Source organism: Narcine bancroftii, chromosome 2, assembly GCF_036971445.1.
Source record: "Narcine bancroftii isolate sNarBan1 chromosome 2, sNarBan1.hap1, whole genome shotgun sequence".
Lineage (NCBI taxonomy): Eukaryota > Metazoa > Chordata > Chondrichthyes > Torpediniformes > Narcinidae > Narcine > Narcine bancroftii.
This window is the reverse complement of record NC_091470.1, coordinates 365691889-365836067: the sequence shown is the minus strand read 5'-3', so window position 1 is coordinate 365836067 and position 144179 is coordinate 365691889. Positions and strand designations below refer to the sequence as shown.

At 42.6% G+C, this 144179-nt stretch overlaps 1 protein-coding gene and 3 long non-coding RNA genes across 5 annotated transcripts; 3 read left to right on the top strand and 1 right to left on the bottom strand.

The window, feature by feature from the left end:
• Nucleotides 1-44274: 44274 nt before the first annotated feature.
• LOC138755830 (uncharacterized) lies at nucleotides 44275-62935 on the bottom strand. Its single transcript, XR_011352580.1, has 3 exons — nucleotides 62483-62935; nucleotides 58125-58281; nucleotides 44275-44419 (listed from the first exon to the last, which is right to left on the bottom strand). It is a non-coding gene; the product is annotated as an uncharacterized lncRNA (long non-coding RNA).
• On the top strand, nucleotides 49674-58522 carry osr2 (odd-skipped related transciption factor 2). 2 transcript variants are annotated; one of them, XM_069922521.1, is made up of 4 exons: nucleotides 49674-50027; nucleotides 55676-56380; nucleotides 57100-57199; nucleotides 58059-58522. In XM_069922521.1, the coding sequence occupies exons 2-4, from the start codon at nucleotides 55725-55727 to the stop codon at nucleotides 58239-58241; spliced, it is 939 nt and encodes a 312-aa protein (XP_069778622.1). In that variant the 5' UTR covers nucleotides 49674-50027; nucleotides 55676-55724; the 3' UTR covers nucleotides 58242-58522. The 2 variants fall into 2 exon arrangements, with proteins under 2 accessions (XP_069778622.1, XP_069778621.1); XM_069922520.1 differs by having other exon boundaries at nucleotides 49947-50027; nucleotides 58141-58522.
• On the top strand, nucleotides 62175-62938 carry LOC138755831 (uncharacterized). The gene is made up of 2 exons (XR_011352581.1): nucleotides 62175-62535; nucleotides 62767-62938. It is a non-coding gene; the product is annotated as an uncharacterized lncRNA (long non-coding RNA).
• A 387-nt stretch (nucleotides 62939-63325) lies between these two features.
• On the top strand, nucleotides 63326-101758 carry LOC138755829 (uncharacterized). Its single transcript, XR_011352579.1, has 5 exons — nucleotides 63326-63376; nucleotides 64551-64644; nucleotides 64745-64872; nucleotides 81998-82075; nucleotides 101689-101758. It is a non-coding gene; the product is annotated as an uncharacterized lncRNA (long non-coding RNA).
• Nucleotides 101759-144179: the final 42421 nt, after the last annotated feature.

Here is a 144179-nt window from a genome sequence, read left to right as displayed (position 1 = left end):
GATAGCGCCAACACTAAAAAGAATTGTACATGCTACGATAACTAACTATTAAAATCATGAAAATCTATTATTTATCTATCTTTTGTATTTATTATCTCGTTTTAATTTAATGTATACACTTGTAGTTGTTTTTTTATGTTTGACTGCTAAAAGTAAGATTATTGGTGCATATGTATATTTTACAATTTATTTGACAATAAACTCATGATCACATTATATTGGATTATAACAGTGTTGACAAAGTATCTTTGTCATATCTGGCATATCCAGTCCAATATAATGGTTAATGAAGAGATGCTCTCATCTCCCTTTGTGTTACCCTCCAACAGCCCAGTTGCTCTCTCTGAAATACTCTTTGTTAAAATGGAGGACAAACCTTTTACTTTAATTTAAACAAGATATGTTATAATTTTACATGCATTATTATTGATTATGGGAGCCTCCTATCTCAAAGAGGCTGTTACATTTCCTAACATTATGAATCTAAAAGAAATCAATAGACAAGCAGAGCAAAACCATGAGGAAGGAATTCACATCACTCAGCAGAAGTATACTTCTGTGGAGGACACTGGTCTTGAGAAAGGCTTCTGGCCCGAAATGTTGACAAACTTCTTTCTCCTATTGCCTTTAATCAATCCGCTGAGTTCCTCCAGGTTCCAGCATCTCCTGTATCCCAAGTTCATGAGGAATTTAAGTTGAATAAGAAAGCACAGCATATGGAAGAGAAAGGGAAATGCTGGTGTTCATTTCAAGGGGAATAGAATATGTGCAGCATTGAGATGTTGAGGCTTTATAAGGCATTGCTGAGACCTCACCATTGAGAAGATTTCGGCTCCTTATGTAGGAAAAGATGTGCTGACGTTGGAGAGTTTTTAGAGGAGGTTCATTAGGAAGATTCTGGGAATGAAAGGCTTATCATTTGAGGAGGTTTTTCATTGGAATTTAGGAGAATGAGGGGGAATCTCATTGAAACATTTCAAATGTTGGAAGGCATGTATAGAGTAGATGTAGAAAGGTTGCTTCCCACAGAGGGAGAGTCGAGGACAAGCAGGCACAACTTCAGGATTGAAGGACATCAGCTGAGAACAGAAATCAGTAGGTATCTCTTAAGCCAGAGGATGGTAAATCTGTGGAATTTGTTGCCACAGGCAGTTGTGGAGGCCGGGTCATTGGGTGTATTTCAGACAGAGATTGATAGGTTCTTGATTAGCCAGGGCATCAAAGGTTATAGGGAGAAGGCCGGGCAGTGTGGCTATGTGGGAAAATGGATCAGCTCAGGATTAAATGGCGAGGCAGACTCAATGGGATGAATAGCCGATTTATGATCTATGAAAGTTAACGGTAGACCCAAAGACAGGGATAAATTCATAATCCAGCAAACGAGGGATAAAAAGATATTAAAGAGAAAGAAAATTCACTGAGGGCAAACTAGCAAACAATATAGAAACAGGTATAAGAGTTTCTCTAAGAATATAGAAATGAAGAGAGAGATCCATGTTAATATTGGCCCTTAGAGGATGAGGCTGAATAACTAGTTACAGAGATAAGAGTAGGAGTAAAACAGATGTTTTGCATCAAGCTTTGTGGTAGAAGATACCAGCACCTTTTCCTCTGGCACCTTGTCCCAGGAATTAACTGGGACAGGGACCAGTGGAAAAAGAAAACTGTCAGTACACCGCCATCAAATAACATCATCTCTTGCCAGGGATTAACCACCTCCACCCCTAATCATATCCCCAGCATTTCCTGATGGCAGTGAGCTGATAAAACAGTGGAAAAACTGATTCCTGGTTAACTACACAGCTTTCGATTTCTTCATTAACTGGCACTTCAATTTTATTAGTAGAAACTCAGTAATATAATAATGAATGATAATGTACACAGTTATAGCCAAGGGGAGTGTCTTTAGTGGTAGAGATAATACACATCCAATGTCAGTAGAGCAGACTAAGTACAGCGAAAGACTCACAGCAAGACACAGATTTATCACAACCTCTCTATCCACATAAACACAAATCTGGTAAGGCTTGTTCTTGAGTTACCTGATGAAGAACGTCCATAAATAAAGAGGACAGATCATCATAAAAAAACTTTCCAAAATTCAACAGTGAACCCATCATCTCCTGGAGATTTCCCATTAGGCATTTGTTGAATAACATCCTTTATTTCTAAATCTGTAAAAGGAAAATCTAATTTCCTCACATCATCTTCCCCTAATATTGGCAAATTTAATTCTGACAAAAAAGATTCAATAGAACCATCTTCTCGAACTCTCTCAATTTCTGATAAAATGATAAAAATTGGTCATTGATTTCCTGAGGTTTAAAAGTAACTGAATTATCTTTCCTCACAGCATTAATAGTTCTTGATGCTTGTTCTGTTTTCAATTGCCAGGCCAAAACTTTAAGGGCTTTGTCCCTTAACTCATAATAACGCTGTTTGGATCTTTGAATCAAACGTTCAAATTGGTATGTTTGTAATGTATTATAACCTAACTTCAATTTTGTCAAAATTGCCTAATTATCCTCCGTCCAATTCCTCTGAAATTCTTTTTCCAAATTAGCTATCTGTTTTTCCAATAACCGAGTCTCTGCCAAAAATTTCTTCTTTTCCTTTGATGCCTAGCTAATAATTTGACCACGTAAAAACACCTTCAAAGCATCCCATACAGTAAATTACTCTGAACTGTATTCCTATTCAAATCTAAAAAAGAAACAATTTGGTCCTTAATAAATTTTACAAATTCCGTTTTTTTCAATAACATTACATTAAACCTCCAATGAAAGGTTGATTGAATAACTTCCAGACCAACATAAGAAATGAATAACAATGAATGATCAGAAATTATTCTACTCTTATATTCAGCTTGAATAAAATGTGATTGAAAATGTGCTGATACCAAAAAAAGTCAATCCTTGAAAATGAGTCATGGCACGAGGAATAAAATGAAAAGTCTTTCTCAGTAGGGTTTAACCTTCTCCAAACCTCTATCAAATTTAAGTCTTTCATCAAAGAAACCAATTGAACCGCTGCTTTTGATTTTTTTCACCATCTTCGGAGATTTATCTAATAATGGTTTTAATACACAATTAAAATCTTCCCCAATCAATATATCTTCTTTAGCTTGGCTTAAAGTTAAAAAAGCTTCAGACATAAATTGTTCATCATCGACGTTAGGTGCATACGCATTCAACAAAGACCATGACTCAGCAAAGCGTTTACAATTAATCATTAAAATTCAGCCAACTGATTCCACCAAAGATTCAAGTTTGAATGGTATTTTCTTATAAATCAGGATTGCCACTCCTCGTGCTTTCGAGTTAAAAGAAGATAAAAATACATGACCGACCCAATCCCTCTTCAATTTCAAATGTTCTCTTTCAGTTAAATGAGTTTCCTGAAAAAAAGCAATGTCAACTTTCATCTTTTTTATAAAGGCTAAGACACGTTTTTGTTTAATCGGGTTATTTAAACCCTGCACATTAAATGTTGCAAAATTCAAATTAGTCAATAAAATAAAAAACAGAATGAAAACCCCTCTTTCTATTCACAGAGAGAAAAAAACCCTTCTCCGATAACAAAATTTAAAGCTCCCCTTGCTAAGTAATCTAAATTAAACAATCACTAAACCCCTCTCTGAAAAAAAATAAAACCAACACTAATAAAAAGGTATTTTTTTATAAAAAGAAACTACAAAAGTAGTAACTCCCCCCTTAACTGGGTGTGGAAAGAAATAAAAATCCCTCCCACTAGTGGCGAACGACTTCTGAAAGCTTCAGCGACCTCCATCCCCCCCAACCGGACTTAAAATTATGTATAAATCAGCTCACAGCCCCAATGAATTCAATCCCAAAGCTTGTTCCAGATCATCAATATCAATCAAACTCTTTAACATGTTTGTCTTCCCGTTCCCATTTCCATTCTTCTTATCAGATATCTTCCTCTTAAGTGAAGAGTGCCTTTCAGTAGCCCTGTCTGACAAAGAATTGGCAAAAATTAAAGCATCACGATCCCTCTCAAAAAACTGTGATTGGAAATTCCCATAAAAGATCTTCAAAACTGCAGGGTATCTAAAAGAAAATTTATAACCCTTCCTCCAAAGCACCTCTTTAGCAGAATTAAATTCTTTACACCTTTTAATAATTTCTTTTAACTTAAATCTGGATAGAAAAAGAACCATTTCCTTGTACCATCAACGGGGATTGATATCTACGTGCATTTTGGACTGCTTCTCTCAATATAGTTTCCCTATCTTGGTAGCGTAGACAACGAATCAAAACAGCTTGTGGAGATTGACCCAGATATGGTTTCCTTCGAAGAGCCCTATGTGCCCTATCTAATTCAAAACCTTCTGGAAAAAATTCCAATCCCAGTGGTTCAGGAATCCATTTTTAAAATTTTTTTATCGGATCCAAACCCTCAATTCCTTCAGGAATTCCCACTATTTTAACATTATTCTTTTGACTTTGATTTTCCAAAGAGTCTATTTTCTTCAACAAGTCCTTCTTCTGAATTTCTCATCTGACAAAAGAATCTTCCACTTTTTCAATTTTTTCTTTGTTACGTTCTATTTGTTCTTTACAAACTTGAAAGGCACCTTCCATCTTCTCAAAATTGTCTTGAACTGTATCCACCATTTTCAAGCATCTATTAACATCAGCTTTAACAACAGAGATATCTTTCTTAACAGAAGAAACTTCTTCACAAATATTATTCATTTTTTCAGTCATATTCATAAATCCATGATCAATCTGAGAAGACATTTGTGTTGACATATTACCCATTTGATGAGCTATAGATTCCAAAATTGTAAAAACAGCATCATCAAAAGTAGTATCACTAGTCTCTCCATGAGGCCTCCCTTCTTTCCCTTCAGTAACAGTCATTGAATCTTCTATTTCTTCAGTTTGGCACGAAGCTTTTCCTTGTTGTTCTTTTGATTCTGCCATTTTCATCACTTTGCTTCTGGTTTTCACACCTGCAGACCCAGACCCGACATGTTCAGGTCGCTGCTGGCCAACTTCACTGACAGCCCAGACCCTATCCAGAAGATCACATACTCGCGACGCACTGCCTCAGGCCTCTGCGCCGCCGGGACCCGCAGCGGTATCGCGCGTCAGGCCTGACACTTTTAACTCCGGCACTTCTACAGCGTGCCTGACATCGCGGGCGCGCTGATCAAGATAAGAAGATTCATTCATGAATCTACAAATGTCTTAAGGGGCACCCTCACTCCTCATGATCTCAAATGCTATGGATATCTTGAAAAGTACAATGCAAATATTAGTTTGTTCTTTTTTTGATGAAGCCAGCCTTAGCAACAGAAGTTAAACTTTGTTTTATATTCCCAGCATATTTAAAATGATATTAAAATAGTTTACTATTCCATTATTATTTGACACTTGGATACGTCCCCATTTTTCTTCCTCAATGTGGGAGATGTTACTTTAACCCAGAAAACACAAAAGAAAACGTTTCCATTGAAGAATTAAAATAACAAGGTTTTTATTTCAACATCAAAGGATGGTGGAGATAATTTACTGTCCTTTAATCTCATGATTCAGTCATTGAAATGCACGAAGAACCAGGGTTATGAGAGCAAAAAAAAAGGAATCAAAATAGAGTGAAATCACCACATTGCAAAAACAAAACATTTCGAACCCAAGTGAAGGAGGTGACTGAGTTGAAGAGTGAACAAAATTTCCTGGGCAGTTCTCAATTGCAGGAAATCCTATGTGACTAACACGTGTAGTTATAATGGATCAAGAAAGAATTAAATCTGTGAGCACTGCTTTGGAGGGGTCACTTCATTGTAACTCTTTTTAAAACTGCATGGTACTAACATTCTGTAGAAATGGAAATATCTCCAAACAATGGCAGATGAGTGGCAAGTGTTCAAGTGTTCAAGAATCGCAGAGGTGCATAACATTGTCAACCTCTGATGAGTGGGCCAGGAGTTTGTGGTTTGAGCCAAAACTTTAGATAATTTGTTTGAAATCAGGAACCTCCAGAAATTTCCAAAAATATGCCCCAAATGAAGACAATGGATTTACTTCGTCCAATAATGAAACTGGTTACATCCAAATTGAGATTAAGTCTAGTTTTAAGAGACAGATCCAGAAACATTCTGAAATATAAACTCATACCAATATTCTTTTTAAAAACGAAGTTCTCTCAGTTTATTTGATTTCCAGAGGTCACACATGGAATAATGTCCAGATCTATTTTCCAACTGAAGACAAAGAAAAGAAATTGAGCTGCAATAATTATTTGCGAGTATATATTGCTCTACTTTTAACTGACTTTGCATGCAGAATGATGTTCCACGAACACATTCATTATTTGTTCACAGGATGTGGTTTGGTGAATATCGTTTTCCATTCACAAGAGCACTAGATATAGGGTGGAAGTAGGTCCATTGGCCCATTGAGTCTGCTCCGCCATTCTAATTATGAACTGATCCATCCTCCTTCTCAGCCCCACTCCCTGGCCTCCTCCCCATAACCCTTGATGCCCTGACTAATGAAATAATTGTCAATCTCTGCCTTATGACCTCACTTCCACAGCCACCTGTGGCAACAAGTTCCGCAGACTCATGACCCTCTGACTACATATCTGTTTTAAATCTATGCCCTTTTATCTTGAAGTTATGCCCACTTGTCTTAGAACCCCCTACCATGGGAAACATCCTTGCCACATCTACTCTGTCCAGACCTTTCAGCATTCGAAATGCCTCCATGAGGTTTCCCCCCTCATCCTTCTGTACTCCACTGAGTACAGTGCAACGGCCAACAATCATTCCTCATTATGTTAATCTTTTCATTCCTGGTATCATTCTGGTAAATATTCTCTGAACCCTCTGCAATGCCAGCAGATCTTTTCTCAAATAAGGCACCCAAAACTGAACACAGTACTCCAAGTGAGGTCTTACCAGTGCCCTATAGAGTCTCAACATTACATCCCTGCTTTTGTATACTATCCCTCTAGATATGAATGGAAATCTTTTATCCAGAACCCTTGGGGAACAGTGTGTTCCAAATTTCCAATTTTTCTGGATTTCAGAACAAAAGCCCAGTTGCCCCAGATTTAAGCCCACCCAAATTGCGCTGTTGTATCCACCCCCTTCTGAGTCGTGCTGCCGTCTCTTTCCCCCGCCTGCCTGTCACACTGCCTTCTCTCTCCCCCTTCGCCTGCCCGAGTCGCGCTGTCGTCTCTCTCCCTCCCACCCGCCCGGGTTGCGCTGCCGTCTCTCCCCACTGCCCAACCTAATTGCGCTTCTCTCTCGCGCTCTCTCTCTCTCTCTCTCTCTCTCTCTCTCTCTCTCTCTCTCTCTCTCTCTCTCTCTCTCTCTCTCTCTCTCTTCCTCCACTGTACCAGCACCAGGAAGAAAATGCCCGTTTTTGGAGCTTTCCGGATTTTAATGTCCGGATGAAGGATTGTGTACCTGTATTGCATTCGCCTTCTCCACCACCGACTCAACCTCGAGGTTAACCTTTAGGGTATCCTGCACGAGGATTCCCAAGTCTCTTTGCACCTCCAAATTTTAAATATTCTCCCCTTCTAAATAATAGTCTGCCTGTCTATTTCTTCTACCAAAGTATATGACCAAACACCTTCTTCCAACATTGTATTTCATCTACCACCTCTTTGCCCATTCTCCTGATCTATCCAAATCTCTCTCAGTACCACCTTCCCATTTGCAAATTTAGCCACAAAGTCATCTATTCTATAATCCAAATAATTTATATACAACATAAAAAGAAGCACTCTTAACACCAACCCCTGTGGAACACCACTGGTAACTGGTAACCAACCAGAAGAGGATGATTTTATTCTTATTTTCTGTTTCCTGCTGATCAACCAGTGTTCTACCCATTGGCAGTGGGATCCAGAGAGTGGACAGGCTGCAGGTTGTATTCGGAGTGGGGGGTGGGTCAGGTGGTTTAAAAATTGGTTGTTGTAGACTGTGTGGCCTGTCAAACTGCATTTGAATGCTCTGGAGGTCCAGTCCCAGTGTGACTGGTACACAGAGCTGTGGCATGATAAAGAGCTTAAAGTTCTTGTATTCAATGCCCCGCACAGACAATATCATGGTGCAGTAGCCGTAGATCTCAGTCGAATGGGATTTGGAGGCCAGGGAGACTTTACATTGTGCCAGGGTTACCGCAAGGGAGTAGCGCTGCAGTGTGCCTGGGTGAATGAAGCTCTCAATGCTCCCTGTATCAAATAGACAGCTCATGACGTGACCAATTACCTCAATGTCCATCATGCCCCTGGCCAGTTGATGTGCGGTGTCCTGATCCAGGGTAATCAAGGCCAACGTCTGGTCGCTGTCTAAATCGCTTTTGTAGTACTGGTTTGGGGGCTCCCTCCAAGATAGCTACTCCCATGCTGCACACGGGGTGCTGCTCCTCGCTGCCGGAAGTGATGCCGGAAGTGGTGCCATCCCTGTTTGCCACCCCCATTGGACTGGCCGAGCAGTTTCCCGCAACCGGAAGTGACGTCAGAGGTGAAGCCAGAAATTGCACTGTCCAAGGTGGCAGCGGCTGCCAGCCACACACGGCACAGCTGAAGGAGGGTTGGGACCTACATACCTTCCCATAGTGTCACTTCTTCCCTCAGGCAGAGCATGTAGCGTTTCAGACAAGGCAGCTCTTTCGAGGATGTTTCACGTGGTCGCAGAAGTAACTCGATGGTGGCAGAAGTGTCCTGGGACCCTGCGACCCAAAATGGCGGTGCCCATGCTCCCCATGTGGTGGCCGCATTTCCTGACAAGACCTCTGCATTCAGCTGTGCTATCTCAAGCGCTTTAGACAAGTCGACTACTTCTTGTAGGCTTTGATCACCCTTTTCCAAGAGTCTCTGTCTCATGTGATTTGGCATCACGTATCAGTTCTTCTGATACATCTCTGCAGCCACAGGCTTGCACCAGGTCCCATAGGTCCTGCATGTACACTCTTCCACCGACTCACCAATTGCTTATCCATGACTGCCCAGAAGGTACCTAGCGTAGATAACATTCATCGGTGTCCAATACAGTTTCTGCAGGAGCTCCATTGCAGCTGAGTGAGTAAGTGCAGTCCCTTATCATCTGAAAAACACAATGGCTAACCTGAGCGAAGAGTAAATCTTGTATGTCTTCTTCACTTTACACGTCATTGCGTCTAATGAAAGCCGTTAATCAAATTTGATGGAGGCTTCCAGATCTTTAGGGTCGATGTCCAGTTTATCCACTCGTATTTCCTTGTCCATAGCCCACAATTAAGGTGATTAAATTGTAGCGCTATCGATCAACCTCATTAGACAGAGAGTCATGATTAATAGGCTTTAATTGCCTTAAGACGTCAACACATCTCATATGTTGCTGGCCCGGTTCCAAAGCAGGTACTGAGGGAGGAGTTTGGTCGTAACAGCCTTTGTGGGGATTTCTGGGAGCAGGAGTCACAGGTATAGGGGCAGGCCAGCTCATACAGTACAAACATACAGACAGTGCTAATAGCTCTACAGCAGTGGTTCTCAACCTTTTTCTTTCCACTCACATTCCACTTTAAGTATTCCCTATGCCATAAGTGTTCTGTGATTAGTAAGGGGGAAGGTTGAGAATCACTGCTCTAGACCCAATAGAAATATTTTGCTTGAGAAAAATTGTCACTGGCCCATTTCCTTTGGAGTTATGAAACCGTGCACATAGCGAGTCAATTAAGTACGATTAAAACAGCGGTTTTCAAACTTTTTCTTTCCACCTACATACCACCTTAAGCAATCCCTTACTAATCGCAGAGCACCTATGGCATAGGGATTACTTAAAGTGGCATATGAATGGAAAGAAAAAGTTTGAGAACCACAGCTAGTATCCTTCCTGTAATTCCAGGGGCCCTCATCTTTTTCAGCAATCTTAAGTGTGGCATCTTGTCAGAGGCCTTTTGAAAGTCCAAATACACAACATCCACTGCATCTCCCCAGTCTCTCCTACTTGGTGATCGCTTCAAAACATTGCAATAGGTTTGTCAGGCATGATTTTCCTTTAAAGAAACCATGTTGACTTGGGCCTATCTTTTCATGCATCTCCAGGTATTCCTTAATCTTATCCTTGACAATCAACTCTAACAGCTTCCCAACCATCAACATCAGGCTGATAGGTCTATAATTTCCTTCCTGCTGCCTCGCTCCTTAAACATCAGAGTGACATTCGCGATCCTCCAGTCCACTGGAACCTCCATTAACTTTTTAAATTGAATTTAACAAGTTCAATCGCATAATGACGCTGGCACATGGCATTAGTTCATCTGACCTAAAAATGTTTTGCCGCTGATTTCCGTTTGTATTCAGCATCTGATGCCTCTCGTGTCGGTGTCCAGCAATAGTTGGCCAGCATTGAGGGTTTCCAGATGCCCTGATGCTGCTTTTTGATGATCCCTGGTGAAACCTTCCACCATGTTCCTCAAGGACTGCATTAAAATCAGCAGGGACCACGTGAATGCAGAAAATGAAATTCTAATGACATGTTGCACGACATGGTTTTGTACGCTTGAAGTAGATTTAAAGTATTAGGAAATCACTGAAATAGGTTATATATTTTTAAAAATAGTACATGATAGGAAAATTTGAAGTTGATTTTCATGTTCAGCAGCCCAAAATCCATAAAAAAGCGTTCAGAAAGCAAAATCTTCATTTTCCAGTGTAATGTAATAAACTCCACAAATCTTGATGGTCTGGCATCTGGTTCACTCATTCGTTCAAAATGTGAGTGGGCTCCAGAGTGGCCAGAACCGGAGGTCCAGAGTGTGGCCGGACAGGGATCCAGACTGTGAGCTCTGTGTGGTTGGAGTCATTTTGCTCCAAAGTGAGGAGGGGTTTTTTTTAGTTCATTCATTATCTTGGATATATTAGGGTTAAGTTTTTGCTGGCTTCCAAACAGTTAACCAGCACTAATAAAAAATGTCCTCTGTAGTTAGGAATAAAAATCATCCTTTCTCCATTTGTCCTATGTCTTTTTATATTGACCGTGGTAATTTTCCTTCACACTTCATTTATAAGTAAGAACACAAGTGCCCAACTTGTCCATAGAGCCAGATCTGTGGTTATTTCAAGGTTTCTGGGATCATGGCACTCTATATTGTGGGACTTGCTTAGCATCACTGACATGCAGCATGTGGTTTCGGCTGAAGAGCTTTGCAAATATGCATCAATTATTTGGCAGGGCATAGGTTTATTGAGGCACATTTTCAAAGAATGCTTTTCCACATAATACAATCCATTCCAAGATTCAAGATTATTTTATTGTCATGTAATAAAACAGATGTAATATTACATGAAATTGCATTTAGTCTGGGCAGACAAAGATTCGCTATCAACAGAAATTGCCCACCATCCCTTACAGTCAGAGAAAGAGTAAATAAAGAGAGTCCCTTCAGAGTCATTGGGTGTCCATACATTTGCCTCCGGCGCTCCCACACAGACTTCAGTCCAAGCCATCAGGAGACCAAGCTCCAGATCCAAACCACTGATACAATCAGGAAGTCTTCATCAGGAGCCCCTTTCACCCTGGCATCCTCTCACATCCCGGTTCCGATAGCTGGTACCCCTTGAGCCTGCACTCTGAAGCCTGGTGTGAGTCCGTTGACTGCAAGTCTCCAGCAGCCCACAGCCTGCGTGGGTTCCTTGCCTCAAGTCGCCAACAGCCTGCTGCCTGTGTGTTCTTCAGCCGCAGAGCCCCTCGCTGGTCCACTGCCATGGTCACTGACCCAAAGAGTTATGTCCCCTGTTTCTCCCTCTCAAATGGAAGGGGGGGGGTGTTCTCCTCATTTTCTGATGGCCTGCCCCTGACCTCTGCTTCCCCAATTCATATTGTGTGTCAATATGTGTTTCATATTGATTAACACCAATATGAAAAACCTCAAAGCAGAAAATCATCCATAATATAGACTTTCATGTTCAACTCGTGAGAACATCCAGGTTTCAAGGTTTTACAATGGGAAGTATGGCTCCTTCTGAATTTTATATCCATCTGCATCCAATAATTGACTGACCCAAATGTCGACATGTTTGGGACATCTGGTAATTTTTCATCCCTGCAACTAAGTAAGTTGAAACTCATGTTCGTATTACAAGTCTAACTTCTCATCTGGAAAAAAAGACAAAAAAATTAACCATCAAGTGAACAACTCACTGTTCCAAACCTGAGCGGCAGCTGCCAATCATTGAATGGCCAAGTATCGACTTGATTGAAAGAAATAAAAAGTAATTCTAATTTTAGTGTGTGCAAGCTTACAGCATGCAAGACTGGAAAGACCAAAATTGATTTGAAATCCAATGCTTTGAACTGATGGAGTCTTGAACATCACAATTTTTAAAAATCCTTTGCTCACTGTTAGCAATCAGATAGAAGATCTGTGTGTGGTGAAACCAGAGGATGCAAAGCCTTATGAAGCCCTGGTAAATTTCTATGAAAGTGTGGTGGAAAGTGTGCTGACCAGCTGCATCATGGTCTGGTATGGAAACACCAAAATCCCTCCAAAAGGTAATGGACACAGTCCAGGACATCACAGGCAAAACCCTCCTCACTACTGAGTACATTTACAGGGAGCGCTGCCATCGCAGAGCAGCAACGATCATCAAGGATCCACACCACCCAGCATAAGCTCTGTTCTCAATGCTGCCAATCGGAAAGAGGTGTCGGTGCCACAAGACTCGCACCACCAGGTTCAGGAACAGCTGCTCCCCCTCCACCATCAGACTCCTCAACGACAAACTCAATCAGAGACTCATTTAAGAACTCTGATTTGTGCACTTTATTGATTTTCTTTTTGTTCTTTCTGTATTGCACAGTCAGTTTGTTTACATTCATTATCTGTTTACAGTTCTTTGTTTGTTTACATGTTTACACTGTGTACTTTTTTTTATGCACAACCAATTCTGTCGTGGCCCCAGGAGAAAAAAATCTCAGGGTTGTATGTGATGTCATGTATGTACTCTGACAATAAATCTGAAATTAGCACTTCCTATCTGCATTTTATGAATAAATCATAGAATAGATCAGGTGAATTCACAGTATTTTGTCCAAACAGGGAATCGCGAACCTGAGGACATCAATTTAAGGCAGGGGTGGCCAAACCTATTTGGTTGTGGGCCACACACAGAAAAATATATGGAGTCTCCAGCCAAACAATATTAAGCCCATCAGTTTTCAACGACCGTCGGATCCTTTAACAGGCTGTTTAAAGCCTGTGCAGAGTCAATGGCAGTCGGACTGGGCGGTTGGACTCCATGGGGGAGTGCTGAGACTTTGCTCTCCCCGGGTTCGCTCCTGTGGCTGCGCTGCTGTGGTGCGCTGTTAGACAGAACCAGACACACACAAGATAAAGACTGTACAATAGGCTTTAATCAACAAAGACTTCCACAGAGCCAGGTTGGCTGTTGGTGCAGTAACTCTGAGTGAGACTTCGAAGGGCGGTGCAGGCTTATATCCAGGAGGGTGATTGACACCCGACCAGGTGGGGCTTGATCCATTCAGGTCGACTGATTTACAGCCGGCCAGGTGTTGTCTTTCCCCCTTACACTCCTGCAGGTACAGAGGTTGCCCCCTGAAGTAGGGCGGTGGTGGACCAGCCCCAGTAGCGCCACCATTTTTTCTCTAATGGGTCACTTAAAAATAGGCAATGGGCCACAGTCATAGTTGGCACGAGGACCATAGTTGGGCCAGCCATGGTTTTAGGTGAGGGAAGGGAGAGATTTAATTGGAACCTGAGGGGCAACTTTTTCATGCAGAGAGTGAATGGAATGGGCTACCAGAGGAGGTCATTGAGGCAGGTACTATTGCAACGTTTATGAAACGTTTGGATGGATCCATGGATAGGATGGGTTTAGAGGGATATGGGCTGTTCAGGCTGGTGGGAATAATGTGAGTGAGACATTTTGGTCAGTGTGGGCACATTAGGCTGAAGGGTCTGATTCCACTGTATTTATGCCCCCTATTTTCCCTCCCCCTCCTCCATAGGTCAAATCCAGTCTATTCATCCTTGACCTATAAATGAAACACTTGTTATGAGCCCAGAGGACCCCAAAACCCAGCAACAATAGATATCCACCAAAACAAATGGTTACTTAAACAAAAGTTGCTTTTAATTATCTTTAAACATGAAAACAGAATCAAGCTTAAACTTATCACTATTGACTTACTTAACCTAACTTAACCCCCTTCTAATTCTAAGCACATGTGTTTGTAATATGTAATATGTTACTTCACAGTCCAATCTCACTTCTCTCACCTCCAAGTTCACTGGATTCAGGCAATTTTTATACTGTGCACAGAATTTAACATTTATAAAGTTCACCAGGCTTTGGTGCTTGAAAGGTAAATGGTTACCACTCAGGAAGGTTCTTGTTGGTTCAGAGAGAGATTTGTTGTTCCAGGATATCCGCAACTGATTCCTTTTTAATCAGCCACTCCAGTATCTTGCTGACGAAACTTGCCCCCTTCAGGGTTCTCCAGATGATAACCTCTTTATTTCACATCACCACCGAGTTCCATTTTTGTTTCTCTTATTCCAAGTGAAACATTAGACAGCCAATCCTCTCCTCTGGCATGAACCACAAGGGCTTTGGCCAGGCCATCTTCCATATGGGGCTTTCCACAAACTTTCCAGCTTGTCCTGTTCCAGTCCCAGCTGCTGTTGCTAGGTGTAACACTGTACAAGGGATCTCTGTCTGTTTCTCTCTCTCTCTCTGAGAGAAAGCCTGTTTGACTCTCTCTGCTTGCAAAACCACATGACCCTCTTAGAACATCTCCAGACAGAAGGTGGCTCTGACAAGATCTTTCATCTGTTGCCTTTTGTCAACAACAATCCAGTTGTGAAGTCTCTTGAGCACTCTTCAAAACCTGTGGAGCCAATATGTCTAGCATGGGGCAGAGCCCAGTATTTTAAATAAGATCTGTTTGAAAGTGTTTGTATGTATTCAAACAAACCTTTCCCAATTTAGCTTCCAAAAACATTTCTATATACTCTGTCACACACTCCATCCAAGGAACATGAGCTTTCCACTCTCCAATGCAATCATATATTCCTTGTAGAGTGGTGATAGGAAATGCACACTGTTCTCCATCTGTGGCATAATCAATGATTTGTAAAATCATATAATAATTCATATGATACAAGTCATATCATAATTTTCCTGTTTTTATACTGTAAACCCTTCTGATGAAGTAGAACATGAAAGTCTGCAGACGCTGTGATTGTAGTAAAGACATAGAAATGCTGGAGAAACTCAGTAGGTCTCGCAGCGTCCATTGGAGATAAAGATATTTAACCAACATTTTGGGCCTGCGCCCTTCTTCAAGATATTTTTACTCTTCTGACATAGACAAGTATCATGTTAGCTTTCTAATCCATTTTATCTTTGCTACTACCTTCAGGGATCCTTAGGAAAACAAGGAACTTCTTTAATTCAATACTCCCTGGAGCCCTAGCATTCGTTCAAGTTTATTATTATCTGATTGTACAAGAACAACCCAATGAAACAATCTTTTCCAGTCCTCAGTGTAAAGACATGCAGACACACTACCAGACATAGCACACATGGAGACAACCGATATATATGCAGTACATATATACAAATCAATAAATATTGTTTTTTTCATTGTTATGTCCCAGCATTACCTTTTCCAAAATGTATTATCTTTCATTTATCTGGATTCAATTCTATCTGCTATTGCTCTTCCCATTTTTTCAATGAATTCGTATTGTCCTGAAGCCTCTTGACCATCCTCTCCACTGTCAACAACACCACCAATTTTTGTAACCCAAGCAGTTGTGGAAATCTGGAACATGCTGCCTGAGGGATTAATGGAGATAGAGACATTCACAAGTATTTGAAAAGTATCTTGAGACAAGCCAAATGGTTCAAAATGAGATCAGTCGAGATAGGTACTTGACAACTGTGTGATTGAGATGGGCTGAAGAGCCTGCTCTATGGCTTCATAACACTCCCACTTCAGCAACCATCAGGGAAATAAAAGAAATGTGGCAGGGAATGAGTTAATCTCAAAATTTTCTCTTTGATCCCTCTAGTGAGAAAGACCATTTGAGGAGATTGTATTGGCCATAACTATGTCAACTGTTCTGCAATTTACGCTTTTCCGATCCATCTCTGCCATTCCACGATTCTTATTTAAAGGTTTGTAGCGTACAGAATCTCTGGCTGGACAAACATCTCACATCCAGTGCATTCCTTGAAGTGTAAAAGCAAATTCCCAGAAAACATAATGAAATAGTCTATTAATAGATGTGCGTTCCAATCTTATAGAGTCAGAGGGTGACAGAAGCTCCTTCACTAGCTCACACTCCCACAAAGCCAATGTTCTAAATAAAATTACCCATGGACTATTAAGCAAATATCTTTGGCTTGGCTTCGCAGACGAAGATTTATGGAGGGGGTAAAAGTCCACGTCAGCTGCAGGCTCGTTTGTGGCTGACAAGTCCGATGCGGGACAGGCAGACACGGTTGCAGCGGCTGCAGGGGAAAATTGGTTGGTTGGGGTTGGGTGTTGGGTTTTTTCCTCCTAAGCAAATATATTATATATATATATATATATATATATTTTTTTTTTTTTAAGTTCACATTTGACTTAACATCAATGGTTTCCATCCACAGGCATTGCAAGTTATCAATCCTGTTTAATCAGCTAATCCATTGTGGCTTATTTCAATATTGTTCAAAAAGAAACAGAACCATCTTGTTGGTATTTGTGTTGATTCAGCAGTATCTATTTTAAATAAAAATACATTGAAAGAGGGCATGTAATTGTATCACTGTTTGGATTGAGGTGGACATTATTTATTGAAGATACTGAGGACCATTAATTGAATGCTGTTTGAGATGAAATAGTCTAAACAGAGCTTTGTCTTCATTGGAAAAGCATTGGAAAAGCATGGCATGAATGTATGATTAAAATAATTCTACTCTGACTCAGTGGTAAGAGTCCATGGACTCTGAAATCAAAATACTCTCACTTATTATTCCAAACACTATCTAATAATCTAATTTTAGTGCATGGTTGTGCTGTTGTTGGTTTGAAATTTTGGCAATAATTCACAATATTAAGCGCAGAAATAATATCATCGAGTGATGAGTAATCCAAAAGGAGCAGGAAGTGAATTACACAAACACCACTAATAATAACGAACAGAACCCTCAAAGTGGCAGAAAACATTACAAATGCAAATTGTAGACAGCAGCCAAAAAGACCATCATTTTATCTCTTGATGAAACAATCAAATGAGCTGAACACCCAAAGGTTATATGTAGGGGTAAACTGAGTCAAAACATGGGAATATGACAGATTTGTTGCTTGAATTCTTTGCAATATTGGATAACTTCTAGATTGAAAAACATTAGTTTTGGAAAACTTGTAGGAAATGGACAAAATCAAAGCTCAAGAAACTGGATGTCTAACTAATTTAGAGACTTCATTAGATGGTTGGACTGATGAGAATGCCAACATTGCACTAAAGACTGGTTTGAAAACTTGAGTGCCCAGGAATGTAGAAGGCTTCAGAAAGTGGCAAACCTAGCCACATCCACCACGGGCACTGACCTTCTGTCCATTGAAGACATCTATGTGAGGAAGGCCAATGTCATAAAGGATCCCCATCACCCTGGTCAAAATATCTTTTTGCTACTCCCTTCGGGCAGAAGGTACAGAAGGCTGAATTCCAACACCTTCAGGTTCAAGAAGTTTTTTTCCCCAACAGCTCTGACCTTTACCATAAACTACTATGAGACAACCACAAAATATGTCTCCACTATTGAAACATCACTTATTTTTGCATTAACTACAATTTATTTATCTAGCCTTTCATATTTATTATTTTTTATGTCTCATGGCATATTTCAGTAATTTAATTTATACTATGAGAACATTGAAATCTGTAGCACAATACAATCCCTTCAGCCCACAGTTTTGTGCCGACTCTATCAACTCTCTGGAAAATGACAACTGTGTAACTCTCCATTTTTCTCAGTTCCATGTGCCTATCTAATAGTCTTTTAAAAGATCCTATTGTACCTGCTTCCACCTACCGTTCCTGGCAGTGCATTCCATGCACCCACCACTCTCCGAGTGAGGAACTTACCTCTCACATCCCCCCCTGTACTTACTCCTAAGCACCTTCAAATGATGCCCCCTGGTGTTAGCCATCTCAGCCCTGGGGAAACAGCCTCTGGCCATCCCCATGTTCAATGCCTCTCATTATCTTGCACATCTCTATAATGTCACCCCTCATCCTCCATCATTCCAAGGAGGAAAGACCAAGTTCACTCAACCTCTCCTCATAAGACATGCTCTCCAATCCAGGCAACGTCCTTGTAAATCTCCTCTGTACCCTCTCTGTAGTATACACATCTCTCCTGTAATGAGGTGACCAGAATGCAACACAATATTCCAAGTGAGATCTAACTAAAGTCTTATCGAGCTGCTCTTGACCTCATTCCCATAGCTAATGGGGGCTTCTTAGCAACTCTATTAACCTGTACAGCAGCTTTGAGTTTCCTATGGACAAGGACTCTCAGTTTGTCCGCACTGCTCAATGTCCTCCCATTAACATTGTGTTCTGCCTTCAAATCTGACCAACCAAAATGAACTACCTTACACTTTACTGTGTTAAACTCCATCTGCCACTTCTCAATCCAGCTCTACATCTTATCAATGTCCCTTTGCAATCTCTGACAGCCCTCGAGACTATCCACAGCACCACCAACCATCATGTCATCCACAGACTCACTAACCAACCCTTCCACCATCATCCAGGTCATTTATAAAAATCACATAAAGGAAAGGGTCCGAGAAGCAACCCCTGCGGAGCACCACTGGTCACTAACCTCCATGGAGAATACGAACCATCTACAACCACCCTCTGCTTTCTCTGGTAATCCAATTCTGTATCCACAAAGCAAAGCCTCCTGAGATTCCACGTCTTCTTACTTTCAGAATGAGCCTTGCATAGGGAATGTCATCAAATGCCTTGCTGAAATCCACATGCACTACATCCACCATTCTACTTTCATCAATGTTCATTGTTTTGTCCTCAAATAATTCAACCAAACTCATGAGACATGACTTTCCCTTGACAAAGTCATGCTGACAATCCCTAATCAGATGATGCCTCTCTGACTTGTAAATCCTGTTTCTCAGGTTCTCAAGATCTTCTCCAACAGCTTGCCCATAACTGTACTAAGACTTATCGGTCTATAATTTCCCGAGTAAACTCTAATTCCTTTCTTAAACAGGGAACAACACTCCTCCGGTATTCTCCTATCCTTTGTGACAATGCGATGATCATCCCCAATGGATCAGCAATCTCCTCCCTCGCTTCCCACAGTAGCCTCGAGTAAATCTTGTCTGGTCCTGGTGATTTAACCATACTTTTCAAAAGCTCCAACACGTCCTCCTTTCCAATGTCAACATGTTCAAGTGCTTCAGTCCACATTGTTGATGGTTTTCTTACACACCTCAAGTCTATTTTATTGTCATCTGATTATACAAGTACAATCTGACAAAACAGCATTCTTTGGTCCTCAGTGCAAAAACACACAGACATATAACCAGACATAAAACACATTCTTACAAATAAACAATACACATGCAAGACAAGTATTTCATCTATACAAACAAATAAATAAATGTTGTTTTATACATATGAGAGTCTCAGAGGGTTAGTGAGAGCAATTCCTGTGTGTGGCAGCAAGTAAGAGTTGGGCTAACTGGGCATTGTACTTATATGTATGACAATAAACGCTCATGCTCATTTTACAGGAGTTTTCAAGCACATGATTTCTTACACTCAATATACTCTCTCTCTACTGACAATCCATTGATTATAGATTGTCAGTCAAATGACCTGTTATCTCATGTCTGATATAAACTAGGAAACTCGAAAGTTTAACTTGAAAGATGACGAATGAAAACTATGTGGTCTTGGAGGACTTTTGGAGAAAATTCAGAACTGGAGCCAGATATGACATATGACAAGAGTTCAACAGTGTTAAAAATATTGTTTAGATATGCTCTGTTTTATTGCTCTATGATCTTGATCCTTTCAGGTCACTCATAGACGTCGTAAATAACCTTCTGTGTCTGCAGGATAGCCACTACTGGTTTGTGATATAATTAGGCTACTCACCCATACTGCCAGATCCATTAACAGAACCATATGGTATCAATAGAACTTCAATACCACTTTAGATTGCCATCATGAATGTAGCTTAGGGCAGTGACCCTGCCTAACAGCACGTCGTTGGACTGGAACAAAGTGACAGAAAGTCTGCAAAGGGGCATTCACCCGCTTGTGAACAGTATTCACCTTGACTGGCACAAATATTGGGTCCCATCTGAAAGTAAAAGATTGCAAAGCCATCGGGAGCCTGCAATTCTGGCTCTTGGAGAATTCTCCTGATTTTTAACTCAAATATGTATCTCTAAACCTCTAAGCCTGGGTCCAACTGTCTGAGATAACCAACCAGACGTCCCTTTGATTTCCATCCAAAGAAGCCAATCATAATGGTGCATTTTGACCTTGCAACAACTCTTCCTCCCACTGATGACATAAAGGAAGATATCAATAAGATAGAAAGAGTCGCAAGAAGATTTACTAGGATGTTGCCCGGACTTCAGTACCTGAATAGGGTGCAGTCTCTGTGATTGTAGTAAACACACCGAAATGCTGGAGGAACCCAGCTGGTCTTTTCAGCATCTAAAGGAGACAAAGATAAATTGCCGACATTTCGAGCCTGAACCCTTCTTCAAGGAAGAATCAGAAAAGGCAGAAGCCGGAGATATCAGAAAATCTCAGAATTCAATCAATGGGGAAGAATCCAGACCAACTAAAGGTGTTAAATTAATATGATAAAGGACTACTGAGTAACAAGGAAAGGTTAAATAGGTTAGGAGTTTATTCCCTAGAATGTAGAAGAATAAGGGGAGATTTGATAGAGGTATTTCAAATTACATGGAGTAAATATAGGGTGGCTTTTTCCACTGAGGTTAGGTGACATACAAATCAGAGGACATGGGTTAAGGATAAAAAGGAAAAAGTTTTGGGGGAATATGGGGGAACTTCTTCACACAGAGAGTGGTGGACGTGTGGAATGAGCTGCCAACTGAAGTGGTGAATGCGGACTCAATTTTAACATTTAGGAGGAACTTGGACAGGTACATGGATGGGAGAGGTATGGAGGGCTATGGACTGGGTGCAGGTCAGTGGGACGAGGCAGAAAAATGGTTCGGCACAAACTAGAAAGGCCGAAGGGGCCTGTTTCTGTGCTGTAATGTTCTATGGTTTTATGCTGCTTGACTCGCTAAGTTCCCCCAGCAGATTGTTGCTTCAGATTCCAGCATCTCCTGGGTGACATAAGGCGAATCATTTACTCCTGTAATACTGCCTTCAAGGCTATGGAAGCAGTGAGAGATATCTGAAGACTTGCAGCCATTTCAGCTTCTTCGTTCCCTGTGGGAGGCTTCAAATGAAAAATGGGCATCAAAGAATCAACAGGAAGCCAGGACTAGATGGAAGACAGCTGTCTTCAAGAGGTTGAACAGGAGATGAGTGAGTCATGGCATATCATTGAGCTGTGCGAATTTGTCCAGACATATGAATCTTCTGGTCAGTCCATGATATATGAATTAATAGACGTCTTGAACTGAATATAGAGACCTTTATGGGCTTTTGGAAAGCGTTTTGCCCACACAGAGAGCCAACATAATCACATTTCAGATCCAGAATATCAAATTGCATATTTACATAATGGGTTTGTTGTCATATACATAGGTACCACGTTCAGATGCACCAGAATTCTTACTTGGTGCAGCCACACCAGATACTCCAGCTACATCTGTGTACCTTAAGATACCACAATGCTGACAGAAAATGGCATAATAAATATAAAATAGAGAGAGTGATTGATTCACAGTTCCCGTTAGTACTATAAAAAAGTGATGTTTTAATAGTGCAAAAAGATCTTTTGATGGCGCCAGTCTAGTTTATGGAAAGGGGAGGTGCCTGATAGATTTTGGATAAAAATTGTTCTTGAACCTAAAGGTGTCGGACATTAGGCTTCTGTACCCTCTGCTTACCACTATGTTGTAATATAATATCTCTAATTATCCTTTCTCACAACAGAATTCTAGGTCTAAAATAGCTAACTTCCTCCCTTCTTTCTTAATATATTGTTCTGGAAAATTGTCTCAAAGGCATACCAAGAACTTAAGGTCCAGCTGACAATTGCCATTTTGGTTTGTCCAGTGTGTTTGAGCATGAAATCCCACCAATTTACTGTGTTATGAGATACTAATAATTTCCAGATTTATACCTTTTCCAACGGTTGAATACCATTTATAACATATAACACAACACAGAAACAGACCATTTTTGCCCATCTAGTCCACACCGAACTAAGTCCTCTCCACTAGTTCCACCTATCTGCACCCTGCCCATAACCCTCCATTCCCCTCCCATCCATAGACCTATCCAATTTTTCCTTAAATGACAAAATTGACCCTGCCACCACGACTTTTCCTGGAAGCTCATTCCACACAGCCACCACTCTCTGAGTAAAGAAGTTTCCCCTCATGTTACTTTTGTCCCTTAACTCTTAACTCATGACCTCTTGTTTCAACCTTTCCTACTCTCAATGGAAAAAGCCGCTCCACATCAAGTCTATCTATCCCCCTTATAATCTTAAATATCTCTATCAAATCCCCTTTCAACCTTCTACACTCCAAGGAATAAAGACCTAATTTGGTCAATCTTTCTTTGTAATCTCGATGCTGAAACCCAGGTAACATTTTTGTAAATCTTCTCTGCACTCTCTCTACCTTGTTGATATCCTTCCTATAATTCGGTGACCAGAACTGCACACAATATTCCAAACTTGACCTCACCAATGCCTTGAATAGTCTCAGCATCACTTCCCAACTCCTGTATTTTGTGCATTGATTTATAAAGGTCAGCATAATTAAAAGCCTTCTTTACCACCCTATCAACATGAGATTCTACCTTCAGGGAACGATGAACTATTATTCCTAGATCTTTCTGCTCCACTCCATTCCTCAATGCCCTCCCATTTACTACGCACATCCTGTTTTGATTATTCCTTCCAAAATGAAGCACCTCACACCCATCAGCATTAAACTCCATCTGCCATCTCTCAGCCCACTCTTCTAAACAGTCCAAAACTTTTTACAATCTTTCAAAACCTTCATTATCCACAATTCCACCTAATTTAGTATAATCTGCATATTTACTAATCCAATTTACCACCCCATCATTCAGATCATCAATGTATGTGAAAAACAGCAATGGACCCAAAAGGACCCTGAGGCACACCGCTTGTCACCGGCCTCCAGCCTGACAAACAGTTATCCACTACGACTCTGGCATCTCCCTTCCAGCCACTATTGAATCCATTTGACCATCTCAAAATTAATATCTAATGAACCTTCCATGCAGAACCTTATCGAAGGCCTTACTGAAGTCCATATAGACAACATCAACATTCCTAGTCACCTATTCAAGATATTCAACAAAATCGGTCAAACATGATCTTCCACACACAAATCCGAGTTGAGTGTTCCTGATCAGACCCTGTCTTTCCAGATACTTATATATATTATCTCTAAGAACACTCCATTAATTTACCTACTACAGACGTAAAATTTACCACATAATCATATAACAATTTATATTATGGAAACAGGCCATATCGGCCCTTCTAGTCCGCACCGATCTATGTGAAACTCCACTAGTTCCATCTATCCACTCCCTTGTCCATAACCCTCCAACCCCCTCACATCCATGTACTCACCTAACCCCCTCTTAAATAACAGAATTTACCCCGCCGCAACTACTTCTTCCGGTAGATCATTCCACTTAGCCACCACTGAGTGAAGAAACATCTTATAATACTCCTAAAGTTTTGCCCCATAATCCTTAGCTTATGACCCCTTGTTCCAATCTCCCCTACCCTCAGGAGAAAGAGCCTATTCACATCTACTCTATCTATTCCCTTCATAATGTTAAATACCTCTATCAAATCCCCTCTCAACCTCCAATGAATAAAGACCCAGTCTACTCAATCTTTCTCCATATTCAAGATACTGCAATCCAGGCAACATTTTTGTAAACCTTCTTTGCATCCTCTCAACCTTATTTAATCTTTCCTATAATATGGAGACCAGAACTGCACACAATACTCCAAACCTGGCCTCACCAATGCCTTAAAAAGTCTGAACATCACCCTCCAGCTCCTATATTCTATGCTATGATTTATAAAGGCCAGCATACCAAAAGCCTTCTTCACCACCCTATCTACATGAGAATCCACCTTCAAGGAATGCTGAAGCGTTATTCCAAGATCCCTCTGTTCCTCTGCATTCCTCAACGCCCTCCCCTTCACTGCATACATCCAATTTTGGTAATTCCTCCCAAAATGAAGCACCTTGCACTTATCTACATTAAACTCCATCTGCTCTTCTAGTTCCCTCTCCCCATTTGGTGGTCTATAATACACCCTCATAATAGTAACCTCCCCTCTTTTATTTTTTAATTCCACCCACACTGCCTCCCTTGATGAGCCCTCCAATCTATCCCTCTTCTGTACCGCTGTAATATCTTCCTTGACAAGTAATGCCATACCCCCCTTTACTCCTCCAATTCTATCACACCTAAAGTAGTGAAATCCCAGAATATTTAACTGCCAGTCACAACCCTTCTTCAACCATATCTCACGAATTGCCACCACGTCATACTGCCAAGTGTCTATCCACACCTTTAGCTCATCCATCTTCCTTACAATACTCCTTGCATAGAAGTAAATGCATCTCAGAGACTTCCCGCATCTTACCTTCTGCCTATCCCCCTCTTTACTGTCCACACAATTATTTGTTAACATCATCCCTTCCCCATCATAGCATCTACCCCTCTCCTCCTCAATCAACTGCCGTTTCACCTTCAAATTTTGTGAATAAGCCTTTTCTCTTTGTCTACAATACCTCTCTCTGCTGTCCTTCCTTACATTTCCCCCTTTCCCCAACCATACTAGTTTAAAGCGTTCCCCCCCCCCCCCCACCGGTATCCCTAGCAAATGCCCCCACCAGGAGACTAGTCCCTCTGGGATTCAGATGCAACTTGTCCATTCGTTACAGGTCCCACATTCCCCATAATAGGTCCCTGTGATCCAAAAACTTGAATCCCTAACTCCTTACTCCACCCATTTAGCCACGCATTCAGCCTCCACCTGATTCTATTTCTGCCCCCACTATCTCATGGCACAGGAAGCAATCCAGAGATTACTCCCTTTGCGGTCCTTCTTCTCAGCTCCCAATCTAACTCCCTATATTCATTCTTTAGGACCACTTCTTCTTTCCTTCCAATGTGGTTGGTACCAATGTGTACCATGACCTCTGGTTCATTACCCTCTCCCTTTAGGATGTCTTGGATATGTGAAGTTACGTCCCAGACCCTGGCACCTGGGAGGCAAACGACCAACCGGTTTCCTCGATCATATCCACAAAAACCCCTATCAGTCCTCTTTACCATCGAATCCCCTATAACTATCACCCTCCTCCTCCTTCCCTACCATTCTGGGCTACAGAGGCTGACCCTGAGCCAGATGTACAGCCTCCGCTGCCTTCCCCAGCCTGACTGTCCCCCCTAAATAATACTCAAGGAGGAGTACAGATTGCTGAGGGCTACAGGCTCAGGTGCTCTCTCCTGAACTTGACCCCTCCCTTCCCTCCTCTAAACAGTAACCCAGCTCTTCTCCTCCTGTGGCCCTGGTGAGACCACCAGACTATTACTCTTGTCTATGACGGGCCTCACTCTCCCTGATCAGAGTGAGGTCATCGAGCTGCAGCTCCAGTTCCCTGACTTGGGCCTTGAGATGCTCCCGCTCAGCCCACCTAGTACAGACATGGATGTCCGGGAGTCTAGAAGACTCCATGACTTTCCACATCTGACACTGTGAGCAGAAAACTGCTCTCACGCACATCCTGCCTCTTTCTTCTCTCACCTTACAAGAGAAAAATAAACGATATATATTAAATTTACTGTGACCGTCTTATCTCAATCCTGGTATGCCTGTCCTCTCCCTCCACTCGCCGAAGCCTCTTGAGCCAAAGCCTCGAAGTCCCACTCCTTCACTTGGCCACGCACTCACTGGGCCGCTCCCTTATACTTACCCTGCTTTTATTGGCCCTTGACCAATTAACCTCGTTATCTCCCAACTCGTTTCTCCTTCTCACAAAGTCGCCTGAGCTACAGTCGCCGCCTCCTCCGAACTGCCACCTGAACCAAATAGCCCAAGCCCTGGTAAGCACTGGAACTTATAGGCCAATAATTGCTCGGCTTGCTCCTCGAACCCTTTTTAAGCAAAGGAACCACATGCGCAACACGCCAATCCTCCGGCACTAAACCCATCTCTAATGACATTTGAAAAATCACTGTCGGAGCCACTGCTATTTCCTCACTAACCTCTCAAGGTCCTGGGGAAAATTCATTTGGGTCCTGGAGACTTAGCCACCTTTATATGTTTCAAAAGCTGCAGTACTTCCTCTTTCTTAATCTCTATAGTTTCCATAATTGCTTCCTTTACCCTGTACAATTCAATATCCTTCTCCTTAGTGAATACCAAAGGAAAGAAATTGTTCAAGATCTTCCCCATCTCTTTTGGCCCCACACACAGTTGTCCTCATTTGGTTGCATATTAATTACTAGCAGTTGTCTTCTGTCTTGAGTTCCATTATTCCATTCATTACTTGCTCTACATTTCAATGTCCTGCTGCTTGGACACTTTCCCATTAATCTCTTCCTTGATCACAAACCCAATGATTTTTCCAATTGCCAGGATATATTGAGTTTTCAGTCCTCGCTGACTTGTAACCATGTCTCTGTCATGGCTATTAGATCAATCTCATTTTTGTCATAAATTAATTTATCTCATCATGAATAGTTTATGGTTTTGCTCTAACATTTGATGAATATGGCAGTATTTATTTTACATCCTTATTGACTACTGAAATGGAATGGCAGTTAAAGTTAACATTATTGGGGGATCTGGAGTCATGTATACACAAGATGTGCTACAAAATGGTGGAGTAGGTACAAGAGAATACAGGCCTTGGTTGTTTCTATTTATCAGGTTCCAAAGATGATAAATTTCCTTCCCAGGAGGACAGGTGGGGGCCGGTAGTTTGGCTTCCGCCAGGGGCATTGTTTGAAAAATTCTGGCGTGCACCAAACACTGTCCTTTGAAGTCAACCAGCAGGCAGTGGGCATGCAGGAAATCAGCTCCCAGGAGCGGTTGCACCACTGCAGCTACAGTAAAAGTCCACTTAAATCGGTGGCCAGCAAATCGTAAGGGGATGATGTTCATCTAGAGGTGCTGTTCACTGCCCTCAGGGCTGGGCCCAGCTTGGCGTTCTGGGTGTCGTAAGCCGAGGAGGGGAAAGACACCTATTTCGGTACTGGCGTCCATGAGGAACCACCTTCCTGACATAGAGTGTCACAATTGAAGGAGGCTGTCATGTTGGCCAACCGCCACAGCCATTAACAATGGCTGGCCATGGCGTCTCCCAGAAACATGCAGGGTGGGCAGCATCAAACAGGCCCCCGCACCCCTTCATTGATGATAATAGCAGTATGGCTGGGTAGAGGGGTCCACTTGCCTCTCCGTCTGCTGGCTGGGGTCAGGGGCTGACGATCTATTCCACTGAGGCTCCATTTTCTTTCTTCGCTCTCCAGGCATGTCTGCCTAGGTTGCTAATTTCCTCAGGTCGCTGAAGTCCTCATCGGCGAGCAAGAGTCTTATATCCTCTGGCAATTGCTCCAGGAAAATCTGCTCAAAGAGCAGACAAGGCTTGTGCCCCTTAGCAAGTGCAAGCATCTCGCTCATGAGGGGAGATGGGGCGTTGATTCCCCAAACCATCCAAGTGTAGCAGATGGGTGGCACGCTGGCACCGTGATAGCCTGAAATTGAGGGCACTGTATTTGCCTTGCTCCAGAATCTGCCATAGGAAATAAACAACCCTCGCTGCCATGTCTTGGTCGAGCAAGCTCACCACGTAATAGTAGCGTGTGTCATCGGCGGCGATCTGTTGAAGGTGAAAGTGGGCCTCAGCCGGTTCCAACCACATGTGTGGCTGCAACGCCCAGAACATTGGCAGCTTGAGCAAGACCACATGGAGAGTTGCTTGGTGCATCATCCAACCGATGTAGCATGAACACTTACTGTGAAGTAAGAATGACACACACAAAGTTGAGTCGACGTTGAACACTGATTTTTTGCTCTCCCAGCTCTGCTTATATTCACTCCCTGCCTCTGACGACAGAAGTGATGTCATCGCAGCGCCAGCCTCCAACTGGCTGGCATTTCCACAATTGCCCACTGTTTTCCGCCATGTGGGAGGTCACGCGAAACAATGGCCATTGGTCCCTGCGGGACCCCGTGATCCCTGCATTCACCAACCATTTTGTGAGCCGAGTTGTGACTCATTTCACGGACTGTTAGTTTCATGAATATGAGAGTCTCAGATGGTTCGTGTGAGCAGTTCCTTTGGTCATTCTCACTGCCCATGGGAAGAAGCTGTTCCTCAGCCTGGCTCTGATCCTCCTGTATCTCTTCCCTGATGGGAGCAGCTGAAAGATGCTGTATGCAGAGAGAAAGGGATCCTTGCTGATTTTGCACACCCTCTTCAGACAACCATCTCAGTAGATCATGTCAATGATCTTCTCTGCCGCTCTTTTGGATCCACTCTGTGGATTGACCTCCGATCAATTTTTCTGTAGCAATTATTCCACATTGTGATGCAGCCGGTCAGAACACTATCAATCGAGCTTCTGGAGAAGATTGCCATGATGGTGGCCGATAGATAGCCTTGCCTACTTCAGTCTTCTTACAAAGTTACATTTGTTTATAATTTGGATTTATTTGTCTGGAAACTCATACCCAATTGGATGTGCAAGTGAGGTCAGGGCATGGCACACTGGTTTCAAGTTTCATTCCATTTCCTTTAGTGGAAAGAATTTTGGAGGCAGAATGAAACATATTTCATAACACATTTAGTGATTCTGTCCACAGGTGACATTAAAATCTTATTACAGTTATTCAACTCTCTGCTCCTTCCTGATACAACCTGCTTGATTCCCTAACTCAGTCATCAACCTGACAGTCTCATCACCTTCAATAAATGTATTCAATAAACCTTCTCTCACTGCAAACTTAAAATCCTGTTCACTGACTTATCATTTGTTGCTTGCCCAATTTAAGTGATTCCATCCTGGTGAAAAAGATTTAAATTCAACTGTGAATAAGACATAATGCATTAGGAAAAAGCAGAGGAGGGGAAGAAAACTATTTGTGTCGTGGTTAGCGACCCAGATTCAAATCCGCTGGTATGCGTAAGGAATTTGTACATTCTCCCTGAGACTTGCGTGGGGTTTCCCTGGGTGCTCCGGTTTCCTCCCACCCTCCAAAATTGTACGGGGTTGGTAGGTTATTTGGGTGTAATTGGGTGCCACTGATTTCAATACCCAGAATTGGCTTCTACCATGCTATAAATAAAAATAAAGAAATACAATTAAAAGAGGGGAAATAAAGAAATAGAGAGAAAGGAAGCAGTTGGACAGATGGAGGCCATGTAAGTATTCTGGGGTCTGCTTCATTTGCTCTTTGTGGGCATGTCCCACAGATGGAATGGTTTGATCGAACCAATTTTTCAAAGATCAAATAACCCAGGAAAAGGGACAGTCAATCCTTGTTCCATGATTTCTGACACTCTTGCCAAACCACAATCAGTCGAGTACCAGGGTGGGGAGGTTCTATGTTATTTAATTACTTTCAAGATCCAAGTTTGAGGCATTCGATAAATGAGATATTCTGCAGATCTAGACAGAAGAACTTCCTTTTGAGATATTCTGCCATTATCCTGCCTTCTCAACATTTATCATGTGACATGCAGTTTGACCTCATAAAATATGAACAACACTGCAAAAGGGAAGAAGTTTTATGGTTGGACATCACCTTTGTATTGGTTATCTCTCTAATTACAGCAAGCTTCTTCCAGTAATGTTTGCAGTAAGGTTTCTTTCATTGTGTAAAGTGCATTTTTACTGCTATAGATAACTTCATCTTTAATCACCAGCCAATAAATGCCACTGTGTTGTGATAAAACCTGTTATTTCACAAACCTTCCCTTTGTCTAACAAATGCTTACCTGTCCAAAACATGAATGGAAAGCCCTGAAAATGGTAGAGGGTACAGCCCAGGACATCACTGGAAAACCCTCCCCACCCTCTAGTCAATAAAATCTACAGGGAACGCTGCCGTCGGAGAGCAGCAGCAATCATCAAGGATCCACATCACCCAGCACATGTTCTGTTCTCACTGCTACCATCAAGAAAGAGGTGTCAGTGCCACAGGACTCACGCCACCAGATTCAGGAACAGCTGCTCCCCTCCACCATCAGACTCCTCAACGACAAACTCGTTCAGGGACACGTGTTTAATGACTCTTACCGTGCACCTTATTGATGTTTGATTTTTTTTCTGTATTTTCTGTATTTTTCTGTATATTCAGTCAATTTGTTTGTTCTTCTTTCTTCATTTACATTTCTCTCTTTTGTATACATATCTTTTCCTTTTTTAAATTTTTTTTTATTTTTCACACTGTGAACCATATCAATCAAAATACACACAAACATTTCCCTCTTAAATATACACAGTGGCATTTTCTCCCTTTTTTTCCCCCTACCTTCCCTGCCCCCTTCCCACCCCCCTCCAAACCCATTAAACGTTCAATATATACAATACAATAAACCCATTAAACAATGTCATCACACAATGAAAATAAACTGGAAAATTGTGTCATCTACTTTTACACACTGGGTCAGTTCATTTCGTCTTCTTCTCATTCTATCATTTTAGGGGGTGGAGGTCCGCGGTAGGCCCTCTCTGTTGTGTTCCATGTACGGTTTCCAAATCTGTTCAAATAATGTGACTTTATTTTTTAAATTATATGTCATTTTTTCCAATGGAATACATTTATTCATTTCTATGTACCATTGCTGTATTCTCAGGCCCTCTTCTGATTTCCAAGTTGACATTATACATATTTTGCTCCAGCTAAGGCTATCATAATAAATCTTTTTTGTGCTTCATCCAATTTGAGGCCTAGTTCTTTACTTCTTATATTACTTAGAAGAAAGATCTCTGGATTTTTTGGTATGTTGCTTTTTGTGATTTTATTTAATACCTGATTTAGATCTTCCCAAAAATTTTTCACTTTCTCACATGCCCAAATTGCATGTACTGTTGTTCCCGTTTCCTTCTTACAGCGAAAACATCTATCAGATACTGTTGGATCCCATTTATTTAACTTTTGGGGCGCGGTGTATAGCCTGTTTAACCAATTATATTGTATCATGCGTAACCTCGTGTTTATTGTATTTCTCATAGTTCCAGAGCATAACTTTTCCCATATTTAATTTTTTATCTTTATGTTTAAATCCTTTTCCCACTTTTGTTTGGGTTTATAGCTTATTTCGTCATTTTCTTTCTCTTGAAGCCTGATGTACATGTTTGTTATAAATCTTTTAATTATCATTGTGTCTGTAATCACATATTCAAAGCTGCTTCCTTCTGGTAACCTCAGCCTGCTTCCCAATTTGTCTTTCAAGTAGTTTTTCAGTTGATGATATGCAAAGATTGTACCGTGAGTTATACTATATTTGTACTTCATTTGTTCAAATGTTAATAAATTATTTCCCAAAAAACAATTTTCTATTCTTTTAATTCCTTTTCTCTCCCATTCTCTAAAGGAAAGGTTATCTATTGTGAAAGGGATTCGTTGATTTTACATCATTAATCATTTTGGTAGTTGGTAATTTGTTTTTTTCCTTTTCTAAGTGAATCTTCTTCCATATATTGAGTAAATGATGCAATACTGGTGAGCTTTTATATTGTACCAGCTTTTCATCCCACTTATAAAGTATATGTTCCGGTACCTTCTCCCCTATTTTATCTAGTTCTATCTTAGTCCAATCTGGTTTTTCCCTTGTCTGATAAAAATCTAATAAATACCTTTACATATCTTTTCTTGAGTACAGCTTTTTTGCACTACCGATAAATAGAAATTCTTCCTGGCCTGCAGAGGAAAGAATCTTTCGTTTGTACTATTTGTGATGCCATGTATCTACTCTGACAATAAATCTGAACTTTGAACTTCAGTTCAAAGCACAATAAAAAAATGCTGGGTGCAAGCATGTTAAAGCTTCGTGTCTGAATCACTAATCTTTTCTCTGAATTTAAAATAGCATATACAAGAAGATTTATATGCACAAAGGGAAAAATTGAGTTTAATCTTGCTGGTAGATGAGCCAGCTGAAACTAGCTAACAGACTAGCAAGAAAGAGAGACAGAGATGCTGCAGAGAAACAGGCCCTTCAGCCCACTAGGTTCCTGCTGGCTCATCAACTACTCATTTCATAGATGATTTCTCTTTGTTCAGAAGAGAGGAAGGCAACCCCTTTTTCCCCAAAAATAAACATTATTCACAATAAAATTATGTGCAAAGGAAAAACCCTGCAGTGTCCTTTTGTGTCATTAGTGTCATTTTCATATGTACATTCCATAACTGTACATTTTAATGCAAATCTTCTAATTTGCTGTTTTGCTGTTGCTACCAATGTGACCTTTGTAGTTACTTCCACCTCTGTTGTTTGAGGAGCTTCCCCTCCAGTCTCAGCCCCTTAATGCCCAGTAGCAGAAGGATTCTAGACTGTGGTCCTTCCTCGCAAAGTCCTTGTGTTGGCTGCACCTCGATGCATCTCTCTGCGCATACTCCTGCGGCCAGGATTATGGCAATCACCAGCATTCCCTCAATGTGTTGGAAGGTAACAGACCAAAGGCCATCTTTCACCAAATTGATGATCTTCCAGTGGCTCTGGATACCTATCCCTTGTGTGTCTTCTTTGGCTTGGCTTCGCGGACGAAGATTTATGGAGGGGGTAAAAAGTCCACGTCAGCTGCAGGCTCGTTTGTGGCTGACAAGTCCGATGCGGGACAGGCAGACACGATTGCAGCGGTTGCAGGGGAAAATTGGTGGGTTGGGGTTAGGTGTTGGGTTTTTCCTCCTTTGCCTTTTGTCAGTGAGGTAGGCTCTGCGGTCTTCTTCAAAGGAGGTTGCTGCCCGCCAAACTGTGAGGCACCAAGATGCACGGTTTGAGGCGATATCAGCCCACTGGCGGTGGTCAATGTGGCAGGCACCAAGAGATTTCTTTAGGCAGTCCTTGTACCTTTTCTTTGGTGCACCTCTGTCACGGTGGCCAGTGGAGAGCTCGCCATATAACACGATCTTGGGAAGGCGATGGTCCTCCATTCTGGAGACGTGACCCATCCAGCGCAGCTGGATCTTCAGCAGCGTGGACTCGATGCTGTCGACCTCTGCCATCTCGAGTACTTCGACGTTAGGGATGTAAGCGCTCCAATGGATGTTGAGGATGGAGCGGAGACAACGCTGGTGAAAGCGTTCTAGGAGCCGTAGGTGGTGCCGGTAGAGGACCCATGATTCGGAGCCGAACAGGAGTGTGGGTATGACAACGGCTCTGTATACGCTTATCTTTGCTCAGACGGCAAAGTCCTCCTCAGCGACAAGATCTCCATCCTCAACCGATGGTCAGAACACTTCCAATCTCTTTTCAGTGCCAACCGCTCAGTCCAAGATTCCGCCCTGCTCCAGCTCCCTCAACAGCCCCTAAGGCTAGAGCTGGATGAGGTTCCCACCCTGGATGAGACATATAAGGCAATCGAACAACTGAAAAGTGGCAAAGCAGCAGGTATGGATGGAATCCCCCCAGAAGTCTGGAAGGCTGGCGGCAAAACTCTGCATGCCAAACTGCATGAGTTTTTCAAGCTTTGTTGGGACCAAGGTAAACTGCCTCAGGATCTTCGTGATGCCACCATCATCACCCTGTACAAAAACAAAGGCGAGAAATCAGACTGCTCAAACTACAGGGGAATCACGCTGCTCTCCATTGCAGGCAAAATCTTCGCTAGGATTCTACTAAATAGAATAATACCTAGTGTCGCCGAGAATATTCTCCCAGAATCACAGTGCGGCTTTCGCGCAAACAGAGGAACTACTGACATGGTCTTTGCCCTCAGACAGCTCCAAGAAAAATGCAGAGAACAAAACAAAGGACTCTACATCACCTTTGTTGACCTCACCAAAGCCTTCGACACCGTGAGCAGGAAAGGGCTTTGGCAAATACTAGAGCGCATCGGATGTCCCCCAAAGTTCCTCAACATGATTATCCCTTGTGTGTGCATCCCTGGGAAAAGCCTGTCCATCAGGACTCTTGCATCCTTTTGCACATGCTCTCAGCAAATCCACATCCTGCAAAGAGGTGGGCCACTGTCTCCATTTCACTGCAGTCAGCTTGGGGGGCAACGTGTATTGTAGGTGATGTCCAGTTGGACAGGAAGCATATGGGTGGGAGGGCTCCTCTCACCAGCAAGGTGACCTCATGGCCCATAAAAGATAATAGGAGCCAGACAGGATACATTCTGTGATGTTTCCTCTGAGGGGGAACCCATTTAAGACTGAGAGGAGGAAGAATTTCTTCCCTCAGAGAATTGTAAAACTTTGGAAATCTTTTCAGTGGGAAGTTATGGTGTCAGATAGAACCATAAAAGAGCACAGCAGAGAAACAGGCCCATTCTCCCTTCTAGTCTGTGCTGAACCATTATTCTGCCTCGTCCCACTGACCTGAACCTGGATCATGCCCCTCCATACCCCTCCCATCCATGTACCTGTCCAAATGTTTCTTAAATATCCAAATTGAGCCTGCTTTCACCATTTCAGTTGGCAGCTCGTTCTACACTCCTGCCACTCTCTGCATGAAGAGGTTTCTCCTGATGTTCCCTTTAAACTTTTTCCCTTTCACACTGAGCCCATGTCCTTTTGCTTTCATCTCACCTATCCTCAGTGGAAGAAACCGGCTCACATTTATTCTGTCTATACACATCGTAATGATTTATATCAAATTCACCTTCATTCTTCTATGCTCCAGGGAATAAAGTCCTAACCTGTTTAACTTTTCCATGTAAATCAGCTCTCCGAGACCTGGGAACGTGCTTGTAAATCTTCTTTGCACCCTTTAAATCTTATTGATATCGTTCCTGTAGTTGGGTGACCAAAACAGCACACAATATTCCAAATTTGGCCTCACCAATGTCTTCTATAATTTCGCCATTACATCCCTGTACTCACTACTCTAAAAATTTCACCTTTGCACTTACCTCGCACGTCCTTGCCAGAAAACAACCTGTCCCAATCCACACTTTCTAGATCCTTTCTCATTTTCTCAAAATTGGCCTTTCTCCAATTCAGAATGGCAACCCAAGGACCAGGCTTATCCTTATCCATAATTATCTTGAAACTAATGGCATTATGATCACTGGACCCAAAATGTTCCCCTACACACACTTCTGTCTCCTGTCCTATCTCATTTCCTAATAGGAGATCCAGTATTGCATTCTCTCAAGTTAGTCCCTCTATATATTGATATAGAAAACTTTCCTGAACACATTTTACAAATTCTAACCCATCCAGCCCTTTTTCAGTGTGGAAATCCTAGTCAACATGTGGAAAATTAAAATCCCCTACTATCACAACCTTGTTTCCTGCAACTGTCTGCTATCTCCCCGCAGATTTGCTCCTCCAATTCTTATTGATTATTGGGTGGCCTATAACCCAACCCCATGAGTGTGGTCATACCTTTCCTGCACCCCAGCTCCTCCCATATAGCCTCAGTAGATGAGTCCTCTGGTCTGTCCTGTTTGAGCACCGTTGTGACAATTTTCTTGACTTGCAGAAACCACAGAAGCCCCAAACGTTAAGCTGCCAGTCCTGCCCCTCCATTTCAGTAATGGCCACAATGTCATAATTCCATGTGCCAATCCATGCTCTAAGCTCATCTGTCTTTTCTCCAATATATTATATATATTGGTAGTCATTTGATTTGAAGAAGACACTTTGTTATGAAGTTCATCTGTGGACACAAAGGTGACTTTGCAGTCCCAGTCTGGAAGCGCAGAGTCTAGCGCAATATGGGCACTGGACGTCCGTTTTTTGTAGTAACTGTGGCTGCTGCCTTGTGACGCTGTTCATGGTTTTCCATCAGTTTTTTTCAGCATCTGTATTCAAAACTGGTGTAGGCTTCATCGCACAGGGCTCGCCAATGGGATCGGTTAGCAGCTGCAGCTTCTAGTTCTCTTGGCAGGATGTCAGAGTAGCGTAGGGTTTTCTTCACAGTGTCTTTATAACGCTTGCATGGATGACCTCGAAGTCTTCAATACTCAGCATTGAAATAGACACACCTCGGAACATTATTCCCACTATGCACAATCCCTTGCTTCCTGCTTTTGTATGCATTCTTAACATAATCTTTTTCCGCCCCTATTCCACTCTCTGCTCTGGCCCTCTGATTCCCATCCCCATGCAAATCTAATTTAAACCCCCAGAGCAACTCAAGCAAACCTTCCCTCAAGGATGCAAGTCACTCTCCGGTTCAGATACAAACCATCCCACCAGTAATGTTTTATGTCTATTTAAAATTAAGACGTTTCTGATCAATAAGCAAATCAAATAAAGGAGACTGTTCACATTGTAGAAAAGCCATTCATTTTCGATGGACTGATAAGATGAAATATTTGGGTATATATATTGAAACTAATTTGAAAAAATTATCTAAATTAAATTACATTCCAATATTTAAAGAAACAGAGGAAGATTTGAAGAGATGGGTTGATTTACCAATTACGTTAATAGGGAGAATCAATTGTATTAAAAGATGATGTTTTTCCAAGAATTCAATATTTATTTCAAACTTTGCCTATACCTTTACCTCAAAATTTTTTTCCTAGATTTAAATAAGCATCTTAGGAAGTTAGGTAATTTTGAAGGTGTCACCAATGAGTTATCGTTATCAGATTTTGAATTAAAATTTGTTAAGTTGGCTTTAATAATCGCAGGAAAATGTGTTGCTGCAACATGGAAATCTGATGTTTTATTAACTTTAGAGAGGTGGCAAGCTGAAATTCAAAATTGTATTCCATTAGAGAAAATTACGTATAATTTGAGGAATAAATACTCTTTAATTTTTCAAATTTGGGGTCTGTACACTAGATTTATGAAGTTAAAATTATAAAATTTATATTTACTTTTATATTTTTCCTGTTCCATGACGTTTTACCCTGAAGAAATAAAATTATGATTTTGTGACGATTTTGAGATTTGAGTGCCACCTGATGCAATCCGAATTGATTATTTAATCAATTGTGGGGGGAGGGCAGGAGGGGTTTTAGTTTGTTTTTTAATTTTAATTTTATTTTTTTTGTTTTTAGTTTATATATATATATAGTTTCAGTATATATTTGTTAGCAATCTATTATGTAACTTTTTATATTATTATGTTCAATTTGTTTATTAAATAAAATATTCAAAAAAAAAGCAAATCAAATGTAATGGGGAAAGGGCAAGAGAATGGAATGTTGTGAAAGCCATCATCCTGTGATTTGGTGGAGCAAACTTGAAGGGCTGAATACCCATCATTCCCATTTTACAGCATGGTTTTAATAGCAAGGAGAGCTTTGGCACTTCAGAGGAGATTCACCAGGATGTTGCTGAGAATTGGGGGCTTGAGTTACAGGGAAGAGTTGGACAGGCTGGGTCTTTATTGCCTGGGGTGCCAGAAGCTGACACAGAGGGTTTATAACATCACGAGGGGCATAGGTAAAGTGAGTGCTTTAGAACTAAAAGATATAGGTTTAAATTGAGATTTAAGAGGAATCCAAGGGGCAGCTTCTTCACTTAAGAGAGTGGTCCATTTCTGAAATGAGCTGTCAAAGGAAGCTACAGAAGTGGGTACAATTTTGATGTTCAAGACATCTGGACTGATACATAGATAAGAAGGGTTTAGAAAGATATGGACAAAAATGAAGGCAAACGGAACAAGCCCAGAATTCCAACTTGGTCAACATGGATGAATTGGGCCGAAGGGCCTGTCTCTACTATATGACTTCATGACTCCAAATCCAGATGCAACCACTCTGCAGCCTTTTGCTTTATTCCATCTGATTCACATGATGAACTTTGGTAGCATGACATAGATTTGCATATGGATAAATATTGATAATGAGAAGAATATTTATGTTAGGATCCTCAAATCTGAAAAATTCTGAAGCTGGAGGTCAATCTGCCCATCACATCAATGCTGTTCAGTACAGAGCCACCCATTCTAATCCCACCTGTGAACCCAAGGTCCAGAGCCCAATAGGTCACAGCTTCTCAAGTTCATGAGAGTTACAATGTACAGGTGAACCAAAGGTATTACTGCTACATCCAAGTAAACCTTCCTTGACGGAAGGTTTTCTAGAGTTGCTCTGGGGGTTTAAATTAGATTTGCATGGGGATGGGAATCAGAGGGCCAGAGCAGAGAGTGGAATAGGGGTGGAAAAAGATTATGTTAAGAATGCATACAAAAGCAGGAAGCAAGGGATTGGGCATAGTGGGAATAATGTTCTGAGGTGTGTCTATTTCAATGCTGAGTATTGAAGACCTCGAGGTCATCCATGTAAGCGTTATAAAGACACTGTGAAGGAAACCCTACGCTATTGTGACATCCAGCCAAGAGAACTAGAAGCTGCGGCTGCTGACCGATCCTGCTGGCGAGCCCTGTGCTATGAAGCCTACACCAGTTTTGAGGATTTTTGCCTCTCCCACCTTTCCAGGCAATCCTCAACACCTTTCAGTGAAGAAGTTTTTCCTCATCATCCTTTTACTCCTTCTACAAATTACACTGGACAACATTTCTTTTTTCAAATGGTTTGCTTCCTGAAAATGAATTGGGGATTATGATAAACAACATCAAGCTGAACATAAAGATAATTTCAGATTTGTTGTATCACATAGGAAGTTAGAGAAAAATTAAATTAAATTAACTTTTATTGAATTTAGCATTAAACATTTAGCATTAAGCGTATACTAACCACAACTGTAACAGAATATATCACAGCTGTTGCAACAGTTCCCAGATATATCTGCTGTAATGAATCTCTCTGAAGACAATATTGTTAAATACACTCACTATGCTGCTGCCTGAAGAGCATGTGCATCAACGTGCATTCAATCTATAATCATGTAATGCACACCATTTGTATATGTGAACTTCTTTTTATAGCCTGTCTGCAGCTATCCTGACTAATCATGCCAAAGCCTAAGATAACATTTGCATCGCACCTGTACATGCCCAGGCATGCTTGGACTGACCAAAACAGCTTGCTTTGTGGGCAATATTCTAGTAGACTTAAAATATAACAGGAAATTAAAAATATAGGTTATATCTAAAAAACAAACTTGACAGGAAAATTTTAAGGAGATTTTCTTGAACAGCAGCCCAAAATCCATAAAATACACTCAGAGGTGTTCAGGAAGCAAAATCTTCATTGTCTGATGTAATTTAACATTGATACACCTGGATTTAAAGGCAAGGGAAGGAACTTACTATTTATTCCATCAGGACCCTCATAAACTTCTGTGGCTCTACTAAATTTCCCACTGGGTACCTCTGTTCCAATGAAAATAATCTAGCTCTCCAAATCTTTCCTCATTTCCTAACCCTGGCAACATCTTTGTAAATCTCCTCTGCAAATTTTCCAGTGCAGTCACACCTTTCCTGTATTGTCATGCCCAGAAATGCACCCAGTTCCCACCTGTGGCCTGACAAATGTTACACACAGCAAACAATGAGCTGCTGGAGGAGCTCGGTGGTCGGGCGACATCTGTGGAGGGAAGTGCGCAGTCAGTGTTTTGGGTCAAGACCCTACGTCAGGACTGAGAGAGAGGAGGAGTTGTAACGAGAGTAAGGGGAGAGGTGGGGCAACTACTGGCAAGTGACAGGTGGATCCATGAGGGATGGAGTTGATTGGCAGATAGGTGGAGGAGGTTTATGGTGAGATAATAGCAGGGAGGCTGGGTGGTGATGAGACAACAAGGTGGCGCACATAAAGTAATCTGCTAAAAAACAAAGAGGAAGAATAGAATCATACAAGGGAGTGATGGTGGCAGAATGGAACTGTGGAGAGGGAGTGGGGGAACTCAATGGGAGCCATATACAGTTATATACAGGTCCAGCATAATCTCCCTGTTTCAGGGAGATAATGCTTTCCTTTATTAGCTGCCTTGCCCTCACTAATGAAGGAAAGAATTCCATTTAAACGGTAAAAGATTGCAGCATGCTGTTGTGCAGAGAGACCTGAAGGTGCTTGTACATGAATCACAATAAGTTGGTTTCATGGTTGGAGGAATTTGAGGTCTTGTATTCAAATGCACGCACATAAGAAATAAAGTCGATGACATTGTAGGACAGCTGCACATTGGCAGGTATGATGTTGTAGCCATCGTGGAATCATGGCTAAAGGATGGATGTCATTGGGACCTGAATTTTAAAGGATAAACAGTATAATGAAATGATAGGCAAATTAGCAGAGGGGGCGGTGTATCTCATTTGGTATGGAATAACATTAAATTATTAGAAAGAGGTGACATCATTGTGGATTGAGTTAAGAAATGTCAAGGGTAAAAAGACACATTTGGCAGTTACTGTATACTCAGACCTCCAAACAGTAGTTGGGCTGTAGACAACAACAGCATATAGAAAACACATGTCAGAAGGGCAATGTTATGATAGTCGTGTGGAATTTTAACATGCAAATAGATTGGGAAAACAGATTGGGACTGGATGTCAAGAGTGAGAATTTGTAGAAAGCCTGCAAGATGGCTTTTTGGAGGAGCTTGCTAATGAGCTAATACATTTTTCCAAAGCCCCACTGACAGGCCATTCCTCAAATCCCCCCCCCCCCCCACAACAGCATTAGCAAACTTCCTTATTAGGACATTGGCTTCCATTGAATTCAACTGCAAACCATTCCCACTTATGCAGATCACGCCTTCCCCAGAAGATCCCAATGATCCAAGAACTTGAAACAGTCCTCTGCACCATCCCTTCAGCCACACATTTGTCTACACTGTCTTCCTGTTCTGACCTTCCCTAGCTTGTGGCACCAGGAGTAATCCAGAGATTACCACCTCTACCTAATCCTGCCTATGTCATTTGGAACAAGATTTAGCACCTGCTCAGAGGCAAACAGGAGGCAACACACGATCCTGGAGTGTCTCTTGCGGCCGCAGAATCTTCTATCTGTTCCCCTGACTATCAAGCCCCCTTCGACTATCACTCTACCTGACTTCCCTTCCCTTCTGAGGCTCAGAGCCACAGTGCTATTGGCCTGGCTGCTACCTGACCCATAAAAGTCATCCCCCTCAAGAGTATCAAAAGGGGTTTATTTGTCACTGAGGGGGAATAACCCTACTCTACATCTGTCTTCCCTTTCCCTCTCCTGAATGTCACCCAGCGACCTTCCTCCTGCCTCCTAGGTGTGACTGCGTCCCTGTAACTCCTGCCTATCACCCCCTTGTCTTCCTGAATGATCTGGAATTCATCCAACTCCAGCTCCAATTCCCTGCAGTTGCATGCACTTCTAGCAGATGAAGTCATCATGGATACCGATGGTTTCCCTGACTACCCAGATTATGCAAGAGGAGCATGTTCCTGCCCCTGCTGCCATTCACACTGTCTATTAAAGAGGAAAGGGTTAGAAAAACCTGTCCTTACATTACCTTCACTCTTACACCTCCACCAAAGCCTCTCAAACCAAATTCCCATTCCTACAGTGGGCCACTCCACACTTCCTTTTATAGGAAGGCTATATTTAATGAGCCAGTGAATAAATTGAAGAAAAAAAAAACACCTTGCCCCCCCCCCACTGCTTTAGAAACGCTTCTCCTCTTGTTCACAGTCCCGGTCTCACAGTCCCCAACGAGACGCTCCTTTTTAAACTCTTCTCCCCGGCCTGAGTGTAGCTCTCTTGCTCTGTTAATCGAGTGGTCCGATTCAAGATTTGTTTAGTAAATACTATTTTATTTCAATCTATGTTTATAGAATGACGTGCACAATTTTAATTTTTCTCCCATGTTTCTGTGGACATTGATCCTTTAACGTTATGGAATTGTGATCTGATGAAGTATATCAGACAAGTTATTATTATAGACTGTTTGTCATGTTAACACTTGCTATTTTTCGTCAACATCCTCATGAGCGGATGAACAGAAAGTGACAAGGTCATGGGTCTGTGATTGCGTTTAGGTGGAAGTAAGTTGACATACATTTCGGATGAAGCCGTTAGTTAGAAGGGGTGCTATTTTTGTTTCGTTCGTTCACTTTTTGTTGACTTCTGTGCTATTTGCGAGGTGTTTTACAAATTTTCAAAAAGTTCCCAGGAAGTTTAACTTTCAAGACTTTTGATGTTTGGTGACTGAAAGGAAAAGAGAGGTAATGAAGATTCTGGTTCATGGCAGACCCTGAGAATTCCGGCTACTTGTCTTTATAGTCTGCTCTGAAAAAGGTTGGTTCAACCATTTAGCTGCCTCCTCTCATCAAGTATGTCTATTTCCATCTCCCACTGAGCAATGTTCTCTCATCCCCGTGAGTATCTGCCTTTATTATCCCATCACTCAGTTCATGTTGTACCGCTTTCCCTCAAGGTTCAATGCATGGGGATTTAATTATGAATCACGGATGCTTTGGCATCTCACATTAATATTGTCGGACAGTTCATCAGCTCGCTTCCGTTCCTTTATTTTTAGAAAAGTTCCTTCGGTTCATGCAACCTTTGGCGACGGTGACATCAATTCCTCTTATATGAATTACTTCTAATCCTCCCTGGGCTCAGTCGACAAATATGGTGCCGATCTGCGTGTCCTCACTATTAGAAGTGATGTTGTGAGGGCTCTTCAATAACTCCCTCCCTCCTTATCCCATTCCTTGGGATTCTGCCCTAGCTCCTGACCTCTCGCTTATTCGTCTTTGCCCGTTACAATTTGTCCCCCATTGAGTCCTGGTGTCTCCGTCTCGGTAAAAAAAATAAAATCAAGTCATAACTGAGCTTGTCAAGTAAAAAACACGATGCTGGAGAGACTCCGTGGAACTTTATAGAGATACAGAACCAACTTTTCTCTTTGCTGCACTGTTTGGCCTGCTGAGTTTCTCCAACATTGTGTTTTACTTCAACCACTTGTCAATTTGCTTCTGTCGTGTGCTAAGTCCTTTATTTCCGTGTCTATTCCTCGCCGCGATCTATACGTGTGTGTGTGTGTGTGTGTGTGTGTGGCATCTCCCGAACCCCTGTCATTCCGAGCGCTGTCATTGTGAGCAGTGAACTGGGCAGGGGGTTGTGTTTTGATGAGTTTGTTCGTGTGTTGTCATGGTATTGTTGTGGAGTGGTTTCCAGTGAAATCTAATACGATCTTTGAAGTTCATTTATGAAAAACAAAACATAATAACTGCTTGACTTTTTCCAATTGGTTGTTTTGCACGTTGATTGTCCAGTGCGTTCAGGATTGACCGTTCGACAGCCCTCACTCAGATGACAGCGCCCAGGGCCAATGCCCAAGTTTAACTCAATACCGTTCGGGGTTTTTTAAAGGAGAAATGTCGCTCTGCTCGAGATTATTCCATCTGGTTAAAAAGTGTATTCACCACTTTAAATCTGACGATTTAATTTTTAAAAACCAATTGACCCGCTCCAGATCATGGGACACAATTGAAACGCAAGAACATGCATCAAAATGCCCCAAAATAAATCAGATCTTTGAGTCAAGATTGATCTTACAAAGATTATTTCGAATGGAGAGACGCAGAAACTGCGCTTCCTCTTTTCTGGTTTCCCTGTCCACGGAAGATTTGGGAAAATTATTCCAAGGGAATCAATGCTTTGGTGATAAGAGGAGGGCGTCATTGATCCTTTCGATGCACAGAGGGATATTACATCATTCCTAATAGTCCCTGACACAGGATTTGGCCAAAATAAACGTGCCAAAGAAAAGGTCTTGTGTTCAGTCACAAGACAATTAATTTCACGTGGGGTGGGGGATAGATTGAGCTGTTGTGTAACCAGAATTTCGTACTGATTGCCAAGGCTGGGAACCCTTATTTAGACAAATAAATTAGTTTCACTGAAGTCGGTGGCGTAGAAAATTGAACAGCATTTGAGTGGAATTATCAGGACACATTTCCAATATTCCAGAATTTACTGGTTAAAGGAGAGGGCGGATAACTGGGTTGACTTTCATGAAAGTTTTCCTGAACCTGATGTATTCGATATTGTAAATCCTCTCGAATGCATCTTAAAAACGAACTTGGTTAAACGCAGCAATTACATTGGTAACTAGGAGGGAATGTCCGGCCAGTCAACGTCTATGGAGAGAGGGGAAAAAAAGGTGTTAGCGCAATAAACTTTCCAAATCGCTTTGCGGGTGGATTAAAATATTTCGAATAATCCGATTTGCTCGAAAGGGATAACAATTATAAAATGAATTCACTTGTTCTTTCCAAAGAGTGGATATCAGATGTTTCCTAAAATGTTTGACTTGAAATATAGATCAGGCTCCAGTGATAAAACGGAGTTAATCATCAGGAAATGCTAATCTTTAGTGATATCATGGTTCAGCAATTGGATAAAAAAGTTTGAATCCTGACCATGTTGGTTTTGTTTCACAAAATTCCCCCAAATAAACTTCATGAACTAAGATTTGGCGTGAATGCTTATTGAAAACGGGGAGACTGCAGTCCCCCCCCCCAAAAAAAAAAAGATAACTAAATGATCCTCATGGAAATACCTGATTATTTTTCCGATTATATGACATTTAGCCCAAGTTCTTGTATGACTCCAGCCTGGTTTTGTTTGGTTGTCGTCCGGCGAACAACACACAGAGCAACCGGGAATGTTACACAGGTGTCGGGAGAAAGAAAAGGTCTTGCGTTCAGTCACAAGACAATTAATTTTGTACAGCGCCTCTAACGAAGTAAGCGTTTCCAAAGCAGTTCACAAGAATATGACACCAAGCCACTTAAGGAGAGAATGGGAAGGGGGAACGCGAAGACTCGAAACATTGCCCATCCACCTAACACAGTTGGCCTGCTATTGAACTAAAAGTTAGTCCGGAGGATATGGTCCTAAAATATATTTCATTTTCAAAAGAGAACAAAACACAGCTGCAAATATTTCGTTGTTTTATAGATGTCTGACAACGCTTGTTTGCCAAATGCACTTAAACAAGGTTGGTCAGCGATATTGGGTTGTCCTCCTGTCGTTTGTCACCACGGGTGTTCGTTTAAAATGATTTTAAAAAAACATTAACATTTAACAACGGTCCGAATCGTTCACCACAGAGCAGTAACTTGGTAGAAATCGTTCCCCAATGTTGGATCAAAACGCATTTTGACACTTCGTTAACACCGAGTTTATGGGGCAGATTAAATTCTTCACATCTGTGTTAAACTTAGCTTCATAAAACCGTTCCTTAATGGTGATTATGAATCGAACGATGTAGTTACTTCATCTGTAAAGTAATCCTTTTGTATCTGTTTTTAAACGACCAGAGACACGAATGAAAGAGGTTAGAACTTTCTAAAAATACAGGAAGATGAATCGGACTCTTTCCAACATAATCTCACGAAAATGTCTGTTGTCCTAATGTATTTGATTTTAAACTGGAGACGTTTAAGGAATATTATTCCGGCAACGCTGCAACATGTAATAACCAAATGTTCCAACATTCTGAGCAAAATTTGAGTCTTTATTAAAAAAATCACGTTACGGTTCGCTCTGGTTTAAATTTGTCGCGCATATTTTTCTTTTTACATCATTCATTTTCCTAATCTGTTATGCATTAGTTGGGTGGAAAATATTAAAGTTAGGTACGTTTTGGGGGAACTGCTTGATCGGTCCCTTCACTCCGTTAATCCTCACAGCGGCCGCTGGGCGGCGCCCCAGGCCGGTGACAGGCTCCCAGGTGCTTTGTCCAACCTGCCACTTCAGCGAGTTTTGAAAAGTTCTCAAGATCTCCAAATACTTGCAAGCACCCAACTTTTTCAATCAATAACATTCTGAAAGACCTCATAAAATGGCATCGCGGGTTGAATCCTATGAAACACCACTTCAGATCTGATTTCAGACTCTAAGGTACAAACTCATCGTGTTCTCGTGGATAATCTTGATATTCCAATTGTCATGTATCTTGAGACATAAACATTTATGGCCGTCGACATTCCATTGCGGACTTGTCGAAGAAGCACGTCTGGGGGGTTTTTTAATCAATAGAAAGCACTTCCTTTCAATATACTTCAAAATGACGTTTCGAAAACTAAACTCAACTTGAGCTGGGGAGAAACTAAAATGAGGGAACACGTTGCCTTTACTGTCCTCTGTGGGGCGGATAATATAATGTTTTGGAGAACAGTATCATCGCTGTTCAATTCAGTTAGTCAGACGAGAAACGCTGGTCGTTTCCGAAATAGCCCTAAAAGAGATTTAGAGACTCAGCCTGATAGTCAGATGTTATTGGCATGGAATCTCTGCGCATTTAAGTAGCAAAATGCATGTTCAAAAGATGAACTTACCAAGTGTGTTTCTGATTCCGTGGACCCACCCCACCGCCCTATTTATTTCTCGCGTCGCAATGTGCTGTGGATTAAAATTTGTTACCCACTAAATCTCACCCGAAATGTTCTGGGTTGGTTCTGATATTGAATGGGTGGAAGGAACCCTTCTTAGTCACCAAGAGGTCAGATTGTTTATTGTGGCAATCGTTTCAATTTTAAAGGGGAAATTCTGACGGTCTCCGATCCGAGGAGATTTGGTTTGTCATATAGACACGGTCCGCGAAAGAATAACCTGCCAACAGAGGCACTTTTCCCCCCCAAAAGACCATCCGATCAGCAAGGGTTCATTTCGAATGCAATTCTTTTCGCGCATTCTAAACCATTCTCACAAATCGGATCTATTATGCAGACCGAAATGTTATGTTTAATGTAGGAAGTTACCTCGATTGTAAACGGATAAATAAAACTTTCCAATAATAAAACTTCTGGGATGTTTTTCGCCAATTCAAATGCATATGTATTGTATTGGATATCTATGATCCCCCTCCTTATTAACTTAAGCACAGTGGCAACTGCCAAATAAAAATAACCTTTATTTGGCCAATCGAGATTTCCATCGTAGAGCGCAGAAAATAATTTGGCTATATATTTTTCCACATTTTCGGGACCTGGGGATATTTGGCGAGGCGAACCTTCAGCGCTGATCCCCAGTTGCCCGAGAAAAGGTGTCAAGAACCCTCCTTGAACTATCGACTGGTCGTAATGAAGGTTGCCCCACACAAGTTGTGTGGTCGGGAGATCTGGGTCCCAGCGGCGATGAAGCGCCAGCGATGCTCCAACCGTCGACGGTCGGAGCTCGTTTCACCTCCAGCGAAGTAGATCTCGATGGACATTGTTTTTTTAAAAACTCTGTGAGTAAATTAAATCAGGTTTGGCATCGGTTGAAAGTTAATCAGGCCAATCAAGCGCCCTAATTATTCTTGGAATGTGTGCTCTGTGTTGGCTTCGCTTTGGTTGACATCAAAGCGCAGCACCAAGACTTGGTTGCAAACTTTTCAGCCACTTTCTGCGCACTCGGTCTATTTCGCCAATTGAGGAAAATGGGGCAAAAAGTGGCGGGGCGTCTCTCTCTCTCAGCCAAGTTGCACCTGGCTATGGGGAAATTCGCGGATATCTCCGGAGGAAATTGATCTGAAACCAACACAGTTCGCGGTGAGCCTGGCGTGTCTTGAAGGTGCAAAAAGATAAGTGTCTTTCTTGGATTATGTCAAAACATGTCAAGAACATGCGAGTCTGCGTAATACTGTTCCGCTTCCTAACACACACACATTGCAGCAAGATTTACAGCCTCCTTCTTGACGTCAGGCTTCTCAACAGAATAAATACAAAATCCCAACTACCGATCAAAGAAATCCACAGATCAGCGTCGTTCCCCCCCCCCCCCCCCCCTCCCCAGTGCCTTGGTCTCCCTCAGCGCTTCGTTTGGTCGCGTTTCTTTCACTCGTCTTCTCCAGTCCCAGAAACTGAGCCCTGAACATAATTTCGTTTCTCCCTTGCGGTGTGAAATTCCTCGGGGAAAATATATTCTGTGAGTCACGATAGAGGATGGTGTTTAAAAATAAGACGAATTTGATTCAGGATCTATACTAATACACTCAAAATCTCGAGCAACCGGCCGTGAAACTGCGGCGGCAGTAGGTTGATCCAGGTGAGAATCATCTGAAAATATCACGTTGCTGAATGAATTGGAGAATCATCCGAAGGGGGTGGGGAATAATACGCCTTTGAGATTTCATTCTGAAGGAGTCCGTTTTAAGCGAAACGTCCCATTTCCGAGTTGGCCGCACCTTATTTTAAGGTTATTAGTCGAGGTCGCTTGCCTGAAAAACAACCGACTCTTTCCAAACGTTGAATTCCTTTAAATAAAACAGAACTTTTTTTTTTATTAACAGCATGGGTTCTGTTGGGTTCCAGGTCATTTGGTGAAAATCTAAGGAGGTGGTGCGAAGCAAAGCTTCGTTCCTAAATATTAAAATAAGGTTTCATAGATTCGCAGAATCCTTAGACTCTCTTAAACTTTATTTTAATATTTTAGAGCTCAACCGTGCCTCATCCAGTCAAATAATTACAGGGAGTGAAAAGGATTCTTTTTAAAAGAATCAACTGCAGAGTCACAGAGTTCCTCATCTGTGCTCCAGAACTTCAGGGGGAACAAGTCAGCGCGCTTCTTAAAAAGGACTTGAAACAACTCACTGGACTTGAAACCGTCGCATTTCCCAAAAGCCAAGGCGCTTGAAACAGGCCGGGGGGAGGGGGTGCAAAGTGGGTAAAATGAGGGGGCCTCGACTTGTCCATCGGGGCAAAACCGGGCGCGTTGACATTTGACCCAGAGGGTTCCGAAGAGGCAGGCGGAAAGTCTGCAGACTCCGTTGGGTGAAGTAGAAGCTCGATGCCGGAGAGACTCGGCAGGTCCAAATGGGTGTATTTTATGTAGCAAAGATACAGAAGGAACGTTTCGGACTTGAGCCCCTTCATCGAGGGCTTGGTTGGAACCTTCCTCGTTCACCTCAATCCCGAAAGGTCGGCGATGATCTTCCGACACCGTTGGACCTGCTGAGTTTCTCCGGCGTTGCCTTCAGCCCGTCGCTCCTTCCAATACTATATCTATTCTTGAGCCTAAAAAAAAGCGAACATTTTTGCAAGCTGGATAAAGATCTGTGAAGTTGTTGCCCAGTGTCCTGTTTCTCAAAGTGACTGATCAGGAATAAAAAAAACCCTTCCAAATCCGTGCTCTCGTCACCAAGATTTCTCGGCTTTATTCTTCCTTTCGTGTGATTTTTTTTCACCACCTCTATTTCTCGGTCGATTTTTGGCTCATCCTCTCACCCCCTCCCTTCTCGTTTTCAATCAAAAGCCACCAGCACCCCCTCCCAATCTCACCTTGCACGCCCCTAATAGCTGACGTCCCAAGACCACTCGGGTCTTCAAAAAGGCTGCCGTCCCTTTAAGGACGTGTTGCCATCCAAACAGGAGTCAACACATGACTGAGACCTTGAACCCATGTCAATCGTTCCTGCTGGAGTTCATCCTCCCCCCGGCTGTGCGCAGGCGCGCGGCCGCCCTGTGCCCGAGTGAAATGTGATGGAACCTGGAAGGCGAGTTCAGAGGGACAACGAGAGCAAAGACTCACCATCGACCCGGATCGCAGCCCGCAGCCCGGCTCGTTAACACCCGACCAGCCCCTGTCAGCCAAACTTTCCCCGGCGGAGCATGCAGTCGGCAACCAGGGACAAGTTGGAAAGAGTTGCCTAACTCGGCTGCAAGATGCGCTCTTGACGGACTGGATTAAGCCGTTTGTATTCAAGAAGTTCCTCTTGCCCGTCGCTGGGATTGTTGGAAAGTTTAGGACCCCGTGTTACCGGTAAGGGGCTTTTTAAATGTCCGTGAAGTCGTTCCTCGGTCACAAAAAGTGAGACTAGTCACGTGGAATTCATGGTAAATGAACCCCCTTGGCTAGAGATTGGACTTGCCTGAAATGTTAATGCTGCTTCCACCAGGTCTTTCTCCCGATTGGAAAGCCCGTTTGCACGATTTCCCAGCGGTGGAGTGCGGCGTGGGCGGGAGGGGTGCGCGCTCCCGCGCGGCTTGGGATGGTGGACGAGAACATGGCCAAGGCTTTGCTCCTTCGCTATCCTCGCTGAGGCCGAAGGAAACCAAAATAACAGGGACCGGGACTGAGCTCCAATGTACCACAGCAGCGATTCATTCGGGAGATCTGATCGTCCTGAAAGCTCTGTGTGTGTGTGTGTGTGTGTATGGGAGTGTGTGTGAGAGAGTGTGTGTATGTGGGAGTTTGTGTGTGGGAGTGTGTGTGTGATGGAGTGTGTGTATGTGGGAGTGTGTGTGTGAGAGAGTGTGTGTATGTGGGAGTGTGTGTGAGAGAGTGTGTGTATGTGGGAGTGTGTGTGTGAGAGAGTGTGTGTGTATGGGAGTGTGTGTGAGAGAGTGTGTGTATGTGGGAGTGTGTGTGAGAGAGTGTGTGTATGTGGGAGTGTGTGTGAGAGAGTGTGTGTATGTGGGAGTTTGTGTGTGGGAGTGTGTGTGTGATGGAGTGTGTGTGAGAGAGTGTGTGTATGTGGGAGTGTGTGTGAGAGAGTGTGTGTATGTGGGAGTGTGTGTGAGAGAGTGTGTGTATGTGGGAGTGTGTGTGTTAGAGAGTGTGTGTGTATGTGGGTGTGTGTGTGTGAGAGAGTGTGTATGTGGGAGTGTGTGTATGTGTGAGAGAGTGTGTGTGAGAGAGAGAGAGACCCTGTCAATGGACAACTGTTGGCCAGGAGCCGTAGGAAAGGAGAAAGCGCCTTGGTTCAAGAATTGGCCCTTTTTTTGCAATTACACCGAATTAAGGCGTTCAACTCCGAGAGAAAATCGTTTTTATAGATGCGTGGGTGGGGGTTGAAACACCAATCCTGACAAGCGTCTTCAATCTGCGCACACCTCGAAGTGCAACCAACGCAGGGTGATTTTGCTTCTCACCCTCTTGCCAGCTCGAATGAGAAAATCGTTGACCGTAAATGACACCTCGCCCCGTCAAGCGTTTCCACGATACATAATTGATGAAATAGTATCATCACAATTTCTGAGCTGGAATTCCGATTGTTAACTCAACATCTGTGTCAGTGCACGAGTCCCAACCATCGGTCCCGGTTGGATTAGCCCGAACTCCGAACTTTCTTCTCATTGTTAACACAATTGGAATGCTGTCAATTCCCAATTTTCTCCCACTGCATAAATTTACTTTCACCTCAGCGGAATTCACTTTCGAAACATTTTCTCTCTCTCTCTCGTGAGCTGAATCTGATTAGAATCCTTGGGGTGGACCTCCCAGCGACCAACGCCGATGGAGATCCTTGCCGTGATCTCCGATTCGGCTTGGATGGCATTTCATCAGATGGGGAGGGATTTTCGTCGAACCCAGACGAAAGGAAGGGTCGGTTTGCGAGAGCCTCTTGACGACTCAAGATGGCCTGAAGCCGGGGAAGAACCGTTTTGCTGTCTCCTTGCACGTTGCTTGATGATGAAAACCACGCGGGCTCATTATTATCTCCGATCCCCATAATCCGAAATTTTGGGGGTATCTTTCGATGAAGCGATCTCCTCGTGCTTCAAACGATGCAGAGACGGTCAGATCTGGTCTTCGGTTATCAGAAGTGATTCGCGCGCACGCCACCTTTATTATAAAACAGGCAAAACTGTCGACAATAACCCCCTGAGTCAACATTTCTTTGCCAACACATGGAAATGCTTTGACCTCTACCTTATGTTTTCTATGGGTCGATGCCGTTCGGTGGTGTAATTCCCAAATTAACACGTTCATATAATAGCACTGACGATTCAGGAAGTTACGGGTCGCTTTGCCTGGCTGGGGAAGTGTTGAAATACTGGTTAAAAATGAAACTAAATATGTCGCGGCGGGTCTGGGTTGTTAAATGTCTGTCGTTTTAATTAGGACAAATGTTATAGCAAGCCCACCGTCCCCATTCCGGTGAGAAAATGTTGGAAGCAGCTTCTTGCCCTTTGGAAATTCCAGTTAGTATACAAGGGAACCCCAAAATCCGACAGAGGACAGCAACTGAGTGCTTGATCCAGGAACCTTGGAGGGGTCGAGATCTCGATGTAACTTTTCAGTGAATCTGCTTTGCTGCTTTACAGCTGTTTTTGGGATTGTGTTACACATAATATTTCCCACAGCACAAAACTTTGACGAGAGAACGGACTCTGGAGAGCAAAGCTTGCAATGGATTCTCCGTCTGGAAATTTTGGGGGGGGGGGGGGGTGGGGGGGAATGAGGCATGCACTGTAGTAATGGAAGAACCGCGCTGAATTACTTCCCGGTTTCAACTCTAAAGAAAATGACGAATCCCGCTTTGAATCGGTTCTTTGTGTCGGGGGGGGGGGGGACACGACGACATTAAGACGAATAATGAGATGTTGCACGCCGCGGCTGGTTGTGCGGTTAACTGTGGGGGAAAAAAACAGCGATAATTTAAATAAAGGAATCTGGTAACCAACAGAAATTGGCTGAGGTTTCTCGTCGGTGGCCTAATCAGTAGAGTTTAACGATCCGAACCTGGGGGCAGATGGTTTATAACATCGCACACACTGATTTCAAGGGAAAAAAGAACCAACTCAGGCGCCGCCGTTCCCCCACTTATTTTTTTGGCCACGTTGAGTTTCCCTGAATACTTTGCACAATGTAAGATCAGGGTATCTGAAGTTTGTGGAGGCCTTGAATCAAATATCCCTTCTGATTATGCCAAGCTCTCTCGGATACAATAGGCATGATTTGGGGGGCGAGTTAAAACCAGCGTTCAGTGGAATTTGAAGCAATAGTTCCTGAACGCAATTATGGCTCAGGAGGTTAAGGTCGGTGTGAAGGCTAAAGCAGGAGTCTTTGGGGATGTATAGATTTCTTGCTAGGTGCCATGATTACTGTTAACCGCAAGCGTGTGAAAACGCTGGGTCGTGCAAGATTCTTTCTGGGAACATTCTTACTATTTCAATGGCGTTTTATCCCCGTGCTTGAGAACTGAAATCGCTCATGGTCCCACAAAAGCACTCACACACCAACCATTTGCACAAACAAACATGTCCACGTTGACTTACACACAGTGACATCCACCACTCCAGAGAACCAGGCACGCAGAGAAACACCACCCACCTACTCACAGGAACAGTATCTTAAAGACAGATACACAAGCCCCCCAACACTCACAATTTGACGGGCTGAGAAAGGCCCCATTGCATTAGATTTCACGTATCCGTTCTGATGCTGGCGTTCATTCCCGGAAAAGACATCAGGCAAAACGTACACAAGAATGGGTTGGCTATGAACAACGCAATTTTAAAAAGGTGAAGGCGATCTCACTGTTGAAATTACAATAGATTTTTTAAAGAGGTCGATATTTGGAATGAATATCAAATTTAAGCCAGCATGATAACAGGTTAATCCCAATGAAGATATGGATTTTAACAATACTGATTTTGATGAAGGAGTAAAGTGGAGTGGAATACCTATCTACAGATAACAATACATTCCAAACCCCCGATTTAGTTGCCGGTAGAAAAGAACGCCAGTGAGCGATCGGTGTTTAGAAATTTGTCGATAAAGTAATGGCGGTTTGTAGTTGATAAGATCAGTGAGGGAAAGGGGCGAGGGGTGATAACAATTCACCCACTCACCCCTCGGCAGACGGATAATCTGTAACGGGAAAGTTGACAGGTCGATCTCATCGACTCGGTCCTTTCAGGTCACTGGAGAGGAATTCGGTCTGAGCTCAAATTGAGCACCCGGCGTTCACCAAGAGGGCAGATTTCTATCACTGGCAAAAATACGAGTTCAAACAACAAAACAAGCCACTGATTCTCCTGGCGGCACCTTCAGCATCTGATCGAGCGTGTCAAGAGCTCTTTTGTTGAGACTGTCGCTCTGAGCACAGATCTCCAACTTTCGCAACCAGTTCCAATTGTTTTCAAAGGGATAGCAACACCAGTCGGCGATTTCAAGATTTAACTACTGGAACCTTGCTTTCATTTTTATTTTACACCAGCGTCAACGTCGTCTCTGAAACATAATAGTTGGCTTAGAACCGACTATTCCGTTCAATAAAACGCCTGAACAAATATGGTTCCTGAAACATTAACATCTATCATGATGTGGTGAGTATTAAACTTTAAAATCTTGTTAATTCGGACGCGTTCCCATTCTGCAACAGTTCCATGTTCTCCTTGACAAATGTTGGGCCTTGACAATGCGGGCATATCTCAAACCGAGCTGAACCGTGATTTGTTTTAACTTGAGAAGCAGGAATCTTTTTTGGTTATTTTTCCAGAGAGCTAGACGTTATCTTTCGAGTGAATCAAACACGTTTCCCGCGGCAGACCATCTCTGCCGAGTCGTGGGGTTGTTTAACGCACAAGGCATTTGCTAGATTGTTGTTTCCTCAACCTACCCACTCACCACTGCCCCCCCCCCCCCCCCACTCCTCAATTATCTTGATGAACGAGTTGTTCTTAAAAGAAGAAAAATAAACTCTGTTCGGATCTGGACAAACTCGATTCCACCAACCTCCCCGTCTCCGCAGTGACAGCGAATTTACGGCCTCTCACTCACCAACCTTGGGTAAAGGTGACGAAAGTGCATTGAGCTGCCAGTGCCCGCACATCAAATGAGTCATGAAAGGGACGCGAGTGGGAGAAGTGACCCCTATTCGTGCTTTCCAAGGGCCCCAAGTAACGGCGGGAAAAGGGAAGAACCGAGGGAAACACGAAAGTCTGCAGGCACTGTGGGGGCAGAAATGCTGGAGGAGGTCAGCAGGAGTGTCACAGAAGGAGAAATCGACGTTTCGGCCCTGAGCCCTTCTTTAAGGCAGATAGAGGAAGAACTGGATCCCCTCGCACCTACTCACCCAAGGAACTGCTTACCTTCCTGGGTTTCGAGATGTTCAATTTTATTTGTGTTCGTAACTTCTTTATTGACCGCCTCGGCGACCTCGTAAAGTTAAAGTAGTTTAGCCATTAGCTCTCATCCTCATTAAAAAAAAAACGCTGTGGGGATTGCAAAAGGAACGCTCGCCTGCCAAGCAATCCATTGGTATCTGCAAGTTAACGATGTAAAGAAATGCTCGGAGACCACGGCAACGCTTCAGTTCCATTGGCAAGGCTGCCAGTCCACACTCTACGTCGTAACGCCTACCTTGTTGCGATATATGGAGGGAAGGGGTGCTAGTTCAGTTCAAGACACATTTCTCAAACTTTTTTTTTAATCCCTCTATCTCAAACGTATACCGAACTAAAAGGTATTTTGTCATTTGTAGCGAGGCGTTTTGTGAGGACACCGCCACTTTGAGTCAAAGTTGAAACCAGAGCGAACAATAAAGGACGCACTTAAATAGGAACTCTTGAGAACGTTTTCTGACTTGACTTGATACGGCTCTCGTTCGCCTGTTGAATGTGAACCTTTGGTTCAGGTCGCTCAAAGACTAAATGATTTCCCTTTCTGTTCTTGCTTAGAGGTTGGCGGGAGGAACTGGCCAGCTCTCAAGGTTACCTTTCTACCGAGATGGGGAGCAAGACACTGCCAGCGCCAATACCCCTTCACCCCCCGCTCCAGTTGACCAATTATTCCTTCTTGCAAGCTGTGAACACGTTCCCCTCGGCCGTGGACCACCTGCAGGGTTTGTACGGACTGAGCACCTTTCAAACCATGCACATGAACCAGTGGACATTGGGTTACCCTCACCTGCACGGAATCGCCAGGTCGACATTCACCGAGATGGCCGCTGCTCAGAGGTTCATGGACGGCCGGTTTCCGTTCCCCGCGTTGCCTTTTAGTACGCACGTCTTCCAGCCGAAGCAAGGGACAGTCGCCCACATCATCCCCTCCCTCCAGAAGGACCGGCCCCGCTTTGACTTTGCCAACTTGGCGCTGGCGGCCACCCAAGAAGACCCGCCAAAGCCCGGAGATTTCCCCAAGCTGAGTCCCGGGGTAGGAGGGTCCCACGGCGACGTGGGTAAACTGACTCTGGACAGGAAACCTTCCAGGGGGAGGCTCCCTTCCAAGACCAAAAAGGAGTTCATCTGCAAATTCTGCGGCAGGCATTTTACCAAATCCTACAACCTCCTCATCCACGAGAGGACCCACACAGACGAGAGACCCTACACCTGTGATATCTGTCACAAGGCGTTCAGAAGACAGGATCATTTGCGGGACCACAGGTGAGTTGGGGTAACTCGGCTCCAAATCCGGCAATTCGTGCGGGTTTAACAAAGGGAAATCAACCAGCCAACACACCTACTGGCTTCCAACAAATACCCGGGCGATGTCATATTGTGGAAATGTTCATAGCATTTTATTTAAGATCTTGTATGTGGGATTTTAGCCCTCTTGAACTTCAGAGGGCAGTGACAAGAGATTTTTAATGGAGTTTTCTTATTCAATTTATCCCACTATTCAGCTATCATCGCTTTCATTTTTAAACAGTAATTTTGAAATATGACTCAATGTTTTTTTTTGACTTTGTTTTATGTTTGTGGTTTTGGCGCATCTCAAAAATGTACCTCAACTCCTTCCCTGCTTGCCAGCGGCATTCCCCGGCCTGAATTCACGGTCCGGTGGAAGCAGCAATGCGGCGCGTCTCAGGCTGAAGGGGGAGCTGTGTGAGTGCCTGCAGCGGCCCCACCAGCCCCCACCTTCCTTCACCACCCCACCTCACCCCCTCCCCCCCCCTCCTCCTCCACCGAGGCCTCGCCTCCTGGTGGGGTGGGGGGTGGGAGTGATGGTGGTTAGCGCAGGAACGGCAGGAAGCCAGAGAATAATTAACTAATCGCCATCAGCAAATTCAAAACACGGCGAATGTGATCGACGTATAAATTAACAGGTTGCTGTGTGTGTACGCGGACGCATGACTGAGAATTTACAATGCGTTGATTTGCAGATACATTCATTCCAAAGAGAAACCTTTCAAGTGTCAGGAGTGCGGGAAAGGATTTTGTCAGTCTAGGACCCTAGCAGTTCACAAAACGTTACATATGCAGGTAAGGCCAACAAGAAGTTTCCGTACGATTTAAGACCCATGAAGTGCAAAGATCCAAACTTTGACAAATCCCAGGACTGTGCATAATTTTAAGGAAGAGTGGGAGCTTCGTGCGTTCCTTATGTCGAGTCGGGAAAGTGTTTAACCTGCGATTAATGTCCAATCGGTTTAGGCGTCATTTTTAATGGAGCAATTTTCCAATGATGAGTTTAGTGGCCCAATCTTAAAAAAAGGTCAAGGAAAATATAGAAGGCAGGGGTATCACGCCAAAGTCTTCAGACGCCGTGGTTGTAGTAAAAAGACAATGCGAAGGAAACTCGGCAGCCCAACCAGTGTCCTTTATTCGAGCAAAGGTGAACAGACCAATGTTTCGGGCTTGAGGTACCTTGAGGAAGGGCTGAGGTTCTAATGGAGGACCGGCCGAGTTTCTGCAGCATTTTTGTATATTTACTACAATCAGAGCGACTGCAGATTTTCTTGTTTCACTCCATTGAAGAACATAAGCGCAAAATGCTGGAGAAACTCTGGAGGTCAAACAGTGTACTTTGTACAGCAAAGATATATTAAAGGTATGAGCAAAATGCAGGCCTTTTTGAACAGTACCAATTCAGGCGCCTGCCTACATTTTGATCACACCTTGATGAGGGGCTCAAGTCTGACCTCCTCAACATTCAGTTTTTACTTCTTTACAATGCGGGTCAGGCAGAATCCATTGATGGACATGGTCAGTTAGCCTTTTGAGTCGGGTCAGGGTATTCTGCTGTTACCGTGTTTCTCTGTTATAAGTTAGGAGTTCACAATGGTTTTCTTTCTTTTTAAAAGAGAGGAATTAATCCTTTGCTTACTTCAAATCTGAACAGGAATCTCCTCACAAATGTCCCACATGCGGAAGAACCTTTAATCAAAGAAGTAACTTGAAAACTCACCTTCTTACCCATACAGACATCAAGCCCTACAATTGTGAGCGGTGCGGCAAAGTGTTCCGGCGTAACTGTGACCTGCGGCGGCACAGCCTAACACATACTCCTCGAGCAGAATATTGAGCGAATCGTCGGCCAAGCCCCTCCGCGTTACTTGAATTTGCTGTGAATAATTGTACAAAATAAATAAATGAACGAACAAATAAATAAATAACCAAACCCCCCCCCCCCAAAAAAAGGTACAGACAATAACCGCACTCATGTACTTCAATTGTTTTATACATATTACGGTTGGAAACAGAGCTTTCAGAAATGTGTACATAATATGTTTTTACTGTTATCTTTTTGACCAGCAAATGAGAAAAGCATCGAATCATGTGAATAATAAAACAAAATAAATCCATTATATCTTTTATTTTTTTTTCCGAGTTGGAGATCAAAGTAGAATCAAACAGTGCTTGTGTCGAATGCAAATTAAGGCAGGCACAGCCACGCGAATATTTCTAACTTAAAGGGTCATAAAGATGTTTATTTGGAGATTTTGAAATGAATATGGGATCACAGCAGATTTAATCTCCACCGAAATATATTCGATTGGGCCAAGATACATTTTTCCGACGGAATTGCGTCTTTCTCTGGGTTAGTCGCCACGAACCATGTTCTGAAATCAGCATTGGTTGATTGAGTTGTCGGGACAGGCGCTTTTAGAATGGAAACAGGAGCAGGCCGTTCGGCCCCTCAAGCCTGCTCTGCCCTTCAATATGATCATGGCTGATGACGGGCTCACCTCCGCCTTTTCCCCATAATTCCTCTCTTTTGTAAAATTCTATCCTTGCAGTAAACATATTTACTGACGAACTTCAGTCTGAATGATCTTCCTGAGAGAAGTGTATGTATGTACACACACACACACATGCACACACACACACATGCACAGACACACACACGTGCACACACACACCACAGTCCCCAGTTTATAAAGCAGCATCGTGACTACGTTGACCACTTATCAGCTAGTGTGAAACAGAAAGCTTTTTCAACAACCACCCACCGCACCGGGTTTAACTCTCGACTTAGTTAATTCAGCTTAGACACTGAGTATGTTGAAAATATTGTCAACCGTGGGGCTCAAATTTATTTCAGCTGTCCGGTTATTTTCGTCACAAATGTTTCTGCCTAAAAATGTGGGAGAATGCAATTTACTCTTACAGTCCAGCCTCTGTGCTGGAGGCTGGGGTTAATGAAAGAAGCTTTATTTAAAATCTTAGTTTTACTATTGTAGGCCGAAGATCATTGAAAAGAAAACCCACAAACGCGAGCACCTGGGTAAACAGCTCCCAACTTCATTGTCCCAGCTCCAAGAATAACAATATCTACTATATCCCTCTTCCATTGCCAGATTTGCATTTTCTGTCTGTGAGGCATTGATATCTGGGCTACTTTATCATTAACTTTCATTCGGAGTACCGAGGGTCGCTCGTTTTATTGACATTTTTTTACAAATCAAACTCTTAATCGGTTATTGGAGCCCAATGTTTCGTGGGGAGCGTGTTGTCGAATTTTAAGTTGATTCGAAATGTATTTTGTTTAATATTAGCGGAGATATTTAAATACATGCGCGACCGTAATTAAAATCGCTCAAACTGCCTAACATTTTAGCTTGGGCTTTTTATAAATGCAGACAGCCGTTCGGCCCACGCCCCTATGCTGCATTACACTGCTAATGTTAAACTTTTACCAGTTACCTCTTCCCTCCGCTTTCTACTATTCTATTTCTTTACTCTGCGTGCTTCCAGGTTCTTAGTGCTGTTTCCACCGTTCATAAAAGGACCAGAACTGTTGGGAGCGATTAAACTGAAATGGCTTCATGCGAAAGGAGTGAATGAAAAAAGAAACAACTTTCCCTAAGGGAGAACATCTTGTCAATGTTAGAATATAAATACATTTGGCTTTGGTGACATGATACCATAATTGGTTTGAAGGCTACGAGATTGAGTGGAGCAAAGAGGTTCTTTATACATTGGAGCATTCAAGTCGTTCATAAATCACTTCCTATCGTGGAATCAAAACAGTGGTGTCCACTGTTTAAATTGCAGTGTATACAATATTCTAAAGATGTCACGTTAACCAGTTGATGACCCGCGAACTCCAGCTAAAATATTCAACATATTCAGATGATCTACGTGGAGCATAAATAGGTGCAAGTTAATGCGACAAGTGGTTGGCCTAATGCTTCAGAAGTGTGTTGGAAGGGGCTTTGCGCCATATCTCAAGGGGATTTTTTTTGGCGAAGAGGCATTCTTAGACAATGCATTGACAAAGGAGTTTCTCACACGTCAGGTGCAGTCGTGACGAGATATTTTGAGTCTGGTTACGGGCTCAATGGTGGGCACATTGGAGAGCATGCTGACCCTAATAACTCTCTCTATCTTTCCAGTGAATCGGTGGGCTGGAATGGGGAGGGGGGGGGGGCGTGTGGATGGGAGGGATTGTTGACTGGTGGCAATGAAGCGTTGTCAGCCTTGGTGGCGCGCTGCTCGGAAAGACGCTTTCGCCAATCATTTGAAGAGGGATAAGGGATGAGCGCTCGAGTCTGTTTCATGTTTTCTAAAGGAAAATATTATCTTCATTCCCTTTTTATCCTGACATGGTCTTCTCGTCACCATCCCATAAAAGGATTGTAGACGTATTCTTCTATGCTAACACGATTTGCAGTTGATTGAATTAAAGTGCTCCAACATTTGGATTTTGGCCTTGATGACTGTAACCCGCGACTGGTTGAGTGTGGTTAAGTTCCTGGTTAAATCAGGGGTGGTTGTTGTTGTGATCAGCCCCGTTTTGATACGAATGGTCTGCTTTTTCTTTCAAACCACGCTATTTTGATGGATGATCGCCTTTCTCTGCCTCGCATTTTAAGTAAGGGCAGTTGTAAACTGTTTTGAAAATTGGCTTGACTAGTTTTTTTTAAAAAAATGGGAATTGCAACACAAAAAGCAAGGCTTTTTAATAACAGGGCCGTTTTAGTCTGTAATTTATCGGTTTAAAATCAATATTCGCATTTCATGAACAATTCCTCGAAACGTCTGGATCGCAGCGGGGTTTTGAAATGCAGCCGGGTCTCTTCTGAACTCGTTTTCCCATCATGTTGTACAGCAAGGGGTAGACGCCATGGAAAATGATGCGAGCCCCCAATATTGTTTGGCGCGACAACTGCATTCCAATGCTACAAAAGTTACACAGCCCTCATCCCTACACGCGCCAAATATACACACGGAGACATAAATATTTGTCCGCGGTACTTGCGTGTATATTTGTCATACAGTGGTAAATTTATAGACATCAAGTGTAGAAAAAGCAAAATACCAAGGGGGTTAGCAAAATCTCTTCCCTTTCCGCGGCGGAGAGGCCGCGTTCAGAATGATGCTGAGATTTAAGAATTACATGTCGTCGAGTGTGCCCACATGCAACAATCTGCGGTGAGGATTGAGTTGCCACAGCATTAGAAGGCGAGGTGAAATCGCTAGCCCACTCAAAGAAATGTCAGAGGCTAGGGGAATCCACTTCTCCAATCATTCTCTTGTGCCATTCGTATCACGAATCTTTCTCCGCCAAAGGGAAAAATAATAATAAACTATGCTACAGCTGTGATGAAATGCATCAAGTCATTATTTCCCTATATTTGATTTTCTACAACATATCGACAGTTTGCCCCTCACGCAGTTTATGGTCGAAGAAAATCAAACTAAGACAGAAATTTTACTCATGGGGTGCAGAATCTATTTAATATATATTATCAAAAGACAGGCTTCACATCCCGACCCTTTAAATAAAATCTGCTCCAATAAATATCAGCAAATTAAAATAAAACAATGCGATTGGGGAAGCAATTTTGTGAAGTACCAACGGGTTGAATTAAGCGGCAAATCTCCATTGTAAATCATTTAATTCTATGGAAGTAATCGATAACTTTCAAATTTAGCAGATTCCTTCAACAGTTTGAAGCGAACTTTGCAAAACAAAAGAGCTAGCTCGTATTTCTGAAATATTGATGTCACTGACTCATTGGAGGGAAGTTCTGCTGGTCGGATCCCCAGGCACGGAACGATGAATGCGACCATTTTAATATACTTCGAGCTGAAATAACGAGGTCGCGAAGTTGTCCAAAAGGCACCGAGGTTACGCGCTAAAGGAAATAAAGTTAATGGACAGGACTATTGACAGTTCAGACGCCACATAACCCAGCAGTGGTGTTTCACATGTCATAAAAATGGGGGAATCGTTCAAACATTTTTTATGGTGATTCACTCGCAGACCGAGTTTCTCACAAGAACTACAAAACGTCATGTTTCAAAGAGACCACAGACCTTCAGTGGGTTCATCTTCCAGCTCTTTAGTATTTTATACCGAGGAAACCCATGTATGTCTGGCGATTGTAATTTCGAAAACAACTTATTGGAATTGATTTATCAGAAGGCAACGTGGTAGACAGATGGTTGACGGTAGATTACTGTAGAGGCATAAGTTTGTACGCCATAACTAAAGTTTTGGACGGACAGCACTGAAACAGGCCAATTCGACCCTACAAGCCCGTGCTGTCCAATTTACACCCCATTAACCTACACCTTTCTTTTTAACGTTGTTTTGGCAGTCCGAATTTCACTCTCAGGAATGAATCGATCACACCACCCTCAAGTGCTCCAGTTAAAACGGATCGTCGGCGGATGGAAAATTAAGACATAAAAGGAACATTCCTGACGGAAATCGTGGCCGTCGAAGGAAATTGTTACCATGTAACAATAAAATGAATGATTCCACTGGAACCCTTCTAGTGTAAACATATAAATACGCCTGATTTCCTTCCTGCCCTACCCCCCACCCACCATCCAGGGACCTTTTTTAAATTTTCTGCATCGAAAGTATATTTATCTGTTGGCCCTTTAATTTTCTGCGTAAAACCAGATGGCCTCTTTATTTTGTTGCATTTCCTATCATATTTCATTTCTTTAAGAGTCCTCAGAGAACTTCAACGAGACCAACAGAAAACAGCCATCAGAATGACAGCAAGTGACACCCCGTCACGGAATGAACCGTACAATTGTTTATAATGCTTGCATTAGCATTTAGGGTTCATTGTTACGTGGTTAAACGTCTGAGGCAGTATAAACTTTACAAAAGTTCAGTGTTAGTTCATTGCAAATACTGCACCTCTCCCCGTGAAATAAATGAAGACTTAACCCTGGTTTTATTGGGTTGTCGCGGTCAGTGGCTTGCGACTGTATTATTCATAGGAAATTCTTATGTTTGGGTTGTCACTACTCCACGTACCATGGAAAGACATTATAATGCCGTGATTAAGGCCCAGTAACAATCCTAAATGCGCGAGCGAGATTTGGGGGTGATGTACACGGGCAACACGTCGAACAGGGGTATATTTTCAAGAAGTCGTTTCGATGTTGTTGCACAAGGAGGGGCGAGGAGTCCCCCCCTTTGTAAAATAACTCGTTTAGAAAACGCGGTCCTGTTAATTGAAGCCCAACATCCACAATGAACGGGCTAAATAAATCATCCGCACCATAAATTGTGCTGGACTTTTTAACGGCACCTTGGAGTTTCCAAAGACGATTCGTCAGTTTTTATCATTGTTTTGATAGATTGTTCCAATTATCAGTCCCACCCACCAGCGAATTCAACAAAAAGTCTGAGAAAAAGACATTCAAAGTTTAAATTCCCAAATGCATTTTAACTTTCATTTTACTTCTGGACAATAATCTTTCCTATTCACTCTCCCTCTCTCATTATTAAAGAAAAGAATTCGTGAAAATCAGATTAAAGCAAATATCCTAATTTATGGACGAGATACACCGGCGATCAAATCGATTTCAATCTATTTCACGATGAGCAATTCATTATTACGGTTTGAACGCCATCGATTAAGCCTGAAATTAAATGCAATTTTTGTCTCGTTGGAGGTGGGGTAGTTGAAAGAGAGACAGGAGGTGCTGAGAGGCTGATTGACAATTGGAATGTACACGTCTTCTGATTAAAATAGAAAATGAATCGAGACTCTTTCTGTTTCGATTTAAACAATTTCATGAAATTCTCCAGTGCTTCCAAATGGAGGAAACATTTGGGACCGTTTCCACAAAACCTGTCGGCTACGTTTCTCTCTTTCATGAAGCAGGTTCCCTTTGCTAAAAGACTATTATTAAAATAAAGCCATTATGAAAGGAACCCCAGCAATCACTGCAAAGGAAGACGAGAAAAGGTGAACAGTTCGACTTAGTTTAATCGTAACGCCCCAGAAAGTTCCTTAACAATCATCTGTGGGATGGGTCAGTTTTTGTGTATTTATTGATAAAGACAGTGGCCTTGGGAAGTGCCTTCATTTTCTCGATAAAATGAACAGTTAAATGTCCTTTCATCCCTTTAAAGCTCACTGAAGCTGGATTTGTGCAATTGCGAGGACTTCTGATCAAAAGCAGTCAAGTGCCCAAAGTCCCTCAGCTCCGCGTCCCGTGGACCAATTGTAAGGGTTTTTTGATAAAAAAAGTAGATTTCATGTGCAATTCAGCTTGAGGTCAAATGGGAATGATGTATCCTTTTCCACGTACTTGTACTTTGAACAGGGCTTCTTCACAGGACTGCGTTCCTATTTGGCGGGGCTTGAAGAAATCGGAGAACCCGTTCCATGTAACTTGATTGTGGGAAACTGGCGACTTCTAAAGCTGAAGTGAATCTCGTTCACGTGGATAGTGTGAGTGAAATCATTCTGACATATTGGCTGATCCATGTCCGTAAGGACTGTGACTGTGCAGCGCATTAAGCCAATACTGTCACTGACAAGCCCATTCTGTCTTTTCCATGGTTTTCATTCCTGGGAAATTAACACGTGAATTTTTCTCCTGCATCCAGAAATAAGTAGTTGTGTCAACCGATTAGCACCAGGCTGTGGAAGTGCTCTGGATCCAAACAAGCTTGGTAATTTGCTCCCCAACCTTTCGTCGTGACCCGTGCTTCTTTGAACTAGAATAGAAACTGAAGTGGCGCCAAATAACTCGCAGGTCATTGGACGGGTTCCCTTTTTTTTAGCTCATACCCATCGCCTTAAAACTTAAGACGCGATGTAGCATTCGAGAATTGAATCATGGCTCACTCTTGAGGGTCTTATTTTCTGCATTTGGTGGGGGGATGGGGATGAAAGTTCATTTAAACAAATCTTGGAAAGCAGTTAGGAGATGTGCCTGAACACGGATGCAACTTCTCACGTAAAAGATGGAAATGTTATTGTTCGCCCCTTTCAGTCTAAACTATTATATTCGATAATTAATTGGAATTAGAATTCATATCTAAATAGTAAGTTTGTACCCGATAGTACAGTGATCCAGAAAACATTTTAATTATATAGATTTAACTATATAACTATATTTAACTATATTCATTAGTATTCAACTACTATTCATCACGATCATTGCCCACACATTACTTTTGGCATCGAAACTTGCGTGAGTCTGATGTTCACAACTTGTCGTCCTGGCCTTGCTTTGGTCTTTGAACGAGAAGGCTAATCTACTCCGGAGAGCTGAGAGCAAAATCCAGACTGAACCCCTGCAAGAGCGAATCCCCGTAGGCATGTTCTTTAGGACGAGACATCAAACCAAGTTCCTGTCTGTCCTCACTGGGGCAGAGGCTCGAACAAGTCAAGGGGTTAGGTGTCCTGGGAGATAAGAGCATAGAAAGGTCAACAGTCGGGGTTCTGGAAATCTAAAACTAGAGGGCGCAGGTTGAAAGGGGGGGGGGGGGGAGATTTGAAGGGAATCTGCGGGGTCTTCTCAGTTGAGGGTGGTGGGTATGTGGAACGAGCTGCCAGAGGAAGTGGTGGAAGTAGATACAGTTATAGCGTGTAAAAGACATTTTGACTGGTACATCAAGAGGAAAGGTTTAGAGCAGTGATTTACAACCTTTTTATTCCTCCCCGCCCCCTTACAGACCACCTTAAATAATCCCTTACTAACCACAGAGCTCCTATGGTAGTGGTTTTCAACCTTTTTCTTTCCACTCACATCCCACCTTAAGCAATCCCTATGCCATTGGTGCTCTGTGATTAGTAAGGGATTGCTTAAGGTGGGATGTGAGTGAGAAGGGAAGGTTGAGAACCACTGCAATTGTTACTGAAATATTTTGCTTGAGAAAAATTGTCATTGGCCCATTTCCTTTGGAGCTATGAAACCGTGCACATAACGAATTAATTAGGTACGAATAAAAGAGTGGTTTTCAAATGTTTTCTTTCCACCCACATCCCACCTTAAGGAATCCCTTACTAATCATAGAACACCGATGCCATAGGGAATACTTAACGTAGTATGTAAGTGGAAAGAAAAAGGTTGAGAACTACTGTCTATAGCATAGGATGCAAAGTTAGTAAGGGATGACTTAAAGTGGGATGTGAGTGGAAAAAATAAGGTTGCCTACCACTGGGGGGAAAGAGTAAAAACAATGCTGGAGAAACTTAGCAGGGCAAATAGTGTCCTTTATGTCAGAAATAAAACTTCTCACACATGAGTCTCTTTAAAACTGATGACACGACAAGCTTTATTTACAAGTCTGCAGAGTTGGACTCAACTGGCTTCTCACCAGTTAAGCCCCGATACATACAGTGCATTGATTTTTATACCCTTGTTGTTTGCCCTTCCCCTTCTTATTAATACTGTTTTAATTGGTTAGTATTGCAAAAGCATTCTAAGTACAACTGCATTTTTAATTATCACGTTCGTTACGTACGCTGCGAACTCTACATACACTAAATTCTGTTTCTCACCCTTCTTATCAATCTTTTGTCTCCTGCATGTCTCTCACTATGACCATGAAAAGATATGTTTAAAAAAAACATATCCAGCTGAACTTTTTGTCCTTGGCTGCTAGTAAGCTCCCTGTCCGTTCTGGCTTCCCTTTTTATGATTAATCATCACATTTTAACTTAAGCCATTTTAACCTAAATTCTCTATCTATAACAATCCACCCCTTTCTCTCTTTAAAATGTGTGTATTATATATATATGAATGGGGATTTTAACTCGGGGAAGAGAAACGTCTCATGATAAATTAATTTCGTGCTGAAGTATAATTCTAACGGGGTCTCCCAGTTCCCCTGGTTGCATAGCCTGTTGGACCATGGAAATCACCAGGCTGCGTAGACAGGGAATAATACAGGGCAAAACAAGTAGGAGGAATAAAATACCTCCGATGACCCACAATAAGGTACGCCACCAGGTTCCTCCAAACCATTTGTCCATCCAATTTAATTTTGCAAAAGGATGCCAGGTTTGAACCGGTACATGGGACAAAGTACGAATATTATCAGTGATTTTTCGAATGGCTTGGCCATTATCATCAATCTGTAAGCAGCAGTTAGTCAAATTAAGCTTTCTTCCCCAAGTGCGGTCCTGAAACAGGACCGCTGTGTCTCTGCATTTCTTACATTTCACACCTGATAAAGACATAGGCAAACTAAGAAAAATCAAAGAACATAACAATAACATTGTGAATCAAGTCTTTCTGCGAAATCGCAAGGTAAGAGGTTTTTCTCCAGGAACACAAGTCCAATCTGAGTTCGTATCAGGGTCCTGAGGCGCCTCTACAGGTCCCTTAAATCTGGATGCGTGTGTCCACCCCTTCTCTCTTGTTCGTGCTGCAGCCTCTGTAGTTAAGAGAACTTGGTATGGACCTTCCCACTGGGGCTGGAGTTTTTCAGTTTTCCAGGTCTTGATGAGAATCCAGTCTCCTGGTTCCACTTTGTGTAAAGAAAAGTCTAGAGGCGGTGTTTGTGCCAATAGTCCTCTCTTTCGTAAATCTGTAAGAGAGCGTGACAGTGCCTGTAAATAGTTCCTAACAAATATATCCCCTTCCCCCAAGGTGGGACACCCCTCAACTGTACTCCAGAAGGGAAGCCCAAACATCATTTCATAAGGGGACAACCCTACATCTTTTCGTGGGGCAGTACAAATTCTCAATAAAGCCAGGGGCAGACACTTTATCCAAGGCATTTTAGTTTCCACCATTAATTTTGTCAATTGCATTTTTAGGGTTCCATTCATACGTTCAACCCTCCCTGAGCTTTGTGGATGCAAAGGGGTATGCAATTTCCAAGAGACCTGTAATGCATTACAAATCAATTGCTGGATTTTTGAACAAAAATGTGGACCCCTGTCTGAGTCTATAGAATCCATTATACCATATCTGGGGATTATCTGCTCTAGGAGGAGGCGAGCTACTGTAGAGGCTGTAGCATTTACTGTTGGGAAGGCTTCCACCCATCGGGTAAAGTGATCTATTACCACCAACAGATACTTCCATCTTTGGACTTGAGGTAACTCTGTGAAGTCGATCTGGATACTTTGAAAAGGGCGTATGGCTAATGGTTGACCTCCCATGGTCCCTGTCCTCATTACCTTCTTATTAATTTTTGTGCATAGGTGACAATTCTGCACCTCCTGTTGGGCCAAGGTGTAGATTCCCTTACACACATATTCTCGAAGCACTGTGTCACATAAGGCTTGGGTGCCCCAGTGGCTCTGATGATGCAGGTGTTTTAAAATATTGCGAGTTATTTCTTTATTTAGAACCATTCTTCCATCTGGTGTCTTCCATGTTCCATCAGGCAGCTGGCTTGCGCCCAGCTGAGCCATGTCCTTTTCTTCCTTAGCAGTGAAAATGGGAGCCTTCTTTATGCCTTGTCTTATTGGGATTAAGGTCAGCAAACGGACTTCTTGTTGCATGGCTGCCCTTTTAGCTTCTTCATCAGCCAGTCTGTTTCCAATTGCTGTCGGGGTATCTCCCCTCTGATGGCCTGGTATATAGACCACTGCTATTTCCTGGGGTAATGTCAAGGCTTCTAAAGTCAGAGTAATCATCTGTTCGTGTGCCAATTCCTTTCCTTTTGATGTAATTAGACCACGCTCCTTCCAGATCTTACCAAAGGTATGCACTACCCCGTATGCGTATTTGGAATCAGTGTAAATCGTTCCAGTTTTCTCTGCCAGTATTCTGAGGGCTCTCTGCAAGGCATATAGTTCACAGGACTGTGCTGACCAGCTTCCGAGTAGTCTCGTGGATTCTACTACTTTCCAAGTATTTCCTTCTATTATAGCATACCCACTTCTTCTCATTCCGTCAACACATCTGGCGGAGCCGTCAATGTAGAATTCATATCCTTCTCCCAGAGGAGTATCGCAAAGGTCTTCTCGGGTCTTGGTCTGAAGATCCGTCAACTCGACACAGTCGTGCTCCACCTCTCTCTCTGTTTCACTGCCGTATAAAAACTGAGCTTGGTTGCAGCTATTAATCTTTGCAAACTGTAGATCTTCTCCGACCATTAAAATGGTTTCATACTTTAATATGCGAGAATCAGTCAGCCATCGATGGGCAGTTTGTGTTAATAAAACACTCACAGAATGGGAGGTGTACACAGTCATCTTTCCTCCAAAAGTAAGTTTACGTGCTTCCTCTACCAACAGAGCAGCAGCCGCTACTCCCTGGATACACGTCGGCCATCCGCGAGACACTGGGTCCATCATTTTGGAAAGGAAAGCCACTGGGTGTCGCTGACCGCCTTTTTCCTGTGTTAAAACTCCCACAGCTGTTCCTTGGTTATGAGTGACAAATAGCTGGAAGGGCTGTTTTAAAGAGGGCAGAGTGAGTACCGGGGCTCGTGTCAGGCGATGCTTCAAGTCCTCAAACCATCCCTCCTCCTCCTGGGTCCATTTCAATGGATATTCATTTTCATTTGTCAGCTTTTCATACATAAACTTCACCAACGCTGAGTAGTCCTCTATCCATAACCTACAGTAACCTAAGAGTCCCAGGAATTGTCTTATTTCCTTCTTATTACGGGGTAACGGCATTCTAGTGATTCCCGCAATCCGTTCAGGGGTAATCCGTTTCTGTCCTTTACTTATCTGGTGTCCCAGATATACCACAGTTCTCTCAACGAACTGTAACTTGTTCCTGGACACCCGTAGACCCTTTTTCCCCAGATAATTCAAGAGTCTAATTGTATCTCCCCTCATTTCTTGTTCCTTGGGTCCTGATAATAGTAAATCGTCCACATACTGCATTAGTTGGGAATCATCAGATTGTTGATAGTCCGCCAAGATTTGTTCTAGCATTTGTCCAAACAGGTTCGGAGATTCAGTGAACCCTTGGGGCAATACAGTCCACCGAAGCTGTCTCCGTCTACCTGTCCATGGATTTTCCCATTCAAACGCGAACATATCTCTACTTTCCTCTTCTAATGGACACATCCAGAAGGCATCCTTCAAGTCGATAACACTAAACCACTCATGGTCTGGGGGAATCCGACTCATAATAGTATAGGGATTAGGCACCACTGGGTGGCGGGTCTGAACAATAGCATTCAAACTTCTTAGATCCTGAACTAGGTGATAGGATCCATCTGACTTTTTCACTGGGAGTATAGGGGTGTTATAAGGTGACATGCATTCTTCTAATAGTCCGTCTCGTATTAGAGTCTCAATTACCGGCTGTAGCCCTTTTCTCCCTTCCAAAGAAATAGGATACTGACGTTTCCTTACCGGCTGATGACCTGGTATTAATGTGACATGTAAAGGTGGGATGCCCAGACCTCCTCGATTTCCCTCCTTATACCAGACTCTCTCGTCAATCTGCCGTTCATCCCCTTCCTTTAGAGCACAGAGGTGGACTCGCACTTCTCCGTCCACAGGGAGAGCACCCAAACCTAGGAGAGCCTGTAAGTCCCTTCCTAGGAGGTTAAATCCAGCCGACGGTAACAACAAGAGGTCTTGTACCCCTTCTCTTTCTTCCAGTTTCACTGTTACTTGGGGAATTATTGATACCATTCTGGGAGCCCCTTCTATCCCAGAAATTTTCAAATTACTTTTTACAGTTTCAGTCCCGATTGGCACAGTTATTACACTACTTCGTTCCGCTCCTGTGTCCACCATAAACACCACCTCTTCTCCCTTGGGACCAATTTTTAGTTTTACCAGGGGTTCCCTCTTATACTTGGTCCCCAACATTTGGAACCCCTGACCCCCCTAATCTTCTTCCATAAGTTCGAGGGCACGCAATTCCCTCTTGTATCGGGGGCATTCCCTCTTAAAGTGTCCTTCCTCATTGCAGTAATAGCACTTAACGAACCTCCGGGGTCTTCCCTCTCTTGGATATCTTGGATTGTTTAGAGGAAGGTTTTGTTTTCTTTCCCCTCTGGATTCGGCATTCATCTGTCGGATAGTCTGTACCATAACCTTTGTCGCCCTCTTTTGATCTTCTTCTTCTCTCTGCACATATACTTTTTGCGCCTTTTTTAACAGGTCGCTTAGGGGTTTTTCGCTCCAGTCCTCCTCCTTTTCTAGTTTCTTTCTAATGTCCTGCCATGATTTGGAAACAAATTCAATTCGAATAAGCTGTTCACCCATTGGTGTACTAGGGTCCACGCCCGCATACTGTTGGACATTCTTTCTCACCCTCTCCAAGAAATCAGTAGGGGACTCGTCTTTCCCCTGGTGGTTCCCAAATGCCTTGGTGAAATTGTGACCCTTTGGCACAGCCTCCCGTATCCCTTTAATTGTCCACTCTCTATATTGTCTCATACTTGCCAATCCCTCGGGTGTTCGTTTGTCCCACCTGGGTTCATTTAAGGGATATTTTTGTTCATGGGGTCTGGGGTCCCCAGGTTGTTCATATTCCCACATGAGGAGGGCAGCCCGTCGAATCATCTGCCTCTCCTGGGGTGAGAATAATGTTCCCATTATTGCCTGCATCTCTTCCCACGTATATGTGTTTGGTCCCAGGAATTGGTCGAGCTGTTCGGCCAGTCCTATAGGATCTTCCAATAACTTTTTCATTTCTTTCTTAAATCCCCGCACCTCTGTACTAGTTAGGGGAACATTCACATATCCCGTTCCCCCTCCCGGTCCTCCCATAGGAACTTCCCTCAGGGGATTTAGGCTTACTGAAAACTTTGATGGTCCTGGACCAGTCTGGGATCTTGTCCAGGGTCGGTTTACCGGTGGAAGTTTAGGGTCCGACTCCCTTAATTCATTCTTTTTTTCCCGGCCCCTTTTGGGGCAATCAGATTCATCACCTTTCCCCTCCGGTAATGAGCTTTTCTCGGGCGCAGTAGGCACCGGGGGAATATAAGGAGGGGGAAGGTTGTCCAGAGGTTCCCACTTCTTTTCTCCCGCTACCCTCAATTTAAAACATTTTGTTAAGGATCCTGGCCAGGGAACCCAACAAAATGCATATGCTGACTCTTCTTGATTCACCTTTGGTCTCAAATTTACATATATGTTTAATGCTTGTCTAACCCAATCCTCATCAGATCCAAATTTCGGCCACCAGACCGAGGAACCTTTAATAGGTTGTTTCGACCAAAGGAGACAATATTGAACCATCTTTTTCTTGTTTTTGTCTCGATATCTTTTACTATCCCAATTTTCAAACATTCTCCCCAAAGGGCTGTCAAGGGGAACTCCCAGGAATTGTCCTGAATTTTCAGACGAGCCCTTAGATTTTGATCCTCCCATTTTCCCACCTAGATCCGTTTATCGTTGCTGAGGACCCTCTCGTTCTGGACCCTACTCCCTTCTTCTCAGACGCCTCGTCGGAGGTACTGTCCCTCCTTCGGTTACCGCTGAGGTTTCCCTGGGGTCGACCCCTCTCTTCTCGGCACTTCGTCGGAGGTGCTGTCCCTCCTTCGGTTACCGCCGAGGTTTCCCTGGGGTCTATCCTAGAGTCCCAGGACAGGGTCCTCACGCCATGACAAAAGCTCTATACCTGATCTATTACGTTAGGTTTTTTTTATCCAAACAGGTGTATCCCGTTACACCTGTTACCCAATCCCCACACCACAATCGTAAGTCGTCACTTACCGGTGTCTTCTCGGGGATTGAACTGTCACCCTTCTCCTCTCCGTCTTGTCGTGTCACCTTGTCCGGATACCACTCGCTCAAGCCGCCCGAAGCGACGAGCAAGGGACTAGGAGCCGCTGAACTCAGCGGGGTGCACCACCTCCGATGTCCCTCTTCTCGCCTCCCCTCACGGCCGGAGTGTAGATCCCGGACGAGCCCCCATTTGTCAGAAATAAAACTTCTCACACATGAGTCTCTTTAAAACTGATGACACGACAAGCTTTATTTACAAGTCTGCAGAGTTGGACTCAACTGGCTTCTCACCAGTTAAGCCCCGATACATACAGTGCATTGATTTTTATACCCTTGTTGTTTGCCCTTCCCCTTCTTATTAATACTGTTTTAATTGGTTAGTATTGCAAAAGCATTCTAAGTACAACTGCATTTTTAATTATCACGTTCGTTACGTACGCTGCGAACTCTACATACACTAAATTCTGTTTCTCACCCTTCTTATCAATCTTTTGTCTCCTGCATGTCTCTCACTATGACCGTGAAAAGATATGTTTAAAAAAAACATATCCAGCTGAACTTTTTGTCCTTGGCTGCTAGTAAGCTCCCTGTCCGTTCTGGCTTCCCTTTTTATGATTAATCATCACATTTTAACTTAAGCCATTTTAACCTAAATTCTCTATCTATAACACTTTATATCGCAAACACGTAACTAAGGTTTGGGAATTGAGTCCTTCGACAAGGCATGGTCAAAATGTTCGGGCGCCTGCCCACATTTTGTCCATACCTTGATAAAGGGCTCAAACGCAGACTGATGGGACTAGTTTGGGTAGGCCCCGTGGTCAACCTGGACTAGTGGGGCGGAAGGGACTGTTTCGACGTGGCAATTATTTAACGATTTTGCCATTATTTGGACTCGCTGGTTGTAGGAGTTTGCTCTTCCCAAATCGACGGTGATAATTCCATACAAAAAAAATTAAGACACTAGGAAAAGTCTTATGACTCCATGAAAACGTTGGGAGTCATTGGACGAGAAAGACACAATATAAATTTAAATTATTCTCTGTTAACGTGGAAAATATAATAAGTTACATTCATGCAGCACAGATTTGGGCGGTTCAATGGAACGGAATTGCAACCATTGAAATGAGGGCAATTATCATTCAAACCCTTCGAAATAATAATATATTGGAAGAATTCAAAGCGCTGTTATTGTTGTTGGCGCGTCTTTTACCGACCACTTTCAGGCGTTTTAGATTTCACATCATTTTGTCGCCAGGATCAAACGCCACTCGTGTTGCTCGTTGGTGCCGAGGTTAAATTGCGACAGAATTTTATCCTTTTGTGCAGTGAGAAATATAATTGACATTTAGCCACGTTGGAAAAAGGTTTTACAGCGGGGGGCAACGTGAACGTTTAATCTCTTTGGAGGCGAAAATACCATTAAAAATTAGTTTTAAAAATAACTTGCTTTAAAACATTATCGGGTGTGGGAGTTTATCCGAAATAGAGCGGTTGGGAATGGAAAGCTGACGGCGATTCCTCTCTCCTTTATGTGTTACCTGATTGGAATACACCCTAACACAAGTAGGGAGGTAATTTGGGAAATGTATGCTTTAGTTTGGAATGTGTGATTTATGTTAATTAAAACAGTATAACCAAGGTTGTAATCCCACACAATTTAACTGCTAAATAGTACATTACAATATAAATCTCTCTCTCTCTCTCTCTCTCCATATACACACATATATGAATATACACACATACAGCACCCTCCATAATGTTTGGGACCAAAACACTTTTTTTCCCTTGTGCCTGAAATTTGTAATCAAACAATTCACGTGATTAAAATGCACATTCTAGATTTTATTCAAGAGTATTTGGATACATTTTGGTTTGACCATGTAGAAATGACAGCACTTTTTATACAGAGTCCCCCCCTTCCCCGTCCATCCTCTGTCCTCCCCCCCCCCCCCCCCCCCACATTTTGGTTTGACCATGTAGAAATGACAGCACTTTTTATACAGAGTCCCCCCCTTCCCCGTCCATCCTCTGTCCTCCCCCCCCCCCCCCCCCACATTTTGGTTTGACCATGTAGAAATGACAGCACTTTTTATACAGAGTCCCCCCCTTCCCCGTCCATCCTCTGTCCTCCCCCCCCACCCCCTCCATTTCAGGGCACCATAATGTTTGGGAGATTTGGCTTGGGTGTTTGTAATTACTCAGGTCTAATTAATTGCTTTATGGGTACAGGTAAAAGGCTGCTAAGCCTTTTTGGTACCTTTGGAGTCTGTAGTTGCCATTTATCAACATGACTATAGAGTTGTGCCCAACGAAAGGCAAAGAAGCCATGATGAGGCTGAAAAACAGTAAAAGACATCGTCTAAACCTTGGGGTTACCAAAATCAACATCATTAAGAAGAAAGAGCATTCTGATGAGCTCAGTCATTGCAAAGGGACTGGTAGGCCAAGGAAGGCCTCCATTGATAATGACAGAAGAATTTTCATTATAATGAAGGAAAATCCCCAAACACCTGTCTGACAGAGCAGAAACATTTTTCAGGAGGCAGGCGAGGATGTCTCAATGACGACTGTCAACAGAACAAAAATACAGGGACTACACTGCAAAATGCAAACTACTAGTTAGCCACAGAAACAGGATGGCCAGATTACAGTTTGCCAAGAAGTATTTAAAAGAGTCTGCAGAAAAAAAAGGTCTTGTGGACAGATGATTATCCTATATCAGAGTGTGGGAGTGTAAAGGAACTGCCCAAGACCCAAAGCATACCACCTCATCTGTGAAACATGGTGGTGGGGGTGTTATGACCTGGACATGTATGATGACCACAAGTACTGGTGCATTTAACTTTAATGATGTTACTACTAATGGCAGCAGTAAAATGAATTCTGAGGTGTTTAGAAACATCTTATCTGCTCAAGTTTGAGCAAATGCCTTCAAACTCATTGGACAGTGTCTCATCCTACAGTAAGGCAATGATACCAGATGTATTGCTAAAGCAACAAAGGAATTTTTCAAAGCTAAAAACTGAAAAATTTTTCAATGGCCAAATCAGTCACCCGATCTAAATCCAACTGACCATGCCTTCCATAGGCTGAAGAGAAAATTTAAGGAGCCAAGTCTCCAAAACAAGCAGGAGGTGAAAATTACTGCAGTAGTGGTCTGACAGAGCATCACCAAAGAAGATACTCAGCACCTGGTGATCTCTGTGAACCACAGACTTCAAGCAGTCATTTCATGCAAGGAATATGTAACAAAGTACTGAACATGAATATTTTAATATACATACCATTGCTAAGTCCCAAACATTATGGTGGCTTGAAATGAGGGGACTATATATAAAAAGTGCTGTAATTTCTACATGGGCAAACCAAAATGTACACAAATAACTCTGAAGAAAATCTGGAATGTGCACATGTGAATTATTTGATTAAATTTTAAACTGTGGAGCACAAGGGCAAATAAAGGAAAAAAAAGTGTATTTGTCTCAAACATTATGGAGGGCATTATAAATTTATATAAAAAAAGAATTGGATAAAAAAGTAGAAGGGTGGATGAGTAAGTTTGCAATGAAGCAAAGATTGGTGGAGATGTCAACTGTTTAAGGATTACCAAAGAATAAGGATAAGGATTATTTATAGATCTGGACAGAGGTTAATCAGGTGTTACATTTTGGAAGGTTAAATTTAAGGGGAATGTATACAGTTAATAGAACATAGAACATTACAGCACATTACAGGCCCTTCAGCCCATGATGTTGTGCAATCTATGTAAACTCACCAGAACAATCTAATCTTTCCCTACTTCACACCCATAATCTATTTTTCTTCTATCGATGTGCTTATTGTTCCATCACAGACCAGCAGTAATCAAAATTTCCAAGGCAATGCTACACTGCATATTTTATTAAAAACTATATTTATTATAGCTCCTAGAACGCTTCCACCAGCGTTGTCTCCGCTCCATCCTCAACATCCATTGGAGCGCTTTCATCCCTAACGTCGAAGTACTCGAGATGGCAGAGGTTGACAGCATCGAGTCCACGCTGCTGAAGATCCAGCTGCGCTGGATGGGTCACGTCTCCAGAATGGAGGACCATCGCCTTCCCAAGATCGTGTTATATGGCGAGCTCTCCACTGGCCACCGTGACAGAGGTGCACCAAAGAAAAGGTACAAGGACTGCCTAAAGAAATCTCTTGGTGCCTGCCACATTGACCACCGCCAGTGGGCTGATAACGCCTCAAACCGTGCATCTTGGCGCCTCACAGTTTGGCGGGCAGCAACCTCCTTTGAAGAAGACCGCAGAGCCCACCTCACTGACAAAAGGCAAAGGAGGAAAAACCCAACACCCAACCCCAACCAACCAATTTTCCCCTGCAACCGCTGCAACCGTGTCTGCCTGTCCCGCATCGGACTTGTCAGCCACAAACGAGCCTGCAGCTGACGTGGACTTTTTACCCCCTCCATAAATCTTCGTCCGCGAAGCCAAGCCAAAGAAAGAAAATATTTATTAGTAATTACTAAAACACATTAGTCAAATGTGTGTGTGTGTGTGTGTGTGTGTGTGTGTGTGAGAGATACCTAAACTATTAGAGCTTAGGCACAATTCTGGAAAGTCATTCCAAAGTTCAGTCTTTGAAAACCATTATTCAAATGCAGACTTTTTATCACAACGGAGATTGAGTTGAGTGACTGGACTGCCGAAAACTCACAAATCCTCATCAAGTTTCTTCCAGAGAAATATCTTTTCAAATGAACGGTTGTCACAATGTTCATTTCCTTGCGTCGGGGAAACAAAATATGTGACTTCGATGATGCTTCCAAAATTCAGATATGGATCAATCAAAGCGACCTTTCCTTTGGTCACAGTGGGGTTCAATAATTCTCCTGACAGGGAGAATCAGCCAAATTGTCCATTATCATACATTATCCTGCTCTGTGTTCGATGAGATGGCCACTGGTCAATAAGAAACTGTTCTTTCAGTTGTTATGAGCCCAGAGAACTCCAAAACCCAACAGCAATAGAAATTCACCAAGACATGTGGCTACTCAAACAAAAGTTGCTTTAAACATGAAAACAGGATCAAACTTTAATTCATTACTGTTAACCTAACTTAACCCCCTTCTAATTCTAAGTGTTCGTGTATGTAATGTGTGTGTGAATGTGTAAGTTCAGAAAAGTTCGTTAATTCACAGTCCAATCTCACTTCTCACTCCTCCAAGTTCACTGGTTGCAGGCAATTCTTACACTGTGCACAGAATTTAACATTTATGAATTTCACCAGGCTTTGGTGCTTGAAAGTTAAATGGTTACCACTCAGGAAATTCTTGTCAGTTTTCAGAGAGAGATTTGTTGTTCGCTGGACACAAGCAGATCCCTTCCGATCAGCCACGTCACTGTCTTGCCGAAGAAACTTGCCCATCAGGGTTTTCCAGATGATAACCTCTTTCTTTCAGGTCACCACAGAGCACCTTTTGGTTTCCCTTATTTCAAGTGAAACATTATGCAGCCAGCCATCTCTTCTTGTATGGACTACAAGGGCTTTGACCAGGCTGACTAAGAACTCACAACCCGTTTTCAAAATGGGGTTTTTCCACAAGCTTGTCAGCTTGTCCCATTCCAGTCCCAGCTGCTGCTGAACTGTAGAACTGAATTCTCTCTCTCTCTCTCTTTCCCTCTCTCTCTCACTCAGAAAACCACATGACTCAGAGAGACTGTGGCTCCGGACTTAATCTTCTGAGTTTTTCTGTTGCTTTCCAAAACAATAATCCATTACTCCACAGCATGTCCAATTAACACCTACTTGTGAAGTCCTTATAGGCATTCTTCAAAGTTTGTGCAAAGGCACCCAGAGCCTGAACTGTCTGGCTCAGGGGTGTCAAACTCAAATTCACGGAGGGCCAAAATTAAAAACTTGGACTAAGTCGAGGGCCAAACTAAATATTTATTGAAAATTTTCAACAACATCTGCATGTTTTCTCTTCTTTCAACATATGTAATGTTAAACTTTTTCTTATTAAAATAAATGTTTAATAATAGTTTTGGATAAACTCTTTCCAGAAGCATTAACAAATGAGAAATAAAATATTCAATGAATAATATTTCTCTATAGAGGATTTGTCAAATGTTGCTAGTGTGCTGTCGAATAGTAAAATCTGAGGGCTATTGAGAATGTGGGAGAATAACATGATTCCTGAAACAATCAAATGGGTGACAGATTGTGGGCATGAACTCTAGCAGGGTTATTTGCCATGCCCTTTTTCCATTGGTACAGATATCCTTTGATTTACACACTTTTCAAGTTTTATGCCTAATGAGCTTGTATCCAGGTGCAGGACCATTTTTAACCAGGAATATATTTATCACTGTGACATGAAACTATTGGAAGATCGTTTTATCCTGAGATTAAAGTTCATAATCCTTATTCAGGCTTGTGTGCGGGAGGGCGGGGTTTGCGGGCGATCGGGTTGGATAACGACAGTGCGGTGGCATCGGCTCTCGCTGCAGGGCGGCATCTCGGCGGATCAGCGGCCCCGTCACCGTGAGTCGCGGGTCGGCCTGCGGCAGGGAGGGGGAGTGGGCAACGGTCCTGGCGAGGTCAGGCCCGAGGCCTCCGGTTCCGGGCGCTGGGAAGCGGCCTTGGCTTCCCCTCACACCGGCCAGGCCTCAAAACCAGAGTCCACGGTGAGACCCTGCAACGTAAACAGAGGAGGTGGGGGCGATTAGTGGGCTGACGCCAATGCATTCTGGGATTTGTTGTATTACTGTGCATGCGCTATACTGGCGCGGCGGCCAGTGGGCCACCTCTAATACATTTTTGAAATGATCTTGCGGGCCAAATATAATTATATCGCGGGTCAAATTTGGCCCACGGGCCAGAGTTTGACATGTGTGGTCTGGCTTGAGCAGAGCTCTGGCATTTTAAATGAGATCTATTTTGAAGTGCTTGTATGTGACCTACACTGGAAAACCTGCCACAGTGTTATTTCCTTTTAAAACAAATCTATAAACAATATATAATTTAACATAATCTGTCACATCACATAATAATAATACATTAAAAATGAGGTCACGTGATATGGGGAGAGTAGGAGCAGGTAGAATCCCAGAAGTCCCAGGATTGTAAGAAAATAAACTGAGAAAAAACTTCAAAAAGAATTGCCAGAATACCAGTAAGGGACATAGGAAGATGTCTAGGATAGAATAATGATTAAAAAAAGCAAACTCTCAAGTAAAAATTCAAAGGAATCGACGTAGAAAAAGGAGACCTGAATCGAGGTGTCTTGTGGAGGGAAAAATGGCAGGGCCACATTGAGGCCCGCTGAAGGAGTCAATGTTCCAACTGAGCAGCCCACCCAGCAGGAGAAGACAATGCTACAAATGCTAGAAACCGTCAAGTAGTGACTGAAAGCCCTACAGGAACTCTTGGGGAGAGAGATAGGCCCGTGGTGAAGCCAATATGTACAATAGTCGCCGGAAGGAGAGTCCGTGGAACACAGAGAATGAGCCAGGCTGAAAGTCTAAGAAGCCAGTAGAAACTAGCGTTGGGTCCAACGGTGGAGTGAACGGCGGGGCATACCTAAATTCCAGTGGTAGGTCCAACGGTGTGGCAGGCTGCGAAGGAGTAGGTGGCTTTGGGTCAGGTGTGGGAATGAGCTCCAGTGGCAGGTCCAGCACTGGGTCAGAAGAAGTGGCAAGAACCAGCAGTGGGAGCAACAAGACCGGGGGCCATGATGAGGATCCAGACAACAATCGAGGCGATGGAGGAAGGCTCTGAGGGGCCACGAGACTCCAAAAAAACTCTAACGAGGCAAAGCATGCGGGGGCTCGGAGCCCTCTCTGCAAGATGTGATGGAGGACAGACTCTCCCAGGCAATGGACAAATGGGCACAGGACATGGGAGGAAAATTAGATAAAATGCAGGGTGCCCTCTCAGGACCGATGGGAAGGATAGAAGAAAGAAGGGGAGGGCAAGCAAAGATACTAAACATTGTAAACATAGTATGGGGAATAAATTAGACACATTGACGAAAGAGAGGGACTGTACATGGGGGAAGTTAGATGCCCTCGAAAATTATAGTAGGAGAAATAATATTAAAATAGTGGGGCTAAAAGAGGGGACCAAAGGACAGAAACGTGAGCTTTTTCCAAAGCTGGATCCTTGAGGTGTTGTGAAAAGGCACATTAGGTGAAAGGGTAGAAATAGAGAGGGCACATGGCTCCCTCCTCCCGAAACCGGGACCTGGACAGAAACTATGTTCTGTACTATGTAACCAGGACAGGGAAAAAATATTGGGGGCAGCAGCAGCTGGTGCAAAAAAGAAAGGATGTCCCATGTAAATAGAGGGGAACAACATTTTTTTTTACCCCGATATTGGTGCTGCACATTTGAAGGCCAGGAACGTGCTTCAGTCAACTAAAAGGCTGATAAAACAGAAAGGGTACGACTGTATGTTGAGACACCTGACCACCCTGAAAATTGTGTTACTGGTGGGGTGGGGGGTTGGGGAGGAGGTTTATTACTGACCTGGAGAGGGCATGGCAATTTGCTAAAGATTTACCTACGCTCAGGGTAAAAAGAATTAAAGCCAAGATGGGGACTAACCCATAATGATGTATATTTTATCATGTATTGTAAAGTATTCTGGCATAAAAAGATGTAAATACTGTGTCCTTAGTAAGTAGAAGTGAAGTGATAAGTGTAATTTTCTTGGGAATCCATGGGAGACGGATGAAGGAGAAGATGGGTGCAAGGTGCACAACCTGTTAGAGTGGGGTGGTGGTGGTGGTGATAACCTAAAGGATGTAGTCACTGTGGGGGGGGGGGGGTGCAATATGGAGGGAGGACCGTGATGGGAAAATCATTTGGGACTAACTGAATATGTTACCTCAGCTGCATTTGTGTTTTTCTTTTTTTTATCTTCCTTTGTATGGTTACTTTAGTTTTTGTCTTTTTTCCCCAGGATCTAGCATGGCTCGGGCAATCAGGGGTGGATGGTTGAAGACAAAGGGGTGGATGAGGAGGACTCAGGGTGGTAGAGGTACAAAAGAAATATAACAATAATAACCCCTTGGGCAATGGCTAAAAGCATAAAATTTGCAAGTTTCAATGTCAATGGTCTGAACGGAAAGATCAAGATAAAAAGAGTCTTGGCACACATTAAGAAAATGGGAGTGGACCTGGCCTTCCTTCAGGAAACCATTTAATGGAGCAAGGGCACCAAAAATTAAAAAGAGGATGGGTGGGCCAGATATTAGCCTCCTCATTTGGTTTGAAGGCCAAGGAGGGGGGAAATTCTGATCGGGAAAAGTGTTCTGGTGAGAGTGCAGGGTGTGACTAAAGACAAAGCAGGTAGATTTATAATGGTATACTGTCAAATATACTCAGAATCCTGGACCCTAATGAATTTATATGCCCCTAATATAGACGATGAAAAATTTATACAGGACACTTTCCTGAGATTGCAGAAGGAAAAGAGAATATTCTAATTGGGGGAGATTTTAATTTTTGTCTCGACCCTGTTTTGGACAAGTAAACAAAGAAAATAGTGAAACAAGGGTGGCACCTGCCACTATTGATGGAATGAAAGAGCTGAATTTGATAGACATATGGAGGCGAAAGCATCTGAGGGTGAGGGATTATTCCTTCTACTCAAAGCACCATGACTCCTACTTTAGAATAGATTTTTTCTTGGCTTCAGCCCATATAGAGGGTAGGATCATGGAGGCTGAGTACACAGTGAGACTTCTCTCAGATCATTTGCTCCTAGTGGTTAAGATTAAAATGCTGGTTAAGCAGGAGATGCATAGAAATGGCATCTTAATGTATTGCTGTTAAATAAGCCGGAACTTTGTAGTTTCATAAGAATGTAGATAGACTTCTTTTGTGAAACTAACTACCTCTACGCCAGATAGATTCCTTTTATGAGACAAAGATTCTTTTATGTTTCCAATGATGGGAAAATCCAGAACCCGGGGCTATGGTTTGAGGATAATAGGCAAACCATTTAGGACCGAGATGAGGAGGAATTTCTTTACCCAGAGGGTGGTGAATTTGTGGAATTCATTGCCACAGAGGGCAGTAGAGGCAGGTTCATTAAATCTATTTAAGAGGGAATTAGATCTATTTCTTCAGTATAAGGGTATTAAAGGTTACGGAGAGAAGGCGGGGACGGGGTACTGAACTTTAAGATCAGCCATGATCTCGTTGAATTGCGGAGCAGGCTCGAAGGGTCGAATGACCTACTCCTGCTCCTATCTTCTATGTTTCTATGTTTAACCTCCAAGCATATTTCAAGGGTCAGATAATTGGATATACTAAAATAATAAGGAAAGAATACAAGAGGGAGGTGGTGAATTAGAACAAGAGATCACTCATTTAGAATAGGACTTCCAAAAATCTGGCTCAGAAGATCAACATAGGGTATTAACAAAGAAGAAGCTGAAATATAATACGCTTCAAATGTACAGCATGGAAAAGTCCATATTATGGTCTAAGCAAAATACTATGAACTGGGGAAAGAGCCCACAAGATCCTTGCACGGCAGTTGAAAGCAGAGCAGTCCTCAAGAACGATGAATGCAATACAAACTGGGGATGGCCTGATCTCTTAAAAACCAAAGGAAATTAAGAACACCTTCCAAAATTTCTATGAAGGTTTATATAAATCAGAATTGGTAGGGAGGTTGAATAAAATTGGTGAATTCCTGTCGAAGATAGAGTTGCCAAATTTCGATCCGGGAAGGCAGGAAGGTTTAGACTGTTCTTTCACGGAAGAAGTAGTAGTGAGCGCATTGAATTCGCTGGAAACCAACAAGTCTGCAGGGGAGGCTGGGTTTTCACATAAGTTCTACAAGGAATTCAAAGATTTGTTGATACCTTTTTATATGGAGGTCATAGATCAGGCAATGGAGACTCATAGACAGCCAGAATATTTTTTGACAGCAATCATTCCGACAATCTTGAAAAAAAGATAAGGACCCATTAAAGTCGTCTTCTTATAGACCTAATTCATTATTAAATACGGACTATAAGATAATAGCTAAAGCCCTGGAAAATAGATTGGCAAAGCATTTGTGAGAAATAATCAATAAAGATTAAGTGGCCTTTGTACAAAAAAGACAGACAATATTGGGAGACTACTAAGTATAATACATTTGGCGCGAACCAGAAACGAGTGGGGTCTTGCCATGGCTCTTGATGCAGGAAAGGCATTTGATAGATTAGAGTGGGATTTTTTATTCAAAGTGTTGGAAAAAATAGGGTTTGGGTTAGGGTTTAATTAATAAAACCCTAATGTGCAGTTTTATTAATTGGATAAGGATGCTATATCATGCACGCAAGGCAAAAGTTGTGACTAATGGACAAATTTCTTCAGGCTTCCCACTAACAAGATCAAGTAGATAGAGATGGCCACTATCTTCAACTATGTTTGTACTGGCTATGGAATCAATGGCTGAGGTCATTTGCCAGGATCCAGACATCAAGGGGTTTAACTCTGTGTACAAGATCAATTGGGACAAGAGTGAAATTATGCCACTTACAGTGGGCGGGGGTGGGGGGGGGGCGGGGTGGTGGGTGGAACTATAGCCAATGTCAAAAGAATAGTTATCTAAAGTGGCTGCAAAATGGGATAAGCACCTAAGAGTCAAAATAGATAATAATCTAAACAATTTGTAGAAATTATAGTATATCCTCTTGCTGGGAAAAATCGAGGAGGACCTAAACAGGTGGATGTCCCTGCCCATAACGCTGATGAGCAGGATCAGCTGTGTGAAAATGAATGTGTTGCCAAGACTTCAGTATCTCTTTCAGACATTGCCCATGGTTTTTTTTTCCAAACCCTGCTCTCACGACTAAGAACATTCCTATGGAATGGGAAGGTAGTCAAGGTCTCTCTGGAGAAATTGATCTGAGATTACAGTCTGGGTGGATTGATAATGCCAGACTTCAAAAAATATTATTGAACAGACTAGTCGAGATACATCTCCTTACTCTTTGTGGGTGGTGTAAAAAGGTACCATCCTGGACAAAAATTGGTCTGCACTTGGTGGATGAGAGGGTGGCAGAGGACTTTATTTATAAATGGGATGCCAAATTGTTATATGGAAAAACAGAAAGCCCCATTTGGACAACATTAATCAATATTTAGGAATAAAACTAGGGCTGTCCCCAAAAATGCCCCTGACTCCAAATCGACGAATACCTTTGATGGTAGGTAACAAGATCCTCGACATCTGGCGTCGAAATGGTATCAGGTGCATAGAGGACTGTTACAAGCAGGGGCAATTAATGTAATTTGAACAACTTAGGCAGAAGTATGATTTATCAAATAAGACATTACACTGCTACCTTCAGATAAGATATTTTCTACAGAACAAATGAGGTCCAACCATAGCCCTTCTAAAGTGCAGTGACATTGAGACTATGATTCGAAGGGGATCACATGGAAATTTATTTCAGCAATGTATTTTCTGCTCCAAGAGGTCTCCATAAGTCAAGAGAGAGCTGAGAGTCGGACATAGGAATAACAATCAGTGAGCCGTGCTGGTCCGACTTATATCGGGCTGGCATGACTTCATTCGTCAATGCGAGGTACAGACTGGTGCAGTACAATTTTTGCACCACCTGTACCTGACGCCGCTGAAGACTAATAGATCAGAACTATTAGATCAATGTTTTAGATGTGGCATTGAGACAAGAACTTTTGTGCACGCGACCTGGACCTATACCAAGGTGAGGCCCTTCTGGCTGGAACTAGGCGAAGTCCTAGGGAAAATCATAGGTAAGGAATTCCCACAGGACCCAGAGCTGTTCATAACATAATGGACATAAGACTTAAAATTAAGCTGTCCAAATTTCAATTTCAATTTGTTTGTGGCCAGGAGGTGCTTAGTGGTTACCTGGAAGTCCGACTCTTGCCTGAGTAGGGACAGTGAAGCAAGGAAATGCAAGCCTGTGTCCCCTGGAGAAAATCACCTATAACTTAAGGGGAAGACGTGGCACTTTCCAAAAAGTTTGGCAACCATATCTGAACCACATAGGAGCATGGTTAAGAAGAGGACACTTTTGTCTTGTGACCTGGTTTGCTCCAATTCCTCCCTAATTCTAGCTGGGGGGGGGGGGGGGGAGGTGGGGGGGGGGGGGGTGGATGAGGAGTCCACCTCATTCCAGGCAGGAAAAATCAGGGAAAAAGAAAAAATCGGCCTAATCCTGGGCTGCCGGGCCATGTCAGATCTGTAACCCCCCCCAATATGATTTACTCCTTTGTTGTAAATGTTTTTAATGTCTTAAATGTTTTTCTTTGATTGGTTGTGTGTCAGGTGTTAGATGTCGAGGGAATGGAGTTGGGGGAGGGAGAGGGAGAGAGGGATGTTAGGCTTGGACTCGAGAGGAAAGCCTGTATAGAATGGGTAAGAAAAAGTTGCATTCGGTAGATCTGTAATTCCTGATAATGAAAATTTTGTAAACTGTTAGAGTAAAAATTTGAAAAACTATAAATAAAATATTTAAAAAACATGAAAATATAATACACATGATGTACTTCAATCTTTGTCTGCTATAAGGCAAAGAGTTGCCATGCCATGAGCATTACCTGGTGCCCCTAACAACTGGAGTAAGAGAAGCAAAAAAGTATCCTTCAGAGACACTGAGTGTCTATGGATTCACCTCCAGCACACCTGCAGCCACAGATTCCTGTTCAAACCATCGGCAACCGAGCTCCAGATCCAAACCTCCGATATGATCAGGAAGCCTTCAGAGATGAGGCCCTTCTTGCATTCAGCACCCTCTTGAATCCTGGTTCTGATACCTGGTTCCTATGAGCAAGTCTACAGTAAACTGCAGCCTGAGTGAGTCCTTCAACCCTTTGCTGGTCTGGAGTCATGGTCACTATCCTGTAGGTTCATCTCCTATGCTTCCTCTGAGGGGGCACCTGTTCCTGGTGCCCTGTGCTGACCTGCTGTTCTCATGGTACGTTGCCCAGCACAGGTGGTTGCATCATTTAAAGAAAAATACCATCTGCTCCTTTAACAGGCTATTTAAAGCCTGTACAGAGCCGTCGGCATGAAGATTGAGCAGTAGGATCCCACAGAGCAGCACTGTGACTTTGCTATTTGCTCTTCGGAACTGCACTGGTGGTGGAGATGAATTGGAATTAATTATCTTAGGGTATCAGGTACTAGGCAGGAAGGTAAGAGAGACGGGGTAGCACACTCATAATTAAGGATTAAGGAGCAGAATGTTGAAGCTATCAGGGAATCTATTAGGCACGGTTTTACAATTGAAAAAGAGAAGTGTGGTTAAAATGAACAGGGTTCTTTGGAAGATGTGAGGGAGTTATTAATATTGGGGAATGTGGAAACGACCAAGGCTTTGAATGAATATTTTGTGATAATCTTCGTGGTGAACAGGAGATGTTTTGGATGGAGTGTGGGAGGTGAGGACCTCGATACAAATGTTTTCGGAAAAGAATAAGGCTGTGTGCTCAGCCCGCTCCAGTTCATGGGTCTGACATAAGGCCAGATCCAGCTCCAACAGTGTCATCAGATTTGCAGATGATGCAACAGTCGTCGGCCTCATCAGCACCAACGACAACGACAGAGAAGAGGTGAAAATCTTGTGAAATGGTGCGAGAGCAACAACCTAAGTCTCAACGTAGACAAATTGAAGGAGATGATCATGGAGTTCAGGAGGACCAGGAACGATCAATAATTTTGTAGTGGAGAGAGAGTAGAGAGAACCAAGTTTCTTAGAGTCCACTTAACTGATGATCTATCGTGAAAACACATCTCCTTACTTGTCAAGAAGGTACAAGAGCGACTGCACTTTCTGAGAAGACTGAAACTGGATAGGCTACCAGCTACTATTATGTCAACGTGAGAGTATCCTAGCCGACTGCATCACAGTGTAATATGGTTGCTGCAGAGAAATCGATCTGAGGTCAATTCACAGGACCATAAGCGTGGCAGAGAGAATAACTGGAGTCTCCCTCCCCTACATCGACAGGATCTACTGGGACCGATGACTGAAGAGGGCTAGCAAAATCGTTGAGGACGCCCTGCATACAACATATTTCAGCTGCTCCTGTCGGAAAAGAGATACAGGAGTATCAGAGCCAGCACCACCAGGCTGAGGAACAGCTTCTTCCCACGGGCAGTGGAAATGATGAACAATCAAAGGAACCGCTCACACTAACCATCCAAGATTCTCATATTTATGGAACAATCATTATTTAATTATTGGTGTATATGAATACTTGTCCTGAATATGTATTGTTTGTCTGTATGTATGTTCATCTGGCTGTGTTTTTACATTCTTTGAACCTATTACTGGAGAATGCTATTTTGTCGCGTTGTACTTGTACATTCAGATGCTAATAAACTTGACCAGAATTAGTGCAAAGCAAACCTGTGTGGCTAGAGGTAGTTACTGAATATTTCAGTGTATAAGTTGGCCGGCAGATGTGTTGACCCCCCTTCTTTAGGCTCATTTTAATGGTTTTATATCCAGCATATACGCTGAGCCCCCCCCCCCACCCAATTTTTTGGGCTGTCTGGGCCTCCCAGGAACAACCTAAACATTTTTAAAACATCCCAATTGCAATCAACAAATCTGTAAATTAAGTAAGTAAAAAAAAAACCTTTGGCTCATCAGGCAGCTGCGGTGACAGCCCACGGAAATGGAGTTGCGTCACCGTGCTACCAGTGGGAACAGGAACCTCAGCCTACAAGGCAGGAGCAGCGACAGCAACCTTGGGGTCCCAGGTAGGAGTGGTTATGGTGGTGCCCAGCAGTGGAGAGGAGAGGTGACAGAGAGCGGTGGCACTGGCAGTGGGCTGGTGCTTCCAGCATCAACTTATATGCCAAATTGATGTCAATCTGTTTTTTTTTTGGTGAATTTAAGATCTCAAAAGTATATCCAGCGTATAAGTCAACCCCCCCCCCCCCCCACTTTTTTGAGAATTTTTTTTTAGGGTTTCACGACTCTACTTATATGCCAAAATATATGGTAATTCCCCTGGTCCAGATGGAATATATCCCAGGGTATTGAAAGAAATGGTGGAAGTGTAGCAGAGATATTTGTGATAATTTAGCAAAATTCTCTGCACTCTGGCAGGTCCTGTGGATTGGATGACAGCAAATGTCAAACCACTGTTTAACAAAAAGAGGCCGGTAACCATATGCTAATTAGCTTAATATCTGTAGTTGGGAAAATACTTGAAGCTATTATTAAGGAAGCAATAGCAAGATATCTGGAGATAAAATGTTCCATCTGACAGATGCAGCATGGATTCAGGAAAACCCTTTCCTGTTTGACAAATTTACTGGAGTTCTTTGAGGATGTAATGAGCACAGTGGACAGAGGTGGATGTTGTATACTTGGATTTTCAGAAGGTGCCACATAAAAGATTAATTCATCAGATAAGGATACATTATGTTTGGAGTAACATTAGCTTGGATAAAGAATTGGTTAACCAATAGAAGGCAGAGATATAAATGGATATTTCTCTGGTTGGCAATCAGCGGCAAATGCCATGCTACAGGGCCCGCAACTGTTTACAATATATAGTAACAATTAGGAAGAGTTCGCTGATAATACTAAATTGAGTGGAAAAACAAACTGCATAGGATATGGAGAGTCTGCAGAGAGATTAAGTAAGGATTTGCTGAGGAAGCAAAACTAGAAAATTAGATTATTCTTTAAATGGTGAAGGTTTGAAGCATGCTGTTGTGCAGAGAGAATTAGGAAGCTTGAGCATGAATCATAAAATGTTACCTTGCAGGTGCAACAGGTAATCAAGAATCAAGATAATATGACAGGTCAAAAAAATAATTATATTGTTAACCAATATAACAAGATTTAAAATAAAAGCAACAATGGAGAAACAACAGAGAAATATCGGAGAAGCAAAAACACATTATGAAAATAAAAAGAATAAAATTATTTTACTTGGAAGTTACCACTATTGGTGCTGAACTGACAGTGATGCCAAGTCGCAACTTTCACACCAACATAACATGTTTATTTTTTCAAACTAACTTTTTAATTATTTCCCAAAATATTCCTACGCCCCATTAAAATATTCTTAAGCCCCATGCCCCACCAAAACATTCCCATGCTCCACCTTGAGAATCTATGGTCTAGTGTAATCATATTCTTCACAATTCACTCGGATTCTAAATTAACTTCATTCCCCCCCACCCCCCCGCCCCCCCAATCACTGATATTTATTATTTTAGTGTTAAAATCAATAGCTGGATATCTAAAGCCCTCAGGTAGATAATTCCTAAGATTAACATCCTCCTGAGTAAAGGAATTATTCTTCATTTTGGTGCTACAGGTATTACCTATTTTGAGACTACATTGACTTGTTACAGGCTCTACAGTCTGGGGGAAGCAGTCTGTTCCCATCCATCACATCAAGCACCCTTAGGTCTGTGTTTCAATGAGATTATATTTTTCTTGTACAAATATAGCTTTAAAAAAGCCAAAGGGAGATAAGATGTGGTACTGGTGAAAGAGTGGGTATGAGCAAGTTCAATTGCAATATTTGAAAGAGAATTTGATCTTTATTTTGGGGTTAAAAACAAGAAGTATGAGAATATTAGATCTTGTAGAGAACTGGCCCAGTTGGTTCATGTTGAGTTCTAATTATAAAAGCAGTTTATTTCTTAGATCCCTCAGTTTCACCTTTGAGGGGCCATCTACCAAATTTTAAATCGTGTAAATGAAAAAAAAAGGCAGGGATTCTCTTTCTTATTTAATACTCTGAGGCAGATAGCTGAGATAGATTTTCTTCTCATCTTATTCCCTACATTTTCTTTTTAATGTGGCGAAATGTTTCTGAAGAAAATGTGCAGATTTCCTATTTCAAAGTAAACATCTTGGGAAGCCCCCAGTGCATTCAAATCATAACAGCCCAGGACAACTCACCGCACATCTGCACTCTCCATACAGTGGCTGCTCTCCATTGCTTTCATCTGATCAGCATTAACACTAATGTTGACAAGCAAGAATTTCCAAGCAGCCTTGGAGAAATCCATTGAAAGGCCTTGGGGAAATTCTTTGTATAACAAAGAACAATGCACATTTAAACTACGGTACTTGGGAGATTCGAGATCAGTGGAGGTCACGGCTTGGAAATTAAATAAAAATATCCACCAGGCATCTGCCACTGCAAAAAAAAGCCTAATTGACTACAACATTTATAAAAATTGTGGATGGGTCACTGATCCACTGGCTATTCACAGGATATCCCAATCAGCCCCTACATCATCCCAATATTTGTTCTGAAAAAAATCGATCTGGGTTATTATTATTGGTTTTGCCCAAAATGGAAATGCTGACAAGGAATTGTAAATGTATTGATACATGTACTTATACCAGTAGGTGTATTTGACAAGTAAAAAAATATTTTACTTATGAGAGGTGACATATGGACGACGCCAAGATAATCCCTACATCACCAAGTCCTTGTTTTCAAATCTCGATAAAGAAGACTTTGATACTGAAGGAAACCTCTCCCTATCACTCACCTTCAAGTTTAACGCAAATTAGGTCGCCAAATTTAACCTTGCTATTTTCACCACAGATGTTGCGTGACCTTCTGAGCATTTCCAGCATTTTGAATTTAGTTTAGTTTTATTTTACTGTGTGCATGGGAAGCAGATTTGACGCTATAATCAGTCTGCAATTTCATAGTTCTGCTCTCATTTGGTGGTAATTGAAATTGCCCAAAATGACATTTTTGCTTTGAATCTGAAACATTTCACTCTGATTTGTTAAATTACAACAACTCTGAATTATAAAGTTTTGAAAGTTATAATTGATATACAAAATTTTGAGGGGTATGGAGGAAATGTAAGCAGTCTTTTTCCACTGAGGTTAAATGAAACAAGGATTAAGGATCAAAGGTGAAATGTTTTAAAGGAACGTTAGGGGGAACTTCTTCACGCAGAGAGTGTGAAATGAGCTGCCATAAGAAGTAATCAATGCTGTCTCCATTTTGACATTTAAGAAACATTTGGATGAATACATGGAAGGGAGAGATATGGAGGTTATGGTCTGGGACCAGGAAGAATAATAGGAGGTTTCTATGCTGTCGTGTTCTATGGTTTTATATAATTAACCAAAAGTCGATCCATTCCAAAAAAAATGAACAAAATGTGGCTCTCAGTCATAATATGTTGGATGTATTTTGGCTTCATTGCAAACCCAATCTCTAAAGTGCTTGGAGCTATAAAAGTACATTTAATTACTCAATGTGTTTAACATATAAGATGATAAGTGGAAAGCTTCACAATATTATAATACCACTGTAAATACCTAAATTGTGATGCCACCATCATCACCCTGTACAAAAACAAAGGCGAGAAATCAGACTGCTCAAACTACAGGGGAATCACGTTGCTCTCCATTGCAGGCAAAATCTTCGCTAGGATTCTACTAAATAGAATAATACCTAGTGTCGCTGAGAATATTCTCCCAGAATCACAGTGCCGCTTTCGCGCAAACAGAGGAACCACTGACATGGTCTTTGCCCTCAGACAGCTCCAAGAAAAGTGCAGAGAACAAAACAAAGGACTCTACATCACCTTTGTTGACCTCACCAAAGCCTTCGACACCGTGAGCAGGAAAGGGCTTTGGCAAATACTAGAGCGCATCGGATGTCCCCCAAAGTTCCTCAACATGATTATCCAACTGCACGAAAACCAACAAGGTCGGGTCAGATACAGCAATGAGCTCTCTGAACCCTTCTCCATTAACAATGGCGTGAAGCAAGGCTGTGTTCTCGCACCAACCCTCTTTTCAATCTTCTTCAGCATGATGCTGAACCAAGCCATGAAAGACCCCAACAATGAAGACGCTGTTTACATCCGGTACCGCACGGATGGCAGTCTCTTCAATCTGAGGCGCCTGCAAGCTCACACCAAGACACAAGAGAAACTTGTCCGTGAACTACTCTTTGCAGATGATGCCGCTTTAGTTGCCCATTCAGAGCCAGCTCTTCAGCGCTTGACGTCCTGCTTTGCGGAAACTGCCAAAATGTTTGGCCTGGAAGTCAGCCTGAAGAAAACTGAGGTCCTCCATCAGCCAGCTCCCCACCATGACTACCAGCCCCCCCACATCTCCATCGGGCACACAAAACTCAAAACGGTCAACCAGTTTACCTATCTCGGCTGCACCATTTCATCAGATGCAAGGATCGACAATGAGATAGACAACAGACTCGCCAAGGCAAATAGCGCCTTTGGAAGACTACACAAAAGAGTCTGGAAAAACAACCAACTGAAAAACCTCACAAAGATAAGCGTATACAGAGCCGTTGTCATACCCACACTCCTGTTCGGCTCCGAATCATGGGTCCTCTACCGGCACCACCTACGGCTCCTAGAACGCTTCCACCAGCGTTGTCTCCGCTCCATCCTCAACATCCATTGGAGCGCTCACACCCCTAACGTCGAGGTACTCGAGATGGCAGAGGTCGACAGCATCGAGTCCACGCTGCTGAAGATCCAGCTGCGCTGGATGGGTCACGTCTCCAGAATGGAGGACCATCGCCTTCCCAAGATCGTATTATATGGCGAGCTCTCCACTGGCCACCGTGACAGAGGTGCACCAAAGAAAAGATACAAGGACTGCCTAAAGAAATCTCTTGGTGCCTGCCACATTGACCACCGCCAGTGGGCTGATAACGCCTCAAACCGTGCATCTTGGCGCCTCACAGTTTGGCGGGCAGCAGCCTCCTTTGAAGAAGACCGCAGAGCCCACCTCACTGACAAAAGGCAAAGGAGGAAAAACCCAACACCCAACCCCAACCAACCAATTTTCCCTTGCAACCGCTGCAATCGTGTCTGCCTGTCCCGCATCGGACTGGTCAGCCACAAACGAGCCTGCAGCTGACGTGGACTTTTTACCCCCTCCATAAATCTTCGTCCGCGAAGCCAAGCCAAAGAAGAAAGAAGAAGACTCGGACTAGGTTTAAAAAATCAATGCAGTTTTTCAATAAACCAACTGCCCCAATATTATGAGTCTATAGCATGAGTGTGGAAGGAAGAGACACACGGAAGGAGTCGAAATCGAAGACTGCCTTATATGGCAGTCTGCTTATATAAGCTCTGCTTATATGGGCCCCTGGCATTGACATCAGGGCCCTGTCATTGGAGCGCTGACCTTGGGTTGGCCAGTGTTCCCGCTAGAGTTCCCTGTCTTCCCACTGTGCAGAGGTCACCCGAGACAATGGCTGCTGTCACCCCTAGGTCCACGCTGATGCGACATTTGTTGCCCATTTTGCGGGCTGGTTTGCGTCTCCGTGCATGTGCCGCTACACCACCACCCCCCCAGAAGTGGCAACCAGGCCATTATCTGTAGCCTTCGGTGGTCTGCCCCTACGTTGTGGGGATGGAGTGCAGACCTGCCCATCACCGTCCATATATGCTGGTTTCAGGCAGTCAACGGTAAAGGTTTCCTCCTTACCGCCAAGGTTGAGGACGAAGGTGGAACCATTGTCTCTAATGACCCTGTAGGGCCCCTCATAGCATAGTTATAAAGGTGGTCTGTGTGTACCTCTCCTCATGAACACATAGCAGCAAGACCTTAGGCCATTCAGGATGCTATGCTTGGGCTGGCCGTGCAATGGGGTTTACTGCGGGACCAAGGACCCCAGCCTCTGCCACATGTTTTTGAGGTTCGCTGTGGGGCCTTATAGGCATTTATCGGGGGCCAGAAACTATCTGGGGATGATTAACAGAGCACAGTAGACCATCTCTGCTGCTGAGGCACTGAAGTCCTCCTTCGGTGTGGTATGGATTTCCAGCAGGACCCAAGGTAGTTCGTCCAACAGTTGGGACCCTTTCCCCGGGCCACCAAGGCTGCCCTGAGATACCTATGGAAGTGCTCCTCCAACTCGTTGGCCTGTGGGTGATACGCCATGGTATGGTGGAGCTGCATCCCCAGAAAGTTATCCAGCGCCGTATCAGAGCCCGGAGGTGAAATGTGCCCCCTGTTCAAGATGAGGTGCTACAGGACCCTGAATCAGGACACCCATGTGTCAACGAGCGCCCTGTCACAGGTTTCTATGGTGGTATCAGCCGAAGAGGTATTTCGCCTCACGGGAAACAGGTCACGTCCCCAATAAGTCAATGTGCACGTGGATGAACCTGCCTCACGCCGGCTCAAAAGTCTGTGTGGGAGCTCTGGTGTGAACCTTCACTTTGGAGGACTGACAGTTCATGCAGGTCTTGGCCTATTGGTTGACCTGTTTATGGAGGCTATGCCAGACAAACCTGTTGGCCACCATTTTCACCATGGCGTGGATGACGAGGTGCGCCAAGTTGTGGATAGCCTTGAAAACCTGGCATCTCCATGCAGCTGGGACAATGGGGCAAGGGTTGCTGGAAGAAACATCACACAGCAGTGTCAGTTTACCTGGGCTGACCAGAACATCCTCCAACCTGAGACTGGAGACGGCTGTCCTGTAAACAGGAATCTCAGGGTCTTGTTGCTGTGCTTTAGTGAGGGACATGTAATCAACCTATCCTTGGGATAGGGCGTGTATCGACTCAATTGCAGGGCGTGACAGAGTGTCGGCCACCATGCTGTTTTTCCCCACGATATGTTGAATGTCCGTGGTAAATTCGGACATGTATGACAAGTGTCTCTGCTGTCGGGCTTACCACAGGTCCGATACTTTATGGTAAGTGAAAGTCAGTGGCTTGTGGTCAGTGAACACCTTGAATAGCTAGCCTTCCAAAAAGTAAAGGAAATGTCTTACCACCAGGCACACCGCTAACAGCCCCCAGTCAAAAGTGCTGTATTTGAGTTATGGGGGGTGGAGGTACTTGCTGATAAAGGCCAGGAGTTGCCAATGGCCCTTGATAAGTTGTTCGAGCATGCCCCCTACCACTGTGCTTGAGGTGTCAACAGTTAGAGCAGTAGGCGCCTCTGGACTGGGGTGGACCAGGAGGGTGGCATTGGCTAGTGTGTCTTTGGCACTCTGGAACGCCCTGGAGAATTCTTCATCCCAAGCAATGTCTTTTGCCTTGCTGGTCATCAGTGCAGAGAGGGAGTGCATGATGTGTGTCGTTGTTGGTATGAAACTGTGATAAAAGTTTATCATCCCAGTGAATTACTGCAGTCCTCTCACTGTGCATGGATTAATGAAGTGCTGGACCACCTCAACCTTCTCAGGGACGGGTGTGACCCCGTGCCTGTTAATCCTGTGCCCCAGGAATTCGGTGTCCAGACCAAACTGGTACTTAGCGGGGTTGATGGCCAGCCCGAACTCACTCAGCCGGGTGCACAGCTATGTGGTCTTTGTGGCTGTGACTGGTGATGAGGGTATTGTGCAAATAGATGAACGCAAAAGGAAAGTCCCGGCCCACTGGATCCATCAGCCCCTGGAAAGTTTGTGCTACATTCTTTAGACCGAAGGGCATGCAGAGGAATTCGAACAAACCAAAGGGGATTATGATTGCGGTCTTGGGGATGTCCTGGGGGGTGAACTGGGATTTGGTGGTTCCCCTGGATGAGGTCCACATTGAAGAACACCCATGCAGGTTGACGGCAAAGTCTTGGATGTGATATCTGTCAGGCGTGGTGGCCTTGTTGAGGTGGTGGTAGTCCGCACATGGTCTCCAACCCCCTGCTGATGGACACCATGTGGAGGGGAGAGGCACAGGGACTGTTGGAATGTCACACAATCCCAAGCTCCTCCATCTTTTTGAACTCCTCCTTCGCCAGGCTGAGCTTCTTGGGTGAGAGTCAGCGTGCCCTGGCATGGAGCGGGGGGCCCTCGGTCAGAATGTGGTGCATTTCCCCGTGCTTTGGCTCAGTCGTGGTGAACGGTGGCACCACTATCGAGGGGAACTCTGCCAGGATGAGGGCAAATTCATTATCTGAGTGTGTTATAGAGTCCAGGTTGGGGGGGTGGGGGGGGGGGTGGGTACCTTGGCTTCCCCCAGAGGCAGTGTCTGAAAGGTCCTGGTGTGCACCAAGCACCGTCCCTTTAGGTTGACCAACAAGCAGTGGGCCCAAAGGAAATTAGCACCCAGGAGTGGTAACGCCACTGCTGCATTGGTAAAGGTCCAGCAAGAGCTGTTGGCTGCCCTCAGTATTGGGCCCTGCTTGCCACAACAGGTGTGGAGGCCTGCAGGGGATAGGACACTTATCTCGGCACATGTGTCAACCAGGAAAAGCCTGCCCAATAGTGAGTCCCAGATGTGGAGGAGGCTAACACGTGGGCCAACCGCCACACCAATGAAGGTTAGCCAGGACGTTTCCCGAAAACCTGCAGGGTGGGCGGCATTGACAAGCCTCCGCACCCCATTGCTGGTGTAGTAGCATAGCTGTCCCGGGATGTTCACTTGCCTCTCCATTGGCCTTGATCTCGCCGGGGGTTGTTCGTGGGGCTTGCTGATGTGGTCTATGATGGCGCTGGCGTCCTTGCCTGGACAGCAACCCACTGCGTCCTCATCTGTGAGCAATAGTTGTATATCCTTGAGCAGCTGCTCCAGGAAGATCTGTTTGAAGAGCAGGCAAGGCTTGTGGCCCTTGGTTAATGTGAGCATCTCACTCATTAGGGTGAACAGGGCCTTGTCCCCCAGTCCATCCAAATGCAGCAATCGGGCGCACCAGGAAAGCCCGAATGTGTAGGTTAATAGCTCTTTGAGGGCTGCGTATTTGCCTTGCTTTGGAGGCTGCCATAGGAAACCTACAACCCTCGCTGCTGTGTCCTGATTGAGGGCGCTCACGATGTAGAAGTAGTGGGTGTTGTTGGCGGTGACGCAGAAAAGCTGAAACTGAGCCTTGGCCTGCTTGAACCACATGTGCGGCTGCGGCACCCAGAACATCGGGAGCCTGAATGAGACCGCGTAGATGGTCGATGGCTCCGCTTGATCCATCATCTTCGGATCCAACTGCCGGTCGGACCTGTCAGGGTTACCAATGTAGTGTACACGTTACAATGAGTGTGGAAAGAAGACACACACATGAGGAGTCGAAATCAAAGACTGCCTTATTGCACTGGGAGCTCTGCTTACATGGGCCCCTGGCACTGACATCAGGGTTCTGCATCATCGGAGCACCGACCTCAGGTTGGCCAGCATTCCTGCCTGAGTTCCCCATCTTCCTGCTGTGTGGAGGTCACCTGGGATGACAGCTGGTGTCACCCCCAGGTCTGTGCGATCACCGCATTCGTCAGCCATTTTGCAGGCCAGTTTGAGTCTCTGTGCGCAGGCCACTACAGGACTCACGTCACCTCAGTTCAGCCACCTCTTCCCGTTTCTCATTACCATGTGATGAAAACCTTGGAAAGCCACTTCCAAATAATAGCGTGAAATTGCCTACTTCATAACAATCACATGGACAAAGAGAGTAGATGTATAGACATAATAGCACCTGCAGTTTCACACCTCCCATCTTCACATGAAAGTGGGAATTCCACCCCCTGCAACAAAAAAAGACAACAAATACCAAAGATAGATTGATAATAAATATTCTCTGTCACCATAACTCATGATAAAAGTGAAGTATTTTATTATAATGAAGAAAGGGGAAGTTCAAGAGCTTGAGAGCCTCTGGAAAGAAACTGTTCTTGAACTGAGAGGTATTGGACTTCAGATGTTTGTACCTTCTTCCTGAAAGTTGTAGCAAGAAGAGGTTGTGAGCAAAGTGATGGGAGTCCTTTTTGATGTTGGCTGCCTTCTTGAGGCAGTGCCTCAAACAGATGTTTTCAGTGGATGGGATGAGAACAATTACGAATGGGCATTAAATGCTGGCCATGAGTGAATTAAAAAAAATTCCCACTGAGGTGAACACCATGTTTAGATTTTGTGTAAAGTGAAATAGTAAAGTAGAATCTTTTCACTCAGAGGGTGGTCACATCTAGAACAAACTATCAAAGGAAGCGGAGAATTTGCACAATAACAATGTTCAAAAGACATTTGGACAGATTTATGGACAGGAAAGGCTTAGAAGGTTATGGACCATATGCAAGGAAATGCGTCAAGCTCAGATTGCAAACTGGTTAGCATGGACAAGTTGGGCTGAAGGGCCTGTTCTGTGCTGTATGAATACAGATAAGTGAGATCCTGATGTTTAATTTGCAATAATTTAGAGATCTACGAAGAATGAACATCACGACTCATTGAAATTTTTTGTGGGTCTGGGATCAATAGAGTATCTCAAGCAATGTGGACAAATCTAAGTTTCTAAAGTACACCAAACTAATCTATAATCAAACACTTGCAAAATAATTTTTGAGTTCGTTTTGGGGAGGATTTCTCTAATCCTGTTTGAAAAATTTTTGGCCAGCTCACCACAGTCATTTGGAACATGCTTTACCAAAACTCTTAAAGATGCAGAGAGACGTAGTCTGTTTGGTGGTGAGAAGAAACTTTTGTCAGACCTTAAGTGCAAACAGAATTGAAATAGAGTACAAAGAGAGCAGCTTTTTAGTTTGTGTATTAACTAAGTGAAGAGAGGGCAATGCACATCAATGCCAGATACAGGATGGTGCAATACAATTTCTTGTACAAGTTGTACCTCACATTACAAAAATTATATAAATAAAAATCAGAAATTTCAGAAATGTATCTTAGCTGTGGTGTGGAGGTTGGAACTTTTGTCCACTTCATCTTTCTGGGAAGAGCTGGGGGGCATAAAAAAAATTAAAAAGTTGATTTTTCACAGGATCCAGAAGCGTACCTTCTGGGAGACATTGGAATGTGAGTTTCAGAATGTCCAAATGAAAAAATTTCATTCGTGAAGGATGCCTTGGCAATAGCCAGGAAGTGTATAGGAGTTTCATGGAAGTCCGACTCCCAACTAAATACCACATGATGGAATATGGAAACGCAGAGTTGCATTCCCCTGGAGAAAATCACATACAATCTAAAGAAGAAACACGACACATTCGTTAGAGAGGGGCAACCTTACTTGAAATATATTGGTACTCAGATTGATTAGTTTCCCCCTTCCCACTGAAACAGGGGTATGATAGCAATCTGTCCCAGCAGGGAAATGAATGTGATCAAAGAAGAGGGACATGGTGCAGTCAAAATGTCTCTTTAAGTTTTGTTTTGAGGTTTTTAAAACTATTTTTAACTTTAATTTAATTGTAATAATGTAATTTAGTTGACCGTACCTTCAGCTGTACGATGATGGGGTGGGGGTGGGGTTGGGATAAATACAGACTCTATGTTTTTTGAAATATTTTATTTTGAGAATTTTCAATCAACATGCAATCAAAACAAAAAATAATCAAAAAAGAAAAATATCAATCTCAAAAATAAAAATATTGATCCGAATGTCTTTATTAAAGGAAGTGAGAAAAAAGAAAAATGTCAAAATGTGTTTCAATAATTATAAAGAAAGAAAAATTACAATAATATTATAAAAATGCAAATTTAATGTCCATGTTGAACCAAAGGAGAAAAAGAGTATGGAAATAGAGAGAACAAAAAGCACAAAATAAGAGGAACTCTCCCACCCACCCCCAAGAAACAAGAAGAAAGAAAAAGTTAAAAAAGTTAATACGAAAAGATTGCCTTCACCCTGGACAAAACCCCACTACCATCAAGGGACAAAGAACCTGACTTTTGTAAGGACTTTGGTGCTGCAAGCACTGGTTTGGGGGGGAGGGGGGATCGTTAATGTACCTTAGGTATGAATTCCATATTCTTGAAAATACATCACTCCTGTTTCTGAGGTTATAGGTGATCTTCTCCAGGGGAACACAATGATGTATTTCTTCTTCCAGGGGGCTAAACCTAGATTTCCAAGTAACTGCTGTGCATTTCCTGGCCACTGCTAAAGCAAGCTTAACAAATTGTAATTGATATTTTGACAGCCTCATTTTAGGTCTATGTCTCCTAAATTCCACAATAAAAATAATTCAGTTGCCTGAGGGTATCGAATTCAGTAATTTTTTTTCCAGATTATCCAAATCTTCCTAGAAAGGCCTCACTTTAGGGCATGACCAGATCGAATAGCCATTTCTTGATCACATTGAAAATATTGGTCTGATATTTCCGATTTCAATTTCAGTAGCTTTTGTGGAGTAAGGTAGAGCTGATGCAAGAAGTTATATTCCACCATTACATTAATTGTATTAATCACGCTGTCCTGACATAAGTTGGACCAGCAAAATGGATCAATTTTTATACCCAAATCTGATTCCCACCTTTATCTTGATTTATTAAGCCCTTGTGTAGGGGTTCCCACCTGAAGTAAGGAATACATTTTTGAAATTAAATTTTTTGTGCACCCCTTTCGAACCAGAGTCTCTATTTTTCTATACTGCAGTAAGGTTAGGGCTGGACCTAATTTGTCCTTTAAATAAGATCAGAACTGAAGATAGCAGAAAAAAAGATGTATTTAAAACTCCATACTTATTCCTAATATGCTCAAATGTCATAAATTGTCCCTGTTCATAATAATCCTCAATACACTTGGGACTAAGTGTCAAAGATTTTATTATTAATCGATAATGAAATTAACATATTTTGAGCCAGGGATGTTTTAGGTGAAAAATCCCCCCGTCCCTAATTTGACCATTAATTTTATTCCATATTGTAATTATATGCTTTAATGGGGGGGGGGGCGGGGCTTCTTTAGAGCCAGATAATAATTCAGAATTCCATTTATATTTAAGGTTTTCTGCTATCTTCTCCAATATTACCCATGAAGACTTGTCTCCTCCATCAAATTGTGCAACACAGAGAGAACAAAAATAAAATCAATGAAGTGCACAAGTTAGAGTACTTAAGTGTGTCTCTGATTGAGTTTGTTGTTGACAAGTCTGATGGTGGAGGGGGAGCAGCTGTTCCTGAAGCTGGTGGTGCGAGTCTTGTGGCACCTATACCTCTTTCCTAATGGCAGCAGCGAGAACAGAGTATGTGCTGGGTGGTGAGGGTCTTTGATGTTTGGTGGTGAGGATCTTTGATGTTTGCTGGTGTACTCTGACGGCAGCGTTCTCTGTAAATGTGCTCAGTAGTGGGGAAGGTTTTGCCTGTGATGTCCTGGACTGCATCCACTACCTTTTGGAGGGCTTTATGCTCAGTGCACTTTCCACCACACATATAGAGAAATTTCTGATGTCATACTAAACCTCCACAAACTCCTGAGGAAGTAGAGGCGCTAATGCGCTTTCTTCACGATGGCATTGGTGTGTTGGGTCCAGGAAAGATACTCCAAGATAGTGGCTCCCAAGAACTTAAATTTTCTCACCCTTTCCACCTCTGATCCCCCAATGATCATTGGATTGAAGAGGATTTCCTTTCCTGAAGTCAACAATCAGCTCCTTAGTGTGGGTGACATTGAATGCAAAGTTGTTGTTGGTGCACCATTCAGCCAAGTTTTCAATCCCCCTCCTGTATCCTGACTCATCGCCTTCCTTTATACAACCCACCACCTTGGTATTATTGGCAAATTTATAGATGGTGTTATTGTCATACCAAGCCACAGTCATAGGTGTAAAATGAGTAAAGCTTCTGTAACTTCTGCCTGAAAGTAACAGTGAGAAGATGTTGTGATCAGGGTATGGGGTCCTTTATGAGCACCTCACATGGATGCGCCCAATGGATAGGTCAGTACCTGTGATGGACTTGGCCATGTTTGTTACCTCTGTGTTCCTGGGCATTGTAATTCCAAAACCAAGCTTTGATGCAACCAGTCTGGGTAATTTCCACAGTCCACCCATAGAAGTTTGATATAATATTAAATGACATGATAAATTTCCTCAGACTCCTTAGAGAGTTGAGTTGTTGGTATGCCTTCTTCATGGTTGCTTCGATCAGCTGGCTCCTGGAGGTCTTTTGAAACACCATCTCTATCCCATCAATGCAGACAAGTGCATGGCTCTTCAGTCTCCCTTTCAAAAATAAGTTCCTTATTCTCATTATATTGCAAGCAAGATTATTATTCTGACACTACCCAACCAGATTTTCAATCTGCATTCTGCTTCATCATTTTCAGTTATTTGGCCAACAATGGTGTTGTAATGTGAGCTCATTTTGAAGGTGAGGCTGGTTCCGAAGCAAGGAAGAGGTTTTACTTTCTGTTTTCTTTTAGGTATGCCTTGTATGCAGCATTGAGACCATGCCGTGTGCTCCAGAGGGAAAGAAAAACAAGTCTCTGTGTATATAAGGTTTTGCTGACCCACAGAAATCTGTTCTATTAAGCTTGAAGTTGTCCACTGGCCCTTTTTCAAAGTAGATGTGACCACATATTTTTGGCGATGAAGTGAACTGGTTTTGTGGAAGTGTTGACCTGTTTTGAACTGGAGCTGTGCATTCAGAAGGCGAAGTTTGAGATTATTGCTGAATTCGTGGAAGGAAATGCGGATTGACCGGAGTATGAGGAAAGGTGGGAATAGTTTTTATATGCTAATGGAATGACTGAGGAGGCTAAGAAGTGCTCTATTCTCCTGAGTGTGGGTGGGGCAAAGACTTACAAGTTGATAAGAAACTTAGCCTCACCGCCGAATCCGGGGAAAATTATGGGGAACCACCACAATCTGAAACCTCCTGTGATGGTCCAAAGGTTTAAATTTCATTGCATTTTTAGGAAGCCAACACATATGTGGCAATTTTGTTCCTGAGCTTTGGCAGCTATCAGGACATTGTGATTTCGAGGCAGTATTGAATGATATGCTCTTTGATAGATTGGTATGCAGAATTAATGACAGCATACCATGCCGTTTATTGGGGGAAACCCCACTGCTAATTTTCAAGAAAGCCTTAGAGATTTTCCAAGGCACGGAAATGGCTGGCTAATAATGCGAAGGATATCCAGAAAGGACATTGGGGTTGGGGGTGGCGAGGGTGTCACAGTCAATGGCAGTGTACCAAGTCAGGAGGGAGACTGGTATAGAGTGGAATCTTTTCGGTATGGAGGGATGCACTATGCAAATGATTGCAAATTTAAAGACACTGTCTGCTGTGGTTTTAGCAAAAAGAGACATTTAGCTAAGAAGTGCAGGAGTTCAAAGGGTAAGGTGAGGGTTGGGTAAGGGAAAGCTCAATGGGCTCTGGCAGTCACATGCTACCTAGAAGAAGCAGATGAAGAGACAGCATGTGCTTACAATATGTTTGGAGTGGAAACAGAAGAGGAACCACCTGAACCATATTTTGCCAGAGTCGCTGTCAGAGGAAAGGACATTATGTTTGAGATTGATTCAGGGGCCACAGGATTGGTCATCAGTGAGGAGACCTACAGGAGGACATGTGATTCCAACCTGCCTCCTATCAGACCGTCAAAACTCAGACTCAGGACCTATATGGGGCAGCCAATACCTCATATAGGGGTGTTATATGTGGATATTTTATCTGGGGGTCGTCAAAACTCAGACTCAGGACCTATATGGGGCAGCCGATACCTCATTTAGAGGTGTTATATGTGGATATTTTATCTGGGGGTCAGAAGTCAGAGGTCAGGCTGGTGATAGCTAAGGGAAGTGGGCCCAGTCTTTTGGGCCGCGATTGGCTTTGCAAAGTCTGGCTCAACTGGCAAGAAATTAAGTATGCACACATGCGGAGGACATTCTGCAGTGGGACAGTGACGTTTTCAGGGATGAACTGGGCACATTGAAACACAATGTTGATCCTGAGGCCACACCACATTTTTCTAAGCCCAATGCAGTGCCCTACACCACGCAAGACAAGGTTGAGGAGGAGCTGAGATGTTTACAGCGGTTGGGCATCATTGAGTCTGTCCAGTTGTCAAGGTGGGTGGCTCCCAATTTTCTAGTTTTGAAGGCAAACAAAATGGTGAGGATATGTGGGCACCTTAAGTTTACGGTGATTTCTCGCCTTTGTTTTTGTACAGGGTGATGATGGTGGCATCACGAAGGTCCTGAGGCAGTTTTCCTTGGTCCCAACAAAGCTTGAAGAACTCATGCAGTTTGACATGCAGAGTTTTGCCGCCAGCCTTCCAGATCTCTGGGGGGATTCCATCCATACCTGCTGCTTTGCCACTTTTCAGTTGTTCGATTGCCTTATATGTCTCATCCTGGGTGAGGACCTCATCTAGCTCTAGCCTTAGGGGCTGTTGAGGGAGCTGGAGCAGGGCGGAATCTTGGACTGAGCGGTTGGCACTGAAAAGAGATTGGAAGTGTTCTGACCATCGGTTGAGGATGGAGATCTTGTCGCTGAGGAGGATTTTGCCGTCTGAGCTGTGCAGCGGGCTTTGGACTTGGGGTGAGGGGCCGTACACAGCCTTTAGAGCCTCGTAGAAACCCCTGAAGTCGCCAATGTCTACGCTGAGCTGGGTTCGCTTGGCGAGGCTAGTCCACCACTCATTTTGGATCTCCCGGAGTTTGCGCTGAAGATGGCTGCATGCGCGACGGAAGGCTTGTTTCTTCTCTGGACAGGACGGTTTTGTAAGGTGAGCCTGGTGGGCAGCTCGCTTCTTTGCCAGCAGCTCCTGGATTTCCTGGCTGTTTTCGTCGAACCAGTCCTTGTTTTTCCTGGACGAGAAGCCCAGTACCTCTTCAGTGGATTGCAGTATGGTAGTCTTCAACTGATCCCAGAGGGTTTCAGGGGACGGGTCCGTGAGGCGGATTGCATCGTCGAGCTTTGCTTTGAGGTTTGAGGTGAGAAATCAGACTGCTCAAACTACAGGGGAATCACGCTGCTCTCCATTGCAGGCAAAATCTTCGCTAGGATTCTCCTAAATAGAATAATACCTAGTGTCGCCGAGAATATTCTCCCAGAATCACAGTGCGGCTTTCGTGCAAACAGAGGAACTACTGACGTGGTCTTTGCCCTCAGACAGCTCCAAGAAAAGTGCAGAGAACAAAACAAAGGACTCTACATCACCTTTGTTGACCTCACAAAAGCCTTTGACACCGTGAGCAGGAAAGGGCTTTGGCGAATACTAGAGCGCATCGGATGCCCCCCAAAGTTCCTCAACATGATTATCCAACTGCACGAAAACCAACAAGGTCAGGTCAGATACAGCAATGAGCTCTCTGAACCCTTCTCCATTAACAATGGCGTGAAGCAAGGCTGTGTTCTCGCACCAACCCTCTTTTCAATCTTCTTCAGCATGATGCTGAACCAAGCCATGAAAGACCTCAACAATGAAGACGCTGTTTACATCTGGTACCGCACGGATGGCAGTCTCTTCAATCTGAGGCGCCTGCAAGCTCACACCAAGACACAAGAGAAACTTGTCCGTGAACTACTCTTTGCAGACGATGCCGCTTTAGTTGCCCATTCAGAGCCAGCTCTTCAGCGCTTGACGTCCTGTTTTGCGGAAACTGCCAAAATGTTTGGCCTGGAAGTCAGCCTGAAGAAAACTGAGGTCCTCCATCAGCCAGCTCCCCACCATGACTACCAGCCCCCCCACATCTCCATCGGGCACACAAAACTCAAAACGGTCAACCAGCTTACCTATCTCGGCTGCACCATTTCATCAGATGCAATGATCGACAACGAGATAAACAGACTCGCCAAGGCAAATAGTGCCTTTGGAAGACTACACAAAAGAGTCTGGAAAAACAACCAACTGAAAAACCTCACAAAGATAAGCGTATACAGAGCCGTTGTCATACCCACACTCCTGTTCAGCTCCGAATCATGGGTCCTCTACCGGCATCACCTACGGCTTCTAGAACGCTTCCACCAGCGTTGTCTCCGCTCCACCCTCAACATCCATTGGAGGGCTTTCATCCCTAACGTCGAAGTACTCGAGATGGCAGAGGTCGACAGCATCGAGTCCACGCTGCTGAAGATCCAGCTGCGCTGGGTGGGTCACGTCTCCAGAATGGAGGACCATCGCCTTCCCAAGATCGTGTTATATGGCGAGCTCTCCACTGGCCACCGTGACAGAGGTGCACCAAAGAAAAGGTACAAGGACTGCCTAAAAAAATCTCTTGGTGCTTGCCACATTGACCACCGCCAGTGGGCTGATATCGCCTCAAACCGTGCATCTTGGCGCCTCACAGTTTGGCGGGCAGCAACCTCCTTTGAAGAAGACCGCAGAGCCCACCTCACTGACAAAAGGCAAAGGAGGAAAAACCCAACACCCAACCCCAACCAACCAATTTTCCCCTGCAACCGCTGCAACCGTGTCTGCCTGTCCCGCATCGGACTTGTCAGCCACCAACGAGCCTGCAGCTGACGTGGACATTTACCCCCTCCATAAATCTTCGTCCGCGAAGCCAAGCCAAAGAGAAGAGAGAAGTTTACGGTGAATTAGGTCTCTAAGCTGCAGTAGTATCCATAACCAAGGGTGAATGATCTGTTTGTGACTCTCAGGGGGTAAGCTATTTACAAAGCTGGACATGAGCCACACTTACCAACAACTGCTGCTCGATGAGGATTCAAAGGAGGACGTCACAATTAACACTCATAAGGGACTATTTAAATACAATTGTCTGGTTTTTGGAGTGGCGTCCAACCCCGCCATTCTCCAAAGGATAATGGACATCTTGCTGCAGGGGTTGGATGGCCTGTCTTTCGGTGCTGTAACGCTCTATGGTTCTAAACATTGACGTACAGAAGGCCCTTGCTATGTAAATCCACAGCTCACTGAAAATAACAACACAGGTGTTGCCATGTTTAATTTTCACCAGTTCCATTCATCTGTCTGCCCAGACCTTTCTTATTTACATTGCTTTCTGGTTAAACTTGCATTTAAAATTCTCAATCTTGCACACACTCAATTAAATAACTTTAATAGTTCTGTACAGATTTGAGGAGTTGAAGTCTAATTCAACGTACTACTTTCAGATATGTAGCTTTAACAATGATTCTTGAATCTTATCTACCCATATCCTTTTCAAAGGGTGCTGTTGAGACATTGGCTGAGTTACAGATAACCTGTTAGTCTGCTCTCAGAAAAATCCTTACGACTGCACTTGGTACTTACGAAAAATTAACTTGAGAATGAGAGTGCAGTGGTTGTTCCTGGACTAGATACCCAGCTGCATGTATGAATAATTTAGAGAATTTAATTTAAATCCTACTGTGGCAGGTGCATTCAGTTATGAGCAAGGTATCTTAAAAATACTAGGTGTGAGCAAAGACGTCGTGAAAACTACTGGATTATTGTAAAAATAAGACAACTTGCTTTACTCTTTATGCTTCAGGGGAGAAAAATCCTTACCCAGTCTGGCCTATGATTCCCTGACCCACAACAATGTAGTTGACTCAGATATCCTCTGATTACCAATTTGCCAGTGTGGGATGGGCAATAAATGCTGGTCTCGTCAGGGGCATCCAGTCTGGAAAAAAAATAACAAAACCAAAAATCAATTATCACCACTCGCCTGTTCTTTCCAGGAATCCTTCACTTCAGCTTACTGGGGAATAGATTGCTTTAAGAATTAAAACACGATATAGTAATTTTGGCAGCAACTTAGCAATTCTGACTATAAAGGAGGATGCGAAGGAAAATCAAGCAGATAAAAGCAGTTTGGGAAGACACCTCGTGCATAGTCATTACCTTCAGAAAAGGAATGGGGAAAAGTTTGCATTAGCTGGCTAATTCTGTGCGATTATTTTTGGACAAGCCAAACACAATAGTCAGAAAATTGCTGAGGGTATTCGGAGGGATAGGAACCATCTTCTTCAGTCAGCGTGGCTTCGTGCATGGCAGATTATGATTCACAAATCTCAGAGTTGTTTGAAGAGGTGATGATGAGGATTAATGAGGGTACGGCAGTGGTTTTATGCTTCAAAAAGGTATTTGACAAGATCATACACAGTAGAAAATACACAAAAGCTCGATCAATTACTCCAAAGACTGAGAGGGAAACGATAGGCTTTAATACACTTTAGATTATAGCTGGCTTGACTCCATGTGCTCGAATGAATGGATGGGGGGGGGGTGGGAGGGAGGTCAACTTTTATGGCCAGGTCACAAGGGGAGGAGCAACTGGGGAGCGGGTCATCAGTGGGTGGTCCAGCGACTCATACATAGCAGCGTGTGTGTATCTCTCTCTCTCTCTATATATATATCACTGCATTCATCCCATCTTTAAAAACAAAACCCTGCTGGGTTAAAGTCCCAGAGGTTCAGCTGGTCAGGTGGTTTCCTCTGCTTCTGTGACCTGTCCAGCTCCACCAGTGGTGTACAGGTCGGGTCCGTTGCCAGTCGTGTGTCTTAAAGGTGGGGGCGGGGGGGGGGGGTTGGGCTGTTTCTGTAGGGTTCGGACGTCTGTGGGGGCAGTCGTGGTGGTCGGAGCAGCTGGAAGGGGGTCCAGAGCGCATGGTATGGGTGCCTGGGATGTGTCACTAACTTGCACTGAGTCCCTGAGGGAGACGATGTGGGTGTAGATGGTGGCAGGGGTGGGGGTGGGTGTATGTCTTGGGCCTGCGCCAGGTCCCGGACTGGGACTGTGTCCTCGTGGTTATCGGGGTACAGCATGTAGGTGTACTGAGGGTTGGGATGCAGGAGCTGCACCTGTTCAACCAATGGGTTGGTCTTATGGCCCCTCATGTGTTTCCACAGCAGGACGGGTCCTGGAGATGAGAACCAGTGTGATTCCAGTTGCCGACCTCCTGGGGAAGGAAGACATGCGTTCATATTGAGTCATGTTGGTAGTGGTGCAGAGGAGGGATCAGATGGCATGGAGTGCTTCCGGCAGGACTTCCTGCCAGTGGGACAGTGCCAGGCCTTTTGACTTAAGGGCCAGGAGGACCACCTTCCAATGATGGCGTTTTCTCTCTCCACCTGGGTGTTCCCCCTGGGGTTGTAGCTTGTGGTCTTACTAGTGGCTATGCCTCTGGCCAACAGGTCCTGCTGCAGCTCGTTGCTCGTGAAAGAAGACCCCCGATCACTATGGATTTAATTCAGATACCTGAAAAGGGTAAATATGCTGTGGAGTGCCCTGATGACAGTGGCTGAGGCCATGTCGGGACAGGGAATGACAAATGGGAATCTGGAGAACTCGTCTATGACGTTGAAGATATAGACATTCCTATTGGACAAGGGCATAGGACCCTTGAAATCAACACTGAGCCGTTCAAAGGGGTGTGTGGCTTTGATGAGGTGCGCCTTTTCAGGCCGGAAGAACTACTGTTTACATTCCGCACAGGTCCGGTAGTGTCTGGGCAGAGACCTCAATGGAGTATTGGAGGTTCCAAGGTTTTATGAAATGGAACAATTTCAAGACTTATCAGATGATAAGTCTTATCCCTGGGGATAAGGCGTCTGGGGGGGAATAATTGAGCTTGCCTGGCCGGTACAGGATATCATAGTTGTAGGTGGAGAACGCGATTCTCCACCTCAGGATTGTATCATTCTTGATTTTACCCCACAGCTTAATGTTCAACATAAAGGACATGGCTCATCGGTCTGTCAGCAGGGTAAATCTTTTCCTGGCTAGATAATGACATCAATGGCGTATTGACTCAATTATTGCCTGTGCCTCCTTCTTGATGGAGGAGTGTCGTGTCTCAGGGCCATGGAGAGTACGGGAAAAAAATGGCCTGCTCACCTGGTTGAGAGTGGTTGAGAGTGGCAGCCAGCGTGAAGTCAGAAGCATTGCTTTCTACTTGGAATGGGATGGATACGCCCATAGCATGCATCGTGGCTTAGATGTGTGGAGGAATTTTGCAAGGTTCGCATCATGGCCGCAGATGGTGACATTGTAGGGGGAAAGTGGCCATCAGTTTATGCCTGTCTACCATCCATCTCCCTCTGGAACACAGAGACACTGTTCGTGACTCTGAAGGGCACCTGGAGGATGCAATATATTGGCGGTCCCCTGGGCGAAGAGGGAGTTGGTGGTAGACTGACTTTAGGTCAATCATAGAGAACATCCTATGCTGAGCAATCTCATTGACAATGTTGGTGATCCGGGGAGGGGGTAAGAATCTAGCTGCGTGAATGAGTTGATCATCTGGCTGTAGTCGATCCCACATGGGGTTTACTCCCACCCCTGACCACCTCAACTTGGGCTCTTCATGGGCTCGAATTGTGGGCTATGATCCCCTCCGCCAGGAATTGCTGCACCTCGGACTTTATAAATGCCCTGTCCTCAGTGCTATAGCGCCTGCTCTTTGTCGCAAAGGGCTTGCAGTCCGGTGTCAGGTTCTCAAATAATGACAGAGGGTGTATGTGGAGGGTGGAGAGGCCTCAGGTGGGGGCTGGCTGCTGGAGTGGGGGGCTGTGAATCGGGGGTTGTGTACTGTGTTGGGCGGTTGTGGTCCTCCAAATGCCATCGTGACACTCCTGAACTGCCTCTGGAAGTTGAGGCCCAGGAGGATTGGCGCACGGAGCTGTGGCATCACAAGCAAATGAAAGTTATTATAACATTGCCCCCCCCCCCACCATTACCGACGCTACACAATACCCACGGATCTCAGCAGATTGGTCCTTTACAGCCATAGAGATGGTGCCGCTCATAGGTCTAACAGAGAGAGAGAGTTTATGGGCAGTGTCTGGATGGATGAAGCTCTCCGTGCTCCCACTGTCAAACAGGCAACTTGTTCCTGTTTACCTCAATCTCCATCACTGAGTGGGTGACTGCCTTGGTTCAGTATCATGGAGGTCAGGATAGGATCATCGTTCCTGTCAGAGGGTGGGGTCTGGTCAGTAAGATGGCAGCCTCCATGTCGACCACGCAGTCATACCAGGTGAGGAGGAGGAGGAAGGCAGAGTGACGTTGTCCAGGCGGTGGAAGGTGGAAGTGACATTGTCCAGGAAGGCAGAAGAGACATTGGGTAAGATGATGACTCCTGGGTCGCGCATGTGGATGAGTCATTCAGCAATGGAAGCAGCATTAGTGTTGATGGCCCACCCCTGGGGGTGCATGCAGCGCCACTCGCTTGGGCGGGTTTTGACTTACAGATGCTTTAGTAATGTATTTTCTTCCCACATCCCGAACAGGTGGCTTCTTTGCTGGGCAGAATTGTCGGGGGTGCTTTAGCTGGCCACAGTCGTGACACTTTGGTGTCCGAGTGTGGCAGCGGCGGCGACGGGGTCATGGCCTGCTTGCCTGGTCCTAAAAGGGTGGCGCCTGCGGCCCGCACTTGGAGGGCTCATTCTTACTGGTAGTAATTGCTTTGGTATTGTGCTGGGCAGAATTGAGAGTCCTAATGAGCTGGAAAGCCCTCTTCAGAGGCAGCTTGTCCTCCTCAACCAGTCACTGACGGATATAGTCAGACCTTACCCTGGACATGCAGGCATCCTGGACCAACTCCTCCACACACCAGCTGTAGGTAAGGGGGCCGAAACAGTGCTCCAGCAGTCTCTCCCCAGGACATACAGGGCCCGAAGGAACTCATCCATGGACTCACTGGGCTGTTGTTTCCTCGAGGCCAGCTCGTATCGTGAGTACACCTCATTCACCCGGTAGAGGTTGCGGTGTTCAGCCATCGCCTGGTATGCTTGGTGGCCCACTCTTGCTAGCAGGTCCTTGAGTCTCTTCTCATCCGAGTCCACCGGGCCCACTGCGACTTCGAGAAAGTTTGAGAAACTTTCATACTGCTTGCTAGCTCCAGGTGCCTGTGGATCGATTTCTAGCCTATCAGGTCTCAGCAGCTTGTCCATCCCGTGTGTAAAATTAAAGTGCATTAAATTGATATGCTCTAACAAAGGCTGAGAGGGAGACGATAGGCTTTAATACACTTTCAATTGTAGCTGGCCCGACTCCATGTGCTCGAATTAATAGATTGGGGGAGGGATTGGCCTGGTCACAAGGGAAGGAGCTACTGGGGTGTGAGCCATGAGTGGGCAGACCAGCCACTCATGCACAGCAGTATACACATCTCACCACAATCATACACAGTAGAAAATACACAAAACTGCTGGATCCATAGGAAGTGAAGATATACAACCAAGGTTTTAGGCCTGAGCCCTTCATCAAGGTTTAGGCTCAGGCCTGATAAGTGGTTACATATCCTATGGATTCAGAGGGACCTGCTGAGTTTCTCCAGCACTTTTGTGTATTTACTGCATCTGCAGATCCTCTTGTTCCACATCATGCAGGTTAGTTTGGAAGTTTAGATTACATGGAACCCATGGGGAGCTGAGCCATTGGATTCATAATTGCAGTGGAAGTAGTCAAGAGAGCAGTAGTGGACGAACTTTGTTATGATTTGAGGCCTGTAACTCGTGGTGTGCCACTGGAATCGGTGCTAGGTTCAGTGCATTTTGTTACCTATATCAATGATTGTACAGTAGTATAATTAACATGATTAATACATTTGGAGATGACACCAAAATTCGTGATGGAATGATGAAGAATATCCAAGTTTACAAGAGTATCAACTGGACAAGATGTTACTGAGACCATATTTAGAGTAGCTTGTGCAGTTATGGATATCAATAAGTTGATTGTTCTTCTTGCTGATACCTTCAGGAAGAATCTAGAACCTCTGGGTTCAAGAATTTTTTTTTTCAACAGCTATCAGATTCTTGAACCTTCCCTTACTACTCTAATCATATATAATTTTTTAAACAGCCTTCATGGGATTTTACTGGTTATGAAAAGTCTTTGATGTCCCGGCATTGGTTGCTCACACTGGATAGACCAAGACCTGCAAATCTGTTTCAGTCCACCATTTGAGAGAGCATACCGGTGGCATTGCAGTATGTAAAGAGGCAGGACATGCAACGCCACTGTGTCGACATCGACTGTGACGTACAACATGCGTAAGACATGCAGTGCCACTGTGTCAATGTCGACTGTGACGTATAACATACGTGAGACTTGCAATGCCACTGCATTATCATCGACTATGACATATAATATACACGTTCGACATATCCTTCAAAATGGCTGTAGATTTTTCTTTTGTTTGTGAGTGTTTTTTTATATATAATATTACTAACTTTATTAATTCTTCACTCTTTATTTTGGGGGGAAGGGTGGGTTTTTTTTATATATATAGTTTTTTTTTAGTGGTCATATATATGGGGGGGGGGTTAGATTGATTTAAGTTAGGTTATTAATGTTATGTTTCAATAATTACTTCATTTTTATTTTTTCTTTAAATCTAATTTCTTTGTTTTATTCATGTAATAAAATCTTTAAATAAAGTTTCCAAAAAAAAATGGCTGTAGATCCGGAGGTGCTTAAGATGCTCGCAGTGACCATGTATAGCATTATTCGAGCGCAGGCTAATTTCATACATGACTTCATGTTGCGCAGGTGGACAGAGAATCTGTGCAAGTGACAAATTCATGCAATACGAAATACGTTGAAAGGAGAATTTGAAGAGAAGCGGGGAACAGTTTGAAGAAGAAATGCACGAGGACCTTCGACGCCGGCAATGGAGACGCTTCCTTTTTGTGAGTCAATTCATGCCGTTGACAGAAAAAATATTGTGGAGGAGAGAGAGGCCACATGGGCCTGTGTTCCTAAACAGTTTTGATGATGATGAGTGGACATCATCGGAGGTGCAAGACAACAAACTGGCGACAACCTCTGGAACCTTGGCTTAGACTTGTTGCTTTGTGGTGGTATGCTACCCCCTATTAATATCGATCCATAAGTTATTTTTGGTGTTGGTATGGCCACGGTCTGTGTGTTGGTACGCCAAATAATTGAAGCATTGAGGAGGGCCCCATTTAAACATTGTGTTGACCTGCCAAATGGTGCTCAACTCTAGAAGACAATGGACACATTTGCAGAATGGGGGTATGCAATGTATGCTGTGCCATTGATGGTACACCTATTCTCATCAGAGCCCCCCATGAGGACCCCCTTTCTGACTACAATAGGAAAGGATGCACTCAATTATTTTGCAGGTGGTTGGAGACCACAACTACTGGTGAGAATCGTGTCCTGAGTTTGCACTTTATAAATTAAAATGATTCATGTCTTTCCAAATAGAGATTTCTTCTTGTTTTAGCTTCATGTGTATGTAGGTTGGCCTGGGTGTACCCATGATACTGGAGTTTTATCCAATTCGCCCATCCACAGAAAGGCTAAGAAACAAGGAAGCTACCTCTTCCCATGTGAAGTAAGTTAATGTACCCCACTGTACAGTGCTTTATGTGTCATTCTCAGAGGGTGCATAAGCTGCTTTTACATGTTCATGGTTCTGCCTACAGAAATCAAAAATTGTTAACTGAGTGGAAATCTCTGTGCATCTAATCAGAGACACAGCTGACCCGCTCAGAAAATGGTTGATGAAGGGGTTCACTAACCATAATGCACTCGATCAATGACAGTGTAGCAGCAACCACCATTTGAACTCTGCAAGGATTGTGGTGGAAAATACATTTGGACGTCTCAAAGGTCGCTGGGGGTGTCTGCCCAAGCAAGATGATATTTGTACCACTTTTGTATCAGACATAGGTGTTGCCTGTTGTGTTCTACACAATATATGTGAAATCAACAAGGAACACTTCTTGCCAGAGTGGAACAATTACCTGGAGCCAGAGTGAGTTGCCTATTGGGGTGCACAAGCACACAGTCTTCAAGCGATACGTGAGGCAATCATATCCCTTCTGTAAGAAATTAAGCTAAGTAATGACTGCTTGTAGTAGGTATACCTGATACACTTGTAAAAGAATAGTTGTAATATTTGCAAATAGTACTCTTGTCTTTCTGTAAGAATTTAAACTAGTGCATGACTGCTTTTAGTAGCTATATCTGGTACACTTGTAAAAGAATAGTAGAGAACAGGAGACATGCAAATTGAAATAAAAACTTTTACTTCAACCACATTTAATGATTTACAACTGTGGAAATAATGAAACTTACCTCAACTACATTTAACGAATTACAACTGAGCAAAGAACAAATCTTAACTCAACTGCATTTAATGCAACTGTGCAAATATGGAATCTTAACTCAACTGCATTTAATGAACTGCAACTGTGCAATAATACTACTCATAGATGACCACTTTAACAAGTCTCATTATTACATCAGGTGGGGGAGGAATGAGGAAGGGGGTGATTGAAAAGACTCATATGCCTCATTTGAGTGCTGCACGAGTTCAGCATGCTGTGTTGTCTGATAGAAATACTGGCTCTGCCGGATGGGAGTTTGTGGCAGTGGTACAGGAGGATGGTGCAGATGGTCAGAGAATGAAAATAGATTCATCATGTCCCTCATGCTGGAGCTCTGGTCTTACAATTCCTGCTGGAAATCTTTGAACATTTGTCCAAACCCTGCCATCTCTTCTTTGTGGCTATGTCTGTCCACCTCATGAGTGGACATCTCTGTCTCCTGTGCCTCAGTCTTCATAAGTCAATCCTTGTACGTGAATCATGTACCTACCCTTGAATAGAACAAAACATCTCTTTCTAAGGGGTTGAGCCACCTCCATATATCAATTAAATTTAAATCCTTCAAAAATGATAATGTCATTTTTGCAGCTTTTCCCCCTATTGTTGTTCTTACTGATATGTCCAATATTGGATTTAAATAAAAATTGAAATCTCCTCCAATCAATATATTTTGTCTTCCCTCCTGCACTTTTTAAAAAGACATCCTTCATAAAGACTTCATTGTCATAGTTTGGGGCATAAATATTCATAAACATCCATGATTCTGCATAAATTTTATAATATGCCATTACAAACCTTCCAACTTGATCTGTTAATGTATCTTCTATTATTATTGGTATATTTTTATTAATTAAAATTGCTACATCTCTTTCTTTTGATATTACATTCCCCACCTATCTTCTTTTTAATTTTGCATGTTCCAATTTGGTAAGATGTGTTTATTGCTTTAAATTTTGTTAGGTATGCCAAGACCCACTTTCTCTTCATTTCTCTTCATCCATTAATTCTATTAACATTAAAAGTAATAAATTTCAATGCTCTATCCATATTCTTCTTTAAAACAATATTTTTAACAATAAAATCTCTTTGACTCATTAAATAGTAAAGTGATCCTTCCCTTTTAAGAAAAACACACAATGTCCCTGCCCCAATGGTGATATAAACATAGAACTCCAAAAGCCTGGGAATAAAGCCTGCGGAATCTCTCAAGGAAGAAGAACCCCTCTCTTTTTTACTCCTTTTCAGGTGCCACTCTTCCCCTTACATGGAGTTTCGACCAAGTTACCACTTTTCCCAGGTTTTTTTTACTCAGCTCTCTGTGAACATTTCTAACCTTTTCTTTTAGACAATAAATACAAGATGCTTTCTTTCTTCTTTGGCTTGGCTTCGCGGACGAAGATTTATGGAGGGGGTAAAAAGTCCACGTCAGCTGCAGGCTCGTTTGTGGCTGACAAGTCCGATGCGGGACAGGCAGACACGATTGCAGCGGTTGCAGGGGAAAATTGGTGGGTTGGGGTTGGGTGTTGGGTTTTTCCTCCTTTGCCTTTTGTCAGTGAGGTAGGCTCTGCGGTCTTCTTCAAAGGAGGTTGCTGCCCGCCAAACTGTGAGGCGCCAAGATGCACGGTTTGAGGCGATATCAGCCCACTGGCGGTGGTCAATGTGGCAGGCACCAAGAGATTTCTTTAGGCAGTCCTTGTACCTTTTCTTTGGTGCACCTCTGTCACGGTGGCCAGTGGAGAGCTCGCCATATAACACGATCTTGGGAAGGCGATGGTCCTCCATTCTGGAGACGTGACCCATCCAGCGCAGCTGGATCTTCAGCAGCGTGGACTCGATGCTGTCGACCTCTGCCATCTCGAGTACTTCGACGTTAGGGATGTAAGCGCTCCAATGGATGTTGAGGATGGAGCGGAGACAACGCTGGTGGAAGCGTTCTAGGAGCCGTAGGTGGTGCCGGTAGAGGACCCATGATTCGGAGCCGAACAGGAGTGTGGGTATGACAACGGCTCTGTATACGCTTATCTTTGTGAGGTTTTTCAGTTGGTTGTTTTTCCAGACTCTTTTGTGTAGTCTTCCAAAGGCGCTATTTGCCTTGGCGAGTCTGTTGTCTATCTCATTGTCGATCCTTGCATCTGATGAAATGGTGCAGCCGAGATAGGTAAACTGGTTGACCGTTTTGAGTTTTGTGTGCCCGATGGAGATGTGGGGGGGCTGGTAATCATGGTGGGGAGCTGGCTGATGGAGGACCTCAGTTTTCTTCAGGCTGACTTCCAGGCCAAACATTTTGGCAGTTTCCGCAAAGCAGGACGTCAAGCGCTGAAGAGCTGGCTCTGAATGGGCAACTAAAGCGGCATCGTCTGCAAAGAGTAGTTCACGGACAAGTTTCTCTTGTGTCTTGGTGGGAGCTTGCAGGCGCCTCAGATTGAAGAGACTGCCATCCGTGCGGTACCAGATGTAAACAGCGTCTTCATTGTTGGGGTCTTTCATGGCTTGGTTCAGCATCATGCTGAAGAAGATTGAAAAGAGGGTTGGTGCGAGAACACAGCCTTGCTTCACGCCATTGTTAATGGAGAAGGGTTCAGAGAGCTCATTGCTGTATCTGACCCGACCTTGTTGGTTTTCGTGCAGTTGGATAATCATGTTGAGGAACTTTGGGGGACATCCGATGCGCTCTAGTATTTGCCAAAGCCCTTTCCTGCTCACGGTGTCGAAGGCTTTGGCTTTAGCAAAAATAAAAAATACAACTTTTACCACTTTTACTTAGTTCCATTATAAATATTTTCACAATGTTTTCCCTCGGCAACCTCAATTTTTTTTTTTTTTTTTTTACAAACTTTGCAGAAAGTCTTTCACCTTTATTTCGGTCTTCAAAATTCACCAGTTCCCTTCTGCGACTTGGACCTTCAAAGTTACGGGTATATAATTGAATATTTCAAGTTTTTAAGCATATAATTGTTTTTTCACATCTTCAAATTCTTTTCTTTGTTTAATTAAGATCTGGCTAAAGTCTTGAAAAAAATAGCACCTTTTCATCATCAACCTCGGGCGGGCCATTGTTCTGTTTCGAGTAGTTATAAGCTTCTTCCAGAATTATCTCCCATTCTCGGTAGCTTAAAAGCCTTACCAGAATCAGTCTTGGTCTCTGGTCACAGTTCTTCTGGGTCCAAGTATGGGGTGAGCTCTCTCGATATGCAGTTTTTCTCCAAATATGTCTTCTCCCAACACTTGTGGAATCCATTTTTGAAAAAAGTACACTGGGTTTCTTCCCTTAATTCCTTCCTTTAGTCCGATAATTCATTGTTCCGTCAAATGAAGTTCTCCATATGATCAATTTTGTCAAGCAGTCCTTGTTTATCTGACTCTCATTCTTTGGCTTTTTTTTCCCCCAAAGCGCATTTTTGTCAATTCAACTTCTGCTCAATCCATTCTCTTTTATTTTGTTCATTTTTTTATGTCACATCTCTTATCACTGTTTCAATACTAATGAATCGGTTACTCAAATTCTCCATTTTTTTCAGGATGATGACCCGACTTCTCAGTTTTACTTGGTTCTGCCAGTCCCATTACGATTTTTGCACCATTCTCTTTTGAACTTTCACCTGAAGTTTCTGATTGAAGAGGAGCTTCTTCAGTCTTTGTTCTTGGTTGCCTTGGCTTCTTTATGCATGTTTTATCCATTTTTGATAAAGAACATCTTGATTTTCAAGTTTTAACTGTCAATTTAGCACTCTTCATGGAGAGCTCAACCAAAATACCTCTGTCTAGGTCCTTCGCATGGCCACACCACCTCCTGCTACCATTTTCTTAATGGTATACTGGTCTGGTCCATGCCTGCTAACTTTCATACATGCCATCAAGTTCCATTCCCTTGCTCTTTACACAGAACCAAGCAATTTCTTTTCCATTCAATTAATTACCTTATTGCATTTTGAAAAAAGTTACCACTGAACTTCCTTCAGGCAGTAAATTCCCAATCTGAACATTTGACTCTATTTAAAAAGAGCTCATCTGCTGGTTCTTTAGTCAATTGCCATGTCTATGCCCTCAGGTCATTGACCATCTAAATGTTTTCCCCTTTATCAAAACTCTTCATGATTTTGAACATCTCAAATAATTTTCGTTTCAACTCCTTTGTTCTAAGTGCAGTGTCTTAGACTGAATATTTTTTTTCCCCTCAGTTTCTGCCAATGCAGGTTTATTAGGAAATGAAATACCTAGTTTCTGGGATTCCCAATTTTTTCACTTTTCATCCACAATAGCAAAGTGAAAAATTCAACGTACAGGAAATTACAAACATGAACCTGTGTAACTCTTTAAATCTGTCTATTGGAATTCCATAAAGATTTGATTTAAAAAATTTACAACAAATTTATCCTGTCATCAATATTTATAACAATAAATAAAGGCTCAACTTGGTTTGAAATTTGACTTGTTTATCATTATAACCTGTCAAACTTCAAATTCTAATGTTGCCTCTAACATTAAAACCAGATCCACTTTCGGAGTTAATGCTTGCACCAATTCTTATGCATTCTTAAGTACTATATAGTCCTCAACTCACCACATCCTAATAGTTTTGCCTTTCCATTGATCATAATTCATCAGAAAAAATGAAAGTTGTCAATTCATGTGCAGCTTTATCACGCTCCTTGAAAGGAAACAACAGATTTGTAACTCTTATCCCATTAAATATAACAATACAGCATTTTAAGTCAGTCCATAGATCAACATTGAAGGAAGCAAGATTATGAATAGTGGTTCCTGGAATAATATATGGTTTAAGAATAGCAGAGGAATTTATAAATTGGCCCTGTGCCTGATCAACTCTTAGTTTGAACATATTTTTCTAATTTTGCTTTATTTTCTTCTTTTGGATTGTTTTAAATAAACAAAACTCTCTTTAGCCTGAAGATAGTGGTATTTCATTTCCAAAAACTACATTTGTGGTAGGCCATACCTGTGGCTAATTAGTGAATTCATTTAATTTGTCTGATGTAAAGTGCATATAGCTGACCGAGATGTGCACCTTCTTTAACTTATGCTCCAGTTCCTCCCGACCTTCAAGTCAACCATTCATAGTCACATAGTCATCAATGATCCGGTAAATTCAACTCACAAATACCCTCATTGGTGATTGCAACCTAGAGAATGCTTCGTTGATCAACTTCTGTTCCAAATAACTTGACTAGAAAACTGCTCTGGCTATGGTTGATGTGAAGATACAAAGCTAAAAGTAAAAATAGTTTGAAATTAAAATATATTGAAAAATTCAACCAAAAATTGATTGAAATCAAGATTAAAAACCTAAATGCACACGAGATAAAAATGCATTTATTAGATTACACAATTTAAACTGTTCCTAAAAGACTAATATTTCAATCTTATAATTAAATTGTGGTAAACCACTGTTATGCTATGATTGGCTGCTACCAGATCCCAAGACCGATCCTACCCATAGCCCTTTGCATGCTCCCATTTCACTCTGCCTTGATCAGTTGATGAGCCTATCAGTTTCACAATTTCAGTCTTTTGTGGTGCATCCTGTCAAGAGAAAGCTGTGCCTCTGCACACACCGGCCAGTTAAGGTCAATGCACGATGAGCTTTGCCACTGGGCGTCACTCGCATGGCTCATTTCATCAAGGCATGCAACCTGCCCTACACTGTTGAGGATATCAGGGAAATGACCCGGTCCTGCCAGGTCAGAATGGAGTGCAAGCTGAACTTCTACCGCCCCGACAAAGCACATCTGATATATTCATCCCACCCCTTTGAACGTCTCAATGTCGATTTCGAGAGTCCACTCCCTTCCACCAATGGAAACGTGTATTTTCTCAATGTCATCAACGTGTATTCATGTTTTCTGTTCGCCATCCCCTGCCCAGACATGACCACTACCATGGTCATCAGGGCCTTGCACTTTATTTTCACCCTGTTTGAGTATCCCAGCTATATCCATAGTGACCGGGGCTCATCATTTATTATTTTTTACATTAAAAAAATATATTTTTATGTAATATTTCACTGTGAACCACGTCAGTAACAATATATACAGACATACAGTGTTAATACATACAGAGTGACATTTTTGGTTTCTTTCCCCCTCCCTCCCAATCCCCCTATAACTTAAAGCAAAGAAAAAACAAACAAATAGGATAGATTAAAAAAAGGAAAAAGAGATTGTGTCATCCAATATTTTATACTTGACTATTTTCTTAATTATAACTTGTCACGTCAAGAGTTGGAGGTCTGAGATTGGTGGTTTCCCCCTCTCCTGCCTGATTCACGCTGCCATCTCTCTTCCCCCTCACCTGCCTGATTCGCGTTGTGTCTCTCTTCCCCCTCGCCCACCTGATTCATGCTGCCATCTCTCTTCCCCCTCGCCCACCCGGTTTATGCTGCCATCTCTCTCTTCCCCCTCACCTGCCTGTTTTGCATTGCATCTCTCTTCCCCCTTGCCCGCCCGATTCGCGCTGCTGTCTCTCTTCCCCCTCGCTCACCAGATTCGCGCTGCTGTAAATATGCATGTATAATGTGAACCCCCCCTACTAAGAGCTCGAATTTTGGTACAAAATCTTTCGTATTATACACGCATATTTATGGTAATTTTTTTCCAATGGAATACACTTATTCATTTCTATGTACCATTGCTATTGCTAGTGCAATCACAATAAATCGTTTTTGAACTCTGTCTAATTTTAGACTTAATTCTTTATCTTTTAAGTTGTTTAACAGGAAGATTTTTGGGTCTTTTGGTACCTTACTTTTTGTAATTCTATTTTATTTTATTTCTATTATAAGTTTAAATCCTCCAAAAAAAGTTTTCACTTCTGTACATTTCTAAATTGCATGTATTATTGTATCAATTTCTTGTTTACATTTGTCCGATAGTGCTGGATTCCATTCTTTTAATTTTTGAGATGTAACATAATCTTTGAAGCCAATTGTATCATACGAAACCGAGTGTTTATTGTATTAATCATGGCACCTGAAAATAGTTCCTTCCATGCTTCATTCTTTATTCATACATTTAAATCTTTTTTCCCAACCTTGTTTGGATTTATATATTACTTTATCATTTTCCTTGTTTTGTAATTTGATATACATTTTTGTGATAAATTTTTTTTACTATCAGTGTCTATGATTAAATATTCAAAGCAACTGCTCTCAGGTAATCTTAGACTAGCTCTCAGCTTTTCTTTTAAATATGTTCTCAACTGATAATACGAAAATATTGTACCAGTTGATATTCCATATTTATCTTTTAACTGTTCAAATACCAATAAATTATTTCCCAAAAAGCAATCTTTTATTCTTTTAATTCCTTTTCTTGTCCATTCCTTAAAGAATAGATTGTCCATTGTAAAAGGAATGAATGGGTTTTGCATTAATAACATTTTTGGTATTTGATAGTTTATCATCTTTCATTCCAGATGCATTCTCTTCCATATTTTTAGTATTAGATGTAATATTGGTAGATTGTAATGCGGCACCAGTTTCTCATCCCATTTTTATAGGGTAAGTGTTCAGGGACCTTTTCCTCTAATTTATATAACTCTCTTGAGCCAAGCTGGTTTTTCTCCCGTCTGATCAAAGTCTCACCCTCGATGAACTGTTACTGGTGATGACAGGCCAACCCCACAAGCTGGTCAGGGCACCACAGCAGTGCCCCAACCATTACCACGTCGTTCACTGTGGCAAAGAGACCCCCTGACAGACTTAATCTGTAAAATGTATACATCTATATTTGTTATTTTTTTCTTCTCACTCCATAGGACTCTTCTTAAAAAGGAGGGGTGAATGTGGTAAACCACTGCTGAGCTATGATTGGCTGCTGCTGGCTGGACCTGCCTCCTGAGACCGATCCTACCCATAGCCCTTTGCATGCTCCCCATTTCACTCTGCCTTAATCAGTCAATGAGATTGACGGCTGTTCTAGTCTATAGTTAATAAAAGCCTATCAGTTTCCCAACTTTTAACTTGATGGTGCACCAATAATAACAGATTTCAAAAAATGTTCAATCAAAATAAAGTTGGGTACAATTTTCTGAACAAATTAGTGGACAGGCACATTTTAAAATAATTATCAAAATATTAAATAACTAAAATTGATGAGTAGATCATTAAATGCTGAGTGTAGTTTGTTTCAAAAAAAACATTTTCTATTTGATTAAAATTAACTTTATCATGGTGGAAGACTGAACACCATTAATGGAAAGGCATTTTTGTTGATCAACAAACTAAATACATTAAGGACAACCCTTGGACAGAATAGAAAAAATAATTATTTTCCAATACATTGCTGATTGCTTTGGTTCATTGAACTACGTCAATAAAATTTTGTGCAAACTTGAGCTGAAACCAACTTGCACAATTTCCCAACTGTGCCAAAAACAGAAACTATACCCACACACATCCATTCTATAACTATCAATGCATCTGTAACAGTACTTTACAGGGTTTTAAAATCAGAATGTGTGCACTGAGACCATCAATATTTGAAAGACTTCATTAGTCACACTGTTTAGACTTTAAAGTAATATAAAATTCCAAATCAAAGCTTTACAGATCTAAAGAAATCACAAACGCACATAACTACTGATTTTAAATTTACACAAAAATATATTCAGGTCAAGATCATTACTTGCAGTATATTATATTACAGCAATTATAAACAGATCCAGTGCTTTTGGTGCTTGTGCACTAGTCTTCCAGCTGTTAAAGAACATCTGGCACTGATAGAATTTAACTGTTCTCTTTATGTTTTCCAAACGTAACTGAGCCTTCCAACTGCAACATTTTTTTTTAAAGATTCTAAATACTGTTGATGTATATGGTCTTTAAAAGGAAATGCTTAAATCTTTACTTTGATATTTTAATCATCTTCCTACTTGCAATACAGTCAGACTAAGCTGGGAATTGCTTCTTAAATTTGCACACAAACTTTTTTGCAATAATCTATTTTGGGGGGGGGGGGGTCTACAATTCTAGGGTCAACAGTTAATCAGGTATACTGCTTCACATCTGGCCACAAGCAATTGCCAAACTGATGTTCAGTTTTAGCCTTTCATTCTTTCCCATGCCTACTATTCATGACAGTCAAAATTGGGAATTTACAATTTACATACAATTCAATGTTAATGATCTTTTTAGCACATTCCATTTGTCTCAGACAGAGCGTTAAATCTTTTGGTACCATCACAAGTGAGAAAGTTAATCAATCTTATGAAGTATGCTCAATCCTCTTCGCAAAACCCTTTATACAAAAGGATCGTGTACTAATCGGTTCCCAGATCATAGTGATTTTGGCAAGGCCTGTGATTATTTCCCAGCCCTTGCCTTTCAGCAGGGGTGAAGATTGTTCTGAGAGCAAGTATGGACTTAATGGCCTCCAGTGTTGCAAGAAAATATGGGAAGTTGTTGGTGGAGTTAGCATCTTAAACTAAAAATGCTTCCACAATATGATGAAAGAGAGAACTTTGATCCAGTGATGATTAAGGAAACAAGTGTGTATCCTTATCCACATTAGATTTCTGTCATGATGGTGACATACCTTACAAATGAATGAGAGCTATTGGAAACCAGGAGATGGATCAAGTGTCACAAATTTAACTTGTTTTCGTCGCCAAATCATTTGTGTTTGAAGAATTAATATTTGGTCAAGAGCCACTGCGGCAATTCCTGCCACCTTGCTGATATTGGGGAGCAATAGTGAATATGAAGAAAAGTTGCTGGGGTTTTTACAGTTTAACATCATCATTCATGTACATTTATGAAGCACAATTGTGACTTGTCATCTCATGCAAGGAAGCTTTGGTGAGAGAAGAAAAAACTGTAGTAAATACAAGTCTGAAAACACTCTTGGTTTCTTGATTTACCAATGTATATAAACCCCTTATTCTTCATCTAATTCCAGTCTCTACTTATTACAGATTAACTACAACTCAATATTTCACTTGGCACAATTGCAACTATTTTCTTGCACTTGAGCAACAGCTGCAAACCACTCACAATGTGGAGTTATAGTCAAATCTTTGTTTATTGCCATCTTTTTTTTCCCAAATGTGCATATGGCTACACAAAATCATTTAGGGGATTAAAAAAAGTCTCCAGCTTAATCAAAACAGTGTTCATCAACAAAAACTGCGTTAAATTTTCAAATGGGTATAAAAGTCAAAAGACAATTCAGCTGTATTTTATAATCTTTTGTACTGAACAAAAGTTTATGAAAAACTTTTATAAAAAGTTCTCTCTTCTGCTTCCTTTCACACAAATATGATAAATTCTTACCTTGTCCCTTATCATATCCAATTAACATGTTTTGTTGGTCTGCATTCCTCCACAGCCCAGCATTGTTTGAATTCTGAGACTTTCTGAGATTTACTGGCTTAATCTTCTTATTCCTTGAAGAAGGAAGGGCTCAGGCCTGAAATGTTGGCAAACTATCTTTTTCTCATATGGATGCTGAAAAGACTGGCTGAGTTCCTCCAGCATTTTTGGACAAATTCTCTGGTACATCTATAAAAATTTGTAAGGAACACTGGGGACATGAGAAATTTCCTTTGATTCTGAGGAAGTAGGAGTTGTGCACTTTCTTATCTTTGACGTGGTTGGACCAGGGTAGGATGTTGATGATATTTATTCCGAAAAAATTAATAGCTCTCCATCATTCCAATTTCAACACCTGCTCCATTCTACTTCCTGAAGTTGGTGACCAGTCTCTTTGATTTTTAAACTAGGGAACTCAATCAATTGAATTAATTGGTATTTTTCCAGTCCTGAAATCTTGGTTTCCCATGTCAAAATAGCTACATTCTGATTTACTGTAAATTTTCTTTGTAATTTTTTTAAAACTATGATCTTTTGTAAAGAAAGTTAGCTATTGTACTTTTCACAAAAAAATAATTTGACTATGTCATTCCAAAACTTGAACATTGATCTGTATAACACTTGTGTGTCAAGAAAAAGGAAGGTCCACCTTAGAGTAATATCTCCAACCCTCACCCTCACAACTGCTCAAAATGGAACGAGACCAGATGACGTTTTTGACCTCATAGCTTGACTTTAAAGGTTGCACATTTCAATCCTTTGAACTACATTTCCATAACCCTGCCTGAACTTGAAATTAGCATGTAAACCTTCATCTCAAGACTTACCTATTGAAATGCATTTCATTCTCTGTAGAAGCTTGTGTCTCAATTTGCTTCATTCTAAGAGCAAATCTTGGTGCTTGCTGACAAAAATTGGCTTCCAATTAAACAATCCATTAATTTTATAATTGTCACCTTTTTTCAAATCCTTATGAACAGACTTGGGAATTGATTTACTGGTTGAATACGGCTTGAGTGTCTGTAATCAACTCAGTAGGAAGCCTCTGAACTCTGTGTGCTGCACGTCTTCATATATTTTAATTTTAGCACTCCATTCTTCAAAGAAGTCTCTTCAAATTGGTTGACTCAAGCTTTTGGGCTTTAGCTCCTGGCCCGTTTGCTTGGAAAAACATTGGGAAGGAATCCTCTTTGGTCACCTGCACAATATATGCAGGAATAAGACTTGCTGTGCACATTTTCTCCAGTGACTTCTATGTGCTGGCCTTTGTCGGGCTCTGCTCCAATGTTGGATTCTTCATGGAATCCAGTGGTGGTCTGTGAAATTTCTGCAATTTAATGTCCAATGAATGTAATTCTGTTAAAAAGCTATTAAAAAAACCAAAGAGAAGCCTAAGGTAAGTTTGAATGAACATTTCAATACTTTGTAAGTTTTTTAGTCCCATTTAACTTGAGATCATCCAAAGTGTTTGTGCTCTCTGTGAATGCAAGTAAGAATTGCTCTTTTCCTGCTGAAGCTCGTGGCCTAAGAGTCTTGGGGTCAGCTCAATGCAAAAGTTCTGAAGTATATTAATGGGAAGATGATAATGCCTTATGAATCTTTTAGCAGGAGGGAAACTATTTGGGCAAACGAAAGATCATGAATACCAAATGAATAAAAAAATAAGTTGAAGCATGTAACAAGTCCTCAATGCTGGAAATTTAGACAACGGTAAAATGATTTAGAAATTTATTCAAAATGAACTGATAGGGACAAAGCAAAAGAGGTGCATCACAAAGGTAAATAATGTTCGTCAAAATTCAGCCTTTTCAGGCAAATCTGGCTATTATTAGCAAGTCAGTTTAAGACTGATGTGCAAAGTTTTTCAAAACAACAATCTGAAAAATATAACAGTCATCTGATCAAGCTTGCTCCAATAAATTAGAACCAATGTGAGTGTGTTAAGAACAAATTGTTTTTTGACTAACCTTTTTATTTTATCAAATGAACAGCAAATTAAGACAGCACAGCAAATGCATACACCAGTACTAATTTTCAAAAGGCATTTGATGAAGTCAAATTAGAGTATTAAAATCCATGGAATAAAAATAATTGAAGCAAAAAAGGTTGCTGCAAAATAAGAAAAGAGCTGATGTGAATGTGTCCTTCTGGAAAAGGGAGGAAAACATTAGGAGCCTTCAAAAGGGAATTGGATAAAATATCCCAAAAAATATTGCAAGGTTGCATGGAGAATCTGGTAATCTGATGAATGGCACCCCCTGTACAGTTCAAATGATGTCATTTAGGCCTCTTCTGTGCTGCACCAATTTATAATTCTCTAAATGGAATAATTCTCTAAATTATATTATTATACATGACAAAGTAATTTGGGTAAGTATTGTTCAACAGCAGCAAAAGGCAACAAACAGTGTAGAATTGTACTGCCAGAGGCATAGAGCACAAATCTTGGTAAGCGATCCTGAGTTTGTACAAATCATGGGTCCAGTTCAGTCAGGCACACTGTACATTATTCCAGGCAATATACTAATCAGGTAACGAGGCGCCCAGGAGGGCAGAGTAAATAGCAATTAAACTTAAGAGTTGGCATCAACTATTTGAGGGAAGAATGCAAAAACAATGGTGGCACTAAAGAGGTTCAGTGACTCTGTCAAAATTCAAGTTACAAAATAGGCACAATGCTCAAAATGAATACCCAATTAGCAAATTTTACAAAAAATGACTCGATGGCCTTGCAGTGTAAAAAAAAATGCACAATTCACTATCACAAAATGGTGGATGCAATGTATAAGTACAGTAAGGAGAAATTGGGGAAACATTTTCCAAGTTTGAGTAATTTCATGAAAGGTATCATGAAATACACTTTCTACACACCAGAACTGATGCACTATTTTTCCTGATTTGCAGATATCCAATTACAACATTATTTTCCCCTGGTCACTGTATGGATCCTCCCCAGGTTACAAACACCTGACTCATGGACGCTGCATCCACACCAAGTGTTTGGGAAGTTGGTATGACTGACAGGGATGCAGATATCTTCTTCTGGGTGGGAATGGGACATTTCCAGATGTCCATCATTTGCTCCCCACGATAACTATGGACGGGATTGAGTTGAGTGACCTGATCAGACTCATTCACTGTGAGTGAAGCTGTCTGGTGACCACTCATCCAGTGCCTGTTCATTCTCCTGCCACAGCTATTTACATGATCCAGACCCAAACACGTTTTTGATCATTTATGACTTGTAAACAATTTGGGTTATGAACAGTTCTCAGGAATGGAACCCTGTCATAACCTGGGCACTTCCTATAGTCTTTTTTTAAAAAAAATAGCATGGCCTCTGTTGTCTCCTCTGTTCCAATCTCTTGGAAAAATATTTTTCTCCCCATCTTATTTGTCCATGGTCCAAAGACAACATTTGATACTTTATTGTACAGAATTAAGGAGAAAGATAAGTGAAATCATCAATGTATTTGCTTGAAGAAATTAAAAAAAATCCTACACTGAAGCAATCAAGTATGACTTTCATATACAGAATGGGCTTGAGCAATCATGAGATGCGTTCGAGGAGCCAACATCTGACTCAACAATACTTTTACTGTGCTCTGATTACAAGTTCCTTTCAATTGCTGGAAGAACTACTTGAATGCCAAGAGGTTCAGCTGCACTCCAGATTTAGACGTTTTTGTTACACTGTTAATCTGGCACATTTTAGTTGCTTCAAGCAGTTGCATTTAACAGAAACTAGGCTACTGTTGCACCAATCGTTTACAAGTTGAGATGAATTAAAACTGCATGTCACCCACCTCCCCCCCTAATGGTTTTGAAACCCCAAGGGAATGTATATCAATTTTACCATTCTACCAAAGAGTTGTCTGTAATTAACGGATACTGACAAAGGAGCTCCAGAAATGATTCTCTTGCCAATATACCTTTCTGCATGTTCAAAAGTTGAGGCAGTTCAAAGGCACTTTCACCAGAAATGTATAGCAATTTAGTTCAACTTATGAATGGATAAGTTTTGATGCAAAAGAATAAAGTACAACATAATTTTTTTGGTTACTGGTTTTCTTGTTCAGAGTGAGATAATATTGGCAAGTATTAGTCTCCATGTAAGGACACAAGGATGTTAATGTTGAAAGGGATGCAGCGGACCTTCATGTTGTCTGGGCCACAGGGACGGAATTAGAGGGAGAGATTGGAAAGACTGGATCTTTATTCTCAAGAACGTAGTAGGCTGAGGGGTGACTTTGTGGTGGTTTATAAAATCATGAAGGGCATGAATAAAGTGAATGCTCACAGCCTTTTTTCTCAGAATATTGGAACTCGCAGGCAAGTGAAAGGGGAGAGATTGAAGAAGGACCAAAGGAACAATTTTTCCACTCAGAATAATCTGCATCTGGAACAAGTTGCCAATGGAAACTGTAAAAATGGGCACAATTTGATAGTCAAGACATTTGTACGGAGAGGAAGGAATTAGGAAATGCAGGAAAATGGGATGACCCCAGAATGCTAAATTGGTCAGTGTGGATGAATTGGGCCAAAGGGCCTATTCTGTGCTGTATGACGATGACTCATTTGTAAATGGACATGACGATTATACTGTGGCACAAATGGTTTGCAGTCTCTCCATATCATAAAACAGCATACTGCCCAGAATTTCAGTTACTATGTCTTTTGAAATTGGTGTTATTCCTCTCCCCTTTGCTTAAACTCTGGTATTGATATGTACAGTTGAATGTAGAAATCCAAAAGCTGCTGTCAATTAAACTCTGCCCCTTTGTGCGATGTGTTGGATTTATTTGAATGAGGTACAGCTGAACTTTTATACAGCACTGATACATGGAAATCTATTTGGGGGCAAGACGAACACAAGAGTTTCATCAAAGTTGCCATGCTTAAGAAAAACCAACAAAGTATACAGAACGAGAAATATGGTTTTGCTAAAAGATACTTTGCAAAGCTCAGGATCAAATATAAGACAATGTTACGAGCTATAATCAATGGGTTAACACCTGACACAGATGCAAATTAGCATAATTTGCATGGACTAGAGGATTTAATATATTATTTAAAATGAGGTTAAGAAAAAAGGAAATAAAAAGTTTATCTGATTGTTTTTCTAAGGGAAATGAGTGATGGGGGTGTGGGGGGGGGGGGGGGGCAGGGGGTGGAGGGAAGGCCACTACTCACTTTAAGGATCACTTCAACTGAATCATGATCAGTATCCTGACAATTCAAGGAGGCAGCTCACCATCACCTGATCGAGGGCAACATGGGATGGGCAATAAATGGAGTTAAAGTAGCTATTTGGATATTGAGCAGAATGTTACAGGAAGGGGTAGAAATATTTACCGATACATTACAACTGTTAAAAAACACATCAATTTTCAAAAATGGTAAATATGTAGCGGCTATGTAGCTGGCGCCTAGCGCGGTATCACGAACCGTCGCCGGTGCGGCTCAACAGCGAACGCGTGGAGCCGTGGGCTGGACTGTTATGCACTCACCTGGGCAATGGACCGTGTACATGTGGCACGGTGTACTAAATAACAGCACACTAGATTGCCATGCCTCTTCCTAGAGGACGCAGGGTTCCCACCATGTTTACTTTAAACCCGCCAGCCCCACAGATTGGCAGCAAACACATAGTGACATCACCCCTCCTGTCCCATGGATCCCAGGACGGGAGGGATATAAAATAAGCATGGCAAACTCAAATAAGCAGTTTTTGGTTGACTAACCTTGTGTATGTTGGTTGATTTAGTAGCTCAACCAGAGTAGTTGCTACAAATAGTTAAAATTGTTGTTTCTCAATTCAAACAGGTTCTTTCTTTGGCTTGGCTTCGCAGACGAAGATTTATGGAGGGGTAATGTCCACGTCAGCTGCAGGCTCGTTTGTGGCTGACAAGTCCGATGCGGGACAGGCAGACACGGTTGCAGGGGAAAATTGGTTGGTTGGGGTTGGGTGTTGGGTTTTTCCTCCTTTATCTTTTGTCAGTGAGGTGGGCTCTGCGGTCTTCTTCAAAGGAGGTTGCTGCCCGCCGAACTGTGAGGCGCCAAGATACACGGTTTGAGGCGATATCAGCCCACTGGCGGTGGTCAATGGGGCAGGCACCAAGAAATTTCTTTTGGCAGTCCTTGTACCTCTTCTTTGGTGCACATCTGTCACGGTGGCCAGTGGAGACCGTGTACATGTGGCACGGTGTACTAAATAACAGCACACTAGATTGCCATGCCTCTTCCTAGAGGACACAGGGTTCCCACAATGTTTACTTTAAACCCGCCAGCCCCGCAGATTGGCAGTAAACACATAGTGACATCACCCCTCCTGTCCCATGGAGCCCAGGATGGGAGGGTTATAAAATAAGCATGGCAAACTCAAATAAACAGTTTTTGGTTGACTAACCTTGTGTATGTTGGTTGATTTAGTAGCTCAACCAGAGTAGTCGCTACAAATAGTTAAAATTGTTGTTTCTCAATTCAAACGGGTATGCACATGGAAAGGACAGGAGTCCACAGAGGGTGGAATCTGAAGCTAAACGAAATTTGTTGGAGAAATTCAGCAAATCAAGTAGCATCAGAGGGAGAAAAAGAATGGTCAGTGTTTTGACCTGAAACTTTTTATCGAAACTGGGTCTGGTGATCACAGTTGAGTTCTTGAATTTTCTCAGAGTACCCAATAGTTAGAAAAGGTAGACAAAACAGAAAAGGTCAGGGGCACCTTGCTGATGAAAGATGCCATAATTAAGCTTCAAATGGCCAGTCATTACACCAGTTCCCAAGAAGGGTAATGTAACCTGCCTGAACAATAATTGGCTGGTGGCCACTTGTGCTGATAAGAACTTTGAGAGGTTGATTATGGAGCAAATCATCTTCTGATTCAGGAAGGAACTGAATCCATTCATCACAACAGGTCAACGGCAGATGCCAACGCACTGGCTTGCAATTATGCATTAGATCACCTGGACCACAACACTGCCTACGCCAGGCTGTTGTTCATTGACTAGAGTTCAGAGTTTAACACCATCATACCAGCAAAACTAATGATCAAAATCCGGGATCTTGGACTCTAAAACTTTGTAAAAACTTTGTGTCCTTGTTGCATTGCTATTCATCCCCATGGCTGCAATTTTGCTCTATTTGCCTGTCCTTCCACACAAACTCCCTGAAAGCTGTCTTAACTTGTGCATTGCCTCTTCACATTGGTTCCCACCCCCTGCTAATGCCCCCACCCCATCACAACAGCATGAGCAAACCTCCCTGCCAGGATATTGATTTCCTTTTCGTTCAGGTGCAACCATCCCACTTGTACATTCCACCCCTTCCCCTTCCCCAGAAAAGATACTGATAATCCAAGAATTTAAGATCCTGCATCATCTCATCAGCCACTCCTTTGTCAGCATTCTTTTCCTGTTCTGAGCTTCCCTAGCTGATGGCATCTGTATTAATCCAGAGATTACCACCTTGGCGGTCCTCTTTCCTAACTCCCTCAACTTTCTTTGCAGGACCTCAAGCCCACTCCTGCCCCTGTCATTGGTTCCAATATGTACCACGACCTCTGGCTGCTCACCAGGACGGAGTCCTTGGGAGATATGGAGTGGGGAAACCAAACAGTAATAGCCTGCTCCTCCTGAATAAGCGTGCTGAGCACAACTTGTGCATCACCAACACGATGTTCAGACTTGCAAGAAAAAGTACAAAACAACTTGGATGCATTCTAGGTCCAAACACTGGCACCTACTTGACTATGTCATAGTACACCAGCGTGACTTTCAAGACGCCACCATCACATGGACCATGCGAGGTGTTGAATGTTGGACAGATCACAGGCTGGTTTGGTCGGTCCTCAACCTACACATTGCCCCTTTGCATTGTAAACAATCAGAGTGTCATTCAACATTGGCAGTCTGCAAGATCCAGTTCGTCCAAAGTTTTTAAGATGTATTTAATGAAAAACCCTCTAACAATTCACCACTTGTGGGAACTTGTTCTGAAAAGTGGAAGCAGTTCAAAGATATTATAACAAAGACTGCAACAACTATACTCGGAATGAAAAGCTGAGTGCATCAAGATTGGTTTAATGAAAACCATGAGACCATTTCATCAGCCCTTAGGGCCAAGAACAAGGCCTATACAGACTGGCAAAATGACCCATCATCTGTCTCAAAGAAGGACAAGTTTAAACATATGCAGTCCAAAGTACAGGCAAAACTGAGAAATGAGGGACAAGTGGTGGCAGAGAAAAGCTGAGCAGGTGGAACGCTATTCAGACATGTAAGACACCAGAGAGTTTTTTTTTTAGCACCATAAAGTCAGTTTATGGTCCTTCTAAATCAAGATGTTCCTCCTTTCTGTCATCAGATGGGTTAAGCCTGATCAAAGAATCCGAAGAACTGAAAAATCGCTGGGCTGAATACTTTTCTAACCTACTCAATAGGCCGTCCACAGTTGATCCTGTTGTCTTACAGCACATCCCTCAGCAGCTATTCCTGGATGACCTAGACCTGTCGCCCTCTACTGATGAGATCAATAATGTGATGTTGCAGATGAATTCAAATAAAGCAACAGGGAAGGATGGTATTCCTGCCAAGATCTACAAAGCTCAAAGCCCAGATGCATTACAGGCGTCCTGGAAGACATCTGGATCATAGAGAAGCCTGATGACTTCCGTAATGCTCTCATCATGGCTTTCTTCAAAAATAAGGAAAGCTAATCGAACTGTGGAAACTACAGGAGTATTGCACTGCTGTCCATCATAGGCAATATTTTCACCTGCATCTTCCTGAATAGACGTCATTGTCTCGGAAAGGAATCTCCCGGAGGTGCAGTGTGGCTTTCAGCCAAAACTGAGTACACTGGACATGATATCTGTCATGAGAAAAGTTCAGAAGTGCATCAAGCAGAACAAGCCTCTTATTATATTAAATTAACACCCTTTGCCTGTTCATCTGCATTCCTCTCTCTATCATTCTTCCTTTTTCATCAGTCTTTTTATCTTTTAATCCAGACAGATGTTTGTATTTTTACTCATAGCTTGAGGAAGGACTCACACTGGAAAAGTCAGTAATATATCTTTACCTCCCATGGACGCTGTGAGACCTGCTGAGTTCCTCCAGCATTTCTGTGTGTTTTTTAGACTTTCATTCCTCATCAACATTAGGTAAAATTGGAACTTCATAACTCAAAAGTACGAGGAGGTAAATTTTATCTGAACGAGATTATTGTAAAAACACTTTAAGGTGAACTGAATATTGTCAATTGAATGTTGTCATTTTCAACCTCTCATTGGTGAAGTCAGAGGCTCCCACATGCTTCAAAAGGGAATCAATCTCTGGTGCCCAAGAAGAGTAGTGTGAGCTGCCTCAATGACTATCGTCCAGCAGCACTAACATCTACTGTGATGAACTAAGTTGAGAAGCTGGTCATGGCCAGAATTAACACATACCTAAGCAAAGGTCTGGACCTACTGCAATTTGCCTGTCGTCACAATCGTTCCACAGCAGATGCAATATCGCTGGCTCTCTACTCAGCTCTGGATGATCTTAAATACTGCAACTCATACATACGATTGCTCTTCATAGACTTCTCGGCCTTCAATACCACTATTCCCTCAGAGCTGGTCAAGAAGCTCCAAATCCTAGGCCTCTGCATCCCCTCTTGAACTTTATCCTTGACTTCCTTATCAGAAGTCAGTACAAATTGGAAACAACTTCTCTTCCTTACTTACTATCAATAAAGGTATACATTAAGGATGTATGCTTATCCCACTGCTCCACTCACTGTGTGGCCAGACACACTTCCAATACAATCCACAAATTTGCTGATGACACGACAGTTATTGGCAGAATCACAAACGGCAATGAGGAAGCATACAGGAAGGAGATATTCAGCTCGTTGAGTGGTGTCATGCCAACAACCTGGCGCACAATATTAGCAGAACCAAGGAAATGATTGTGGACTTCAGGAGGAAGTCAGGAGAATACGATCCAGTCTCTCCAGTAGTGGAGAGACTCAAGAGCTTCATATTCCTGGGTTTCAATGTGTCTGAGGATCTGACCTGGAGATTCCATAAGAAAGCAGTGTCTATCCTCAAGGACCCTAATCACCCAGGCAATGGCCTCTTCACTCTGTGACCATCAGGAAAAAGGTACAGGAGCTAAAGACAAGCACTCAGCAGCACAAATACAGCTTCTTCCCAGCTGCCTGATTGATCAATGAACCAAAGACACTGCCTTACTTTGACTTTTCATGCACTATTTTTATGTATTGTTGTAAGGTGGTTTATATGCATGTTTCCACTGTGATTCTGTCACAAAAATAACAAATTTTATGAATTGTTCATGACAATAAATTCTGATTTGTGCAGCGATACAGTGAAAAACTTTGTTTTACATGCTATACAAGCAAGTAAGTAGTTCAAAAGGCAGTTCAAGAATAAAAAGTGCAGGGTATAGTCACTTCATACAGAAGATTCTTAGATAGGCACAAAGATATAAAAAATGGTAATAATGTACGATGAAGGAAAGGTTAGAATGATCACAGTTTAGGTTTATATAGGTTTGGTAGAATATTGTGGGCTGAAAAACTTGTATTCTGTTGTAAAGTTCTATGTACTCTACTTCAAAATTGCAGAGAACAAAGAGAAAAGAGTAGAAAGGAAGCCCTCTTTTTTTTTGAGAGGTAAATTCAAGAGTCCAATGACAACTTCTGGCCTAGCTGCAACATGGTGTAGACACAACAATCAGGCGTTCCTGTCTACTCTCTATTCTTTTCACTTCTTTCCTTTTATTTTACAACCAAGGTGTTATTTATTTTGCATTTTCTCCCCCCATCTTTTACTCTTGTTTGCCTCAAAATGACCACACAAGTGGAAAATACAGGAAAGAAGAAGAAAAAGAAGCAACTGCTAACTTAACAATAGAGGTTATTTCTGCCCCACTGGATTGACAGAGACAGGAGCTGGCTGCAAACTTCAAAGCTTCTTTTAGCTGGTTAGGAGTTAAAGTTGATCAAATCCAATCATTAGTGGAGGAGTAAGGCCAGTGTTTGCAATCTCTGGAGCTCACTTCGGAAGACCTGAGTCAGCGTGTTAGAGAATTAAAAGATATCTGCTCCATCCAATGAGAATGTAATGCTAAAGTTGTTGATCTGGAGAGCCAGAGCAGACAGCAAAACCTGCATATCTTGGGCTTGAATATACTGAAGGAGGTCACCCTACAAAATTCTTCTGACTTGTTATCTGAAGTTTTCAGGAAGGAGGCACTCCCATCCCTGCCGGAGATCAATAGAGCTCACTGCTCTTCAGTACCTAAACTGGCTCCAGGATGGAGACCACACTTGGTTATCATTTGTTCACATTGTTATCAGATAAAGAACACTCTGATCCAAGAGCCCCAGCAAAGAGGGAAACTGGAATATCGTGGTCAGCAGATATGAGCGGTGGAAGATTATATTTTCAAAGTTATGAACCAGCGAGCTGAGTACAGGGAAGTCTTCTCTTCTTTGGCTTGGCTTCGCGGACGAAGCTCGTTTGTGGCTGACAAGTCCGATGCGGGACAGGCAGACACGGTTGCAGCGGCTGCAGGGGAAAATTGGTTGGATGAGGTTGGGTGTTGGGTTTTTCCTCCTTTGCCTTTTGTCAGTGAGGTGGGCTCTGCGGTCTTCTTCAAAGGAGGTTGCTGCCCGCCAAACTGTGAGGCGCCAAGATGCACGGTTTGAGGCGATATCAGCCCACTGGCGGTGGTCAATGTGGCAGGCACCAAGAGATTTCTTTAGGCAGTCCTTGTACCTTTTCTTTGGTGCACCTCTGTCACGGTGGCCAGTGGAGAGCTCGCCATATAACACGATCTTGGGAAGGCGATGGTCCTCCATTCTGGAGACGTGACCCACCCAGCGCAGCTGGATCTTCAGCAGCGTGGACTCAATGCTGTCGACCTCTGCCATCTCGAGTACTTCGACGTTAGGGATGAAAGCGCTCCAATGGATGTTGAGGATGGAGCAGAGACAACGCTGGTGGAAGCGTTCTAGGAGCCGTAGGTGATGCCGGTAGAGGACCCATGATTCGGAGCCGAACAGGAGTGTGGGTATGACAACGGCTCTGTATACGCTTATCTTTGTGAGGTTTTTCAGTTGGTTGTTTTTCCAGACTCTTTTGTGTAGTCTTCCAAAGGCGTTATTTGCCTTGGCGAGTCTGTTGTCTATCTCGTTGTCGATCCTTGCATCTGATGAAATGGTGCAGCCGAGATAGGTAAACTGGTTGACCGTTTTGAGTTTTGTGTGCCCAATGGAGATGTGGGGGGGCTGGTAGTCATGGTGGGGAGCTGGCTGATGGAGGACCTCAGTTTTCTTCAGGCTGACTTCCAGGCCAAACATTTTGGCAGTTTCCGCAAAGCAGGACGTCAAGCGCTGAAGAGCTGGCTCTTCAGGGAAGTAATGTCAGAATTACAGGGAAGTAATGTCAGAATTATACAACCGAGGATTTAAGCTTTCTTTGCTATATCCAGCATGATCTGTATCACACTCCCCAGTGGTCACAAGAAGTGGCTGCGTTTTGTTGCTGAGGTATGGAGATATATAGATGGTATCCATTCCACATTGCACCCATTGCAAATATCTGCTTGGTGACTGAGGCTGTTAACTTTTGTTATTTTGAAGATTTATAGTTTTTATCATATTCAGGTGGTGAGGACCGTCTTTCTGGTCCTCATTGTTTTTGGTAACACTTTCTGGGATAATATACCCATTTTTGGGCTGTTGTTTTGTGGGTATTTTCTTTTGTTTTAAATTCTGGGATTTATTTTGTTTTTATGGGAAGAACATTGAGAAAGTTTATACTTTGTTTCTATTTCATAATATACTTTTTAGAATTGTATATGAAATGCTAAAAAAATTTTAAATAAAGGTTGTATTCCTATACAAGTTACATGTTGCTTTCTGAATGAAGAGTTTAGTTTTAGTAACGATATAGGAGACAAGATGTTATTACGTGGGACAGGAAAATTTTTTTGGGTGAGAAATATTTTAATGAACTTGCTGCTGGGGTTTTTGGTAGCTGTCTGGTTTTGGTGTGGGAGGGAGGGTGGTGGAAGGATGGGAATGAGTCTTTTCAATATTGTTATGAGACTACGCAAACTTTGACCTTGTACATTTTTAAAAAATGTTAACATCTGTTGTATATTCTGTTCTTGTTTCAAGGATAGCAACTGGAATTTTGGCAATATGTGTGTTTTTCAACCTACTTCCGTAACCATGGATAACTTTTTAAATTTTGTTTGTTGGAATGTCAAAGGTTTGAAACATGCTGTTCAAGAAGGAAAGTCCTTTCTCACCTTAAACAATTTAAAAGTAGCAATTAGTTTTTTTTAACAAGAAACACATATTCATAGCTGTGATAGTTTGCCTCTCATGGCACAGTGGAGGGGGCAGCATTTTCACCATTTTTCGGGCAAAAGGCAGTGGGGCCTCAATTAACCAAGATATTCCTTTTGTTCATCGTAATATCAGATACTAACAGACACAATGTTATGATTTCAGGAAAATTGTACAATAAATTAGTGGTTCTTGCTATCATTTATGCCCCTAATGTGAATTCTTTTGAACTTTTCTTCCTTACCTGGTCTGGACTCATACTTTCTTGTGCTTGGTGGAGATTTCAATTGTTGGTTTGATCCCGTGTTGGATCGATCTTCTCCCAACCCTCATTTATTCATTCCTTCCTATCAGATTATGCTATTCCTGACGCATGGCATTTTCTTTATCCAAATAGGAGAGTATTCTTTGTTTTCAAATGTTCATACTTTTTCTTCGATTGATTTTAAAAAAATGCTAATTAATTAATTCCATTGACTTGCTCTTGTGATACTGATATCTGATCATGCCCCTATTATACTATCAATGACCTTTCTCAAATAAATACTGGCATTTCAATTCAACTTTACTGTCTGACATTAATTTCGTGAAATTTATGGAGGAGCTGATAACCTCCCTCTGTGTCCATCATGGTTTGTTGCAATTTTAAATTGTGCGTAACTATTGCATATATATCCAGTTGTAAATTTTTGTGGTGATATATGTAAAAGAGATGAGACTTTTCTTATTCATATATTTTGGACCTGCCCTAGACTGAAAAATTACTGGAGGGATGTTTTCCAGTCCTTATCTTGAACCTAATCCTCTGGTTGCCCTCTTTGGTACCACTGAGAGGATGATGTTTGACTCCAATTAAATCTCAGGTTCTGTCTTTTGCCTCTTTTTGGCCAGATATGCAACATTACTAAGATGGAGGGATGCTGCCCGCCCACTCATGCTCAGCAGCTAAGGGATATTATGTCCTATTTAAATCGAGATTTGTTATTCTGACAGTAACTTAGAAATAAGGTTTCAAAGTTTATGGGGCCCTTTGCTGAACTACTTTCAGAACCTCTATTTTAATATTAAAAACCTGTCTTTCAACACTCCAGGTACAATGTATATTATGGAACTTCAGCTTGGTAATGGGCTCAAGAGATGGGGAGAAAAAGAAAGTAATAATCAGGATTAAGAAAAAAGTCTAATAATATCAGGAAAGAAACTGTCCTTGAATCTGGAGGTTATGTTTTTAGGTTTGTGGATCTTCTCTCTGAAGGGAGGGCAAAAAAAAGTGTAACTGAGTTGGATGTGTCTTTATTTAATATACTGACTTCTTTCTCAACACACGAGAATGTAGATGTGGAATTGATGGAGCTTGTGCGATGGCCAAAGCTCTGCTCTTCACTATTTCTTGCAGGATTTGACAGAGCAGTTCCCGTCCTATTGCTGTGTTGACGATTCAGGACAGGCTGTGATGGCCAATAAATGCTGACCTTCTTGGTGTAGTTCGCATCCTGATCCAAATGCAAGAGAAAATTTCAGACTTCTGCCTGTGTACACTTGTGCAGTGATTGCAAACTTGGTGAAAATTGGACAGGGGAATCCAGGTCAATATTTGCTTTAAAATTTAAAATAATTTCATTATCTGGACTACTTTTCAGAACAATTATAAGCAATGACAAAGAATTACATACTTTTAAAGATTTATTTACTTTGCAAAATGTTATGCAGCATAACAGATGGTAAATGGAACAAAGACAGATGTCCAAACTTTATCTGCCACATATACAAAGAAACATCACAGATTTACCAGATCCTGATGCAGTCTGACCAACTCCGATTTAAATGATTACTAAATGCTAGAATAAATCTGGAAGAACACATGGCAGCATTAATCATGAACAATTGGTTGAAATTTTCACACTACTCTATGTCTGATAGAAATTAATTTCCTTGAGCTTTTAAACACCTCGATAGCGAATTGAGAGTACATGTAGAGAAGCAGTATTCACATGGTAAGCCAAAATAAAGTATTTGAAATTGGAATGGATGGAGCAAACAAAAATTTCTTAAACTTTCCCCCCAGTAATTTTGTAGCTCCAGCATAACTGTTCCAAGAATAGTGCATGGAACCGTTCTTAAAGTTTTTATAATGGACTCTCAAATTCAGTAATGTCACAATGTGTTTACATCTGACGGCTTGCATATTTGTACTTGCTGGTAATTAGTTAAAAAGTACAATCAGAATATCTTGTGTTAAACACTACATCTGCAGGTCTCTTTGGACATAAACAAATGCTGAAAACACAAAAGCACTAAAGTTTGGAGAATAGTTATTGCGTATCCCTAAACACCTGAGGAGATAGGGATGGTGTGAACTGAAATGCAGTGATTTGTGCAAGAAACATATTGGCATTGTTCAGAAAGGAGCATTTGCTTTTAATAAGGGGTGATGCAGACCTGGAGATGAAAACTGAATGATGAATTCTTCATGCACTTTCACCACTCTAATTATTTTGGAAAAAAAAGTCGAAGAAGTTTTCACAAGTTATGAGTACAGTTAAATGTATCACTTAATGAGTTGATGATCAGGTGACCTGTCTTGTTTTGGACGCTTCTGAGCTTTGAGTATTTTGAAATGCACTTACCCAGCCAAGATGATTGTATAACCATTGCACGTCACTCGCGAATTGCAGAAAGTCTTGAGTTGTGACAGGGCTAGAACACCAAATCACTGACAAGCATTTGTGAACACACTGTTATGCCTGGTGCAATTACACCTCTGGTTCATCATGATTGATCAGATATTGACAGTAAAGAAATAGATCATATTGACCCTTTTTCATTATCATGCATTTATGTGGTGCGATTGTGACCCAGGTTTTCCTGGAACTGGACATAAATACTTCAATGTGAGAAGAGTTGCAATGAATATCCCGATTTAATGTCAGCTGTACTGGATCAGCTTAGCTAGAAATAAGCATGATTTTTGGAAGACAGAACTGTTGCATCAAATCTATCCTAGCTCCTAAAAGCTATCCATCATCCCACTCCTTCTGCTCTTTCTCCACAGACAACATTCCCTCTCAAATATTGATCTGGATTGTTTTTTCAAACACTGAAGGAATCTACTTTGGGATTTAAAAAAAATATAAAATGACTTTTGTAGTGAAAACAAATTAACTAATGATGATCAGGTTTCTCCTCACATCGCTTTTACGACTTTGCCCCAAATTTGAATACAACTCTCCTTCATTAAACCATTTGACATTTACCCAATCATAAACTACCATCAAGGAATTATTCAAATGTAATGGCTCCAACAATTCTACCGTTTTTAAACTAACTTTGTGGATGAAATTCATCATTTTTTATGCATTTGCTGTTAAATGTGGTAATCAGAATTGGATGTAATAGTCCATTTGTGGTTTGAACCCTGCTTTGAGAAGACTCAAAAGAAACCTCCATACGACGACATTCCTTTAAGACTCAGAATCTCAAATTTTACTAACCACTCCATCATTTTCAAAGATTTATGCAGACATCCATCAAGGCCCTTATGTTCCAACATACCTTTTAGAACTATGACACTCATTCTACATTTATCTCTACAGTGGAGACACTGACGTCACCATTCTCATGATTTTCCGACAATGAGCAACCATGTATTTTCCCTGTCTCTCAAGTTCATTTTCTCTTACTTTTCATTTGCATTTGACTGCAGCACCTCCAGTCAGCTTTGCTCTATCCTGTGCGCCCAGCTGTTCATTGATAACACACAGAGTAATTCAAATAGCTTTCTTCCATGATGACTGGGAACGCCAAAACAAATCACCTCTTATCACTTACAGTTAAGAGTATTTCATTGGATTATCCACGGAGGGAAATTGATGGAGAAAGCTTTGACTTATTTGTTGGAACAGCTCATTTCAGGCTGGAGGCCCTTCAGACTTGAAATGTTGAATCAGTTTTTCTTTCGACTGATGCAGTCTTACCTGCTGAGCATTACCAGGATTTTTTTTTGGATTTAGATTTTCAGCATCTGCAGTTTCCATGATTTTCATTTCATGTTAACTTTGCATGTCATCCTGCCTCTACATTCACCAGGTTGACACCTCAATTTGAGATTTTTATTCTGACCACAATCTTTTGGATTTGGCCTTGTACCTCAGTTAATCTCCTTGCTCAATGGCAATAGCAAGGAATACGTCAAGCCATGAAGTTAAAGACTTCCATTGCTGATGGTCCTTTACAAATACTCAACTTTAAGATTTTGGATTAGTTGTGAATCTATCAGTTTTAGTAAACAACAGATGTACTCAATGTAAATACAGAAGTTTGCCTGTATCAAGCTCTGTGCAGAGGTCAGTCAAGTACATCTTTTCATCATTACACATTTATTATTGAATATTTATTTTCTGTATTGCAGTTTGTTTACACTTCCTTCTTGTTTACATTTCTCTCTTTTGTATATGTATCTTTTCTCGAGTACAGGTTATTTTGCATTACCAATAAGCAGAAATCCTGCCTGGCCGCAGGAACAGGAATCTCAGGATTGTATGTGATGTCATGCACTGACAATAAATCTTAACTTTGAAGTTTTCACTTCTATTGGCTATTTCATTACCGCCATGCATCAAATGTGGCAGCTTTACCTTTGATTGGGAGCCAGTGATGTGATCATGTCACTCTTTGTGATGGACGATGAAGCTCCCAATCAACACCTATTCTTGGTCCTTATTTTGTTTCTAGAAAGTGGAGCTCAATGC

What these genes read in the sequence shown, in the direction of transcription:
- osr2 (XM_069922521.1), top strand. Translation starts at nt 55,725, where the DNA reads ATGGGGAGCAAGACACTGCCAGCGCCAATACCCCTTCACCCCCCGCTC. An exon ending in GATCATTTGCGGGACCACAG is followed by an intron (nt 56,381 to 57,099) that starts GTGAGTTGGGGT and finishes GTTGATTTGCAG; the next exon opens with ATACATTCATTCCAAAGAGA. An exon ending in ACAAAACGTTACATATGCAG is followed by an intron (nt 57,200 to 58,058) that starts GTAAGGCCAACA and finishes AAATCTGAACAG; the next exon opens with GAATCTCCTCACAAATGTCC.